At 46.2% G+C, this 122,411-nt stretch overlaps 3 protein-coding genes, 1 long non-coding RNA gene, 2 other non-coding genes and 1 pseudogene across 23 annotated transcripts; 2 read left to right on the plus strand and 5 right to left on the minus strand.

Annotated features, from left to right (window-relative positions):
- Window positions 1-17,079: 17,079 nt before the first annotated feature.
- Window positions 17,080-17,214, minus strand: LOC119046572 (small nucleolar RNA SNORA51). Its single transcript, XR_005082010.2, has one exon. It is a non-coding gene; the product is annotated as a small nucleolar RNA SNORA51 (small nucleolar RNA).
- A 5,481-nt stretch (window positions 17,215-22,695) lies between these two features.
- Window positions 22,696-46,039, minus strand: PPCDC (phosphopantothenoylcysteine decarboxylase). 15 transcript variants are annotated; one of them, XM_037141687.2, is made up of 8 exons: window positions 45,961-46,023; window positions 44,557-44,659; window positions 43,016-43,068; window positions 41,543-41,736; window positions 28,569-28,664; window positions 27,309-27,437; window positions 23,680-23,848; window positions 22,696-23,259 (listed from the first exon to the last, which is right to left on the minus strand). In XM_037141687.2, the coding sequence occupies exons 4-8, from the start codon at window positions 41,711-41,713 to the stop codon at window positions 23,174-23,176; spliced, it is 651 nt and encodes a 216-aa protein (XP_036997582.2). In that variant the 5' UTR covers window positions 41,714-41,736; window positions 43,016-43,068; window positions 44,557-44,659; window positions 45,961-46,023; the 3' UTR covers window positions 22,696-23,173. The 15 variants fall into 15 exon arrangements, with proteins under 15 accessions (XP_036997582.2, XP_036997583.2, XP_053512837.1 ...); XM_037141688.2 differs by lacking the exon at window positions 45,961-46,023 and adding an exon at window positions 45,867-45,939; XM_053656862.1 differs by lacking the exon at window positions 45,961-46,023 and adding an exon at window positions 45,867-45,939 and having other exon boundaries at window positions 42,998-43,068.
- Window positions 40,099-40,161, plus strand: LOC119046573 (small nucleolar RNA SNORD75). The gene has a single exon (XR_005082011.2). It is a non-coding gene; the product is annotated as a small nucleolar RNA SNORD75 (small nucleolar RNA).
- A 1,074-nt stretch (window positions 46,040-47,113) lies between the features above and the next one.
- SCAMP5 (secretory carrier membrane protein 5) lies at window positions 47,114-75,149 on the minus strand. 4 transcript variants are annotated; one of them, XM_037141683.2, is made up of 8 exons: window positions 75,005-75,149; window positions 63,045-63,130; window positions 55,743-55,784; window positions 54,833-54,961; window positions 51,789-51,945; window positions 50,592-50,693; window positions 50,037-50,154; window positions 47,114-49,779 (listed from the first exon to the last, which is right to left on the minus strand). In XM_037141683.2, the coding sequence occupies exons 3-8, from the start codon at window positions 55,747-55,749 to the stop codon at window positions 49,585-49,587; spliced, it is 708 nt and encodes a 235-aa protein (XP_036997578.1). In that variant the 5' UTR covers window positions 55,750-55,784; window positions 63,045-63,130; window positions 75,005-75,149; the 3' UTR covers window positions 47,114-49,584. The 4 variants fall into 4 exon arrangements, with proteins under 4 accessions (XP_036997578.1, XP_036997579.1, XP_053512843.1 ...); XM_037141684.2 differs by lacking the exon at window positions 63,045-63,130; XM_053656868.1 differs by lacking the exon at window positions 75,005-75,149 and having other exon boundaries at window positions 63,119-63,125.
- Window positions 75,150-93,239: 18,090 nt separating this feature from the next.
- LOC119046559 (rRNA-processing protein FCF1 homolog) lies at window positions 93,240-94,894 on the minus strand (annotated as a pseudogene).
- A 5,726-nt stretch (window positions 94,895-100,620) lies between these two features.
- LOC128626112 (uncharacterized) lies at window positions 100,621-106,320 on the minus strand. The gene is made up of 2 exons (XR_008390020.1): window positions 106,173-106,320; window positions 100,621-101,036 (listed from the first exon to the last, which is right to left on the minus strand). It is a non-coding gene; the product is annotated as an uncharacterized LOC128626112 (long non-coding RNA).
- A 2,249-nt stretch (window positions 106,321-108,569) lies between these two features.
- On the plus strand, window positions 108,570-110,112 carry RPP25 (ribonuclease P and MRP subunit p25). The gene has a single exon (XM_037141705.2). The coding sequence runs from the start codon at window positions 108,824-108,826 to the stop codon at window positions 109,415-109,417; it is 594 nt and encodes a 197-aa protein (XP_036997600.1). The 5' UTR covers window positions 108,570-108,823; the 3' UTR covers window positions 109,418-110,112.
- Window positions 110,113-122,411: the final 12,299 nt, after the last annotated feature.

Below are 122,411 nucleotides of genomic sequence, written 5' to 3' on the forward strand. Positions count from 1 at the left end.
GGAAATGGCGGCTCCCTCTGTTGTTTCACACTGCTGGGTGAGGAGCAGATCCTCAGGTGGTTCACCAGGGTCAGACCACTCAGAGTCGCTGGGTTATGACACTGTATGTTGAGGTGGGTTTAGAGCAGGGAAATGGCGGCGCCCTCTGTTGCTGCTTGCCTTGGGGACCGGCTGGGTCACGGTCCAATTGCCCACTCCCTCACTTGTCTATCCGTGTATGAATGCGCGACCACAGTCAACCCACAGCCCTGCTCCCTTGCGGTTTCCCTGCGGTCGATGGGTCTCTCACTAGGTCCAACCCTGCGCCTGGATTCCGGGTGCCTGAGTCTGTCTGACCGAGTTTTCCTGTAGCTATCCCGCTCCGCCAGCTGCTGGTTTCGCCCCTTACCGGTCAGGCTGAAGAATTTGTTGTTAACAGACTTCCGAAAAATTCAATTTTCTGTGTTCTGGCTACGTTTTCTGTTGCTGATATTTAGTTGTCTCTAAATTTGGTTGTGTGAGAAAGCACGGTATCTCCACCTATGCCTCCATCTTGGCGGCTATTTTGTTTTCTATATATTTTACAACTTTTTCTGCTCTTCCTCCTTTACTGCTTTCTTTTGCACTGAGTGAATATTTTCTAGCACAATATTGTAATTATTAATTTTATATCTATATATTAACTACTTTTTTAGTTGTTTTCTTGGTGATTGCTCTATTTTATTTTATTTTTTTATTGATTATGCCATTACATTTGCTCTATTCCCCCCTCCTTTCCCCTCTACCCTGCATACCCCTCCCCCACCATTTCCCCCTTTAGTTCATGAACATGTGTCTCAAATTCTTTAGATTCTGTATTTCCCCTACTATTCTTACCCTCCCCCCTATCTATTTTCTATCTACTGTCTATACTACTTATTTTCTGTACCTTCTCCCCCCTTCCCCTCCTCCCACTACCCTGTTGCTAACCCTCCATGAGATCTTCATTTCTATGGTTCTGCTCCTGATCTAGCTATCCTCTTAGTTTGCTTTTGTTTTAGGTGTGGTTCTTAATAACTGTGAGTTTGCTGTCCTTTCACTGTTCATCTTTTTTATCTTCTTTTTCTTAGGTAAGTCCCTTTAACATTTCATATAGTAAGGGCTTGGTGATGATGAACTCCTTGAATTTGGTCTTATCTGAGAAGCACTTTATCTGTCCTTCCATTCTAAATGAAAGTTTTGCTGGGTAGAGCAATCTTGGTTGTAGATCTTTGGTTTTCATGACTTGGAATACCTCTGTCCAGCCCCTTCTTGCCTGTAAGGTCTCTTTTGAGAAATCAGCTGACAGTCTGATGGGAACTCCTTTGTAGGTGACTGTCCCCTTAGCTCTTGCTGCTTCTAGGATTCTCTCCTTCATTTTAATCTTGGCTAATGTAATGATGATGTGCCATGGTGTGTTCCTTCTTGGGTCCAACTTCTTTGGGACTCTCTGAGCTTCCTGGATTTCCCGGAAGTCTATTTCCTTTGCCATCTTGGGGAAATTCTCCTTTATTATTTGTTCAAATAATTTTTCAACTGGTGGTTGTGCCTTTCCCCCTTCTGGTACCCCTATAATTCGGATGTTGGAACATTTAAAGATGTCCTGGAGGTTCCTAAGCTTCTCCTCATTTTTCTGAATTCTTATTTCTTCATTCCTTTCTGTTTGATCATTTTTTTCTTCCTTCTGGTTCTCTCCCTTGATTTGAATCCCAATTTTCTTTCCATTACTATTGGTATCTTTTGTATCAGCATTCATTTCAATTAATTTAGCTTCCATATGTTTCTCTAATTTGTGACTAAAATCCACCAGTTCTGTAAGGATCTTTATAACCAGTGTTTTGAACTGTGCATCTGAAAGACTGGCTATTTCTTCATCACTTAGGTCTATCAGTTCTGGGGCTCTGAGTTGTCCTAGAGCCATTTTTGGTCTATTCGTGCTGTTAAGTGAGCGGAGCGAAGCCTTAGTTGTTTACCAGGACGGGGCGACCCAGGTCGCTGGTTTGTGACGCTGTGTGTGTGGGCGGGGTCAGAGAGGGAGCAATGGCTTCCTCTCCGCTAGCCCAGCGCATCCAGTCACTCAAACGCCTCGGGCTTGCTTATCCAATCCTAATTTTGCGAGCCTGCTGCACCACGCGGGTTTCCCTTCTCACTGGTTTCTCCGCACGTAAATGTGCGTGACCGACCGACCCACCGCGCCTCTTCCCTGTGCGCTCCGGCAGCCAGCTCGCTGGCAATCAGCCCTAGGTTGCCTGCATGCACCGCGCACCGCCCCGGGAATTTTTTCTTGCTAACCTGCTCCGCTGCTGGCCTCGCTCCTCGTTCCGGTCCAGCCGAGTATCTAGTTGTCCTTTGGACTCCGTATTGTCGATTTTCTGTGTGGCTTGGTTGTGACTGCTGTTAAAAATAGTTGTTCTTAGATTGGGTTGTGCACAGAGGTGAGGTGGAACCTCCACCTACTTCTCCATCTTGGTGGAAGTCCGGTGATTGCTCTAGTATCCACCATATACATGTTAAGATATCAGAATATAGTCAGATTTATTCTAACCTAATTCTAAATTAAAAAGTTGCTTTTATACAGCTTTACTCCCTCTTTATTGTGCTATTATTGGTATTATATATTACATATACAACTCTGAAGAAAGTTCAGTCATTTTTAATATAATGAGAATGGTTTTTGTGATATCAGTGTAACTTAGCAGCCAAGGACAGTGGACTGGAATGCGAATGCATGAACAATGGTGACTTCACTGTACTAGTCGGGGCGGGCGGTGGTAGATGCCCTTGAGTATGTGTACTGTGTGGCTGTTGCATTCAAAATAACTGAGTGATGGTTTGATTCTCAGTCAGGGCACATGCCTGGGTTGAGGGTCAGGTCCCCAGTAGGGGCCATGTGAGAGGCAACCACACAATGATGTTTTTCTTCCTCTCTTTCTCTCTCCCTACTCCTCTCTCTAAAAATAAAATAAATAAAACCTTAAAAAAAATAACAGCAGAGCAACAAATCTGCATAAAATTTTGCATTAAGCTTGAACATTCCTCTGTGGTAACTATTCAGATGATTCAAAAGGCCGCAGCTATGAGCAACTGGATTGGTAGCTTCATCACAATAATGCGTCCACTCATGCATTACATCTTGTGCAGAGTTTTTTTGCAAAACATCAAATCACCCAGGTGACTCAGCCCTTCCATGGCCTAGATTTGGTGCCCTGTGACTTCTGGCTTTTCCCAAAACTAAAATCAACTTTGAAAGGGAAGAGATTTCAGACCATTGATGAAATTCAGGACAATACAATGGGGCAGCTGATGGCAATTAGGAGAAGTGTGAGGTCTCAAGGTGCCTACTTTGAAGGAGACTGAGGTGTCATTGTCAAGTGCACAATGTTTCTTGTATCTGCTTCAATAAATGTCTCTATTTTTCATATTACATGGCTGCATACCTTCTAGACATACCTCATATGTTTATATATTATATAACACATATATCTATATAAGTTACAAATCCAACAATAAATTGTTATAATAATTATATACATATTTGTATGTTTTTTAAGAAGCAAAGAGAAGAAGAGCAAGTACATATTTTTAGTTTGTTATTTACCAATTCTGGCTCTCTTCATTTGTCCTTTTGTTCATTTTTCATTTGGATTCAAGGTACCATCCTTACTCTAATACCCTTTGTTTCCACCCACCTCCTTTGTGCTATTATTGTTGACTATATCAACATTCTATATGTTATACACTCAACAATAAAATTAAAGACATTGTTTTATACAAATGCTTTTTTTCTTTCCATTTTATTTTGTATTAGTTTCAGGTGTACGACTTAGTGGTCAGAAAATCATACACTTCACAAAGTTTTCTCCTTGATATTTCCAGTACTCAACTGGCACTATACATAGTTATTGGAATATTATTGACTATATCTCCTATGCTTCACTCTATATTCCTGTGACTGTTTTGTAATTGCCAATTTGTATTTAATCCCTTCACCTCTTTTACTGAGTCCCCCAACAACCCTCCCCTCTGGAAATGACCAGTCTGCTGTCTGTGTTAAGAGTCTGGTTTAATTTTGTTTATTCATTTATTTTGTTCTTTGGATTCTACATCTAAGTGAAATCATATGGCATCTGTTTCTTTCTGATTGACATGTTTCACTGAGCATAAACCTACTAGGTCCAACCATGCTGTCACAAATGGTACGAGTTTCTTCTTCTTTTTTAACGGCCAAGTAATACTCCATTGTAGATATGTACCACAAGTTTTTACCTTCTCGTCTATTGATGGGCTCTTGGATTGCTTCCAGATCTGGGCTAAATAATGCTGCAATGAACATGGGGTACATATATTATATTGAATTAGTGTTTGAGGTTTCTTTAAATAAATCCCCAGAAATGAAATCACTAGTCATAAGGCAGTTCCATTTTTAAAAATATTTTATTTATTTTGAAAGAGAGAGAGGAAGGGAGGAAGAGAGGGAGAGAAACATCAGTGTGTGGTTACCTCTCATGCACCCCCTACTGGGAACCTGGCCTGCACCCCAGGCATGTGCCCTGACTGGGAATCGAACTGGCAACCCTTTGGTTAGCCAGCTGGCACTCAACCCAATAAGCCACACACACCAGGGCAAGGCAGTTCCATTTTTAATTTTTTGAGGGAACTCCATATTGTTTTCCATAGTGGCTGTACCAATATGCATTTCTGTCAACAGTGCACAAGGGTTCCCTTTTTCCCATATCCCTGCCAACAGTTGTTTGTTGACTTATAGATGATAGCTATTCTAGCAGGTATGAGGTAATATTTCATTGTGGTTTAAATTTGCATTTTTTCTGATGATTATTGGTGTTGAACATCCTTTCATATGTCTATTGTCCATCTGTATGTCCTCTTTGAAGAAGTGTTTTATTCAGGCCTTTGTTTGCTTTTTTTGTCATTGAACAGTATAACTTCTTTAAAGATTTTAGATATTAATCCCTTACCAGATATATTATTGGTGAATATGTTCTCATTTAGTACATTGTCTTTTCATCTTTTCTGATGAGTTCCTTTGCTGTGTAAAAACTTTCTAGTTTAAAGTAATCCCATTTGTTTATTTTTTCTTTTGTTTCCCTTGTCTGAGGAAATATATGAGAAAAAATATTGCTATGAGAAATGTCAGATTTATGGCCTATGTTTTCTTATAGGATCTTTATGGTTTTGAGTCTAACATTAAGTCTTTAATACATTTTGAGCTTATTCTGGTATATGGAATAAGACAATGGTCTGGTTTCATTGTTTTTCATGTTATCTGTCCAGTTTTCCAAGCACCGTTTATTGAACAGACCATCTTTACCCACTATATGTTCTTGCCTCCTTTGTCAAATATTAATCGACCATACAGGCATAGGTTTATTTCTGGGTTATTTTGTTCTATTATCTACATGTCTGTTTTTATACCATTACCATGCTGTTTTAGTAACTATCATCTTCTAGTGTATTTTCACACCTGGTAGTGTGAGACCTACAACTTTGTTCTTTCTCAAGATTGCTTAGGCTATTCAAAGATTTTTGTGGTTCTATGTAACTTTTTGGATTACTTTTTTTTTTAAAGTGTTTTTTTAACTTTTTTTATTGATTATGCCATTACATTTGCTCTATTCCCCCCTCCATTCCCCTCCACCCTGCATACCCCTCCCCCACCATTTCCCCCTTTAGTTCATGAACACGTGTCTCAAATTCCTTAGATTCTGTATTTCCCCTACTATTCTTACCCTCCCCCCTATCTATTTTCTATCTACTGTCTATGCTACTTATTTTCTGTACCTTCTTCCCCCCTTCCCCTCCTCCCACTCCCCTGTTGCTAACCCTCCTTGAGATCTTCATTTCTATGGTTCTGCTCCTGATCTAGCTGTCCTCTTAGTTTGCTTTTGTTTTAGGTGTGGTTCTTAATAACTGTGAGTTTGCTGTCCTTTCACTGTTCATCTTTTTTATCTTCTTTTTCTTAGGTAAGTCCCTTTAACATTTCATATAATAAGGGCTTGGTGATGATGAACTCCTTGAATTTGGTCTTATCTGAGAAGCACTTTATCTGTCCTTCCATTCTAAATGAAAGTTTTGCTGGGTAGAGCAATCTTGGTTGTAGGTCTTTAGATTTCATGACTTGGAATACCTCTTTCCAGCCTCTTCTTGCCTGTAAGGTCTCTTTTGAGAAATCAGCTGACAGTCTGATGGGAACTCCTTTGTAGGTGACTGTCCCCTTAGCTCTTGCTGCTTCTAGGATTCTCTCCTTCATTTTAATCTTGGCTAATGTAATTATGATGTGCCTTGGTGTGTTCCTTCTTGAGTCCAACTTCTTTGGGACTCTCTGAGCTTCCTGGATTTCTTGGAAGTCTATTTCCTTTGCCATCTTGGGGAAATTCTCCTTTATTATTTGTTCAAATAAGTGTTCCAGTTGTGGCTGTGCCTTTCCCCCTTCTGGTACCCCTATAATTCGGATGTTGGAACGTTTAAAGATGTCTTGGAGGTTCCTAAGCTTCTCCTCATTTTTCTGAATTCTTATTTCTTCATTCCTTTCTGTTTGATCATTTTTTTCTTCCTTCTGGTCCACTCCCTTGATTTGAGTCCCAATTTTCTTTCCATTACTATTGGCATCCTTTGTATCACCATTTATTTCAATTAGTTTAGCTTCCATATGTTTCTCTAATTTGTGACTAAAATCCACCAGTTCTGTAAGGATCCTGATAACCAGTGTTTTGAACTGTGCATCTGAAAGACTGGCTATTTCTTCATCACTTAGGTCTATCGGTTCTGGGGCTCTGAGTTGTCCCAGAGCCATTTTTGGTCTATTCGTGCTGTTAAGTGAGCGGAGCGAAGCCTTAGTTGTTTACCAGGACGGGGCGACCCAGGTCGCTGGTTTGTGACGCTGTGTGTGGGGGCGTGGTCAGAGAGGGAGCAATGGCGGTCCTCTCCGCTAGCCCAGCCCGTTCAGTCACTCCACGCGCCTCGGGCTTGTTTATCCGATCGGAATTGTGCGAGCCTGCTGCTCCGCACCGGCTTCCCTTCTCACTGGTTTCTCCGCACGTAGATGCGCGCGACCCACGGACCAACCCGCTGTGCGCTCCGGCAGCCAGCTCGCTCGAGATCAACGCCCTCGGTTGCCTGGCGCACCGCGCACCGCCCCGGGAATTTTTTCTTGCTAACCTGCTCCGCTGCTGGCCTCGCTCCTCGTACCGGTCCAGCTGAGTATCTAGTTGTCCTTTGGACTCTGTATTGTCGATTTTCCGTGTGGCTTGGTTGTGACTGCTGTTAAAAATAGTTGTTCTTAGATTTGGTTGTGCACAGAGGCGAGGTGTTTCCTCCACCTACGTCTCCATCTTGGCGGAAGTCCTCTGGATTACTTTTTTTAGTCTGTGAAAGATGCCATTGTTATTTTGATAGGAATTTCATTGAATCTATACATTGTTTTGGTTAGTATGGGTAGTATGGACATATTAATAATGTCACTTCTTTTTATACACGAACACAGTACAGTATAGGCTTCCATTTATTTGTACCTTCTTTGATTTCTTTCTTCAGTGCCTTATAATTTTTTGAGTACATGTCTTTTACCTCCTTGGATAAACTTACTTATAGAGTTGTTGGGTTTTTTTTTTTAAACATTTTATTTATTTATCTTTAGAGGGGAAGGGAAGGAGAGAGGGAGAGAAATATCAATGTATGGTTGCCTCTTGTGTGTCCCCTGCTGGGAACTGGCCTGCAACCCAGGCATGTGGCCTGACCAGGAATCGAATCACGATCCTCTGGGTCGCAGGCCTGTGTTCAATCCACTGAGCTACACCAGCCAGGGCTGGGTGTTTTTGTTTGTTTGTTTGTTTGTTTAATGCTATTGTAAATGGAATTGTTTTCTTAGTGTCCTTTCCTGATAGTTTATTTCTGTTGTATAGAAAATAAAACTGATTTCTGAATATTAATTTTGTATCCTGCTACTTTACTAAATTTACTTATCAGTTCTAATAGGTTTTTTTGTGGAGTCTTTAGGGTTCTTTCTATATAGTATTATGTCATTTACAAATAGTGACTATTTTACTACTTCCTTTCCAGTTTGGATTCCTTTTATTTCTTGTCTGATTGCTGTAGCTAGGACTTCCAGTACTATGTTGAATAAAAGTGGAAAAGTTTCCTCTTTTGTTACTGATCTTAAGGGAAACACTCTTAGTATTTTCCTGTTGGGTATATAGTTAGGTGAGAATTTATTATATATGGTCTTTATTGAGGTATCTTCCCTCTAGTTCTACTTTGCTGAGAATTTTTATCACAAAAGCATGCTGGATTTTGTCAAATGCTTTTTCTGCACCTATTGTTATAATCATTTGGTTTTTACCCTTTATTTTATGTGATGTATCATAATTGATTTGTTGGTATTGTACCAACCTTGCATCCCAGGAAGAAATTCTGCCTACTCATGGTGTATTATGTTTTTAATGAATTTCGTATTCAGTTTACTAATATTTTCTTGAGGATTTTTGCATCTATGTTCATCAGTGATATTGACCTATAATTTTCTTTCCTTTTAGTGTCTCTATCTGGTTTTACAATTAGGACAATGATGGCCTTGTAAGATGAGCTTGCTAGTCTTTCCTCCCCTTGAAGTTTTTTTGGAATAGTTTGAGAAGAGTAGGTATTAGCTCTTTTTTTAATGACTAGTAAAATGCACCTGTAAAGTCATCTGGTCCAGGACTTTTGTTTGTTGTGAATTTTTTTTTATTACTACTTTGATTTAATTAGTAGTAATTTGTCTGTTTGGATGTTTTGTTTCCTCCTGATTCAGCCTTGGAAGATTGTGTTTCTAGAAATTTATCCATTTTTTTTCCAGATTGTTTAATTTGTTGGCATATAGTGTATTTTGCTGTGTATAATGCACACCCACATTTTGTGCACATTATACACGGGATTATCTACCCATTATTACACCCATGATATGTAATCATTATACCCATGTATAATGTGCATCCTTATTTTTCCCTAAAAAATTTGGGCAAAAAAAATGCGCATTATACATGGCAAAATAAAGTAGTTGTTTGTGATAATTTCTTGGAATCTTTGGTACTTGTGGTGTCAGTTGTTTTTCTTTCATTTCTGATTTTATTTATTTTGGTCCTCTCTTTTTTCTTGATGAGTCTGGTTAAAGGTTTGTCAATTTTATTTATCTTTTCAACAAACCAGCTTCTAGTCTCATTGACCTTTTGTATGTATTTTTAGTCTCTGTCATTTATTTCCATTCTAACCATAATTATTTCCTTTTTTCCACTCAGTTTGTGCTTTGTTGTTCTCTCTGTGCTTTGTCGTTCTCTTTTCAATTCCTTTAGGTGTAAGTTTAATTGTTTGAGATTTTTCTTGCTTCTTAAGGTAGATCTGTATTGCTTTGAACTTCCCTCCTTGGAATGTTTTTGCTGTGTCCCATAGATTTTGGGTTGTTTTGTGTTCTTTTTCATTTGTCTCAAGGTAACTTCTGATATCTTCTTTGATGTCATTGTTAACCCATTCATTGTTTAGAAACATGTTATTTAGCCTCCATGTCTTTGTGTGTTTTTCAGGTTTTGTCTCTTTTTTTTGTAATTAATTTCTAGTTTCATGCCATTATGGTCAGAAAGGATGCTTCACATGATTTAAATCTTCTTAAATTTATTCAGACTTGTTTTGTGCCCTCACATGTAGTCTATCCTAGAAAATGTTCCATATGCACTTGAAAAGAATGTATATTCTGCTGTTTTGGGGTAAAATGCTCTGAAAATATCAATTAAGTCCATCTAGTCTAGCATGTCACTTAAAGCTGCCGTTTCCTTGTTGATCTTTTGTCTTGAAGATCTATCTACTGACTTCAATGAAGTGTTAAAATCCCCTACTATGATTACATGATGGTCAATCTCTTTGTATCCTTCAATAATTGCTTTATTTATTTAGGTGTTCCTATGATGGGTAAATAAATGTTCACAAGGATTACATCCTCTTTTTGGATCAGTCCTTTTATCATTATGTAGTGTCCTTCTGTGTCTCTTACTGTATAGCCTTAAAGTCCATTTTATGTGATATAAATATTGCTATCCCAGCTTCTTTATTGTTTCCACTGCATGAAATATCTTTTTCCATCCCTCTAGTTTCAGTCTGTGTGTATCTTTCATTCTGAGGTGGGTCTGTTGTAGATAATGTATCTTGCTTTTATGGGTCTTGTTTTCTTATCCATTCAGCTATCCTATGTCTTTTGATTGGAGCATTTAATCCATTTATATTTAAAGTGATTATTAACAGGTACATATTTATTGGCATTTTATTCTTTATAACTATGTTCCTCCCTTTTTAAACATTTTAAAAAACAAATAAATAAACATTATTTATTTTTTAGAGAGAGGGGAAAGGAAGGATAAAGAGAGAGGGAGAGAAACATCAATGTGTGGTTGCCTCTCACATGCCCCCTACTGGGGAACTGGCCCTCAACCCAGGCATGTGCCCTAACTGGGGATGAAACCAGGGACCCTTTGGTTTACAGTCCAGCACTCAATTCACTGAGCCACACCAGACAGGGCTTCTTCTCATTTTTTCCCTTCTTCCTAAAGACAACCCTTTAACATACTGGTTTGGTAGTAATAAACTTGCTTAGCCTTTTCTTTTCTGGGAAGTTTTTAATTTCTCCTTCGTTTCTAAATGATAGCCTTGGTAGGTAGAGTAATTTGGGTTGTAGGCCCTTGCTTTTCATCACTTTGAATATTTCTTTTCAATCCCTTCTGACCTGAAAAATTTCTATTGGGAAAACAGTTGAAAAGCTTATGCCACACCAGCCCCCAGAGGTAAGTAACTACTTTTCTTACTGCCTTTATGATTCTGTCTTTAACCTGTGGCATTTTAATTATGATATATCTTGGAATGAGCCTCTTTGGGTTTATCTTGTTTGAGACTGGGCACTTCTTAGACCTGTGTGTCTTTTTCTTTTACCAGGTTAGAAAAGTTTTCTTCCATTATTTCTTCAAATAGGTTATCAATACCTTGCTTTCTCTCTTTTGCTTCTCGTACACCAATGATTTGGATGTTGTTACACTTCAGGTTGTCTCAGAAGTGTCTTAGACTAGCCTCAATTTTTAAAAATCTTTTTTGCGTTTGCTTCTGCTTCTCTGATTGGGTGTTTTCTGCTACTTTGTCGATTGCTGTCAATTCTCTGCTTTACCTAACTTGCTGTTGATTTCTTCTAGTATATTCTTCATTTCAGATGTTGTATTTTCATTTCTACCTGCTTCTGTTTATGGTTTCTATGTCTTATTTTATGTTTTCTCTCACTTTAGTGAGATTCTCATTAAGTTCCTTGAGCATCCTTATAACCATTGTTTTAATGCTGTATCTGGTGGCTTACTTGCCTCCATATCATTTAGTTCTTTTTCTGAGATTTCTCCTTTTCTTTTATTTGGGGCATGTTTCTTTGTCTCCCTATTTTGGCGCCTCTGTATTTGTTTTTGTGTATTAGGTAGATCTTCTATGCCTTGGTATGGTGGCCTTAAATAGTAGGTGTCTGCGGGACTCTGTGCAGTCTCCCTGATCACCTGAGCGGGGTGCTCCAGAAATGTCCCTTCTGTAGGTTATTTGAGCCCTCCTGTTGTAGTTGAGTCTTGATTGCTGGTGGCCCTTAGCACAGCTCTTACAGTGACTGAGCTTAAAAGGCAGTTAACAGGTGAGTGTGGATCTCAGGGAGCCTTGGGCCTTTTGCTGACCTGTCCCCAGGGGTGGTCCTGGTGGAAACCAGAGTCTTGGTGCACAACTAGGTCCCTCTCATGCACACCCAGGCCCAGTAGAGGCAGTCACAAACTGTGGATCCCTTTGTAGCTCCAAACAGTAGCCCAGGGCCGGTCACAGGCAGCACCTGACATCACCAGGCCTGGACTCCCTCCCAAGTTGTCCCAGAACCAACATACCCAGTGGTGTAGACCATTCAGATCATGAGTCAATTAGCTCCACAAGTGTAGGGGTGACTACTTTCGCGAGGTCCCCCTGGTGCCATGGACACCCATGAGTGAATAAATATGGCTGAGAAGCGATGAGATCTGTTTGGGGATGGAGGCGTGGGCTGTGGCCAGTTTCTCTGGGGAGAAAGAGGCCAGCAGCGGCCAGTTTCTCCGAGCAGAAAAAGGCCCTGAGCGCCTTTTTCCATAGCCTTTTATTGGGTTGTAATACACAGGAATACAGGGCGGCAAGGATCAAACAATAGATAACATTTCAAAGAGGTCTGAGGGTTTCAGTCTGAGTGAGTGTCTGTCAGGAAGAGAGTTGCAGAAACTTGGGAGACATACTCATTTCCTCTTGGACCTTTATCATATGAATGAAAGTACTCTTAGCAGAGCAGATTTCACAGGTTTATCAGCAAGTCTTTCTGGTGCCAGATTATTCCCCAGGGCAGGCTCTAGCAAGGCAAGGAGCTGTACCTCTCCCCATCAGGTATTCAGGCTTAAGGGGATTAGAGCCAGGAAGCGCATCTCCCAGGGGACATGGGGACTCAGGCTTTGACAAAGCCAGGGGACGAGAGTCCACTGCTCTCTGTTGCAGCCCCCTTCAAGTCCTTCCATGAAGGCCTCCCAGGTGATCAAGTCTGGCTTAGGTTGCCCCCCCGCTGTGAGGGGTCTTACCCGTCATTGACTTCTGACCAAGCTCTGGGGGCAGGGAGAGGAACTGAGGCAGCGTTTGCTACCAGAGACAGGATTTGTCTCCTGCGGCTGGCATTCCATAGGTCGTCTCTGGCCCTTAGCCACAAGGGGGTAGAGATACAATTCCTAAAATCAGGCAGAGCAGTCTACAACACACAAGCATTATACACAAAGGAAAATCTTGACAGACATCAAACCTTTTTCTGGAGTCTGCCCCTGCACAACACCTCATACATTGCCATGAGGTCAATCCCAACATTTTAAGTACCTGCCCAGCACCATACTTGGTTACTACAATGTTATTGACCATATTCCCTATACTGTGCTTTACAACCCTGTGACTATTTTGTAACTACCAATTTGTACTTCTCAACCCTGTCCTCTTTTTCACTCAGCCCCTTGACCCCCTCCCATCTTGCAACCATCAGTGTACTCTGTATCTATGAGTCTGTTTCTATTCTGTTTGTTCTTTTGCTCTTTAGAGTCTATATGAGTGAAATCATATGGTATTTTCCTTCTGTTTATAAAGTCTATTAATTTCCAAAGATTTCTTGTTTATATATATTTTTAAATGAGCATTCTTTTTTCATAAAGATTTTATTTATTTATTTTCAGAGAGCGGGGAAGGAAAGGGGGAAGAGAGGGAAACACCAGTGTGTCATTGCCTTTCACACGCCCCCTCCTGGGGACCTGGCCCGCAACCCAGGCACGTGCCCTGACGGGGAATTGAACTGCAACCCCTTGATTCGCAGGCCTGCACTCAATCCACTGAGCTACACCAGCCAGGATTAAGTTTTTTAATAAATAAAGGAATAAAGAAACATAATCAGCCCCTGATGATGCACCATTGGCTTGCAGAGGCCTGGCATACTGTACTTGTGTGAGGTACCCAGGTAGACTGGCATCCCTATGGGCAGGGACTTTCCTTTTCTTGTCAGCCTGCAGCCTGCCCAAGCCCGAGTCTGTGCAGGTGGTGTGGTCTGCCTGACTGCATGATCGGCAGCCAACTCCTTGCCCATCTACCTGTGATGCAGTAAGTCAAGAGGCCTGGCTCTGGCCTGTGTATCTCAGTTGGTTGGAGCATCGCCCCATACACTGAAAAGTTGTGGGTTCATTTCCCAGTCAGGGCACATACCCAGGCTGTGTGTTCAATCTCCAGTCAGGGAGCCTATGAGAGGCAACTGATAGATGTTTTTCTATTACATCAATGATTCCAAAGCAATGAAAAAAAATATATATGTTCCCAGGTGAGAATTTAAAAAAAGTCAAGGGGCCTGCAAAGGCCATCTGAGCTTTGGACCAGGCCCTCCATTGTTGGTATTATGGCCACTGACCCACCCTGAATGTCAGGCTGGCTGGTGAACACATCAAGAACTAATCCTGAAGAAGCTCACAAACCTTCTACACGTGTATGATCTTACAGACTTTCTGCCCTTCAACCTAGAGTATACCTGTGTCTAGACTACCACAGTCTCTCCAGGAGCCCCAGAGGGACTGAGCTGGAGTCACAGCAGAATCTGTAGACTAGGGATACAGTCCTGGCTCTGAAATATCTACCATTCAATTTCTCAGTGTTCCTGTTCATTGATCATAGAGATGGGGCAACTCAGTGAATGACCTGTTTTTCCTAGAAATCCCCTGCTTTGGCCACTGCTCCTCTGAAGGTCCAGGAAGATCAGAGAAGACTACAGAAGACTTTGGGGCCTCCAGTGTGCCCCAGCCTCCGTCACACACACACTCTCCTTCCCCAGATGCTGCTCACATGCCTGTCCCAGAAGAGGCCACATAGAAACTGCAGGGATGGCCTGGGAAATGGACTGTCACACTTCAAGACCAAAAAGCCTCTATCTCTTTCTCCAGTTGTTTTTTTCCCTCTGGTCTTCCTCCAAAGATCCTAAACCTGAGAGGCAGCGTGACCCACAAAAAGAGCAAGGGCTTGGAGACGGCACAGCTTCCCCACTTTAGAGCTGTGAGACCTTCAGAAAGTAAGTACTCCTTTCAGCCTCAGTTTTCTCATCCGTCAAAAGGGAACAAAAAAATCTACCTTAGGAATTACTATGAGGATTACATAATAAATGGTGGCTGTTAATTCCCAGGGCATGGTTGCTGAGCCGTACTTCCCTCTGGTGCTCTGTACGTAGGGTAACTACACATCCCAATTTGCCCAAGACAGACCCAACCGATGCCTATTGTCCTGGCAAATTTATTGTCCCTTTTCATCCTCAGAAGGGCCCACTTTGGACAACAAAATACATGGTCAGCCTACCTGTACCTCTCTACTCCCAACTCAAGTCTGGCCTGTGTGAACAGCATCACCCATTTCTATTCTCCCCTCTTAGAGGCCATATTTTAGTTTGTAGTTAGTACAATTTTTATACTCTTCTTTCTGAGTCTCAGGTTCTTATTTTTTTTTAGTGGAGATAGCAATGCCTATTTTGAAGAACTGTTAGGAGAGTGGTATGGAAAGCTCACGTCTGGTACAGGCCTGGTGCCAGATAAACATGAGTTCCCTTCTATGGCCTTCTCTCCCGGGTTCGCATCATGCCAACTTCTCCCCAGGAGAGGAGCTCCAGAATTCCATTTTCACCCTGCCAAGGGTACAATTTTTATTTTTTAAAGATTTTACTTACTCATTTCTAGAGAGGGGGGAGGAAGGGAGAAAGAGAAAAGAAACATTGATGTGTGAGAAAAACATCTCAATCAGTTGTCTCTCACACACCCCAACCAGGAACCTGGCCCACAACTCAGGCATGTGCCCTGACCAGAAATTGAACTGGTGACAGGCCACTGCCCAATCTACTGAGGCACAAGTACAATTTTTAGAAGTTCCAAGGGGACATGAGCTCCTAAGCCATGATTTCTCCAGAGAACAAGAAATGATTTTCACCTCACTCTCAGTGTGAACCCCTCAGCCTTCACCTACTTTGCCCAAGCAAACAAAGGTAACTTTGAACTCTACACGCTCTTCCAGGAATCCAGAAAGCCAAAAGGGAGTCTGCAGGGCCTTCAATCCCCAGGGACTTGCTATGTGGGCTAACAGGCCAAAGGTAACCACATACTCTCAGCAGATAAAATCACCATGAGACCAGGTCATTGCAGCAAGGGGATGACGTTCCCAGATTACACCTGGATTATCAGCATGTCATCCAAAGGCCCTGAAGCTCAAACGTACCATCTGCCTCTTGCCCTCACACTTTCCTACTCCCAACATTCCTTTGCTATCAGACAGCAGTTCTGGCCGGATCCTGCCCCTTGCCTTGCCTTAGGTGGTACCAAACCTGCCTTGAATATTGTAGAATATTTGGTTCCACCAGGAAGGTCACAGGATAAACAACCTGTCAGTCACTAGGATCTGACTCCAGGGTTCTTTGTACAGAGGTAGTTGTATGACATTTCAGATTTTTGTGCTTCCCTAGAAAATATGTATGAAGGAAGCTTCAGGAAGAAAAAGGCAGTGAAGCAGCCACTAAATTGGGACTAAAAAACCAGGTATCTGGTTTTAGTGGTCGTGGTAGTGGTTAACATATGTTGTGTGTGGTAGTAGTGGTAGGTGTTGTGTGTGGTGGTGGTGGTTGTGTTGTGGTGCTGGTACTTACTGGGCTGTGTCATATGTGGTGGTGGTATGTGGCGGTGGTGTGTAGTATATGGCACGTTACGTGTGCTGTGTGGTGGTGGCATGTGTGGTTATGTGGTGGTGGTGGCAGTGGTGTGTGTGGTGGTGGGGTGGTGGTGTGTATGGTAATAGTGTGTGGTAATTGTGTGTGATGCTGGCGCTGTGTGTGGCATGTGGTACTACTGAGTGTGTGCTGGTGGTGGTATATGGTATGTGTTGATGGTGTGTGGTGTGTGGTGTTAGGGTGTTTCAGGAGGTAAATGCCAGTGAATTGGGGGACCTAGTTCTGGGGCAGCAGCAACCTCTTTGGTAGCTGTAGGGCAGAAAGAGAAAGGGTGACTGACCCTGGTATTCCCATGTATAAAATGAAATTGAATATCTTAGTTGAGCCTATCATGATGCTGCTGAGTTAGGAGGGCAAAATAAGATCAAGAAAACCCTGCAGTCCACAGAATGCATCACACATATATAACCCGAATGTAATCTGGGGCTCCCTGTGGCTCAATACTGTACAGATCGTGTGAAAGAACCACACACTGGTAAAGGAACCTAAAAGGTTTTTAAAAGATTTTTAATTTTTAAAAAGATTTTTTTTTTTTTAGAGCGGAAGGGAGGGAGAATGAGAGGGGGAGAAACAACAATGTGCAGTTGCCTCTTGCACGCCCCCTACTGGGGACCTGGCCCTCAACCCAGGCACGTGACCAGACTGGGAATTGAACCAGTGACCCCTTACTTTGCAGGTCCACACTCAATCCACTGAGCCACACCAGCCAGGGTGATGTTTTAAATTTATTTATTTTAATTAATTATTTTCTGTGTCCCCCCATTCACAATACAGACCAGGCAAAGGGCCTGCGCTGAGGTGTTCATGGGGTGGGTTCACTCTACCTCCTCCTCCTCCTGTACAGGCAGTGTAAGAACACAGACTGTGGTAAGCACCAGGAGGCCTAATTTTTATTTATTTTTAGAGAGAGGGAGAGGAACATCAATGGGTGGTTGCCTCTCATGTGCCCCCCGCCCCACCAACCGGGGGCCGGGCCTACGACCCAGGCATGTGTCATGACTGGGAATCGAACCAGTGACCCTTTGGTTTCCAGGCCGGCACTCAATCCACTCAACCACACCAGCCAGGGCAGGAACCCCAATCTTTACTTGGGTCTCTTGAACAACATCAAACTCTGTCCAACTCATAATTCTCAGCAACATTCATTGAAAATCCTTTTACCCCCATCCCCATCTTCTCGTACCTCTTACCAGCTCTGAGACGCTACAAGCCCATCCCAGCTGTGGCCCGACTCCGGGCCACCTACATGGCTCTGCTGCCACCCCCTGCATGCAGGCCCCTCTCAGCACTCTAGGTTAATGGAGTCTCTTCTCCTAGTTTTAGTTTCCCTCTCCCTTAACCCATTACCTGATTTGCCACAGCAAAGACGACTCTGGGACCAATCCCGAAGCAGGACTCCTTTCCTCTTTCTTCCCATGTACTCAGTTGTGTACCTCAGTTGGCCTTTTCTAATTCTACACCACAAAATGCCCAAGAACCATGAAGGCAGACTGAACAATCCTGAGAGAAAAAACCGGTAAGCAAAGCATCGCATTTTTTAGAGGGTGGCACTGGGGACTTAATCATCTTGCCCAACACACACACAACTGTCATAAAGTTCCTCACTCCTCCACTGTCCACACGGACTGGTCTTACATCATGCTGATTTTCTTTCACATCGTCACTCAGTTTTGCACTCCCTCCCTCCCTCTCCAGACCCACAGATGTGGCCAAGGCCTCGGCACAGCCTGGCCTCCTGGTTTAGCGTCTGGCTTTCTCGCTGACTCCAGCTTCTCAATTTTCCAACCTGTCCCACAAACCTCACAGCTGACTTTTACCACACTCGGCAGGCACCATGCTTCCCTAGTCCATGGAGTCCAAGTTTGCACTTGGGAACCTACATCAAGCACGGGGCAGCACCTCTGCACTCTTCCTATCTGCTTCGGCTGCACTGGGCCTCCAGGAAGCACCCACCTGAGTTCGGACACCTCCAAAAGGCCACCCTAATTCCCTTTCGATTCTGAACCACAGCACTTAAAAGTTTGTACCATACAATCTCACTTCCGGTTTTCTCTTTTGATTATTTTAAAACTTTGAGTTTTCTTCCCATAAGCCATAAGCTGAGTTCAGGCACTTCAAAGGCATTGTAAGAAGCATGCAGAGGTCCTCAAAGCCATCTTCCTCTATTAGCTCACGACAAGAAAAACAGACCTGTGTCCACTCCAGGGCCTTAATGGAAATCTCCAGGTCTCCCTGCCGAGTCACTTTTAAGAACTTCTGAGTAACAGGGAAGAAGGAGCCCTTTTTTAAAAAGCATGTATTCAACTGCTTTTGCAGTAGATAATTTATTCAGCTGGCTCAAAACTCAAAATGAAGTCAGCCAGTTCCCCTGCTGAGTGGCAAACATTGTCTGGTTTCTTGTTTATTTTTCAATAGGTATCTGATGCATGTATAAGCCAAGATGAACATATTCTTCTTTTCTCACTTTTTAAATACACAGCTAGTATGCAATACTCATTTTCTGCATCTTACATTTTCTTTTAAGCAATGTATTTTAAACATCCTCCATACAAGCTTCCCCACACTTTGCCTTGTGCCCATGTAGAGTTACATGTAGGAATGACCCTAATTTATTTAAGCAATCTCCAGCTGTTAGTGAGGGTGTCTCCAGTCTTTTACTACCATTGACAATGCTGCAGTGAATAGCCTGGCTGAAATATGAGGTCTGTCTGGAAAAAGTCCAGTCATTGCAGTCATTGTTTATAATGAGAATGTTGCACGACATCAATGTAATCTGAGAGCCAAGGAGAGGAGACTGGAATGTACATGCATGAACAATGATGACTTCACTGTTTTAGGCACTGAGGATGGTAGATGCTGTTGAGTGAGCATGTGCACTGTGTGGCCGTCACATTCAAAACGACTGAGCAAGTACAGCAACAAATCTGCACCAAATTTTGTGCTAAGCTTGAACATTCCTCTGCAGAAACTATTCGGATGATTCAGAAGGCCGAAGCTATGAGCAACTGGTGATTGGCAGCTTCATAATGACAATGTGTCCTCTCATGCATCACATCTTGTCGAGTTTTTTTTGAGAAACATCAAAAACCCAGATGACTCAGCTCCCCTACAGCCCAGATTTGGTGCTCTGTGACTTCTGGCTTTTCCCTAAACTAAAATCACCTGAAAGGGAAGAGATTTCAGACCATCGATAAAATTCAGGAAAATACGTCAGGACAGCTGACTGGGAGAACTGTGTGAGCTCCCAAGGTGCCTGCTTTGAAGGGGACTGAGGCATCCTCATCCTATGTACAATGTTTCTTGTATCTTTTATCTTCTTCAATAAATGTCTCTATTTTCCATAGTTCATGGCTGGCTACATTCTGGATGGACCTCATATAACGTCATATATGTTGAGTGTCTCTGTGGGACAAATCCTAGAATTTCTAGGTAAGGTAATATGTGATTTTTGGAAGATATTTTTAGATTGCTCCCTAAAGAGCAAAATGTGAAGGTGCCCATTTTCCACATTCGTGCTAATAGGTGAAACTTATTTCAGTGTAATTTGATTTACACTGCTCTCCTTATGAATGTAGTTCAGTAGCTTTTTATAGTCAAGGGTGTGTTGTGTGTCAGTATGTACTGTTTTTATCCTTTACTCACTTTTCTAATCAATGTACAGGAGTTCTTTATGTATTAGGGGATTAGATCTTTGTTCTCTGAACTACAGATAATTTCCCCACTTTGTTTGTCTTTTGACCTTGCCTTTGGGCTACTGCTAGGCAAAATTATTTTTCTATAGTCAAATTTACCAGCCTTTGCTTTTATGGCTCCTAGGTTACGTGTGTCTTGCTCAGAAAAGAACAGGACTGACCACCCTCCCCCCGATTCCCTGATACACCTTTTAAAATTTTGTCAGTATAAGAAGCTTGGAACGACTTACCAGGTTTAGTGAGGAAGAGGGCAACTCTTCCCCTCCAGCAGATCCCAGTTTTACGGGGACACACAGTAAACTCACTACTGCAATACTGTGTTATAATCAATGAAAAGGGGCACAATAGGTACCGGCCTGCGTTGGCCAGAGAAGGCTTTCCAGAGGAGGTGGCCCCCTAGGCACACCGGAGGCATGGGGAGGAGTTAGCCAGATGAGGAATGACCTTCCAGTAAAAGTAGCAGCGTGTGCAAAGGCAAGAAGCAACAAGACTCTGTCAAGGTTGTCCAGTTTGGCAAATGGACAGAGAGCCCTGCAGGGTAGGTGTGTGGTAAGAGGTGGAGCTAGAAAGGAAGGCAAGGGCCATATAACAGAGGGCCAAGTATATCCTGCCCAGGAGCCAGGGCCTTACCCTGAGGCAGTGGGGAAGCGCCAGAGGGCCACATCGGCCTGTGGAGGAAGAACTGACAGTTCGGTGTGGAGGCTACGCCCTGGCTCGGAGGTTTCTTGCCAACAGCAGCAGTCCCAGCAGCCTATAGGCTCCAGAGGCCAAACAAAAGTACAAATTTCAGACCCAAATGTTTTATCCTGTCAAACTCCCAGAATTCTACAAAAATCACCAGGAAAGCCTGGCCCAGTGGCTCAGCTGGTTGGACCACCATCCCATACACCAAAAGGTTGCAGATTCGGTCTCCAGTCAGGGCACATACCCGGGTTGTAGGTTTGATCCCCAGTCTCTCTAAAATCAAATAAAACTATTCTCAGGTGAGAATTAGAAGAAGACAATCAGCAGGGAAGCTAGCATCTTCTCTAAGAAAGATTTCTGCCCAATGACAACTTCAAGAGCTTTACCTCAGAAGGGAAGCCGTGTTTACCTTTTCAATCTCAGCGCCCCTCCAGCAGCCAGGTTAATGCAACTCAGGCTCTAGGCATAGCTCAGAGAACTGGGCCCTTCAGCTCTAGCCAAAGACCTAGAGCTGCAAAGATCACTGTGTTGCCCATGCAATATGGGTGACAGAGCTGCAGGACTGCCACAATAGGGTGGCAGACCCCAAGTGATGGGGTCCCCAGCTGGCCCACATCCAAGGGAATCTCTTTTTCCTTCCAGCTAACAAGGTTCAATCAGCTCTGAGTAGCCAGAGCTGTTTTCAGAAGTATCAGGGAAATCTACAAATTTCTCTGCTGCTGTGACCTTCTATCAAAACAGGTATTTTGTAGCAGGACTCCTGGGCAACTGTCTTCCCAAAAGTGTCCAGCACAGAGGCTGTCCCACAGTAAGAACTCAGTAAATGATAGCAGTTGCTGTTAAAACTGGAAAGCCTCACCATTCATTAGCAGGGTGCTGAGGGAAAGGAAGGACCATGTGGACAGGAGGAGGGATGTTCATTCAAGTGGAACTTTGCGATCGTCTCTGGATTCCAATTCTCCATGCCTTCCTCATACCCCGACCTCCAAACCAGTCAAAGAGGCTGGTTCTTAAAAGCTGCCATTTTAGTTATATTTCCTTCAGTGCCCGAAGGCAGTTTTATCTCAAAGGGTCACTCGATTATGTCAAATGATATAGAAAAAAAGGCTCTTGGAAGCTGCTGGAGGATTTGGTTCTAGCCAGCAGGCTTCCTGGTGCCCCCTGACAGCACCTCTACCCTCAGTGGTCTAGAGGCACACGCAGGGTCCGACTCACCCCTGGCCTGGAAGGCAGGAGGGCAAGACGCCAGCCCTCCAAAAGGCAGACAAGTTCCAAATAGGCAGACAAGCAACTTCTCAGTGCAGCCACAGAATAGCATTTAGGTCAAGGGCAGAATGTAGAGCGTGTCTAGTGCTGAGCAGGTGTCTAGGTGTCTGCTTTCCCACCCGTGTGTGTTGTGGCAGGAGGAGGGAGGCAGAGACACTAAGGTTCTATCTTAGGTGCAGCAAAAGTGACGAGGACACCAAGAAACAAGGAGCCAAAGACCCAGGGCAGGTTCCAACTCTGCTGGCCGTGTGCCTGTCACGTGCATAAGGCACCACATCTGCTCTGGGTCGCGATTTTATTTTTCCCAAAATGAGATAGTCTACTTCAGTAAATGTTAGGAACACTCACTAGTATGTATACATATCTAGCTTTAACTTCCATTTATTTGACATTTAGTACGTAGGAGGAACTCAGTGGGGTGGTTATTCTGCACAAATTATCTGATTTGATCCTCTCAACAACTCCGTGAGGGTAGGGCAATACAGATGAGGAAAGTGAGGGTCAGAAAGGCTGAGCCCTGAGCCAAGCCCCACTGCTAGCCTGTGGCAGGGCTGGGTTTTAATGAGGGGCTGTCTTGCTTTGGAACCCCCTTGTCCTTAACTGTTGCATGACATAGGCGCCTAAGAAGCACCAGTCAGTAGTCAGCCCAGACCCATCCCCACCCGCACTTACCAACACCCCCGATCTCTGAGACCACAGACGGGCTGTGAAAGAAGGACAGAGTTTCCCAAAAGGCCACTTCACTTTATTTCCCAGTACCTACGTCTCACAGCATGGTCAGTGGGAAATCTCAGGGTCTTGCCAACTTGCAGGCTTTCCGGATTCTGCACGGCAGCTGGAGCTCCAAAGGCGGTTTCCAGGCATGATGTAGAATCAAAGTCGGTCAGTATTCCTCAGGCCTCTTCCAGAGGCACAGGACAATACGGCAGTTTGCTCCTCTGGCTTGCTGGGCCCATCCCAGGGAAAGGTGAGGAGGAGCTCCAGATAGCTGATGTCTCTTGGTTGAAAGAAGTTGAGTCCTGGGCTTTTGGTCCAATTTAGTCTGGGGCAAGTCAGGCCCTGGGAGACTAAGGAGCAGGCCCAGGCCAGGTCTCTATTCCGCAAAGGAGAATCCCCACCATATTTTGCCAATGCCCACCTTCACTGACTCGGCCTGATAACACACTGGGGTACACAGGAGCACACAACAGAGGTCCTCAGTTCAACTCTGCTGGAAGTCGGCTTGCTGGGAAAGGACGTCCTTCACTTTGTCCACAATAGTGCCCACCTCAGCCATGGCCCCCAGACCTAGGGAGCAAAGTTCTGCTGTGGCCCTGGAGATGTAGGCAGGGGACAATGCCCCACTCCCACCCCACGCAGTGCTCCCCTGAGGTCTCCACCCACAGCCCAGTGCCTGAGAAGGCCAGGGCCTGCATTAGTCAGACCTGCCACACCGTCTGGAACCCGTCTGGGTCAGGCCCCAGGAAGTTTCCACAGCTGTCAGGAGATGTGCATGGACCGTGTATCTAGGATATCATATGCCTTCCATAAACTATCTCATTTAATTCTAACAACTCTGAAGGGAAGGAATTATGATTTCCACCTTCCAGATGAGAAAGCCAGCCTCAGAGGAGCCTGGTTTCTCCTGAGGTCACAACAGGCTGGGATCTGAACCCAGTGCTGACCCTGGGCCATGAGAACAAGAAGTAAACCTGGCCAGATGCCCACCTTGGTCGCCACACACCAGCTTCTTGGCCACACAGGGTATCTCGATATAGCCGAAGGCCTGGAGCTGACCCACCTGCTGCGAGGTGATTGGGTGCTCCCACATGGCGGTGTTCATCGCTGGGCAGAAGAGCAGGGGCTTTCTGCGGTCCCAGGCCCGGATGACACAGGTCTGTGAAGAGGGGAGGGAGGATGACACAGTGCCTGCTGCTCTGCCTGCCAGCCCTTCCCATTCCTACGCACCATCCTCTGGGCCATGACCAGCCTCAGTGTTCGGATAACTGGGGGCTACTGTCTCCAGGGAGCTTACTCAGGTCCCCCAGGGGGCGGGGTTACGTCTCTTCTCCCCTCTCCACCTCCCCACAGGCTCCGGCACAGGGCCCAGAAGGTGCTTTACCAGCCACCTCCAAGCAGACCTCCCCTCCTCCAAGCACCAGGCCTCACAGCCAGCCACACCTCACAGAGAGAAGCAACCCCGGCAGCAGAAGGCCAGCTCTGCAGTCACCCACAAAGCCAAGGGCCAGACGCTCAGCAGGTAGGACCCACGCACCCAAGCACTGACTCTACTTCAAGGCCAATTAAAGCTGACAACAAAAACATCTTACATGTGACAAAGATCCTCTCATGTATATGCTCCATGAACCCCCCACTGCAACCCTGTAAGAAGATGCTGTCCATCTCACAGATGGGGGAGCTGTACTCCCCAGGGGTAAGCAGTTGCTCAAGGTCACACATCCAGACAATGATCCGCAACACGCGATTTGCACAACCTTCACTGCACCTCACAGCCTCACCACCTCCTGACCTCCAGGCCTCCCATGTAGTCACAGATCAGGGCCGCTGTGAAAGGAAGTCCTTAGCACTGTGGGCTTTGAAATCCCATAGACCTGGTTTCAAATCCTGGCTGAGCTAGCTACTATTACTAGCCGTGAGAATTTGGACAAATTAGTTAAAGCCAAGAGTCTGTTTCCTTTTACAAAAGCCCCCCTCACTAGGTATTTGTGAGGACTTGGTGTGAAAATACTTAAAGCTCTTCACACTGAGCCTGGCAAGAAGTACAGGCTCCAAACAGTAGCTCCTGTGAATGTTATGGCACAGGCTCCCTGGGTCCAAGGCTGCCTGCAGACTAAGCAAGCTCTGGGGCCCCCGGAGTACGCGCCTCTGTGCTGACTGCTCCAGGCACCTTCTCCTGCACTGCTGGCCCGTCAGGGAGACAAGCCAACACACCCCCTTCCTAAAGTGGAACCTGTCTGGGAAGAGAGAGGGGGGTGCAGAGAACAATGAAATGAAAAGGCCAAGACCAATGCCACCCTTCTCAGTGCCCCTGCCCTCTCCCGGGGACAGAAAGGAAGCAGGACGGCACACAGCCTCAGGATCTGGCTTTCGCTTTGTGCCAGACACCAGCTTTTGTTTCCCACCAAGACCTCTCAGTTCAGCAACCAGACTATGAGTAGACAGTTTCAGTCATACTTCCTCTTGGCCCTGTGCCACCTGTTGCTTCCGCAGAAGTCATGAGCATACCTAGAAGGGCCCTCTGACTGCATGTGGGGTGGGGTGTGGGCTGGGTTGAGGTTTCTATGTGTCCTCAAAACAAAGCACACTGACCAGAGCAGATACCCAAACCTCCCATGTCCTGTACCTCTCGAGCTCTGCTTTCCTTGTCTCAAAGCTCAGGGCTTCCTGGACAAACCACAGCTCATCTGAACCTTCTGACAAGGGGCACGAAGACGACATTAGTTCCCACGGTGACTTCTGTTTGGCCAGTGCTGTATTCAGCACCTCAGGCTCTGCCCCTGGGAATCTGCTTTGGTGCAGAGATGGCCTGACTCCTGACCAGAGAACCAGCTCCTAGCTAGACGGGTGACCCAGGGAAGTCACCTTCTCTTTTTGGATATGCTTGGCTGTTTAGCACAAAGAACGGGCCAAGGACTGAGGAGGCGCGAAGACAGGTCAGATGTCATGGGCCCAGAGGCCGGTGTGCAGATTCACAACCAGCACACTGCTCTCGCAGCGCCCTAAGTTCTGGTCACTGGAAAGGAAGGCAGGAAGTAGCAGGGCAAGCTTCTTTCCAGGGATATAAAGAGAAAACATCTATTGAGAAAGGACAGAGCCACAGAGCACGGTGACACTTGAAACACTGTAAGATCTGCAATTTCTTAAAATATCTGCCTTTAAGTGAAACCCTTTGAGGAAAATGGGCTGGGAACTGGTCCTGAAATCGTATTCTACTGCTCAGTCAACTCAGGGGAGGGAACACCAAAGACTCCAAGGTGCAGTGGCAGCTCTGAAGAAAAAAGGGAAGCGAACTGTCAGGAGGGAGGACGGAGCCTTTGGAGAGCGGCCCAGATCAGGGCTTCGCTCCTGGAGGCTGGTGTGCTTTGCCACATTGACCAGCTGCTGACCAGCAGTGGGAAGCCTGGAGATTTGGTGACACAGTGCTGGCCACACACAACTGTGACACAACTGAATGAGAGTGGCAGGTTGCAGCTGCTCTGTCAGCCCTGGCACCAGCCCATCTGAGAAGCCTTCTTGATCACACTGCCCCGAGGCTCGCCCATCTCTGCACTCCCCACCCCGCCACTGGTCACGCCATCTTGTGTGCTGCTCCTTCTTCCAAGGATGCTCAAATCACTAGATTCTTCCACGAGTGCCTTAAGGGCCATCAACAAGCATAGGAGGAGACTACCCTATCTAACCCCCCCAAATATTGACTCAGCTTAGTTATTCACTTCTTTACCATATTAAACTCTGAAAAACTCCCGGATGTTTGCTAAAATAAGATGACTAATTACCTCATACATACATTAAGAATTTATTGAACACTTACTATATGCCTAGCACTGTGCAAGGTAGTGACTCTATTGTCAAAAGACTGGCTGGGGTCATTTAAGACTGGGCCACACACGAGAACATACTCTCTTGGATGCACAGGTGACCAAAACCCTCCCCTTCCAGACTGTGAGCTCCCTCTGTCTACATGTTCCCCAGCGCAGGGTCCAGTTCATGGCAGGTAAAAGCTCAATGAACGAGAAAAGGGAAATAAAGCAGAAGGAGGGAGGAGGGAGATCGAGCCTAACTCTTCCCAGGATGATCAAGTACACAAAGGCTCTTAAAGGACAGTAGCTGCCTGGAGGTCTGTCTCCACTCAGCACAGCTGAACTCGTGTTCCTCTCCTCCACTGCGCTCACACTCCTGCCCTGTCTTTCTTCTTGCGTCCCCTCCGAGTTTCCCATGATACACAGGAAACCCACACCTCCACCTGTGGCTAAAGCTACAGTAAAGAAAAAGTGTGTGAGAGACCCATGAGGAAGCAAATTGGGTCCCCATGTGGCTATGCAGAGCCCACTGAGAAGGCAAGCAACAGGGGGCAGCCCACGAACGAAGGACGAAGGGCAGGTGAGAGGCGGACAGCCCCGGAAAGTACATGCGAGTTGAGTCCATTTAGGAGGACCACATCTTCCGCCCACTTGCCAGAGCATGGGTGAGATGGGTGGGGGGCAGGGGACAGCGTTCTGAGCAAACTGGACCACCATAAAGGGATGTCAAGGCAAGAACCTTGTGCAAAGGCGGTCTGTAGCTCAGCAAATCGGGAGCAAGGCCCAGGGAGGGAGGAAGCACAGGGAGTCACTCACGAGCAAATTGTCACAGATGCCACTGGCCACCTTCCCCAGAGTGTTGGCATCAAGAGGAGCCACCAGCAAAAGATCCGCCCACCTCCGCAGGTCAATGTGGAGAACTGGGTCAGATCGGTGCTTCCACATCTGGCAGAGAAAGAAATGGGGTCACTGGGCTGGCCAAGCTCTGTGTGGAGGGAGGGAGATGGGGACAACACAGGTAAAGGACATGACGTCCGGAACCCGAGGAAGACCACCTGAGCAGCCCCTGCCCAAGTCCACGGCCACTCCCTCTCACAGCTAAGGTGGTAACAGCACTAGCAGTAGAGCCAACAGCCTGAGAGAAACCAGGCTTGAGGAAACAAATGCCTCTTGTCTTTCCAAGATATTCCCTTTATGGTTTCATTTTCAAGAGAACGGACATCTGGTAGGGAACTCCTCCCCTGTCTGAGGCGGATGCTTGGGTCGTCCAAGCCAGTGGACAGAAAGAAATGTCTGGGGCGGTAAGAAATGGGGGAGGGGAGGAGTTGCGGAAGACAGATGAATCAAACATGTTCTAGGCTGAGCCCTGGTTGCTGTGGCTCAGTGGATTGAGCTCAGGCCTGCAAACCAAAGGGTTGCTGGTTATTCTCAGTCAGGACACATGCCTGGGTTGCAGGCCAGGTCCCCAGTTGGGAGCTGATAAGAGGCAGCCACACATTGATGTATCTCTTCCCCTCTTTCTCCTTCCCTTCCCCCTCTCTCTAAACATAAATAAATATTTTTTTTTAAAGAGAGATAAAAAGCTTAAAAATTAAGAAAAAAAGTGTTCTAGTCTGAGAAGGTTTAAAAAAGCCTGGCTGGGCACCCCTACGAAGCCCGTACTCAGTATCTGGTGAATCGGCCGGTGCCCACCCTTCTGTAGGAGAGAAGCAGCAGAGCCAGTGGCTTGGGAAATGAGGCACTCTGGACAGCCCTGACACTGGACAGCCCTGACGCTGGCAGCCAGGTGGGCAAGGGTGAGGGGAACAAAGCTCTTCTGTGGTTTCATCAGCCCAGATAAGTACAAGGACACTCAACCTCAGGCACAGAGCCAAAGCCGAGCTCCGCCTGCGGTGGGAGGAGACTACAGGCCTCCCACAGGCCAGAGCTAGCCAGATGTTTTCCTCATCATCCCTGCCCCAAGGGCCCTGACTGCTGACTTGAGCCTGGCCTGTCCGCTCTGGCCAGCAGGACCATGGGCTACAGAAGGACAGTCCTGTTCTGACGGAATGCAGCCCTGGGGCCCCTGGCACTGACCTCCCATTCATCTGCGTCGCTGTAGAGGGTAACAGGAATGTCCTGGGGGCTGTAGAAATGTTTGGCTCTTTCAGTTGTGACCACTGCCACTTCCAGCTGTCACCAAGAAAAAGCGGGGGTGTGAGGGTGGAAGGGAGAAACTGTTACCAGAGCCACTCCTGGAGGCCACGTGGGGCTCGGCCAGGCAAGCGCACTCTTCATAGCTTGGCTACAGAAAGGCCTTCTCATTCCCTGGTGGTTTGCATAGCTATTTCCGCTGTCACCCAAAGGTCAGGTCCCACCAGGTGTGGCTGTCTCACTTCCCTATCTACGGGGTTACAGAGGAATAAATAATGAGTCACCAATTGCCCCATGTTTATTATGCTGCAGGCCCGCCACTCAGGTGGAGTGATGCAAGAGACAGAGCCAGGCAGGAAGGGGACGCAGGACAAGAGGACCCCAGAGGCCACGGCAGGCAGAAGGGGCCATCCCAAGGAGGCTCACAGGTCCTGAGCTCTGGACCACATAAGCCCTGCCCTCTGCAGGCCAAGGCGCTGGGAGCTGGGTCCAGCATGTGGAGACTGCATCCATACGTCAGAGAGGGCAGGCAGAGTCCTGTCTCATGCTCCTAGGGACAAGGACCCATAGGGTCGGGCTGCAGACAGGCTCCGGGAAAACCAAACCCATGTGCCCTACACTGTTCTGTGCCCAAGGGGCCAGAACAAAGTTTACCTTCACACTACTCATTTACTAGATAAGTTAACAATGCAAACAAGGGGGATGGTTAAGGTGCTTAACAGAATGATGACTGTGAAAAACAGCACATGGTAGTGGGAATGGCACTAGACCAGTTAGCTGGCCCGGTAAAGGGCCCAGAAGAGGTGGCTGAAAGGGGAAGGAAATGGGAACTCACCCCTTTGGGGGACATTTATCCAGGAGGGAGAAATGTCATGGGTGACATGGACAGAATCACTGACTAACCAGAGCGGGGGTCATGGGTGGCAGTGTCTGTCGGTTATAAACTTTTCTGAGCAAATATATACAAATAGAAAGATATTCTTGAAAAACTCGAAGCTCTGACACCGCTGGACCCACATTGCTACTGATAATGACTTAGTTACTTGAGTGATGGTGCCTTTTGGGATGGGCTGTGCCTGTGCCCGTTCAACCTCGTCCCCAGCCCTCCCTGCCGTCTCCCCAAGGCCCCCTCTCCTCCTTTCTTCCCTGCCCCTTATAGGATGGTATTCTACACAGCATGTAAGAGCAAGGCAGGAATTAGAAGTCTCAGAAAGGCAGCTTACAAAAGAACTTCAGAAGGTCAGCTGTTTTCAGCTCTACTGGAAAGCGCTTGGACTTGTCCATTCTCCCTCTCACTTCCCCCTAATAATCCGCCATCCTTGGAACTTGCCCCAAACCTCTGAGATCTTTTTTAAAGGTCATTTAAATCAAACTCCCACTGGGCACTGGAGTCCCCTCTAGGACAGCCCTGAACAAGCCTCGTCTAGTTCTGAACAAGATGGCAAACGGACGGGGCTCACGTCCCTCCACTGCACAGCCACGGGACCAACACAGGCGGGGACAGCAGAGGCAGGCAGGGTGGTGCTGAGACTCTGAAGACACAGACAGTGACGGGGGAGGGTGTGGGGCACAGTAAGTCGGAGGTAACTGTAAGAAGAATAGTATTTAACTTTAAAATGAGCAGAGAAAATTCAATCCATACAATACAGGACAGGAAAGGCAAAAAAGAAGCAAAGAACACATGGCAAGTATAAAGCATTAAATAAGACGGCAGAAGTCCTAACAGAATAGTAATTAGAGTACACAGATAATGGGTTACATCAAAATTAACTCCCTGATCAAAATTCAGGAGTTAGATAACTCCCTGATCAAAATTTGGATTCTTGCCCTGGCTGGTATAGCTCAGTGGATTGAGCATGAGCCTGTAAAACAAAGGGTCGCCAGTTTGATTCCCAGTCAGGGCACATGCCTGGGTTGCAGGCCAGGTCCCCAGTAGGGGACACATGAGAGGCAACCACACATTGATGTTTCTCTCCCACTCTTTCTCCTTCCCTTCCCCTCTCTCTAAAAATAAATAAATAAAATAAAATGTTTCTTAAAAATTCATACTCTTATGTTGGAGGGTTTTAAATCCATAAATCACATCAACATGTGTCTAAACAGACACATTTAAAACAACGGGATATGTTTAGGTTAAGTGAAAGAATAAACTTTCAGTTAAATAAGGTGGATTAAACTCCACTCCCTCCCAAAAGCTCAGTGAAATAAGAGTAAAGGGATTTTGTAAATAGCATGAACCACCTAAAACAAAGAGAAGAGGACAAAACCCAAAACTGAACAAAATGCAATTAACATATGTAAACACATTTTTGGAAGATGGAAGTGGAAAGGGGTATTAGCAGATCCAATCAGATCAGATCAGACAAGATCGGGTGCTACTTTGTTTTTCATAAACATGCAGGGAATAAAAAAGAACTCTTGGAAATTAAAACTGTAAACAGTGAAATAAAAAACTCAATATAAGTCACCCTGGCAAATATGGCTCAATTGGTTGGGCGCCACCCTATAAGCCAAAAGGTTGCCGGTTTGATCCCTGGTCAGGACATACACCCGGTTGCAGGTTTGGTCCCCAGTTAGTGTGTATTCAAGAGGCAGCTGATCAATGTTTCTCTCCTTCTTTCTCCATTCCTTCCCTTCTCTCTACAATCAATAAAAGAAAAAGAAAAATCTATATAATTTTAGAAGAAATAACCCAGAAAGTAGAGCAGAAAGATAAAGAGAGAGATACTAGCAGGGAAGATGAAGAAAATCAGATCAACTCCAGGGTCCCATGAGTTCCAGAAGGAGAGAACAGGAAAATAGAAGGGAGAAAACTACAAAAGAAATGAAATGAAATTTCCCAGAACCGAAGAACTCAGAGGTGGGAGACTCTTCTGCCTGCATGAGCCTGAGGGCTCCCAGCGTAAGGCTCAGGGAACCTGGGGCGTCACGGCCCTGGAGCCCCCTGAGCGTCTGACAGTGCCTGCACCCACACCGACTGCTCCTGCTGATGTACGTGTAGTTTGCAATCAGCAAAAATTCAGAAGAGTTCTTCTCACCCATGTTCCTACCAAGCCACAAGCCCTAGACTGTGCCTGCACCATTAACCTTTCTGGTCCCAAATGCAGTTTCTCACTTTTACCTGGTAAAGTCCACCTTTTCAGAGCTGGCCCACTGTTTGCTCAAGCGATGGAGCATTCCTGAGACCTCAATCCTGTTCCGCCTGGCCTGTTCTCAGCCAGCACCACCACCATCGGTACAGCCCTGAGACACAAATTCAAGTAATGAACAGAACGAGATCCAGAGCAGAGCCCTTCCACAAGGTCCACTGGTCGGGGGTGGGCGTGGGGAAGAATCCTTCCCAAGCAGAATCTTTCAGTGGCTACACACATGCAGACAACATCACCAGTGGTCAGGGGAGGTCCTAAGATTACATCAAAACCTCACCTAAATCCAAAAATATTTTGTGTAATACTAAAAAAACCCCCACAAACTAAAACTGATATACCTTGTTCCCAGTGAGCACGGTCAAGCCGAGGGACAACCATTTCCTAAGTGCTAACAGCTTCGTCTGACAGTAATCCGTGGAGCCCACCTCCTTCATCTTTTCGATGAACAGACATTAGTCATCTACAGCCCCCAGCCCCTCTGCTGCCTCCCACACATCCTGCCGGTCACTAACTATAACCTCAGCACCCCAAGAAAGAACTCGCCAAGGCCACGAGATGAATTACTCAACTTGAGGTTCATGTTCCTCCCACCACCATTTGACCTACTTTTTCAAGCTCGAAAGAAAAGACGCAAACAGAACTCAGGTCGCTCTGGCTTCTTTCCGCTCGTCCTTCCATCGTGCCACTGACCTCCGACCGCAGGCGCTGCCTGTCACTCTTGGTCGTCCTGAGATTGACCACAAGCTGCAGCTCACTCTGGACGCTCTGCTGCCTTCATCTTTAATTACATGTCCTTCTTTCCACCTATTTTCCAATTTCCTTCAACAGGGGGTTTCTCATGCACTCATATTAGCTTCTAGTCACTGCCTTATTTCCTCAAGGGTACCACTGTTTTATTTCTAAGAGCTTCCCAGCCGTCTTGAATAATTCGCCACTTAAGAACATCCCAGTTCATCCCTTCTATTCTGAAACCTAGAAAGCTGCTTCCTAAAGACCTAGTTCCCCCCTCACCCTCGCTCCCAAACTGCCTGCCGGGTTTCAAGGTGAAGACTGTGCATGAGGCCAGGCTTCAGAAGCTTTCCTTTGGTGATGGCTGTTTAGGGGCTTCTTCCTCTCTCACTGCTCTACCCTTCCTGTCCCTCTATGGTCCCCTCAGGGTCTCAGGGCCTTCATTCTGCTCCTCCCTGGCCCCTGGAAGGTTCCAACCAGGGGTCCAGGTAGGGCTCCCACCCTGGGCATTAGCCCCTGCCTGAGATCTTCCCCCTAAGCCCCTCCCCCAGTCTCTCAAGTGATCGCTCTCAGGCTACCTTCCCAGGGCACACAGTTGTTAGGGAGTTCCCTGGGGTCACTGTCCTCACCTAAAGAGTAATGTGAAAGGTATGTGATGGCCACATCCTTCCTAGTGTCCCCACCCTGACCCCACTGAAGCAGCTACCTCTCCTTGGAAGTGACCCGGACTTTGGTGCTGTCCTGCAGGCCCAGGCCAGTTTTTCTGGTTTTAGAGGGATGTCACTTGATCTGATTCACCAACTCCATGGCTTTTGTTCTTTCATTTTCATTCACTCTGCCAAAAAGTCCTGGGAGCCAAAGGCTGAGCCCCGAGTTTGTCACATTTAAAAGAAAAAGCAAGTTGTGCTACCTTCTGAGATACTAAACTACTCAAACTATTCACTCATTCATCCTGACCTTTCTCCCGGCCTACCCAAGGAATCCTGGCAGGACAGAAAACTCCTGAGGGCAAGAACTTTCCTTGACTTTCTCTTACACACTCCTGGGCCCCGGTAGAAGCAGGGCTGGGCATTTAAAACAATCTCCCACATACTCCACAGATCCCAAAAGGCGGTTCTGTGCACAGTCCCCCTGGCAAGACCACTGCAACGATCGGAATATCTCTCTGTGTGATGTGGCCAGGGCTTGGCCAGACCCTGTTAGAAGAGCTGCCTACATTTTGCCTAGCATTTATAGTGATGTCTTCCTCAAACCAGTTGGCAAGTCTGGTTTCCTCTTCTTTGCTGAAGAGACATCAGCAATCCCACCTGGAGTTCCTGGAGTCAGGGAGGGGCATGAAAACAGAATCGGGAGTGAGAACTCCTCTTCTACTCTCGGCCTCCGTCCGGCCCGCGCTGTTTCTGGGACAGATTATGAAACCTGTGGCGAAGTACTTCCCTAGCCACCGGATGAGACAAACCCCACAACTTGAACTTCTACCTCTAACCCCATCTCTGGGCTGCTACCCACTATAACCATGAGATAGTAGCACCCCCTCCCCAAGTTATGACAACCAGAAATGTCCTTGGACATTGTCCAATATCCCCTGGAAAGCAAAATCACCTGCTCTACAGAATTACGTAACAAAACTCTCTCGGGAAGCTACACAACAAAACAAACAAACAAGCAAAATATAACCAAAGACACTGAAATAGAGAACAGGTGGACAGTGACCAGAAGGGAGAGGGGAGGGAATTTCAGGGGAAAAGGGGGAAGGATTCACAGGAACAAGTATAAAGGACACATGGACAACAACTAAGGGAGGTGGAAAGGGGAGGGAGGTGGGGGGGAATGGGGGGGATGGGATGGGAGTAAAAGACAGAAAACTGTACTTGAACAACAATTAAATAAATTTTTTAGAAAGATTAAAAACAAAAACAAAACTCCCTGAAGAGATGAAAATGTGTTACATCTGAGCCGCCCCCTACGGCAGCCATGCTCCACATGTGGCTACTGAGCCACACCTGAGGTGTGAGTAGTGCGATCACAGAACTGAATTTTGGTTTCACTTCATTTTAATAATTTAAATTTAAATTTGAATATGGCTAATGGCTACCGCATTAAATAGCACTGCTCTGGCACATACAAGTGAAGAAAGCCCCCATGGAAGCGCCAGCTGAGTAGCTGGAAGACAGCAACTATTTCTTGTAAAGTGTATGATGAAGGCGGCACGGACTGATGAGGGTCCTGGAGGAAGCCCCAGCTACGACCTCACCTGCCACACACAGCAGTGGCTCCTGACACCGGGCTGACCAACCGTGACACTGGCAGTGCCCAGGGCCTGGGGCCCAGCCAAGAGGCTGACACGAAGCTGAGCGTGGGCTGCTGGGGGGAGGTACACTCTAGGAAAAAGGAGCCTTGGTGCCTAGGACAGTGGCGCGTGGCGAGGGAAGCTGTGGAGGAGGCAGCAATCATTAACAGAAGCCCTGAAGGGTTTCCGATGGACTGACTGGGTGTCCCAATGGTTCAGAATGATGTCTCAACGGGAGAACATTGACTAAGCACACAGGGGCCAGAGCTGCTAAGAGATAGGCTCTGCCCTTAGTAAGGGCTCAGTTTAACAGATGGGTGGATATATATATCCCTGACCACAAAGCAAGACAGGCCAGGCAAGAATCCACGAGTTTCTGGAGAGTCTCGTCCTCACAGCTGTGGTTAGCTCGAGCAGAGAAGGGAATGCCCAGCCTCGAGACATGAGCTCCTCACTGAGAGGAGGCAAGAAACCTTGCCTTGAGCCCCAGTTCTGCCAACTCACTAGCTGGGGAATCTCGAGCAAATCCCCCTTCCTCTCTAGCCCCAGTTTGCCCCTCTGAGCCATGAGCCATTCGGACCACATGGCCGCCAGTGGCCCATCCAGCCCACTGTGTCATTCCAACCCTCCTGTGACCCTTGCTGTTTCTCATCAGGCTCTCCCTCCAAACGCGCCTCCTGGGGGAGCTGGGGTTCTGGCTGCATCAGCCTTCCCAGCCACTCAGGCAGGACCAAGCTGCCAATCCCGCTGTGCCCTTCCCCGGCAAGAGAAAACTCCTAACAATGAAACCAGAGAGACAGACTGCACAGGCTCTCTGTGGGGACTTTGTTCTGGGGCATCAAGGAAGGCCTCTGACGTCAGGACCCCTTGGCCCGGTGCTGGCTGCCCCTGACCAGCTGGCTGAAGAGTTCATTTCCTAGAGGTACAGGCCAAGGAGGAAGGGGCCAGCCTAGCCAACGCAGCCTTGTGTAACTTGCAGCACAACAGACGAACGGACCAGTTTCCACAGCACGAGCATGGAGGAGGCAGGTGGCCCCTGCCTGGAAAGAAAGGAAAACCTCAAACCGGGCCTTGTTCCTCCTACTTGCCTTTCTTCGGTGAACATTTAAAAAAACCCACAACACAAAGTTACAAATAATGTTCCGGAACGCTCCCACCAAAAGCCCCAACTGACTTTAAAAACAAAGTAGACATACATAGAGGGAAGAAAATGAAAACTGAACAGAATGATACACAATGAAAAACGCAAGGCTCCCTTCCTGCCCCCATCTCTCTACCAGGGTAACCACCTCCAGGGGGAAATCTTCAGGCAGTGACTCAGACGTGAACATAGGAAGGCATCGTGCTACATGCATGGGGTGGCAAACTTTTTCTATAAAGAGCCAGGTACTATTTTAGACTTTGTCACAACTACTCAACTCTGTGGCAGTGAGACCGTAGTCACTGGCAACACATAAATGAGTGAACGTGACTGTTTCAATAAAACATTACGGACCCTGAAATCTGAATTTCATATACTTTTGTGTGTCTTCTTTTGATTTTTCTGGTTAACCCTTTAAAAATGTAAAAACTACACTTAGCTCACAGGCCATCAACAAGGGGCCACAAGAGCACATCTGGCCGGCGGGCCCGAGTGTGCTAAATGCCGCACCTCGCTCACTCACGCACATCTTAAGGGCTGTCCCACATGGGCAGAGATCCAGCCACTCGTTCTTCTGAACCATCGCCACAGGACCCACTGAGAGGCCAGACCATCGCTGCACAACCCCTCGCTATTGTTGGACACTTTGTTTCCTGTCTTGTTTTGGTTTGAAATTATAAACAATGCTATAATCAATATCCTTCTACATCTAAATGTTTATAAATATACTACACAGGGTTCGGTCCTATAGGTGAATCAAGGGCTGTCAACATTTGTAATTTCTTTAGTAGATAATGCCAAATAGTCCTCCAGAAAAGCAGAAATCACTTCATACTACATAGCAGTAAAGCACTGTTTCCCTCATCCTGGTGGCTCCGAATGTCATGATGGGCATTCTGGAAATGTATCCTGCTCTAAACCCAGAGATTGCCAGCTCCCTCCATGGGGGGTTTTCTCTACCTTTAGAAATCCCCTTCTGGCCCTGGCTGGTGTAGCTCAGTGGATTGAGTGCGGGCCTGCAAACTAAGGGATCGTGGTTCAATTGCCAGTCAGGGCACATGCCTGGGTTGCAGGCCAGTCCCCAGCGGGGGACTCACAAGAGGCAACCATACATTGATATTTCTTTCCTTCTCTCCTTCCCTTCCTCTCTAAAGATAAGTAAATAAAATCTTAAAAGAAAGAAAAGAAAAAAGAAATCCCCTTCTGGCCCTCAGCCCTGCTGACGACAACCTTGGCAAAGCTAGAGATGTCTGTCTTCTCCTCCCAAGTGAGAAAAGTGCCAACCGAAGGGCTCAGACCCGGTTACGCGACAACTATGGAACCGCAAAACTCCCTGAAGCTCCTTCCCTCCAGGACCTTCTCTCGGGCTGCCTTTGGGTCCTAGCTCTTTGTGCCCTCACATCTAGAATCTTCTACCACTAGTGTCAGAGAGGTCTTAGAAATAAGTCACTTTGAGTACCTTCTTTCCATTCACTAAATGGATAAGAAAGCTGAGGCCATAAATAAGAACTGACTTGCCCAAGGTCCCAGGGTGAGAAACCCTCTGTGCTCAGCTGCCTCTCTCGAGGCAGGGCTGGCCCCTGCTGTCCAACTTCCCCCATCTTGCATAAAGGCTCCAAGGCTTTTTTACGAGTTGTACTCCTCCCAACTGCTGGTGTGTGAGTCTTGAGGCCAAATCTACCTCTCTCTGTCACCCCCTCACAAATCTCCATGGTCTGGCTCTAGCTCAGTAGCTCTGCTGGGATGCCTGGATGCAGGTGAATTAGGACTAATTACGAACCAGGTGTGCATAATCACGCAACTCTCTGCAGCCCACACCAGTTTCTTGTTTGCTGGTCCAAACCCAGGTCTACCAAAGGGAGCCTTGGCATGTGAACCCACGACTTAGCCAAAGAGCTGAGAAGGACTGCTTCAAGGGACAAGGACTGCTCCTGGTGGGGTGATGCAGAAATGGGGAGATCAGTGCCACCAGGAAGTGTGGAAAAGTCCTGGGGGGAAGGTCACTAACTCCAGGCCAACAAGGGGCAGGCCAGGGGTCCCCCTTACTTATTAACACCTCTCAAGGGCCCCAGCAAGCAAACCCAGGCTTTTTGAGGAGCTGTCGACCTACATGAATGTGGGTCCCCCACGTGAGCAGGTGGACTGTGGCTCCCGTGACCCTTCCCACGGGAGCTGTCTCGCCAACCCCAACACCCACCCCACACGGCTGGCCCAAGGGTCGTGACAAGGGGAAAGAGGGTGAAAGACAGGAAACAAACACCGTTAAGTGCTTCCATGTGCCAAAAGTTGTGCCTAGTTTTTGACACAGCATGGCAGGCTGTTTCATCTGTGTCCCCTCCCTCAGCCCTGAGAAGAGCCCAAGGGAACAGGTGGGCGTAGTCATCCTATTTTAAACCAGAACAAGCAGGCTCTCAGAGGCTAAGTCAGGACACTCCTTCTCCCAGGTCAGTGCCTTTCTGGCTACTGGATTTTCCACTTCAACTCCAGCCAGAGAAGAACCGAGTCCTGTTCCAGGCTTTTTAGTCTGCCCCTCAGGAGACCAGGCTAAAAATCCTGGAGTGGCCACCCTTTCCTCACACCCTCATAAACGTGGCCGCGTGGGATGGCAGGAAGCCTGGAGCTGCCATTTCCCAGCTCTGAAGCTGCCCATCTGTTTCCTGGGATAGGACTCCCCTCCCCCACCCACCCACAGTCCGGAAGTTCACTTGCTCTGGGGCTATGGGAAAAGGGAACTGCGTGACTCTCTCCCTCCCCAGAGGGCAGTGGCAGAGGCTGTCACTGCTGCAACCCCTGCAGGGCCTCCGACCACCACCACTCTGGCTGGCCAGCTCCTACCAACAGTTCTGGGCACATGACGGGTGGCAGGTCCCAACAGCACCAGAGCCCAGCCTCAGAGCAGCCATGAGACTTTCCTCTTTTTTCTTTGGCCTAACTGGCATCCCTGCTGCTCGCTTTACTGCTTGTCCCAGCCTGGCGTGGGGGGGCGGGGGTTGGGGGTGGGGGGGTGGCAGTGAGGTGAGGGACTGACTTTCAGGGTAGAAGTTTGTGGAAAGTAAAAATAGTGAAAGATTTTCCAGCCCCCCCCATCCCAACATGGTCATCTGCAGGTGAGCACTGCCCCCTGCTGGACACACCGGTACATCCACTTGCGCTACCCTCTATCAAGTGCTGTGCAGGTAACATGGAAAAAGTACCACCTGAGCCCCAGAGGCTTAACACCACCCCACGAAACTAGTGTCCAACAAAATGAGCAGTGTTAAAATGTAGCTGATGGTTCCACATCTTGATCGAAATTCTCTCCTTGACCAAACTCTAGTGAGGCTCCTGTGAGCCACTTTTTCGACTAGGCCCATCTTTGAGCCTTGTAAAGCAAGACTCCTGTTAAGCGGGTTTATCCAGAAGCCCTCACCCTGGTATCTGACTGGCCTGGATATCTCCTCAAGCTTCCCATTCCTCGATATCCCCCTGACATGTCTGACCACCCCGCCTGCCTTCACCAAGAATCCTGTCGGGGGAGAACCCCCTCACTGCTGATGTCTCTGCCTGGCAACCTCCGTCCACGGACCTCCTCGCTGCTCCTTGGCTATAAATCCCCACTCTCCCTTGTTGTGTTCAAATTAAGCCCAGTTCTATACTAAGGTCTCTCTTCCCTGACCACAATAGCTTTCCTGAATAAACTGTTTTTACCACTTTAATACATGAAACGAGTTTTAAAAGGGAAGGAACCTGGTCCGCAGCCCAGGCATGGACCCTCACTGGGAACGGAACTGGCAGCCCTTTGGTCTATGGGACCACACCCAATTCACTAGGCTACACCAGTCCAGTTGAGGCTTTCCTTATTTATTTATAACGAATCCCCAAACATGTCAGCATGGTAGGTGTTAAAATCTCTATTTCACAAAAGAGGAAATTTGCCCAAGGTCACGCAGCTAACAAAGGGCACAACAAGGAATTAAACACAATTGTATCTAAACAACTATCCTAATCGATTCACAACCAGGGTAGGTGGGCCGCCTCCAGGCTGGAGGTTCGGGGCTGTGAGACCCTCAGTTCCCCAGCCCAACAACCCAGGCACCCCACAACTACCACCAAACTTCCTGAGTAGTACACCTGTGTGTGTCCTCACCCAACATTCAACAGCTTAGTGAATGTGTACTGTCTTTAAGCCTGCGATGGTTTAAGAGTAGTGGACAGAAGGGATTTCTGAAAAACTTCTAATCTGCGGCTTAAATATTTATGACACTAATGTTTCACGTGGCTGCACGGTATGTGTCCTTGGGTGTTCTTTGCGTCCGTTTTCTAGTTCTGTGCCAAAGGGAGGAGAGCGGCTGCTGGGGTCCCTCAGCACGAGCGTCACACCCTTGCCATGGGAAGACAGGCACTAAAAAGAACCAACTGGAAACTGGAAGGGTGGACTTGAGTCTTCGACATGCCTGGACTGGCTTTAATTTTATTTATTTATTTCTTTTTGCTATGGGACACACATTTTCATCTATGGAAGGCAATGCTTGGGGTGCAGATTTGGAGACATTCAAAATAAAGGTGTGAACAGTTGGATCGGCTACAAGGCCTGGAGCAAAGAGCTTTGAGCAAAGGCAGACCTGTTACCCTGAAGATTTCCAGGCGCTTATGACAGCATTCATACAGGTGACAGACCACGTTGACAGGCAGCTGGACGGATGCTCATGGGATAAAAGATGAATAACTTTAACTTTTAATAAATTTTATAAGCCAAAATAAATAAATAAATGCATACTCTCTTTGGAAAAAAAAAATAAAGAAGTATAACCATGTGGGCTGAGATACGCCAAGGAAGGCTTCTACATAAATTTTGTGTACAGAATGTGGAAAGGCACAGAGGGTAGTACAGCCTGGCAAGGGCTGGCCAAAGCACAGGCTATAGGGATGGAGCACGGGACAGAGGGAGACCAACAGACCAGCGAAGGGTACCAGATGAGGAAGTGGGTTATTACCTGCTGACTTTCACACTGTTTAAAGCCTTGAGCTCTTCCACAGAAGACTCTGCTCCAGGACCCCAATATATAAAACTGATCAAAGTTGAGATGTCTGGCCAAGGGCAGGGGGGCTATAGCCCTCACCCTGCAAACACTGCAGTGGCCCCTGAGCATCTCTAAGAAGAGCAAAGTTTAAGTCAGAGTTGCGAGCGATGCATTTGGGCTGATAGGACAGCCATGGTGCCCAAGGAGGGAGAAGAGCCGCAGTGTACAAGACGGAGAGAAAGGAGCCCCAGGTGGCCCACGGTAGCAAGGGGGCATTAAGAACTTGCTGCATATCTCTGCCTAGCCCTCCTGCCATGCCAGGACCTCAGGGAATCTCAGGGTCAACATATGGAAACCCACCCCTCCATTTTTACCAGAGCGTTACTTGCCCAGTCTTCCCTTAAGCTCTGACCACACTATCTAATCCAGCTCCTGGTTATACTGGCACACTGGTCTGTCTCCCGTGCTCCCTTCATGCCGATGCGCACAGAAGGCTTCCACGATTAAGAAAAAGAAAACCCTGTGACCTACACAAAAATGGGCCGGCCACAGGAACAGCAACTCTCTAGCACCAGAGGCTGCTGTACTTGTCTACTCAAGATACTCACGCCAGGAATGTCCAAAAGCCTTGACACCAGGAGAGGCAACTTCAGGGCTGCGACGCTCCCTGTGACACCCACAAGAACATGGAATCGTCTCTCTGCCAAGGGTGAAGCCCTTGGTTCCAGGTGGGGTCTGGTGGCTTCAAGTCCTGGAAGCCTGCCAGAACTGGGCTCCATAATGCTCTGTCAGGATTTAGAATCTAAAAACAAAACAAGGGGTGCCCACTTCGTTCACACATTCAACCAAAACGATAGCCCTGGGGCCAGCTGCTGGGATTCCTGACTGATCAGCAGTCCCAGCCTCTGGGAGCACAGTTTGATAAAAAGGCCAGACACCCTCAACAGGCATAAGTCCGTTACAATGTAATGTGGTCAGTCCTGTGAGGAAGGTCTATACTGGGGGCTGTGGCTGCCCAGGAGTGAATGTCTGAGGAAGACAGACACCAAAAATTTGACGTTCAGGTTGAGCCCTAAAGGACAAGTAAGTTTTCCAGAGAGAAGAGGAAATAACTTTGCAAGAAGGATGGATCTTACAAAGGTGAAGAGGCCTAAAGGAGGGTGGCAGGTTTGGTGAACAGGGAGTAGCCTAGTGGTGAGGCTGAAGTGTGAGGGAGGCGGGTGGGGAGGTAAGGCTGCAGTGTTAGGTCAGGGTTCACGTCGAGGGCGGTGAGGGCAAGGGTGAGCTTCCATTTTAGAAAGCTGGTGCTGGCACTGGTGACGGTGCGAAGGGGCCTGCTGGTGGTGGGCCTGGAGGAGCCGGGTAGGGCGCTGCTGCAGTGGGCCAGGCGGACTGCCTGGAGGGAGCGGCAGGATGCCTGCGATGTGGAGCCCTCGGCAACGAGGGGGCGGGGGCGGGGTGCTTCAGGGAGCGAAGAGATTTGCCTCTCTGTCCCTGTCCCTACAGATCAGACTGGGGACCACTCTACAAATCCAAGCTCAGAAAGAGACAAGCATAAAGGGATGTAAGCCACCCCATGATACCAGTTGCTTGGTTTATTTCTTTGGCCCTCTGACGTGCTAGAAGTGAGTGCCCAAGATAACATGACAGATGGACACACCAAAACCTACATTCTCTAGGCTGGGCCAGCAAGACATACTGTATCAGCAACAATGATTAAGGCCCAATCACATCTAGCACCGGGCAAGGGAACTGTGGGAGACAGACACTGCCTTCAGGGGATCTGCAGATAAGCTGGGAAGACAGGAGCCACATCTGAAATTTAAGATGGGTCCTTCTCTGGGATGCATGATTTTGGTAATCGTTGATTCGATTTGTTCATCAGTCTCCTTGCCTCTTCCTCTCTACTCCCTCCCTGCCCACCACCACCAGCAGCAGCAAGGTCCCTGAATGTGTGGCCAAGTATAAATGCCAACCACCATGTGCCTGGTGGGTACTCTCTCAGGCAGGGTGGGGTTGAGGACAGACATCTGGCCTGTGAATCAGGAGCCCTGGGCCCTCACCACAATTGTGCTCCAAACCTGGTGTGTATCCGTGGCCCAGGGTTGGTCCCTCTCTGGACCTGTCTCTTCATCTGAAAGCACAGAGGTAGGACTAGGTGAACTTTGAAGCTTCTCCCAGAAGAAACCTTCTGAGTCAATGCAGGAAAGACAATGGTAATGGCTTTCTCTACTAGAGGGTCACAGAAGATGCACTCAAAATGGGCAGAATCAGCTGGAGAGGGGGCACCAAGGTAGACTCTGAGGAGGAAGTGCCTGTGAGTTGCCCAATGGCTACCTCTGTGTCTGTGTACCCATAGGGGCCTCCTCTTCACCTACCAGCCCCTTGGCTCCCTAAGGCCTCTTGCCCAATATTTGTTTTCAAGAATCAAGTGCATACCCTCATGAGCTGAGGATCATGTGTGGGTCCATTATCCCACTCCCACCTGGAAGGGCCTCCCACAGGCCCAGGCCCTTCTGAGCAAGGGTTAAACACAGTCCAGTTCCCTTCAGCAAGACTCCCCCCAAAGTACCATTTGCCAATGATCTCAATCTCTGCTCTGTACCAGGGCTTCAGTCAAGGCCCTGCTTGCCCAGAGCAGAACTGTGTCTGTTCCAGGGCCTGAGGAGTCCTGTTGGCAAATGCTAAAATCAAGAGGGCCTATCATCCAGCTTCTTCCCAGAACTAATCAGCAGGCTGATTAGCCCCCATTGTAGATGAGGGAGGCACATTCCTGCCTGTCCAGTGAAAACTACTTGCCAGATCTCAAACCTTGACCCAGTCCCATCCCAGCCAACTCGTGCTAGGACAGAGAGATTCCAGTAAAACCAGAAGGTGAATTTCATCTCTGCAGCTCCTGAACCTCCACATCAAGCTAATATCATTTCTAAGGAACAGGTTACTGAAAGCAATCAGTTAAACTTGGGGCAGGAATCCATGTTGGTGACTTCAACTATGACCCACAGTAGGCCGGACAGCCCAACATTTACTACTTAGCCCACTGAGCAATCTTTGCTAAGGACCCCAAACTACCCACCTTTCTAGAAAAGTTGAGGGGGAGGGTATTTGTACTTGAGGAATCGAAAGTAGGTAATTTAACCAACATTTGAAAGCAAAGTCCAATCAATACATTCTGACAGTATCATGGAAAGTGACAGCTGGTAGTTCTTTATGTTCACAAAAGATAAAATCCCAAACTAGTAAGCCTTTTACTCCATCCAGTTCCTGTTAGAACCACCTATTTGCACAGCCAAGGTAGCTGTAGACAGCACCTCATCTCCTAGGGCTCTGCTGTACTCATAGGGAACTCCTGTGCTGCAAAAAGAGTTGGCAGGCAGAGGTTATAGGCTGAAGGGATATAGGCTGAAGAGGGTGGCAGGATGAAGGCTGTGATGACTGAACCTCAGGCTCCCAGGGCACAAAACATGCAGGTAAGCCACAGCCAGAAAAATGGCAGCTTCTCTGTCCTTTAGAAAAGCAGGGCCAGAGCAAAGAGCCTCAGTTTGCGGCAGGCTCATGGTGTAAATCCCCTCTGATGAGTTTAATTATGGCAGAGTTAAGTAAAGGTTTCGGCGATGCCTACCAGTCACAATAAAGGCAGGTGTGGAGCCAGAGGAAAACCAGGGCTAATAAAGGGCCAGACGGTATGAGCCCAGCCCAACACAGGAATGATGAAGAGCTGGGACCTAAGACAAAAGCAGAATGAAACTCAGGGGTGGGGGGTGGGTGAGTAGGCAGATATCAGAATACATTAAGAGCTTGAATCCTTTAGCCTAATGTCCAAGCCCCTCACTATTGGCTCCCGGCTTCTGCTCTGGCCTCATCTCCCACCAGTCAACACACTCTGCTCTATCCTAATAGTAATAAACCACTTGCCGCTCCCCAAGGTGTCAACCTGCCTCCAAACCCAAAGTCATTAAAAGGAGTCCTATGGCCACAGGAGTACTTTAAACCCTTTCTCCTAAGGAAAGGCAAGGAACTCTTCAGGAAGCACTCAAGACCCTGGCATTCTAAGACTGCTCTTCTCTCAAACTAGAGGCCTGCATACTTGACTCTGTAGCACCTGTGATCCCGTTAGGCAACCCAGGTCGCAAGTTGGGGAGGGAAGGGGAGAGAGAGGGAGAATGAGAAAGAGGGTGATAAATTATATTCACACACGTGGGCTTCCAGCAAGGGCCTGAGAGCTGCCACCTCTCACTCACAGGGCGAAATGTGAAAAACCCTTGCTTCCAAGACACCACCACTTCCCCCATGAGCGTCTCTCCTGCCCATTATCTGGCAGGGGCCTCCAAGCCTTCAAAAGATAGCATGAAGTTTTTCTCTGACAAAATTTGGCCTCGCTCTAATTTTTAAGTGACAGTATTTTTAGGCAATCTATGGGATAACTGCAACATCCCAGAGCTCTCCTTTTTCTATTTCACCAATATTCAAAAGATAGTAGTTTTTACTTTGGACAGTCTGTATTCTTTTTTGAAAGCAAGATCACGTTCGGGGGGGCTTTTGTTTGTTTTGTGTTTGTTTGTTTGTTGTTAGTTTTTTGTTCTTTGGGGTTTTTTTTGGCAATGGGTAAGTGTGAGGAACTGCCAGGGCCACCTTTTAAACTAGATTAAAACAGCAGTGGACAATCTCCGAGCAGCACAAAGCAGATACAGGAGCGTAAGATATTACGAACTGCCCACTCCAGGCTCCAGCTGTGGGGGGAAGAGGTCCCTAACGCTCCCACCCCTTGGACACAGAAAGGAAAGTGATGTCCTTACACGCTCCATAGCCCCTACATACACAGAGTCGCCGACCCCCAGTGCATGCAGAGCTTCACAGATACGAAAGTGAGGTCCCTCTCTCAACACACACACACACACACACACACACACACACACACAGCCGCAGACTCACAGTGGCAAGGGAAGCTTTTCCGGTCTCCCTCCCGCTCCTTCACGAGGACCCAGCCTCCAACCCCTCAAGCTCCGAGTCCCCTTGGACTCCTCACCCTCGCCAAGGGATCTCCGGGTACCCCCGAAATAACCTCTGCTGCCTTTCGCGCCGATGGCTCGGCACGCAATCTCACGAGAGCAGCTGGCAGCCCACGTGATCGCGCGACCTTCTGGGAGTTGTAGTCCATATCTCCGCCTTGTGGTAGTTGTAGTCAACTCAAGGGAATTTCGCCTCAAACCCTAGCCGCTGTTCTTGTTTTTTTCTGGTGCTCTCATCTGGATTTCGCCTAATTGTCCGGCCTCCCACCCCACACCCCCATTCCACACATAAACACTACTCATCCTTGGAGTGTTTAATACTGAATACTTTTAAGTACAGAGGTTACAAAGATGAATGAGAGCATCCCTGCTCTTGAGACAAGGAAGGGCACAGAAAATTACAGAATAAGGTCCTTTATGAAGCATAGGGGAATAAACAGCTAGAGGCAGGTAATCCCTCTCAGGGGAGTCACTAAGGGTGAATCCTGAATGATGAGCAGGAGTTTAGAAAGCCAAAACAGCAGTCCAGCCCTGACCAGTGTGGCTCAGTTGGTTGGGCATCATCCTGCAAGTGGCCAGTTTGATGCCTCGTCAGGGTTCATGTCTATAGGTTGTGGGTTCCTCCCATCCGTGCAAACGAGAGGCAACCAATGGTTGTTTCTCACATCTATGTTTCTCTCCCTTTCTCCCTCCCTTCCTTCCCCTCTCTTAATTAAAAATAAATTTTTTTTCAAAAACAAAACCACCCCCACCCCCAGCAGTCCAGATGGAGGGCATGGCATCAGCAACAGGAAGGTATCTGGGTGCACTTCACAGCCTTCCTTATTCTTCAGCACTGCACCCTGGAACTCCTTGTGCTTGTTGAGGCTGCCCAGTCAGCTGCCAGTCCATCATGAGAGCTGAGTGAAGCCACCTGTGCTTTTCCCCTGCCCTTGCAGGGCAGGACCAACCCAGCCCTCACCCACTAATCAAGCCCTCTACTTCCTCCTGAGGAACTCGGAACTACCCTTCCTAATCGGAAGGAGACCTCTGTGGCTATTTCGAGGCCTGCTGATGGCTGCCTCAGAAAAAGAACCACACAGAGGTGACTTTTGGACTGAGAATGACAGGCTATACAGACCCACCCTTGCCTCCACACGAGCCCACATGAAGACACATGACACGGTAGGGTACATAGGGCCAAATGTTCCCTTTTATTGTTCACTCAGTTACCACAGACAGACACACTGGCTCAGGCAGGTCAACTGCCAGATGGAGAACGGTTTGTGTCTCCCAGAAATAAGGAGCAGCAGTGGGCACCAGCAGAACACAAAAGCAGGTCACTGGCTGGCTGCAGACCTGAAGATTCCCAGAACTGACCTGGGCTTTCCTCCATCCCACCCCCAAAACCATCCAGCAGAGATGAATCTGGGCCTAGCCCCCACTTCTTATATTGGTTCCTTCACCAGGAAAGTGCATAGTTGCCTGGAGATGCAGCACTCCAGGGTCTGGACACACCCAACCACACACAAGTAGCAGGCCTTCCCTGGGGCAGTCAGAGCACAGCCAGGTCTAAGCCAGGACAAAGGAAAGGAAGGGAGGGAAATCAACTGGAGGTGGAAACCAGCAGATCATGGATTCTGGGCTGGCAACTGGAGCACAGGCCTCCTAGACTACAACAGAGACCAGAAGAAAGGGAACCAGAAATCTGGGCTGGGGGAGGGACAGGGGAGGAAGAACCTGAACCTAGTGTACTAGGGGCTGTGCAAATGCTTTCTAGAGAGAAAGTGGTAGAGGAGACAGCCAATCACAATCTGGCCCAAACCTAAGGGACCATTAGGAAGAGAACTTTCCAGAGGCCCTGGTTCCCCTTATATGAAAATGACGTACTTGGAGCTCAAAGCTCAGGATCGTACCTGGAAGCCCAGGTGCTGGGTTCTAAGCTAGAACCGGCCCACACTGGCCAAACAGGGTTTGGTTTTTCAGGACAATTGCCTGGGTAGAAGGGAGAGTGAAAAACAAGCAGTTATTCCATGAGTGAGAATCCACTCCACTCCAGGCCTCAGAAAGCCAGGGTCTTTACCATAATATTCCCATAATGCTTGAAACAGAATAGCCTTACAGGCCTGAAATCACTGTCAAGGAAGAGAAAGGGGCTCTGGCAGGGTGAAGAAGGGCCAAGGACCAAGGCCAGTAGGCAAGAGGAGGCAAGTTATATTGATGTGGGGGTGGGTGGCCAGAGAGCCTCCCTTCCTACTGTTACTAACCTGAAATCCCATTCTGCCATTACACCTGCTGATAAGATTGGGCCTGTGCTTCTTCCTGGTTCCTGAGTTCAAGTGCCCAGTACTGCCCTGTGACCAAAGGCAAGCTGGCATGGGGGACGCACGCACCTCTCTCACGGGGCCCTGCCTGTCCTCTCCTCTGATCTCCCCTCCAGGCCCAGCCCTTGGAGCCTATCCCTTCTACCAGATCCACACAGAATAGCTACTGCTGCCAGGAATCCAATGGTCAGTCGCCCAGAGACACCTAGTACCTCCCAGCAGGCTTGAGCCGGCCAGACTTCACCCGGAAGCCAATAATTATATACATATCCTCTGTTCCAGCTGCACATTTGACCAGATACCTCCCAATTCTTCAAGGAAGGCAGGGTAGGGTGGGAGCATCAGGCCATAGCAGCTGGAGATTTGGGGAGAGACATGGGCTGGGGGGCTTGAGAGGGCTCTGAGAAGAGAAGGGCGGGCGCGGGGGGAGCAGGGAAGGGAAAATAGGAGCCTGCCTCTACAGGCCAAGCTCTGAGAATCAGGGAGAGGACCCTGCACTGCCATGTCCCAAAAGTCAGGTGCACAGAGGGGCTCTGCATCTGTGTGCCCTCTCACATCAGGGATGAGATTCAGCTCCCCTATCTGCTTCCTTCATCTGAGAATGGGCTCAGTCTTAGGAGCAGATACAATTGTGACGTTTAGCCTTGAGGAAGACAAAGAAAAGCCACATGGGAAGGGAGAAGCCCTGGGAAAGAGACCACAGGGAATGTGACAGTAGGAAGAAAGGAGTGGAGGAGGTTGAAGAGGAAGAGATCCAGATCAGAAGGAGCAAGGGAAGACCCCCTGCCTGTCCCCACCCTCCAACCCACCACCATTCCCACCACCATGAGTGCTAGACTGTGTTGCTTCCCAATCAGACCAAAAGTGGAAGCAGTTTCAGCTCTTAACCCTGGGGAGGGAGTCAGGATCTCTCTGCTATACCCCTGCCCCGTGACAGGTCCCTGGGCCAAGGTCAGTCGGAGGGAGTAGCCTGGTAGAGGGTAGAGGCTGGTTTAGTTCTCAGCATACATCTAGCACCAGGACAACAGAGACCTCTACTGCACACTACTTCACAGGGTACATGGACACAGCTACCACATGTGGGACGCATGTGCAGCCCACAGCTCTCAGAATGCTCAGAGCAAAATCCAAAGGGGCTAGGGGGATATATATATATATCTATATAATCATATAGATACAGATATAGATATAGATATCTTGTACAAAGAGGAGAGGAGAAAAGACAAGGGGGAGGAGAAAACGGAGGGGGGAACCCTGCTTGGTCACCACAACAGATGAAGGGGCTTGAGCCCCCATTCCACCAGCCCTCAGCCCTGCCCTTCAGCAGGCTCGGCTGGCTCACATCTCATTGGAGTATGTGTAGTTGGGGGTGGCAGAATATTGAGTCTGGGGCTGATTCATGGCACCCTGGGCCGCCCCCATGGCTGCATTCTGGGCTGCTTGCTGCACGTGTGGGTTCTTCCATGCCCCCGTGGTCCACTCCTCCTGAGCTTTGCTGAAACTCCCTCCACTGCCCCGGTAGAACTTATGAACCTGTAGTAGGAGAAGCACAAGGAAGGGTTAATCAGAACCAGGCCACCCAGGAAAGGCATGGGAGTCAGAGACAACTCACTGTAAAAGCCAGTGCTCCCTCCCACCCATGCTGTGTGCACCAGGAGCAAAGTCCACTGAGACATTCCACAGTGAGTCCCTGGAAGACCTCTGGGTCCTCCTATCATTTAGAAGAGAGGTTGTTACAGATCACAACCCCTTTCCAAAGCCACCCGCTCACCCATGAGTTAATCACATACCATGCTGAGAGCGATGAAAGAAAAGACAGCCACAACTGTGAACATGACAGTGGGAATGAGCATCACCACCGCTGAGCCAACGTTTGTTCCAAAGAAGGAGATAGTGGCGATCCAGCCGCTGCAGGAAGAGGCCAGTTGTGGGGCTGCCCAGCACGGTGAGGGCTACCTAGGTGTAACCTCACTAGACACAGGTAAGGGACCATCTCATTGTCACATGGAGGGACCATATCACTGGACAAAGGAGCCATCTCATTGACACCCAAAGGGCCTATGTCAGTGGTTCAGGAAGAATCCTCCCCATAGCTCAGGAGATGAGCTCCTCAGACATAAGGCTTTCTTTCCTCGGGTTCTCTCATGATGCTTGACACCCCCAGCCCCTCAAAACCACTGCAAGGTTCTCCTTCTCTTCTGATGCTATGGTTGTGTCTACCAGCCTGAATCCTTTCACACTTCTCCACAGTTTAGGCAGTTTAGTGCACGGAGGTAAACAAAAGACATACCCAAGGCACCGCCCATGCCAGCCCTGGGTCAGTCCCAGATACCTCAGTCTCTTACCAGACGCCCCAGCCTGGGATGCCCACAGCTTGGATGATGCTGATGACCAGCTGGGCCATGAAGGTGAAGAAGAACGCCATGAAGCTGAAGGAGCTGTCAGTCCTGCAACAGAGGAGAAGGCTCATCACCTGAGCAGAGGGCCAGGGATTCACTGCCTTCAAGGCACCCAGACCCTTCCAAGTTTAAGTGAGTACACAATGGACAGAGGCCAAAATGGGACAGTGTTTACTCATGGATCTTTGCAGGATTCCATATGTTAGGTCTGTGCAACATTACATAGGGAGACGTCTCTTCATGAACGGACCACCCACTGGGACATGGATGGTTGGCCCCACTGGCACAAAAATAGATGGGTCCATTATGGCAGAAATAACAACTCCATTGTCAAGGGGATGGACAATTCCATTGGCACCAAGATAACTAGCTCCACTGGTACATGGATGATGGTCCCATAAGCTTAGAGACAGAAAGTCTCATTGGTACTAGAATGGACACCCTATTGGCACCAAGAAAGTAACTTAATTGGCACATAGATATATGGTCTGATTGGCAGACATATGAGGCTCTGTGGATACTCCAGTGGCACCAGAGAGCCTTACTGGTATATGAATGAGGAATCCAACGGGCACAAAGATTGAAAATCCCATGTGACACAAAGTAGACACCCACCGGCACCAAGACAACTGGCTCCACTGATACATGGATGGGTGGTCCCTTTGACACAGAGCTGGATGACCTCATTAGCACATAAACAGTGTCAGTGGTATATGGATGCCTAGGTCCATTGGTACATGGATAGATGGTCCACTTGGCATAAAATCGGCTAGCACCATGGGTACAGGACGGGCAACTCTACCAAGATGAGTGGCCCCATTGGCAAAATTTAACATGCAGCTGCCTGAAAAAGCAAAACTAAAATCGGCCTGGTTTCTACTCTATGTTGCCCATACCCATAGGTACAGTGAGGAAGAAAGGAACTAAAAGGCAGGCTCTGACTCCCAGCCCTCCCTAGAGCTCCCAGGAAGCCCAAATCCTACTTGGCAGTCTGAGCTGAGGGTAAACTAGGAAAAGTAAGTTTGGGAGACAGCAAAAAATAATAATGATAAAAATAAAAAGGTGAGAAAATATGTAAAGAAGAGATAGGGTAGATGAGCAAAGAGGCAGGGTTAGGAGCCAGGGTCAGCACCAACCACTTACTTGAAGGCCTTGTAAATGGGCCGAAACCAGCAGACGTAGGAGCAGGGTGTGAAGAGGATGAGCCAGAGAAAGGCGAGGCCAAAGTTGGTGGCTCCCCCGCCTCCGATCAGCCACGCGAGACAGCCCACCAGGTTCACGGCCAGCGTGACGCTGTTCACTGCAACCCAGGAGCACACGCACACACAGAGACAGACACCAGACATGAACACAAACACCAGTCCCAGGCAGAGATAACATGAGCACCCAGACATGGACGCACATACCCATAACTCAACACGTAATAATCAAACACAAGCAAACAGTGCAAGTAGAGAGATGTAGACACACACAAACACCACACATGCAAACCACATTTATACACGTTCACACCCATAACCCACATCAGTGAGGATATGCACACACACACAGAGTACAGACTGTAAGAAAGAAAGCCGGGAGCTCAGACCAGTCCCCACCCACACCTGCTTCTGGGGATCTAAGAAACCCAGAGAACAAAGAGCCTCTGGAGCAGAAATCCAGAGCCTCAGACCAGCAAGCCCTGTTGAAGGGCTCCAAAGCCTTGGGGTAGTAGAAAAACCTCTTCTCCTTACAAGAATAGCCTCAGCCCCTGCCCCCACCAGAGCCACAGCAATCACTAAGGCACAGGAAACCTGCCTTACATCTTCTCTCACAAGGTAGGGGCACAAAAAGGGGAAAGTGAAAGGCCTTGCAGAAACACCTTTTCAAGCTACTGTGCCATCTGCCCTGCACTTTCATGAGGCAGGCAGTGGTAGCTGGGAACTCAGTCTTATCTAATCCATTTCTTAGACAACTCTCATGCCACCTCCTCCAAGAAGCCTTCCTTCGCTACTGCAGCCTGTTCATCTCCCACCCCTCTGACCTCCTGCAGACCTAGACTGCTCTCATGGTTCCTCAAGTACAAATCCCAGCCCATCAACCAGACGAGAAACTCCCCAAGAACAAGACCCAGGCTCCCCCTCTTCTGTGCCCACATAGGAACCTTAGAAGCCCAGCATCAGAGACCTCAGAGACTCCCTCCTCGTCTGATGCTGGCACTAACACACACCCAGGTCTCCTGACACAGGGTGTTCCCTTCCTCAAACAGTAGGCTGAGTTCCTTTAAGGTTCCACGAAGACCTGCTGAATAAACAAAGGAAGGTGGCTCAATCTTAGCTTCAAACATCCAGGCATCTATGGTACTAGCTTCTGACTAGAACCTGTAAGCATCCCAAGGGTTTGATACATTTCTTTGGGAGCAAAGCATCTGGCAGGTACCTAGAGAGGACTTAGGAAGACATCTGTAGCCCTTAAATCCAGCTCCTGAATGAGATCTGCTCAGGGGCAGAGTCCCCAGAGCCCAGGGTCATGGGGAATGCTTCCCAAGCCTACCCTGACAACACTGTCACCTGTGCAGGTATACTCATCTCAGGACCCTCCTCCTGCACGTTTCTTCCTGTGCCTTTCATCTGCATTTCTTCCATTTGTATTCCCTGCCCCCAAACTTCCTGGAACTTTGGTGTTCTCATGGACTTTATTTGCTTTTACATAAACCAGACATCAACCTGTTTTTATACTGATTTAACCTCTTTTCCCGGTCCCAGCTCTCTCCAGTTCAGTTGACCTAGTTACCTTTCCTGCAAATATTCTACTGCCTCTTTGGAACTGACATCCATGGACTTGGCCACTCTCTCTCTAGCCATCGACTTTTTTCTATCTCCACTTCTCTCTTTTTATCTAGCTTAGATTCTGCCCTGTCTTCTAATCCCATGCACCCTAGAGCAGCATAACTCCCATCTGGCTGAGCTGAATGTTACTAGGGAAAAAGGAGTGCCCCCAATCCCAGACTGCTGGTAGGACCTCTCAGAGGGACCCTGTGCATGGCCCAAAAATCTTAGAGGTCACATTTCTTTGGATAGTGTCCCTACCTTCTGTCCACAAACATGCTCTCATTCTAATTCCAGTCTCCTCAAAGCTCCCATCCCCACTTCTATATCCTATTTTGATGGGAAAAAAATGGAAGCCTTCAGAGACAGCCTATTCATTCTCTTTCCAGCATCCACAGACCTAGCCACACCTGCCCTATCCCTTCTTTCTCTCATGTTGCATAGGGGAAAATGGCCCCATGTCCACCCAAAGACCAAGCCGGAACTTGAAATTGAATCTGTCTGTCCCCATACTCTGTCTACCATTCCACGAAGGATCTGCTGCAAAGACAGAATTCTTCGCCACCTTCCTGGCACAATGAATCATCTCCCCAGGCAAGCTGCTAAGAGCAGACCTACTCAAGGCAACACTACATGTGGCAGACTCTGGCTAACATCACTTTGTGGGTGTCTGGCATTCCTTGGGGCTGGTACCCAGCACAGGATGATCAGACTCCTCCCCCTGCCTATACCTAAGAGGTACCTATGACCAGTCTGGGCACAGCCAAGTCCCACCCCCCAAGATGATACCTTTTCCACCAACCTTCCATAAACCATCAGAAACTGGGGTCCTCAAAATCTTAGAACATTAGAACTCCAGAGTCTTAGAAGCGCTGACTACAACACAGAGCTGGACATGGAACCACAGTGATCACTCAGCCAACACCCTCTTCCTACTGCTTGGGAAGTGGAGCAACCAGCCACCTTGATCTCGTCTCTCCCAACTCCCAGCTGAATGCTCTTTTCTTTGAGCATTGTTCCAGCCAAACAGGAAAAATGAAGCTTGGAGGGAAGGATCCCTCTCTGAATTCAGAATCCAAAGGTTGCCTAGAAAACCACTCCAGTGGGAAAGGAAAGGGAGAGCAAGAGACAGAAACCCTCATCTAGATGGTCTGTGAATGGGCTATGCGTGTTGGAGAAAGGAGAGGCCTAGATGGGGGGCTGAGAAAAACTAAGGCCCAGCTGGGAAGTGGGCCCGTGAGAGGAGCTCTTACGGAATCAGGCAGGGAAAGATTTACTGTCCCATGCAAATGCTGCAAATGGGGCTGAAGGACAGGTAGCCTGCAGGCCCCCACCCCAATGCCCCACTCCTCCACCCAGCCCCCCACCCACAGCACTCACACATCCAGAGGTAGTAGAGGCGCTTTGTCATGCTGAGATGCTGGGGAGGAATGTCCGCCTCAAAGTCTTGGTAGAAACATGGCTTCAGCGGGATGAATTTGGGCAGTGGTGGGAAGTTGTTCACTTTCTCTGTAGGTGAAGCACATCGCATGGCATCACCTTGAATGTTCCGCTTCCCCAAAATCCAGCATCATCATTCTTTCTCTGGCCTAGGCTGCCCGTCAGGCCTTGTGATCATAGGCTACTTTGCTGTCCCTACCCAACCATCCTGCTTCCTCTGTGAGGTTCCCAAGGTAACCAAAAGCCCTAAAGCAGTGTTGCTCTCAGAAGAGAAACAGTAAATGCTGCCCATCAGTGGTGCGGCACCCTCCTCGGCAGGGAGCCAGTTCCAGGTGGAAGGAGCAGGAAAGGTTAGTCTAGAAATGAGAGTTCTAGCCTCAACTCCAATATTCTGCTCTTGGGCAAGTCATCACCCCTCTCCAGACCTGTTTATCCAGTGGGATGAAAGTTGAGCTAGATAGTCCCTAAAAGTCCCTTCAGCTCTGGCATTTTCTACCTGAGCCTTTGGAAACCACACAACTCAGAATCCAGAAGGAAAAGGTCTCAGAGTATTAGAAAGCAATGGTGACAGAGGGGATAGGGACTATGCCACCCATCAGTCCGATGGCCAGTAGGACCAGGGCATCATCTCCAGGGTCAGAGGTTTGACAGAGGGCTAGTCAGTGTCACATTCAGGCTCTCAAATAGACAGGCCTAAGGATGGGACCAGGGAAAACCTGGGGACAAGAGGACAGAAAGAACCTAACCTCTAAACACGGGGTAGGGGGGGCAGGATAAGAGGACTAGGAAGAGGTCCACCCACACTATGCTAACTTGCACGTCTCACCCACATGGCCCACCCTCTCCTTACCTGCCATGATGGCGCCAGCGGGCCCAGCCTTTTTGTCCTGAACTGGAAGGAAAGAAAAGCCAGAGAAGAATGAGGATCATGGCCCCTCCTAACCAGGTCCCACTCTCAACCCCAGCAGGGCTGGACATCCCTAGGGCAGGACCCTGTTCAAACTGTCACAGAGAGATGAACCCAGTGAAGGCATCTCCCACCTCACAGAGATACCATTCTACCAGCTCCCTCCTTCCAGGCATTCAGACCCTTTGCCTCAAGGCACAAAGACTAACCACAGAAAAGCCCCAGGGTAGGAAAGAAACCTAACAGGGGGCCCCATGCAGGGAAAGGTAAGTGACAGAGAGGGCCCGAGAGGACCAGACCTATGAAAGAGAAAATCCTATTTTTTGAGCCTGAATAAGGCAGATCCCAGGCCTCAGTCACAGGTGAGGCTCCCCTCCCTCCTGCCTTTGCCTTCAGTGATATGTTCACTTTGGGGGGATTTACAATCTGCCAGGCACTGGGGAAACAGCATGAATAAGAAAGATATGGCCCCCGCCCTCTGCATGAAAATAAAAGGGAAGGATGGTATGAAAACATAGGCAGTGTTGGGAACCTTACACCTGGCTTCTAGCTAAAAACATTGCATTGATTACAGGAACCTGTGCGCGCCACAAGCCAACCGGCTACAGGTACATGAGGTGTGCATGCGCTCCACAAGCCAATCAGCTACAGGCACATAAGGTGTCCACGAGTACCAGTTGCACCCAAGTAATCAATAAGCGGGCCCTTCTTTGTCCCAAGCTAGCCAATAGCAAGCAACCTAATCTCCTTCCTCTCCCTCCCCCCCTCTATATATACCCAGTTCGGAAAAATAAAGTTTGCAGCTTGATCAGAATCTTTTGTCTTGCTGCCATTCTTCGCACCTCTTGTCCCCCCAACTCATTTGTTCTAGGTAGATGGTCGAGCCCCAGTTGATTGCTCCGCGGGCCGGAGCAAGGCAGCATATATCAAGGTGATCTAACCTGGTCTGAAGTAGAAGAGCCCTCCCTACAGAACACAGAGGAGTTGCCCAGGGCAGGGCAGCCTTCGGGGAAGAGGGGAAAGCCTGCAGAGACCCTGAAGGAAACTCACACTTTTAAATAAAGGAAAGAAAGCCACAGGTGGCCAAAGCAGAGAGGGGAGGTGGACAGGAAATGATGCTTGAGGTCCTCAGGAGGAAGTTTGAAGGGGCACTGAGGTGGATTTGGGGAGTTGGTGAGGGAGCCAACAAGAAGACTCCGTGCCAGCTTAAACACCAAGAGAGGTGGGGCCTGTTAACAGGGAGCCCATCACAGGAGGCACCTGTGAGAAAAGACAGGGTTCTGGGGAAGAAAACAAGTAGCTGCGTTGTCTTGCCAAGTCTCAGGTGCTGTGAGACCCCAGACAGAGCTGCCTTGTAAGCACCGGGGACACTCCGGTCAGGAGCTCAGCATGGAGCCCGCACTGAGACATACACTGAGTTAAAGGCAAGGAAGTGAATGAGCAATCAGCTCACTTAGAACAGTAACTTTGGTGGAGCTATATATACATCATCAAAATCAGAACATGGTCTGTGACCAAGTGCTAAGGCAATGCACCATTTCAAAGTTGGGTAGAGATTTCTATAAAGTTGAAAAACAGACAAAACAAATCTATGGTGTTAGAGGTATTGGCTTTGTGAAAATTTGTGAAACATGTAGTTGCAATTTGTACACTTTTTTAATTTGTTGTATTTCAATGAAAAGTTTGCTTTACAAAAAAGAAACACAAATCCTCCTAGAGTTCCAGTCAGATTTCTCTGGATCCAGTTAAAAGTTTGGGCAATTATAATCTTTGTGGACAATTTGTGATGAAATCAAATACAGATATAAAAAAAACCAAAATATCTACCCCAAAGGAAAAAAGATAAGCGTGCTAGGGACCCACATGAAGTGATACCCTTAGACGGCTGCATTACCGTAGCATTGTTTGTAATACCAAAAGACAGAAACAATCTACATGTCATCAATAGGGGGCTGATTAAATAAACGGTACAGTCATACAATAGACTGCTCTGCAGCTCTTTTTTAAAATGCTCTGCAGCTATTTTTAAAAATACTGATATGGGAAGACCTCCACAATTACTAATCATTGAAGATGCAACATGCAAAATAGTCTACGTAATATGCTACCTTTCGTTTTTTTTTTAAAGGAGGAGAAAGGAGAACAAAAAATCTATTTTCCTTTTGACTCAACAATCCAACTTTTGTTTATTTACCCACAAATAAGACACAAATACACATTATTCAACATGACACTATTTGTAATAGCAAAATGTTGGAAGTAACCTAAATGCAACTATCTGAACGAACTATGGCACGCCATTCAACGGAGCACTACACAGAAGTAAAAAACAAGGAAGCTGATCTCTCTGAACCGCTATGGAATGACTTCTAGGATACACTGTCAGGTGAAAAAAACAAAGTACAGACAAGTATAGCGTGCCACCTATTATGCAAGAAATAAAGAGACATAAGAATATGCATACTAATTTGCTTATTTTTGCAAAAGAAACACAGCAAGAAAAAGCCAGAAACGAATGACATGGAAACCGACATGGTGGAAGGGCTAGGATGAGTCGTGAGACTTCTCTAGGTAACCAAGATTTTTACATATTTTTGTACATATAATGTCTTAATATTAAAAAACTTACACCAGAAATAAAAGTAAGTTCTCAAGTTGAAATAAACAAAAACCAATGAAGCTGGACTCAATCACAGGAAAAAGAATTAGCCATGTAACTTCTCACAGTACTGTGTTCTCTCAGATGGATGTATCTCAAGGACAAAAATAACTGGAAAAATATCCCATACATCCACAGATTTACCGTTACTGCTGGTACTAATGTGGTGATTCTGAAACTTGGTCATATGAAGTGTAGGAGAAAGCACATGAGTAAATGTGTGTGATTGGGAACCTGAGTTCTCATTGTTAAGAGTATGAAAACAGTATATGGAATGTGGAAAGGTTAAAAAAGAAGAGTCCTGAGATGTTGGATTTGAATTGGAGGTATCAGTATGATCCCATGATTTAAAATACAGGATACAGCAGAAGTAATGCCTGCTTGAGTGTGGTTGGTAGGGTAATAATATCGGTGCAATAATTTATAGTTTTAATTTGAACATTTCACCTAAAATGTCATATGTTGTGCTTGAGTGTGATATTGTTATGTTACGGAATTACACATTTATGATTTTATAATTAAAAAAGGGGTGTTATTTGTGCTGGGCCCTATACATACATGTGGCTGGTCCCCAGCAGAGATAAATACAAGGTTCAGCCTGACACGGTGTCCCACCTGTGGCCACATGCAACTCACGGTGGCTGTAAATGCAGCCCAGCATAAAGCCGTACATTTACTTAAAGCATGATGAGATTTTTTTGTGATTATGTGTCACGATGCATTTAATGTGTAGCCCCAGACAACTCTTCTTCTTCCGGTGTGGCCCAGAGATGCCAAAAGGTTGGACACCCCTGGTCAGAACATCTTGCGGTGACAGAAACAGAAAGGTGTGCAATGAATGGGGGCACATCAACAGGACATCAGTTTGAATGGGGCTACTGCCAGCCAAATTTGGGACAATGACGAGTATGAAAGTAATAATAACAATAATAACATACTAAATTTTAAAAAATAATTCATAAGTCCAAAGTGACACTCATTTTTAAAAGAGAAGGAAGGAAGCCCTGGCTGGTGTGGCTCTGTTGGTTGGATGTTGTCCTGCAAACTGAAAGGTCACTGGTTCGATTTCCAGTCAGGGCACACGCCTGGGTTTCAGGTTTGGTCCCCATTTGAGGCACAGGCAACTGATCCATGTTTCTCTCCTTCTCATTCTCCCTCCCTTTTCCTCTCTCTAGAAGCAATAAAAAAGAAAAGAAAAAAATTTAAAAAGAGAAGGAGGAAGAAAGCTAGCTCTCTGCAGAAGAATGCCAGCTATAAATGTAAAAGGAATAACAGAATTAGAGAAATCTCCCAATCTTACAATCACTAAAGAGATAGCTGATTCAGGCAAGGATCCTCAATAGATGCTAAATCTTTCACTGGGCAAAAGATTGTAGGGAGGAAAAGAGTCACAGAGTCTCAAAGTACTAGCCCAAAGATTACTTAATTACAAAAGAAAACAGGCTTTTATACTGTGAAGGAAGCTAGCAAATGCCACCTTAACCAGATGATCAGACTTAACCTTACTAATAATGGGACAGATGGACATTATGGCCTCCCAATGTGATGTGGGGAGATGGGCACAGCGTCACCTGTGTAGTGTTCTGGACCCAAAATGTTGCACCTGCATCTAATCATGAGGAACAACCAGACGATCCCAAATTGTGCAGCATTCTAAAACCTACACTGACGTGGACTGTTAAAAAAATATCAACATCCCAAAAGACAAAAGAAAATGTAAAGAGATAAGGGATTGTTTAAACTATTGGAGACTAAAGATACATGGCAACAAAAACCAATGTGTAAGCCTTGATTGGGGGAACACTATAAACGCCATCACTGGAATAAAAAAGGAAACTTGAGTATAGACTCTAAACTAGATAATAATATTGTGTCAGTGTTACATTTCTAGGGTGCTACAATGATATCAAGGTTATGTGGGAGAATGTCCTTGTACTTTGGAAATATGTGCTCAAGTGTTTAGGGGTAAAGTAATATGTTGTCATAATAGGGGTAATGTATTATGATGTCACTTCAAACATAAAATAGGAAATTATGAAGAGAGAGATATAGACAGGATCAAAGCACATGTGGCATATGTTAACAACTGGTGAATCTGGGTGAAGCTATATAAAAAGGGTACTTTTTACTACTTCTTCAACTTTAGTATGAAAGTTCTCAAAAAATGGAAAAATATGACTCATGTTAGTCATGGGTAGGTTATAACACACTGAATGTAAAGCATATACAAGTGGGAGTTCCCACCAAGATGGAGGCGTAGGTAGATAGGCTTAGCTTCCTCACCCAACCAAAAGAAGGATAACAACCAATCTAAAAACAATAAACAACCAGAAGTGCCAGAAAATCAAACTGCATGTAACTCTGACAACCAAGGAGTTAAAAAAACATTGGTAGGTGGACAGCCAAGTAGAAAGGCTGAGCAGGGCAAAGCAGTGAACCATGCAGGCCAGGTGAGGTGGGGCTGGCTGAACAGGAAACTAGACTCAAAGCTAGCTGTAAACTACTGTGGGGGTTGCCACCGCAGTGGGGGAGAAACTCTCAGTCTCACACTACAGAGTGTTGGTTGGAAAATGGGGCCAGAACGGAGTAAGCAAACCACATTGTTCCCTCTCTGACCCCTCCCCCACTGACAGTGCCACAACACAGTGAAGAGGGTTGCCTCACCCCATGAATACCTCATCTCCCTCACCCTGACAATGTAACAGGTGTGCCAAGACAAAGAAATATGGTCCAAATGAAAGAACAGATCAAAACTCCTGAAAAAGAGCTAAGTGACAAGGAGATGCCAACCTATCTGATGCAGAGTTCAAAACACCGGTAAACAGATGCCCTCAGAACTAATTGACCTCGGTTGCAAAATGAAGGAACAAATGAAGGTAACATAAAGTGAAATAAAGCAAAATATACAGGGAACCAACAGTTAAGGGAAGGAAACCAGGACTCAAATCAACAATTTGGAACAAAAGGAAGAACTAAACATCCAAATAGAACAGAATGAAGAAACAAGAATTCAAAAAAATGAGGAGAGGCTTAGGAACTTCTGGGACAGCTTTAAACACTCTAACATCAGAATTATAGGGATGCCAGAAGGAGAAGAAAAAGAGCAAGAAGTTGAAAATTTATTTGAACAAATAATGAAGAAAAACTTCCCCAATCTGGTGAAAGAAATAGACTACCAGGAAGCCCAGAGTCCCAAAGAAATTGGACCCAAAGAGGAACACACCAAGGCACATCATCATTAAGTTACCCAAGACAAAGATAAAGAGAGAATCTTAAAAGCAGCAAGAGAAGAGAGTTACTTACAAAGGTGTGCCCATAAGGCTAACAGGTGATTTCTCAAAAGAAAACTTGTAGGCAAGAATGGGCTAGAAAGAAGTATTTGAAGTCATAAAAGGCAAGGACCTACATCCAAGATTACTCTATCCAGCAAAGCTACCATTTAGAATGGAAGGGCAGATAAAGTGCTTCCCAGATAAGGTCAAGTTAAAGGAGTTCATCATCACCAAGCCCTTATTATATGAAATGTTAAAGGGACTTATCTAAGAAATAGAAGAAGATAAAAAATTATGAATAATAAAATAACAACAAATTCACAACAATCAACAGCTGAACATTAAAAAAAAAACAACCCAAGAACTAAACAAACACCTAGAACAGGAACAGAATCAGAGAAATGGACATCACATGGAGGGTTTTCAGTAGGAAGGGGGAGGGGAAGAATGAGGAGAGAAAGGTACAAGGAAGAAGAAGCATAATTGGTAGGAATAAAATAGATGGGGAGAGGTCAAGACTGGTACAGGAAACAGAGAAGTCAAAGTACAACCCATGGACAGGAACTCAGTGGGGTGGATGCTGGAGGGTTGGGGAGTGCAGAGCAGAGGGGCCATGAAGGGGGAAAAATTGGGAAAACTATGATAGCATAATCAATAAAATATACTTAAAGAAAGAAAAGAATACACAAGTCTAGGATGACCTACAAAAGAAAGGGAGAGGAGAAAGAAAAATTCTAATAATAGAATCAGAATTTTAAAAAATCATCATTTGCAACCCTTGTGTAAGAACCCATACAAATAAGGATGATCAATGGCTGATAATAGGAGCATCCCACAGTTTGAATGCCACCCCTCAGATTACTTATTAATCACAATGGAGAAAGAGTACTTCAGTAATGAGAAGATCTGACAGAGCAAACCACCAAGCTTAGCATTTCCGATAATGTGATAATGGGGCCAAAGGACATCACGTACCTCCCGACTGTGATACACACAGAGACAAGGTCATCTATGTAATACTGTTGCCAAAATGTTTCATTTCAAAATACTAAGAAAAAACAATCTCACAAATCCAGATTGTGAGGAATTCTCCACAGCAAATAAATGTTAATGTCATGAAAGACAAAAATTGGTTAAAGGAAAAAAAATTAGAGGGATTAGAGTCATGCGACCAAATGCAATGAGTGATCCTGTAGTGAATCCTGGATTTCTAAAGCACAGCTCTAAAGCACGTTTTTAGGACGAGAAATTTGAACATACACTGCATAGCTCGTATCATTGTTCAATGTTAAATTTCTTAGATGTTGTAGTTACCCGGGAGAATACTTTTGTTCTTAGGAGATAAATGCTGAAGTATTCAAAGGTACGGTGTCTTATCTGCAACTTACTTTCAACTTGTTCTGCAAAAAAAAGAATTAGGTAAAGTAAATGTCACAAAATATTAAAAATTGATGGGTCTAGGTGACGTACCTTAGAACAAGTGTTCATTGCAGTGTTCTTTAAACCCTTCTACAGCTTTGAAATTTTTCAAAGTGAAACATCAGGGGAAAACACACTAACACAGACTGGGGCATAAATAGGTTTACAGTTGTGTTTATGCAAAAGTTTATTTTTGTATTGCTATTTATTAATTATTGTATTATTTTCCATACAAACAACTGTAAACCTACTTTTGCCCCACCCTATTTGTATTTGGTAATAGGTACACAAAGAATCTCTAGTAGCATATCAAGAAAAAAATAATTGTGGCTCCCTGGGGGACAGAGAAAATGAAATTATTACTATGTATCTTTATGCCATCTACCCCAAGACACCATGGATTTTAAGATAGATCATTAATGTTATTTACCAAAAGAGTAAAAAATACTGCCAACTTTTAATTATAAGACCCCCCAAATTTTAAGACACAGGCACTAAAATGCTTTCAGAAATATCCAAATGTTCATCTTAGAACTGATAAAATTTAGGACATCTTTTCAAATTATGAATCATGTAAATGTATTATCTGTTAAAAAAAATTAATGATGATACCCAAGCTCCAAGATCTCCAAGATGGCAGCCTAGGTAAACACGACTCTCCTCCTTGCACAACCACAGCAAAATTACAACTAAACTATAGATCCACCATCGCTCAGAACCAGCAGAAATCAGGTGGAATGGAAGTCTTGCAACCATGGAATTAAAGAAGAAACCACACCCATCCAGACAGGTAGGAAGGGCAGAGATGGGGGAGACACGGACCGACCTGGTCCCACACAAACTTAAGGCAGATAAAAATCAAGAGGGATACCTCAAGAGAGAGAGGAGTCCCAGCCCCACACCAAGCCTCCCAACCCAGGGTTCCAGTGACAGGAAGATAAGTCCCCATGGCTTCTAGCTATAAAAGCCAGCGGACACTGAGTCAAGGGAAGAAACTGCTAGACTTCCAGGCAGCTCCTCTTTAAAGGCCTGTGCAGAGACTTACTTACTCAGACTGACTCCCGTTGAGCTCCAGCACCTGGGCAGCAGCTTGAAAGGCACCAGTGGCACGCAGGGAGGAACTGAATGTCTGCCATCAGGGTGACAGTTTTTCCCAAAACAGAACTGCTGGCAGAGGCCATTGCTCCTCTTCTGAGCCCTCCCCTGACAGAGCCACAGAGGGTGGTTGGCATTATATCTGAGACTCCATCAACCTGGCTCACACAGTTTGGCTTGCCCTGGTGATTCCCTGAGACTATGTGCCACCCAACTTAGGGGCCCACCCAAGCGGTTAACAGTGGCTTTTCTATACAAATGGCTTGTCTTGGCTCATGCTTCTGATCCTCCTAAATCCTCTCAAATAAGCAGCAGCTGGCCTCAGCAAGCCCCTGTACCTTGCTAAGAGGCCCAAGGCACTAGCAGCAGCTGACCTTGGGTTCACAGCCTGGCCTTGCTAGGGCACCTCCAAGCCCAGCACAAGAAGCAGCCACCTGCAGATCACTTATACCTTATGCCAAGTGGCCCCAGGCAGCACCCAAGAAGGCACCAGAGCCCTGCTAAAGTAAGCCCTGCTCTGTGGAGTGGGCTCCTGCACAGCTAATCCTCCACAGAGGGTGGAGGTTGGTGGTCACAGCCAGTCCTTGCAGCTGACTGGCCTTGGTAAATCCCTTCCATTGATCTGCCATCAGCATCAAGGGTCAACTACAAGAGGAGGCTGTACTCAGCCCACATAATGGGTGTACCTCAAATACCCAGCTTGGGTGTGCCACTGGACCCCACAGGACCCCTAGTACATTAGGCCATGCTATCAAGACAGGGAGTCATAGCAGCTCTACCTAATACAAAGCAACAAACACAGAGAGGCTGCCAAAATGAGGAGACAAAGAAAATGGCCTAAATGAAAGAACAGAACAAAACTCCAGAAAAAGAGCTAAACAAAATGGAGATAAGTAATCTTTCAGATGCAGAGTTCAAAACACTGGTTATAAGGATGCTCAAGCACATGTGACTATCTCAACAGCGTAAAAAAGATCGAGTCAGCAATGAAGGATACACTAATTGAAATAAAGAACAATTTACAGAGAATCAACAGAGTGGATGAAGCCAAGAACCAAACCAATGATTTGGAACACAAGGAAGCAAAAACAACCAACCAGAACAAGAAAAAAGAAACCAAAGAAATGAAGATAGTATAAGGAGCCTATAGAACAACTTCACGCATACCAACATTCACTGGTGTGCCAGAAGAAGAAGAGAAAGAACAAGAAATTAGAAATCTATTTGAAAAAATAATGAAAGAAAACTTCCCTAATTTGGTGAAGGAAATAGACATACAAGTCCAGGAAGCACAGAGAGTCCCAAACAAATGGATGCAAAGAGGCCCACACCAAGACACGTCACAATCAAAATGCCAAAGGTTAAAAATAAAAACAAAATCTTAAAAGCAACAAGAAAAAAATCAGGTAGTTATCTAAAGGGAGTTCCCATAAAACTGTCTGATTTCACAAAAGAAACTTAGCAGGCTAGAAGAAATTGACAAGAAGTATTCAAAGTAATGAAAGCAAGGACCTACAACCAAGATTATTCTATCCAGCAAAGCCATCATTTAGAATGAAGGGCAGATAAAGAGCTTCCCAGACAAGAAAAAGGTAAAGAAGTTAATCACCACCAAACCAGTATTATATGATATATTAAAGGAACTTATTTAAGAAAAAGAAGATCAAAATTATGAATAATAAAATAATAATAAATACATATCTATCAAAAATTAAATGTAAGAAACAAACTACCATATTTTTTGGACCATACCTAGGTTTTAGAGGAGGAAAATAGAAAAAAAAATTTGAAACAAAAAATGTAGTAAAATATTTAATAACAAATAACATAATATTTCACCAATGTAAATGTAAACAGAGCTCAACAGTTTTGCACAACCAATGTGGCTCTGCAGCTGTTGCCAAATTACATCTCCCATCATCCCAACCTGTCCAAGCATGATGGGAGTTGTAGTTTTGCAACAGCTGCAGGGCCACATTGACAGGTGACCCTGAAGTGGAATTTACCTACATTAATGTTACTGGGAGACACACCAGTCACATGATGGAGGCACATACGGAATTGCAGGCTTTCTTCTCCTAACATGCCTGCACCACCTGTACCCTCCTCCCGGGCACTATAATATGCTACAGCGGGGACTCCACTCCTGCCTCCCTTGCTTCACACCACCAGAACCCCCTTTTCTCAGCCTAGACCCAGCAGCATCACCCCACCCCTGCCACAACCAGCTTCCTGCAGCAGCCACCCTACTCCTGCCTCCTGTGACCCTGTTCCACCGCCACCCCCTCCCACAGCGAGCCAGGAAAGCTACATTCGGACTATAAGATGCACCCCCCCTTTCCTCGCAAATTTGGGGGGGTGTATCTTACAGTCCAAAAAATACAATAAGCCAATAAGTGAAACAGAAACAAAATCATTGATGTGGAGAACAGTTTGGTGGCTGCCAGATGTGGAGGGAATGGGTGAAAAGGTGAAGGGATTAAGAAGCACAAATTAGTATTCACAGAATAGTCATGGGGATGTAAAGTACAGCATAGGAAATGGAGAAGCCAAAGACCCATGGACATGAACAAATGTGTGGAAACTGCCTGAGGGAGTGGGGGCTGCTGGGTGAAGGGGACAAAGAGGGGAAAATTGGGACAACTGTAATCGCATAATCAATAAAATATAATTTAAAAATAAATAAATGAAAAAAAAAGTATTCAGAAGAGGATGAGCTAGAGGAAAACCAGAAGAGAGTGGAGTCTCCAAAGTGAGGTGTAGACAGTGAACAAATATGACAGCGTGAAAAGGGCTGGGCCGAAAGTGTTCATCATACTCAGTAACATCAAGTCATCTGTAGTCCCAGCAAAAACTGTTTTGGTGGCATGGGACTGGGAGTAGTAGCCAAATTAGGTCTACAGTTGAACAGGTAAGCAGGTATAGGCAGGTCTTTGAATAAGGCTACTTATGCCTAGAAAGAGAATAAAGAGGCTACTACCCACATGGGAGATGGAGTTCAGGAAGGACTATGGCTGAGGAGTTTGTTTAAGATGGAAATAAGCCAGAGATGTGAAGGATCCAAGGAAAAATTGCAATTACAATAGACAAAGGTTACCCCTGAAAAGAGGAGAAGCATGAGATCCAATGAAAGGAGGTAAGACAAGCCTCGACCCTAATAAGTAGGCAGGAGAACATGACACAAGTGGATGCACGTAGGTTTAAGGCCTTGGAAAGGAGAGTGAGAGTCCCATGCATTTGCTTCAATTTTGTCTCTAATGTCAGAGAGTTTGGAGTTGAAAGAAAGGAAGTCAGAGTACAGGACCCAGCAAAGTTAATGAGAAATTGCAACACAGCCTAAGAAGGGCTCTGGGAGAGTAAGCACAAAAAAAACTGTGAGAACACAGAGGAGTAACTCCCTGGTCTGTCCTGGAAGTAGAGAAGTCCTCAAAAGGGTGAGTCCTGAAGGATAAGTAAGAGTTGGCTAGGGAAAAAAAGAATCAAAAGGGCAGTACGGAGATCAGGAGAGCATCAGCATGGTATATCCAAGGAAAAGAAAGAAGTAGAGCCAAGATGAAACTCAAAGGGAAGGCGGGACAGAAAGGCAAAAATAGGGTTAATAAATGGAAGGGGCTGGGTCATCCTGGCCTTGAAGGCCATGGACAGATTTGAGCTTTATTTCCAGATTTCTGCCAGACACTAAAGGACTCTAAGCTTCTTCTTTTAAAAAATAGAGCCTTGCCCCAACTGGTGTGGCTCGGTTGGCTGGGCATCAGACAGCAGAGCTAATGGTCATCAGTCCAATTCCTGGTCAGGGCACACGCCTGGGTTGTGGGTCAGGTCCCTGGTTGGGGGCATGCGAGAGACAACCAATCAACATTTCTCTCTCATTGATGTTTCTCTCCCTCTTTCTCCCTCTCTTCCCCTCTCTTAAACATAATAAAAGTTTTAAACAATAAAATAAAATATATAGCCTTAATTTTTTTCAATAAAATGAAAATACGTTGCCTTTCAGCCATGTAGAAAAATATCTGTGCCCTGTCCTGGCTGGGGTGGCTCAGTAGATTAAGCATAGCCTGTGAAACCAAAGGGTCACTGGTTCAATTCAGGTCAGGGCACATGCCTGGGTTACAGACTAGGTCCCCATGTGGGGGTGAGCAAAAGGCAACCAATTGATGTTTCTCTCCCACATCAATGTTTTTTTCCCTGTCTGTGGGTGCAGTTCCCAACTGGGGCACATATAGAAGACAAGTGATCAATGTCGTTCTCTCATATCAACGTTTCTCTTTCTCTCTCTCTCTCTCCCTCCTTCTCTCCTTGTCTTCCTCTCTCTCCAAAACTCAATAAACATATCCTCAGGTGAGGATTAAATAAATAAATAAATAAATATATAAATATATAAATATATATATATATATATATATATATACACATACACACACACACACATATTTAATGGTATGTCCAGAAAGCATCTATTCATGCAATATGAAAAATAGAAATATTTATTGAAGAAGACACAAGAAACACTGTACACAGGACAATGATGCCTCAGTCCCCTTCAAAGTAGGCACCTTGGGACCTCACACGGTTCCCCTAGCATCTCTTCCACTGTTCAAAACACTCTGCAAAATCCTTTGTTGGAATCACCAACAGTTGCCCTGTTGTATTTTCCTGAATCTCATCAATGGTCTGAAATCTCTTCCCTTTCAAAGGTGATTGTAGTTTTTGGAAAAGCCAGTAGTTTTTCGAATCCCCAGATCAGCTTCTAGTTCTCACTATCAGTCACTGGTCTTTGTTGATTAGAGCCCATACACATTCAACAACCTCGGGTGTTCTGCTTGTTGCCGGCACCCCAGAACATGGATTACTTTCAACAGATTCTCAATCACATTTTAAGTGTTTGTGCCACATTTTTATTCGTGCTACACTCAATGCATTGTCCCCAAAAGCCTTCTGAATCATCCAAATATTTCCACAGAGGAACGTTCAAGCTTAACACAAAATCTGATGCAGATTCATTGCTCTATTCACTCAGTCATTTTGAATGTGATGACCACACAGTAGACATGCTCACTCAACGGTGTCTACTGCCCCCACTGACTAGTACTGTGAAGTCGGCATTGTTCACACATGTGCATTCCAGTCCACTCTCCTTGGCTGCCAGGTTACACTGATGTCACACAAACCATTCCCGTTATTTAACAATGGCTGGACTTTTTCTGGACAGACTTCATATATGAAGGGGGACCCAAAAAAAGGGATTATCTTCTGGAAGGTGAGCCCCTTGTAGTACAGGCTTCCCCTACAAGGTGAGTGTTCTAGGAACCCATGTGTATAAGTGCACCAGCTGGTGTTGTTGTGAGAGGCTGGGTTCAGCTACAGTGAAATCTATTTGAAGATTCTTTCGATGCATTTGCCCACTTCATGACTGGTGATTTATGACCTGCACACACCATGCTGAGCATTCAGCAGTTTTTGATAAAAAACTTCATGACCCCCATGCCCTGCCCTCCCTATTTCTCTGATCTCATCCCAGGTAACTTTTTCTGTGTCCTGGATGAAAAAAGTCCTCAAAGGAAAATATTTTGTCAATGTGGTAGAGGTGAAAGCACTAAAAGTCACCAAAATTGATGAGTCCAAAAACTGTTTTAAGCCTTAGCTGGTATGGCTCAGTGAATTGGGCACCAGCCTGTGAACCAAAAGGTCCATGGTTTAAGTTCTGGTCAGGGTGCATGCCTGGGATGCAGGCCAGGCCCCCAGCTGGTTGCAAGAGGCAACAGATTGATGTTTCTCTCTCATACCAGTGTTTCCCTACCTCTCTTTCTCCCTCCCTTCCCTTCTCTCTGAAAATAAATTAATTTTTTTCTAACTGTTTGAACAATGGAAAAAAACATCTCAATAGGTGTATTGCATCAAATGGAGAGTACTTTGAAGGTAACTGAAGTTTAAACATGTAAGAATACACAATTTTTATAAATAAATTCCATTTGGGGGGTCCCCCCTCGTGTGTGTGTGTGTGTGTGTGTGTGTGTCTGTATGTTATAAAAAAATCAAAGTGCATAAGGTAAAAACTAAAAGTTCTTTCAAAATCCACCTTCTCAGAGTCCAAATCTTTAACAGTTTGACCTCCAGGTTTTTGGTTTTAACATATATATGACAAAAATAAGATCATTTTATACATGCTGTTTTATAGCCTCCTTTTTCCCACTCAACAATATCTCATGAAAATTTTTCACGTCAGTGAACACAGGTTCATTATATCGCAGTCTTTTTAATGCCTGCTCAGCCGGGTCAACGACACCCGTGGTTATGAAGCGGTCAGCTGTGATATGGCTGACTTGGCAATTAGGAGGTCACAGCTTCAGGGAGCAGTGAGTGGAGACCAGGCAGCCAAGGAATGAGGAAAACATGAGGGAAACGAAGAGGGAACAAGTCTAGCAGACTAGCCTTTCCAAAAAGTTGGATGAAACTTTAATACACACATACAGAATATCAGTGACAACACTGAAGCAAGTAGTCCATCTCTTTTTTTAAATATATATATTTTTTTAGAGAGAGAGGGAAAGGGAAGGAGAAAGAGTGGGAGAGAAACATCAATGTGTGGTTGCCTCTCATGGGTCCCTACTGGGGATCTGACCTGCAACCCAGGCATGTGCCCTGACTGGGAATCGAACTGGAGACCCTTTGCCTCACAGGCCCATGCTCAATCCACTGAGCTACACCAGCCAGGGCTCAAGTAGTCATTCTCTTAATAGTAAGATTATAAGTTACTTGTTTTCTTTCTTTTTATCTTTATTTTATAAGATTTCTACAATGGTCATATATCATTTTTGTATATGACCATTACAAAGCCGCTGATTTAAAACACAGCAACTAGTAGAGAACTTTGGGCTAGAAAGGTTTTTTTTCAGATAGGAGATAAGCATATTTCTAAGCTGGTACAGTAAGAAGGCGAAATAGCTGATGGACGATGGTACCTCGGGAGACAAGAGGGCTGGCTTCCATAGCACAGAGTAGGCACATGAGGCTAGGATACTTCCTTCTACTGGGACCCAAGAAGTGGGGAAACATGGATGTGGCTCCACTTCTCCCATAAATCCCCAACCACCCCTTCCATGAGTAAAGAGTTTTGGGAGAATAGTCCAGTTTGGAATAGTCCTCCCATGAGATGGAATGATGAGTTATTGGGAAGAGAAGGATTTCCAGAAAGTGATGAAGGATAGCTGAGGCTGGAGACTGTGCATGGAAGCAGAACCAGACTGCCCTGGAGTGTGACGGCCCCAGAAGCTTCCTGAGCATAGAATCCAAAATTGGATCTTCTGCTGCTGGGCACACAAAAAGCAGCAGGGTAGCTAAGGGCATGGGCCAGAGAATGGTTACAATCCTGGGCCCTGGGGTCCAGAAAAGACACAGGTGGATGCTATGGTATAAAGAAAATAAAGGTGTCAGAGAATGAGGTCTCTGTAGGGTCTCTGCAGGTAAAGTAAAAGTTGGACTGTGGCCAGAGCATACTGGAGTTTCAGATTTCAGAGGAAGTCACATGCCAATGACGGCCAGACTCAGGAGTGCCTGGTAGAAGGGGTGCCTTCTACTAAGGGTGCCTAGCTGAAGGAAGCATCGCCTCCCATGAGACAATGGGACGTGAAATGGGAGACTGCTGTCCAGCACCGAAGTCCCCCAAGAAAACAATGAAGAGAGGCAGGGAGAGTGCGGGTTATAACTGGATTGTAGGAGCCTCAAAGGAGGTGACTCTAATTCTGGCTCCAGTCCCCAGTACCAGGCTGTCTTCCAAAGGTGTACCATGGCTACAGGGAAGTCAGCGCAGCAAAGTATGAATGGCTCAGAGTGGGTGAAGCCAGAGCTCAGTGCTAGAACACACGGCGAAACTTTTCCATTTGTATATGAAGGTTAGCCCAGAGAAAGTTTAGGCTTGGGAGACTCTGGTCACCAGAACTAGCCTGTGTGTGTGAAGGAGGTGGAGAGAAAGAGGGAGAATTGAGTGACCTCTGCAAACCAAATTTCTTGACTGCAGAATGGGAAAAGTAGCAATTTGCTCCTCAATTAAGCCTTTCATAATGCTGGCAGTATGGGTTGGGAGATGCTATGTATCCCTCCAAAGATGGAGAAGGAAGGACCACCCTAGTTATCAATAAGATAGTGAATACTCCTGAATTTTGTTTAAAAAACCCAGAGGATAGCCCTGGCTGGATAGCTAAATTGGTTAGAGCATCATGCTGATACTACACCTCGGTTGTGGGTTCCATCCCCAGTCAGGACACATGCAAGAAGCAACCAATGAATGCATAATGGGTGGAACAACACATCAATGTCTGTCCGTTTGTCTCTCTCTCTCTTTCCACCCTACGTCCCCTCTCTCCCAAAAAAAGTCAATTAAAAAACCCAGATTATAATTTATTCCATTTCTCACTGTGAAGCTGGGAGGACAGAGGCTGCCACAGTGGAGAGAGTGAGACCCACGGCAGAAAGAAGACACTCAAGCCTGGCCCCAGATTAGGCCAGAGACCCGGGGCTGGTCCCAGGGCTGCCTGCTCATCAGCCCTCCCTCCTTCCCAGCATGAGCCCCTCATGCTTCATATAGAAACGGTCATTTTCTTCCTGCCTGCCTAAGATGGAAGTTTGCCCCTCTTTCTTGACCTCTGGCCCCCTTACCCACCCCAACCCTGAAGTTCCAGAACTCATGCTCATAAAGTAGCACTTCCCTGGCATTGCTATCACTGTCCTATGGTGACTCTTCTTCAGTAGCCCCTACTAGTCCTATGCCTGGCATTTGAGGTCTTGTGTCAAGCCTCCTGTCCCACTGCCCTTTGCTTCTCTACCACAGGCTGTCCTGCTTCCCACACAACTCAGCTTCACGCATGAGGTCATGTCCAGCCATCCCCTATGCTTCCAGTGCCTCTAAACCAGAGCCCTGTCAGCTCCTTTAAGTACTACTATTATCTCACATCCCATCTCTCCTGGGAAACCTTTCCAGACATCCCTGCCATGCATCCCACTGCTTAAATTCTAAACCAGTTGTTGGACACCAAGCCATCACTCATTCTCACCTAATCTGTTCCTCAGTCTCTTGTGGATGGGACTTCTAGGAGGGACCCAACACAGGCCAGGATACAGACCACTGTCTATGTTCTTGCTTAAGATGTGGATACCCTCCCAAAGGGTGGGAGAGGAGCAACTGATGTCCTTCCCCAACCAGGCTAAGCCCACAGCTTCTGTCAACCCTGCTGTCCCACAATTCCAGGAAACCTTCAGAGACTCTGGGCTGTCAGCAGAGAAGGAAGTGCAGCCCCTAGAGGAAATGCTGTGGGGAGGGAGACAGAGAAATGAAGAGAAAGGGAAAAGAAAAAGGAAGAAGAACTGGGAGGGATACTATAAACTAAAACAAGTAGCTTCCTCGAGGGAGGTCAGTACTTAACCCTATTATTTTGTTCCTAGACAAAGGTGCAGGAAAAGAGATGCCCAGAGAGAGGAACAAACTTGTTCAGAGGTGGCCAGCCAGCCAGCTAAAGGATTCCATTGGTTTGCTAGGCCAAGAAGATTCACTTTCTGTGGCCCATTCAACTAGAGACACTCCCCTCTCAGCTCTGGGAATTTTGCCTTCAGGCTCACCAAACCCAGATCAAATCTCTCAGCTAGGAAGACTTGTGTAGCCCCAACAGAATCATTTCCACCAGCAATGCCCCTGCAAGAACCATCCCCCTCTTTCAGAGAGACCTGCCCCTTGGAGGCAGAACCCATAAGGCATTGGCTGCAAAATTCTCCACACTCCCCCACCCCATGGGCTCACGTGGCAGGTCCGGAAAAGCCTTGCTTAATTCCCACCTCTATATCTCTGCCCATACCATTACCCAGGAATGCCTCCTCTTGCCTCTCCTCCCATCCAAAGTTCACCACCTCCAGGAAGTTTCTTATTTACTCGCTCTTGCCTCCTTTTCTCCTTGTGTCCTCAGGACAGTCTGCCTTGCTCTCCCTAAACTCCCCATCTCGCAGCTGGGGCATTAGAGTTGAAACCACCTAAGATGAATTCTCATTCTCTACTTGGTTCTCCCAACCTCCAGACCTGGAGCTCCCGGAGGCAGGGGTAGGGGCAGGTTCCCAAACACCTCGCCCTCATCCCCGTGTCCGACTCCTGCGGACTCCTTTGGGTGTTATGCGGAACACCCAACAAACCGCCCCAGCCGGGCCGACCCCAGGCTCAAGCCAATGAATGCACCCATCCCACAAACCCTGAGGTGGCTCAGACCAGCCTTCCAAAGGTCGGTCGCTCGGGGAGGCGGAGGGGAAGGGAGGGCAGGTAATAACCTGGGCCCACCTGCAGTCGCCTCTTGTGGGGAAGGACCCAAAGGAGGCCACGGTGACCCCATCTCCAGCCTCCCCCATCCCGGATCGCGTGTACCATCCCCAGGGGGAGGAAGGAGGACGGTTTCCTGGGAACTCCAGGTGGGGGTGGGGGGAATGGAGGACCCAAGGCCCAGGCTCCAGAATCCAGAAGCTTGACGTCACCCAAGACAAGGGTTCCCTCTGAGGGAGCTGGAGCTGGGGATCGTGGGGATTGGAGGACCTAGGGTCACCCAGGACACTCTTCCCCCGCTCTAAACAAGGAAGGTGACCTCGACTCTCCACCTCTCCAGCATCTTGGCCTGCCCCTTACATACAAAGGCGAAGCGCAAGGTACAAACCTAGACAGGGGGTGACCACCTCTCGCCCTGCGCTCAGCTTCCCTGAATAGCCCTTCTCCGAGTCTTCTGGCCCGAACTCACCCGCAGCTGTCTCTCCGCTGCTGAAAGGCCAAGGCGCTGCCCAGCGCTGCGCTGCACCGGCGATGCGGCGCAGAGCCCGCCAAGCAAGAGCCTCTTAAGAGCCGGGATGGGGGAGCGCGCGCGCCTCCGGCCAGTTCCACGCGCGCGCGCTTCCCCGCACCGCCCCCGCCTGTAGGAGCTCTCGCGAGACTCCCGTGCCGCCCCTAAGGCCGCTATCCCTGCTCTCGCGAGAATGAAGCACCTTATAGGAGCTATCCGAGGTCCTAAGTCCTGTCTCCGGCCAGGTCAGGTGGCCGGCGGCACCGCAGGGATCAGAGCATGGCGAGTACTTGGAGAAAGAGACCCAGGAATGGGAGCCTGGTACCAGCAGCCAGGACCTCAGCTTCCAAATCTGTAAACTGAGGAAAATAGCCTCCTATGTCAGTTCCAGCAGCCTCTGGGATTTACCAGAAAGGAGTTTTGTGAGCGAGAGAGCATGGTGACTGATGAAGGTCCTTCAGATCCACAGGTCCAAAGTGACAGCAATGGGATGGGAATATGGAAGCTCAGAGATGAGACATGAGGAGACAGAGATGAGACATAGACAGACACGAATACACAGATCCACGGAAAGATAGACATAGACAGGCAAGAGACGAGAGCCGCGAACATGGAGTCATTAGAAACATGGGGAGACAGAGTTACGGAAACAGGAAGTATCAAGATTTGGAGAGAACAAAGACGTGGAAAGACGGAGAAAAGAGAACGTGATGAAATGAGAAGAAGAGAAGAAACAGGGACAGGCAACCTACACGAAGGAATAGAAAGAGAGAGGCTGAGAGAGAGAAAGAATGAAAGAGACCGTGATATGCAGAAATGAACACCTAAAAAGATTAGAGACCAGGATAAACGTTAAAATAAAACCCATAACCAATGATGGTTGAGAGATACCCACTTGGAGAGATGGGGCTGGGAGGGAAAGACAAGCTTGTATTGTGAGTCGTGTTTACAGTGTAAGCCTCCTGTGGGATCTCTCCAGCCAGGACCACCCTCTGTCCTGCCAGCCAATGGTCCCTGCAGTCCACAGTGCCCTCTGCCCACACCATCCCAGGCCTGGAAGGGGGCCTCAGTGAGTGGGACACAGTGCAGGGATTCTTTGCCCAGAATAAAAGCCCATTGTCTTACTCCAGCCTGCTGGGAGTTGGGCCTCACTCCCACAGCTGTACTGGAAAGGGGGTTGGAGGGAAAAAAAAAAGCAGACAAGAACTAGTGAGGGAGAGACAAGGGAGGGAGCCTCAGAGACTGTGGAAGTTGGGGCGGGAAGCAAAATCTAGCCACCAAACCAATCATGGGTGAAGAGTCCTGGTCTTTGGACAGGATAACAGGGTCCTGCTGTTGATCCTGTCTCTAGTTCACCTGCATGGTCACTGCTGTCTATCCATGCTATAATGCAAGCTTTAGCCTATTTACAGAGCTGTGAGGAGGACCCAATGACATGATGACTGGGCATCTGAGGAGGTTACCAAGCATGGCCCCTACAGAAGAGATTTTGGGAGTCCAAATGAGCCTCCAGAAAGAAAAGTTCACATGAGCCTTCAGGAGAGGAGTCTAAGGTGCATATTGAAGCCTCCTCACCTGTAGTAAATGTCACATACAGTCACATGCCTTTCACCAAAGCTTGTCTTATGACTAATGCATGGGTGTCAGAGATGTCTGGGACCCACATAGAACTTACAGGAGATATTTTGTGGTTCATGCAGGTCCTATAGGATATGTTTGTGTTCCCATTTGATAACCAAAGATGACTTTTCCCCAATCTGGAGAATTGGAAATACCTCCTGTTCGACTAACAATGGTTGCAGAAAAGTACCCAGGTCCAAAGACAGAAGTCCATCTTTGTCTCAGTATATCACATCTTCGGAATTCGAGTCAAGGGGAGGGAACAATGCTTCAGTAGTGACAGTTATTTAAGCAAATTTTTATTCAGCAAGCATTTGCTGATTACCTACTATTAGAAACAGCACAGTGCAATGCTTAACAATATGGACCTACAAGGCAAACTGCCTGTCCCTTCCAGCTGTGTGAGGTACTCATCCTTATTGAACTTTAGTTTTCCACATATGCAAAATAAGGATGATGATAATAGGACCTATGTCTTAGAGGTCTTGTGAGGATGAAGGGAATTAACACGTGCAGACCTGTGTAACCTATGGGTCAGTTCCTGGTACACAGTAAGTGTTTAATAAGTACAAGTTCATACTGTGTGCCAGGTTCTGGGGACATGTCATGGTTTTCCTATGGTGGAGGGTGGGAATGAAAGGGCCTGAGCCAAATTATGCAATAACTATTTAAAGTTTCTTATTCTCAAATGTGAATGTCGCGTAAACTCATATATCATTCACCAAAGTATGTCTTATGACTAATGCATAGGTGAGAGAGAGACATGTTCCCTCTAGAGGATGCAAGGCCTGACAGCGAGGCAGTTTAATCCGATTTCAAGGAGGGAGCAAGTAACTGGCAGCAGTAATCCAATCACCCACAGGGCCAGCTTCAGACTGTTTGTCTTTTCCTGCCTAGCTATGGCTGAATGAGGCATGTCCACCCAAGGGTCTCTGGGAAGAGAATATCTATGTTACGGGCCAGTAAATGATGGAAAAGAACAGAGAACTAGCATTTACTGAACCCTTAATACATTTGAGTGAGATGTGAAGCCTCATCACTATCCCATGAATAAGTGCTTCCCCTCCCCCCATCTTGTAGATGAGGAAAGTGAAGCTCAGAAAAGGAAAAGTGATCTGCCCAAGGAAATAAAATAGATGTATCTTAGAAATGGAAGAACAAGTATCTTTACATTGGGTTTCCCCAGAAGCAGATACTGAGATAACAATGTGAGTACAAATGATCTATTTGAGAGATGATCACAGGAAGCACTAATGAAGGAAGTTGAAACGAAGAAGTAAAAGGAAACTAATTCAGGATGCAATAATGAGCAGGCTACATGGAGGGACATGGGTACCACCAGGACACAGTCTGGAAATACAACACAATTGTCCCACCAAAGAAATGAGGAGACTAAAGGTTGAGGGTGCTCATGGCACTTGCAGACTTCCCTGTGTGTCTTCTCAGTAAAGAAAGGGGTTTCTCTGAGCATAGATTTCTCAGTAAGAGAATCTCAAGGGGCTTACAATAAAAAAGCCATCAGAAATGTCTAAGGGGGCACGAGAAGTGTACTATGTAGTAGCACCCACTACAACCAAGATCTGAAAACCTAAGTCTTGTCTGCCTCTCAAGTCACATCATGCTGCTTGCAAGGTAACCTGTTAGTCCTGTGGAAATTTGCAGTATAGAAACTCCTTTCTTAACAAAGAGCTGCCTGCTACCCCCTACCCCATGTCCCAGGTTTTGTGAGATGCCAAGTCCCTGACACTTAGTATGTATACAAGATGCACAGCACTGAGTGTACAGTGACACACATTCTTGCCTGCAGAGCCATGGCAACGTCAGACCACTTTGTCCAGTCTACTCAATACCCAGGTAAGCAACCCAGAAGCTCAGAGAGTTCATCCCAGACCTTCCCATACAGCGTCTCTACCCTGCACACCTCCTCCCCACCACCCCACTCCCTGTGTTTGTTTTCTCTCCCCTGCCAGAAAGGAACTTCCCAAAGTTCTCCTACAGAAGTTCCCCTACAGAATGGGAGAAAATACTTGTGTCTAGAATATATGAAAAATTCATACAAGAAAATAATAATAAGACAAATAACCCACTTTTAAAATGGGCAAAGGATCTGAAAAGAATATCTTATCTCCAAATAAGATACGTAGATGGTTGCCCTGACTGGCGTAGCTCAGTGAATTGAGTGCAGGCCTGCGAACCACACAATCGCGGTTCGATTCCCAATCAGGGCACATGCCTGGGTTGCAGGCCAGTTCCCAGCAGGGGACTCATGAGAGGCAACCATACATTGATAATTCTCTCCCTCTCTCCTTCCCTTCCCCTCTAAAGATAAATAAATAAAATCTTTTAAAAAAATAGCCTGCTTTAAAAAAAGATACATAGATGGTTGATAAGCACATGAAAACATGCTCAACATCATTAACCATCAGAGAAAGGTAAACCAAAACCACAATGAGATACCACTTCACATCCATTAGAAGGGTTACAGTAAAAAAGACAGATAATAAGTATTAATAGGGACGTGGAGAAATTGAAATCCACATACACTACTAGTAGCAATGTAAATGGTGCAAGCCACTTTGAAAAGCATTCAGACAATTCCTCAAAAAGTTAAACATAGCATTATTGTTTGACCTAGCAATTCTACTTCTAGGTACATACCCAAAAGAAATAAAAATATATGTTCACAAAATACTTGCAAATTCATTGCAGCTTTATTCTTAGTAGTTAAAACTGGAAACAGCCCTGGCTGGTATGTCTCAGTGGATTAAGTGCAGGCCTGTGAACCAACAGGTCACCGATTCGATTCCCAGTCAGGGTGCATGCCTGGGTTGCAGGCCAGGTCCCCAGTACAAACCTGGGACATGGGGTAGGGGATAGCAGGCAGCTCTTTGTTAAGAAAGGAGTTTCTATACTGCAAATTTCCACAGGACTAACAGGTTACCTTGCAGACAGCATGATGTGACTTGAGAGCCAGACAAGACTTAGGTTCAGATCTTGGTTGTAGAAAGTGATACTACACAGGACACTTCCCGTGCCCCCTTAGATATTTATTTTTTTTATATTTTATTTATTTTTAGAGAGAGGAGAAGGGAAGGAGAAAGAGAGGGAGAGAAACAATGTGTGGTTGCCTCTCATGTGTCCCCTACTGGGGACCTGGCCTGCAACCCAGGCATGTGCCCTGACTGGGAATCGAACTGGCAACCCTTTGCTTCACAGGCCCGCGCTCAATCCACTGAGCTACACCTGCCAGGGCACCCCTTAGATATTTCTGATGGCTTCTTATCGTAAGGCCTTGAGATTTTCTTACTCGAGAGGCAACCACATATTGATATTTCTCTTTCTCCCTCCCTTCCCCTTTGTCTAAAAACAAACAAACAAACAAACAAATAAATTTTAAAGAAGTGTTTCCCAGTCAGGCACAAGCCTGGGTTGCAGGCCAGGTCCCCAGTAGGGGCCACATGAGAGGCAACCACACGTTGATGTTTCTCTCTCTCTTTTTGTCTCTCCCTTCCCCTCTTTCTAAAAATACATAAATAAAATCTTAAGAAAAAACAAGTGCTGGTTTTTAAAAAAAAAAACTGGAAACAGCCATCAACAAGAGAATCAATAACCAAATTATTGTGTATTCATACAATGTAATAGGATTCAACAATAAAAATGAGTGTGTAACTGGTAAATATAAGAATCAATCTAAAATACAGCATATTAAAATAAAATAAAATAAAATATATTGAGCACAATACACCAGACCAAGAAATACATGATTCCATTTATATAAAGTTCAAGAAGAGGAAAATTAACATGATAGAAGTCAGAATAGTGGTTGCTAGGTGGGTGTGGTGGTGCATAGATTGATTGGAAAGAGACAGAAAAGAAATTTCTGGGGTGATGGAAATATTCTAGATCTTGTTTTGGATGGTCATTACAAGGTATATAAAATTGTCAAAATTTATCAAAAAATTAGGAAAAATTAAGATTTGTGCATTTTGTTCTATGTAAATTATAATTCAGTAAGGCAATGTTAGCTTTTTATTTTTATTTTTATTTTTTTAAATACATTTCTTTATTTAGTTACTTTTCAAGTACATGTTTTTTGTCTATTTCTCCCATCCCACCCCCCCCCCGCCCCGTCTCCCCACCTCCCTCCCATTTCCTCCCCCCCAGTCCTCATCCCTGTGTCTTTCATACTTGTTCCTCAAAATCCCTCCCCATTTTTCCCCTTAAATTCCCTTCCCTCTCCCCTCTGGTCGCTGCCCACTTGTTCTCTATTTCAGTGTCTTTGTTTTTATTCTGTTTGCTTGTTTGTTTTGTTGTTTAGCTTCCTGTTAAAGGTGAGATCATATGGTATTTGTCCTTCAATGCCTGGCCTATATCACTCAGCATAATGCTTTCCAGTTCCACCCATGTTGTTGCAAAGGGTAGCAATGGTAGCTTTTTAAAAACAGGAATAATTGGGCCACTTGAGTCTAGGCAACAAGGACAATTGCCTGCATATGAAGCCATAGTCAACCTTCTACCCGCAGTGCCTCCAGTACACCACTTGGGGGCAGTCATTCCCACAGTGACTAACACTTGACAGAGCTAATTGTCCACCTACTAGGTTGCTCTGCTGGCAGCTAGAAGTGTGAGCACTGGGTAGCCTGCTGGCCAACACACAGCTTCATCCTTACAACCTCTTCTGGCCTAGCTAGCACCCACTTCTCACCTGGCAAGTTAGAATAGGAGTGCCCATCCAAACCTGCTCCCACTAGCCCAGAGAAAAAAACACTCTTCACAAGTCCCAGCCTGGGACTGGTAAGCAATGACCTGGGATACTGGTGAAACCTTGCACACCAAATCAGCAGGACACTTTCCCCTCCTCAACTCCTTGACCACTTACATATATGGCAAAGTCAGTCTTGCTTTGACCTCCACTATCTCCCTCCCCCCCCCCCTCAGCCTGACACCTTCTACTCTGGCAACCACCCCCCTTCCCAAATCCTCAGCCACCCCTGAGTGCCCAGCACTGGCAGAGCTTTGTATTTGGTGTGAATCCTCTTCACTCCAGCACTATCCCTAACTGGAATCCCAGATTTTCCCCATGTATTTGCTCCTCCTCCCATGATCCCCCTCCAAAACTGGTCCCATGGCAAGACATGCTGATACGTACCCTTCTGATTCATGTCCAAAAGTGCATAACCTAAATCTAATCATGAGAAAACATCACACAAGCCCAAACTGAGAAACATTCTTTGTTTGTGTGTATAAAGTTTTCATAAAGAAGAAATTATAATTAATATGTAATAATAAAAATGTTGCCCTGACCAGTGTGATTCTGTTGGTTAGAATGTCATCCCATAAACTGAAAGGTCATGGGATCAATTCCCAGTCAGGGCACAATGCCTAGGCTAAGAGCTTGGTTTCTGTTGGGGTGCGTACGAGAGGCAACTGATGGAGGCTTCTCTCTCACATGTTTCTCTCCCTCTGTCTTTCCCTCTGTCTCTCCCTACCTTCCCCTTTCTCTAAAATCAGTAAGCATGTCCTCAGGTGAGGATAATAACTCACTAACTAAATAATAAATAAATAAATAAATAAATAAATAAATAAATAAATAAATAAATAAAATGTTTAAAAATTTTTAAGAGAAGACATGAAAATTTATTCGGATTAATTTATTTGAACTCATATCGAAGAAAAAACAATCAACTTCAGGATTAGAAATAGAAATGCAGTCTTGCTTTTGGGTCGGGTTGGATCGTACAAGCCTGACTGACAAGAGTACTAATAGCTTTGAGAAATTACTAAATTCGCCGAAAAATTCTCTCCTCTCTTTCTCCTTCCCTTCCCCTCTCTCTAAAAATAAATAAATAAAATATTTAAAAAAAAAAAGAAATTACTTAAATTCGGTATATTCAAGTATACATCAAGTTCACACTCGTTTTATACAGAATTTATCCAATTTCAGCAAAGTTAACATAATTTAAGTAAAGCTCCTTGAGTTTTATATTCTCTCAACTCTGAAAGCTTAGATTTCTTTTTAAATATATTTTATTGATTATGCTATCACAGTTGGCTCATTTTCTCCCCTTTACTCCCCTCTGCCCTGCACACCCCCTCCCACCGGCATTCCCCACCCCCCAACACACACTTTAGTTCATGTCCACCGGTCATACTTATAAGTTCTTTGGCTTCTACATTTCCCATACTATTCTTAACCTCCCCCTGACTATTTTGTACCTACCATTTATGCTACTTATTCCCTGTACCTTTTCCCCCATCCCCCCACTTCACTAATAACTCTCCATGTGATCTCCACTTTTGTGATTCTGTTTGTGTTCTAGTTGTTTGCTTAGTTTATTTTTGTTTTTAAGCTTGGTTGTTGATAGTTGTAAGTTCGTTGTTATTTTACAGTTAATATTTTTGATCATCTTCTTTTTTTTAGATAAGTCCCTTTAACATTTCATGTAATAAGGGCTTGGTAATGATGAACTCCTTTAACTTGACCTTATCTGGGGAGCACTTTACCTACCCTTCCATTCTAAATGATAGCTTTGCTGAATAGAGTAATCTTAGATGTAGGTTCTTGCCTTTCATGATTTTGAATATTTTTTTCCAGCCACTTCTTGCATGTTGAAAGCTTAGATTTGATTATAACCACTGCAAAGTGGTTACAAGCATAGCTCAGAAATATTGCAGGCTTGGTTCCAGACCACCATAATAAAGGACTATTCACAATAAAGTCACATGAATTTGGAGGGTTCTCGATCATATAAAAAGTATGTTTACACTATCCTGTAGCCTATTAAGTGTGCAATAGCGCTCTGTATTTAGAAAATATATCCCTTAATTTTAAAATGCTTTATTGTTAGAAAATGCTAACCATCATCTGAGCCTTGACAAAGATCACTGAAGAAAAATCATTTTAACAAATATAATAATGAAAAGTGTGAAATATTGTGTGAATTATCAAGATGTGGCACAGAGCCCTGGCTGGTGTGGCTTAGTGGATTGAGTGCTGGCCTACAAACCAAAGAAAGGGTCGCCAGTTTGATCCCCAGTCAGAGCACATGCCTGGGTTGTGGGCCAGGTCCGCAGTAGGGGGCACATGAGAGGCAACCACACATGGATGTTTCTCTCCTCTTTCATCCTCCCTTCCCCTCTGTCTAAAAATAAATAAAATACATTTTTTAAAACATGTGACACAGAGACACTAAGTGAACAAACGATATTGGGGGGGAAGTGCCAATATTATTGCTCAACACAGGGTTGCCACAAACTTTGTGTCTAAAACACCCAGTATGTGTAAAGTACAATAAAGTGAAGCACAATAAAACTAGGTGTGTCTGTATCTTTACTTCCTACAAATATAATTAACTTTTGAAATAGCCTGGGCAAACATTAATTTTACATAAACCTTCTTAAGGGTAGGAGGAAATTGCAACTCTTCATCTAATTGCAGTGTCTAAACCATAAGTTCAAATTATACTGTTATCTCTATTGTTATATCAAGCCAAGAACACCTATTACAGACTAAAAGAAGAGAGTGTGAATTTGCAGGGCCCACTAAATGAATACTTTGAAAACCTATTACTTCACATCAGTACTTAATACCTGTACAGAAATTATTTTCAAATGTGCTCCAAAGGTTACATTTTAACTGAAGAATCAACCTTCAGAAGTGAAGTGACAAGTATTACCTACATTTTATATGCTAGGAAATGAAGGCGAAGAAAGATTTAGGATTGAATAGTCTATCCAAAATTAAAAAGTAAATTAAAAACATGCTCTGGCTTTAGTTAAGATCCATGTGCCCTAAATCTCTTTTTATTGGGTCATATCCATTAGTCTACATTTCTACCTAGAAGCCAATCCATTTCAAAAAGTTACCTCTGTTTCATGTTGAGCATCTCAGTGTGTTAGAGCACTAGAGACAGACCCTTGTAGTGTTGCTCATTTCTAGCAGATCATTCAGAAAGAAAAGAAAACTTTATGTTTATTGTTCATTCTTCAGAAATAAAAAATGAATGTCTAACTGATTACATTAAGATCAAAATGAAAAAGATATTTTTTCCAAAGTAGAAACAGTAATCTGCTTGACTTAAAATCTCTTATTCTTTGGGCATCAAATTACCTAACAGACAGGCTATTTTAAACTTAAACAGCATTTTCTTCATGTTGTCCCCAGAAATGTCTCGTAATTATTATAAGTCCACTTTCCTGTGAAATCTGATCTACCAAAATCAATACATAACCAATTTGACTCTGATTATAGCTAAAAATGACAAAAAAGATTTTCAAAGAAAGCAGAGAGTATAGTTATAAGACTCAGGTCTCAAAGTTCTTGTTTTATAAGAAGAAAGCTCTCTATCATGTGGATCTATAAAAATGATCCCAAATTCAGAGAAACATTCTAAAAAATAACTGACCAGTATTCTCCGAAAATGATCGTCCCAACTTTCAGTCACCCAAGCAAGACTCCTGGAAGGCAAATCCTGCAAATTCTGCTTCCCTGTATCTTTAGAATCAATTCTTCCTTCTGCACCTCCACACCCATACCTCGTCATCTCTGCAGTCATCTCCCCAGGGGTATCGCTCTCCAGTCCTTGCCCACCCTCTCCAGCCATCCTCCTCCTAGCAGCCACAGGGATCACAATCACGCCACACTTGAATTTAGGACCCTCCTGAGGCTCCCTGCGGTTCCTATGGATATACACCTCTCCCTGGCTTGGCTCACAGACCTTCTGACCTCACCCCTGGCTGCTTCTTCAGCCTCATGTTTTGCACACTTTCCCCTACAGGCTCTCCAGCCACCCAGAGATGCTTGCAGTTCTAAGAATCAGATTCTCTTTCACCTCCTTGCTCTTGCACATGCTCTTCTATCCTCTCTCCCACTCCCCTAACATGTTCCTGTGTCCTTGCCTGAAAAGTCTTACTCTCAAGTGAAGAAGATCTCTCAAGCCAAAGCTGCTATTTCCTCACTCTCCAGGTGCCAGAGGGCCAGGAAGAGCACCCCCATGCCCTGCTGCTTTCCCTCTTGCCTGCAGGCATTCCACACCTTATGTCCCTCAGCTTCCTCTGTCCCTATCATGTCTGTCCACAGCTGGACTTTGCTCATGTTGTTCCTCTGGCCGGCTGATTCCTACTCATCCCCTGAGTGCCCACATGCATCCCACATCCTCTGGACACCTCCCTAGACCAGCTGCCTCTGCCTGTGCTCTGTGCCTTCCTTCCCTCCCCCACAGTGCTACATTGTTACCTAGGTGCCTGAATCTGGACGAGACTGAGTTTGGGGGCAGGGGTGAAAGAGCCGGCACATTGTCACCCTACTGCCAGTCTCAGGGAAAGGAGACCTTGGTTGCCTGGTGTGATTGGTAAATGTTTAATGACCAGCTCTTTAGAAAAAAATGTATACATAAATGTACAAAGATTTATTATGTTTTCCTGATATAAAAGATGGTAACACACAACCTACAGATAATAAAATATGCAATACTTTTCATTATAAATTCCATATAGCCAATTGCTTGTCACAGAATGTTTTCATTGGTTTTCCCCAGCCTGCGGTTGAAAGTGATGAATGAGTGCAGATAATTAATAAAACAGTAAATCAAGCTCTGTATTTGTAAGTGCTTGCAGATTTTTGTGACGTTAAATAGTTTCACCATGGATGATTTTGAGCTACCAACACAATGTCACCAAGTGCCGAGTTGGGCAAAGATGCACCAAAGCCCACCACTGCACGGAGTTTCCACCACACGGATACAAGAAACATAAAAAACTTCAACACCATGAGTAGTTATATGGCATAAAGTCATTAGAAAGTGATAAGTTAATACAATTAAATTTTTAATAAAGCCTGTGTTTAACGACCAGATCACAACATTGAAAATTTAACAACTGGCTCTCACAAGCCGGTGTGAGCTGCTTCCAGAACATCACTAGCCCCCAATTTCTTCCCCAGAACCAACTTGCTGCCACTCTAAGAGACTTCTGGGGTCAATGGGTGACTCACCCAACATGCTGAGCTTACGACTCCTCCTCACACCAGTGAGCTCATTCTCTCCTGGAGCCAGTCGCCTATTTCCATAGCTGCACCACGGGTCTTACCATCATCAGGGTCAGTTTTACCCGAGAATGCCATCCTCCCTTCTTGTGTCTATACTACAGCCTCCTCTTCCAGTCTTCTCAGCACCCCCCATATGTCCTTCAACCTAGAAGGACATCATTTCCTGAGCCCTGTTTATTAGCCAACTTCTAGTCCCTGGAATATCCCCTCCTCTCTACTCATCCTTCAGTTGGATTATACTCAAGCCTTTCACCTGGGTATAGAGTAATTGCACAATAAAGAAATTTACATTAAATATTATTATTTCAGTAGAAGCCCTCTTATCAAATTCAACTGAGACCAAACGTTGGTCAATTAAACAAAGAGTCAGAAGTATCATTTAAAATTATATGTATTTAGGTTTTTTGTTTTTTCCCTTTTTTTATCGTAGTGCAATTACAGTTGTCCCCATTTCCCCCATTACTCTCCCCTACACTATCCACCCCCACCTCCCACATTCAATCCTCCGCTCCCTGATGCCTTTGTCCATAGGTCCTTTATACATGCTCCTTGACGACCCTTCCCCTTCTTTGCCCCATTACCCACCTCCCCACTTCTGGTTACTGTCACTTTGTTCTTTCTTTTTTTAAGATTTTATTTATTTATCTTTAGAGGGGAAGAGGAGAGAGGGAGAGAAACATCAACGTATGGTTGCCTTTCGTGTGTCCCCTGCTGGGAACTGGCCTGCAGGGAACTGGCTTGCAACCCAAGCATGTGCCCTGACTGGGAATTGAACCGAGATTGTCTGGTTCACAGGCCCGAGCTCAATCCACTGAGCTACACCAGCCAGGGCACTTTGTTCCTTATTTCAATGTCTCTGGTTATATTTTACTTGTTTGTTTGTTTTGTTGATTGGCTTCCACTTATAGGTGAGATCATACAGTGTTTGTCTTTCACCACCTGGTTTATTTCACTTAGCATAATGCTCTCCAGATCCATCCATGCTGTGGTGAAGGGTAAGAGCTCCTTCTTTCTTTCTGATGCATAGTGTTCCATCCTGTAAATGTACCATTGGTTTTTGATCCACTCATTCACTGATGGGCACTTAGGCTGTTATCTGCACTTGGCTATTATAAATTACGCTGCTGTGTACATTGGGGTGTATAGTTCTTTTGAATTGGTGTTTCAGGGTTCTTAGGGTATAATCCCAGCAGTGGAATTACTAGATCAAAAGGCAGTTCCATTTATTGTTTTTTGAGGAAATTCCGTACTGTTTTCCACAGTGGCTGCACCAGTCTACATTCCCACCAACAGCGTACTAGGTAGGGTTCCCTGTTCTTCACAGCCTCGCCAGCACTTGCTGTGTGTTAATTTGTTTGTAATGGCCATTCCAACTGGTGTGAAGTGGTATCTCAGTGTGGTTTTAATTTGCAACTGTCTGACTAGTGATGCTGAGCATCCTTTCATGTGTCTATGGGCCCTGTGTATGTCCTCCTTGGAGAAGTGTCTGTTCAGGTCCTTTGCCCATTTTTTTTCTTTTTTTAGGAGAAGGGACCTGTTGCATTCCTGCTTTTTGTGACCCTGGGTCTCACCTGGAGTGGAGCGGATTGCTCCTACTGCTGGTCCTCCCCAGAGGCAGCTTTCCGTTCCTGCCAGCAGAGGAGGGTGGCCCACACTTAGGCCCTTCTCCAACTGCTGCTCCCTGTCTGAAATGTTTGGGAAAAATTCAGTTCATTAATGACATTCTTTTTTTTTTTTAAGATTTTATTTATTTATCTTTAGAGGGGAAGGGAAGGAGAGAGGGAGAGAAATATCAATGTATGGTTGCCTCTCATACATCCCCTACTTGGAACTGGCTTGCAACCCAGGCATGTGCCCTGACTGGGAATCGAACCGCAGTTCTTTGGTTCACAGGCCCGTGATCAATCCACTGAGCTACACCAGCCAGAACCCCCACTTTTTAATTGGATTGTTTGTCTTTCTGGCTTGGAGTTATGCAAGTTCTTTATATATTTTGGAGATCAAACACTTGTCTGAGGTATCATTGATAAATATATTTTCCCATATGATTTGTTCCCTTTTCATCTTGCTGACATTTTCTTCAATACTGTCTTAAGACATAAAACATGCTAACTTGCCAATTTTTTAATGCAATGCCAAGCCTTTGCTTTGGGTCTGTTGATTGGAATTCCATATTTCTTTTCTTGCATAATGATACCCATAAAAATTGTCTAGTCTTCCAGGTACTATAAAGTGAGTGAGAACTTAAGGACACTTGCAAAGCAATCTGATTGCAAACTCTTGGGTTTATATAGTTTTCCAAATATTTGACAGTGGTTTCTCAAGACAAGCTCAACAGCTTTTTTTTTAATCCTATTTTTACTTCTCTTTTTAATGTTATTTTATTACAATCATCCCATTTCCCTCATGCCAATCCTATTTTTAAGTATATTTTATTGATTATGCTATTACAATTGTCCCATTTTTTCTTTCCTTTATTCCCTTCCACCCTGCACCTCCCTACTCCCACCATCATTGCCCCCCACCTTAGTTCATGTCCATGGGTTATACATATAAGTTCTTTGGCTTCTCCATTTCCCATACTATTCTTAACCTCCCCCTATACATTTTGTATCTACCATTTATGCTTCCTATTCCCTGTACCTTTTCCCTTTCTCCCCCACTCCCCTCCCTACTGATAACCCTACATGTGATTTCCATTTCTGTGATTCTGTTCCTCTTCTAGTTGTTTGCTTAGTTTGCTTTCATTTTTGTTTTGTTTTCGGTTCAGTTGTTGATAGTTGTGATTTGTTGTCATTTTACTGTTCATATTTTTGATCATCTTTTTTTTTTCTTAAATAAGTCCCTTTAACATTTCATATAATAAGGGCTTGGTGATGATGAACTCCTTTAAATTGACCTTATCTGGGAAGCACTTTATCTGCCTCTCTACTCTAAATGATAGCTTTTCTGGATGGAGTAATCTTGGATGTAGGTCCTTGCCTTTCATGACTTGGAATACTTCTTTCCAGCCCCTTCTTGCCTGTAAGAAATCAGCTGATAATCTTATGGAAACTCCTTTGTAGGTAATTGTCTCCTTTTCTCTTGCTGCTTTTAAGATTCTCTCCATATCTTTAATCTTGAGTAATATAATTGCAATGTTCCTTGGTGTGTTCCTCTTTGGGTCCAACTTCTTTAGGACTCTCTGGGCTTCCTGGACTTCCCAGAAGTCTATTTCCTTTGCCAGGTTGGGAAAGTTCTCCTTCATTATATTTTTCAAATTAGTTCGATTTTGTGCTCTTCCTCTTCTTCTGGCATCCCTGTGATTTGGATGTTGGAACATTTAAAGTTTTACTGGAGTTTCCTAAGCCTCTCCTAATTTTTTTGTATTCTTCTTTCTTCATTCTGTTCTGACTGAATGTTTACTTCTTTCTTCTGCTCCAAATTGTTGATTTGAGTCCTGGTTTCCTTCCCTTCACTGATGGTTCCCTGTATATTTTTCTTCATTTCACTTTGCATAACCTTCACTTCTTCCTCTATTTTGCAACCATGCTCAACCATGTCTGTGAGTACCCTGATTACCAGTCTTTTGAACTCTGCATCTGATAAGTTGGCTATCTCTTTGTCACTCAAAAGATCACTGGAGTTTTGATCTTTTTTTTTTTCATTTGGGCCATATTGCTTTGTCTTGGAGCACCTGTTACATTGTAAGGGGCAAAGCCTTAGATATTCACCAGGGTGGGGCAACCCATGTCACTGCACTGTGGCACTGTATGTGGGGGAGGGGTCAGAGAGGGAACAATGGTAATGGTTCTTGCTTGGTTCTCAGCTGGCTTTCAGTCACTTCCCCACTTCCTACCAGCAACTTGGGCCCTTCTGGTACTGCTTCCTGGGTGGGTGGGTTTGTGTATGTTCTAGGACGCTGTGGGTCTCTCCAACAAACTCTCCTGTAAGGCTAGGAGTTTCTCCCACTGTTGCAAACCCCACATGTTTTTATAGCCAGAGGTTTTGAGGCTTTCTTTTTCCATGCTGGAACTCTGGGTTGCATGACTCGTTTTGCTTCCAAGTTGTTCCTCCCGGTTTATTCACATGTAAATGTGAGACTTCCAGTTACTGTCGCCAGCCTGGTCACTAGCCCCTGCCTTGCCTTGAGTCTTCTCTGCCCCAGCTGCCTGTCTCCACCCCTCCTACCAGTCTGGATGAATGTTTCTTCTTTAACTCCTTGGTTGTCAGACTTCCAAACGGTTTGGTTTTCTGGCAGTTCTGGTTGTTTTTAGTCTTTAAATTCATTGTTGTCCTTCTTTTGCTTATGCAAAGAGGCAAAGTATATCCACCTACACCTACTTGTTGGCCAGAAATCATCAATCCTATTTTTAATTGTGGTTAAAAATATGCAACAGGCCTGGCTGGTTTGGCTCAGTGGATTGAGCACCAGCCTGAAAACCAAGGGGTTGCCAGTTGGATTCACAGTCAGGGCACGTGCCTGGGTTGTGGACCAGGTCCCCAGTTGGGGGCGTGTGAGAGGAAACACAGATGTTTCTCTCCCTCTCTCTCTCCCTCCCCCTGTCTCTAAAATCCACGGGCATGTCCTTTGGTGAAGATGAAACACACACACACATGTTCATGGTTGGGTAGCTCATTTGGTTTAGAGTGTCTTCCAGATACATGAAGGTTGTGGGTTTGATCCCCTGTCAGGGCACATACAGGCATCAATCAATGAATGCATAAATGTTTAGAACAACAAATCGATGTTTCTTTCTCTCTCTCTCTCTCTCTCTCCTCTTCCTTTCTCTCAAATCAAGCAATCAATTTTTTAAAAAACACTAAAATTTGCCATCTTAATCATTTAAAGTGTACATTTCAGTAAAGTATATTTATATTATTTTGCAACAGATCTCCAGAAGGTTTTCATCTTGCAAAACTGAAACTCTATAGTCCTTTGTGAAGGAGAAACTGTTGCATGACATGAACACTGCCTGACCACTGCTTGACCCCTGTAGTAAGTCCAGTTAGATTCTGGGCAACACAGAGACTGTCCTTAAACCCCCTTAGAGACTATCCAATGCCTCCTCCATGGCCCAAATGTGCTGGTTCCTGGAACAAGCCATTGCACTCCCCTAAGCGAGCATGTAAGGCATTTTCCCCTCATCTGGAGCGAGTCACACCCGGGGATCCCATGCACCCCGTCTTGTCCTGTATTACCCCGAAGTGCTGGCCTCAACGTGCAGAGAATATCCATGTGGTGTTGCTACCATTCAAGAGGATCCTCATTTGTAAATTCTTTTAATAAATTTCATAACCTAGGGCTGGAGCTGTCAGCCTCTTTCTCTGCTCTCACAATCCTGGGCAATTCTATGTCACATCATTAAACAACAACTTCCCATTTCTTTTTTCAAAATGTTCCAAAGCGGTCAAATTAGCTTTCATAAAAATAACAATCTGCTTTTCTTTTGCACTCAAGATTTCTACGGTTTAGTTATATTTTATTAAATTTAGTATATATAATAACAAGTACAAAAGGCATTAACAAGTTTGGGAATGTGTTACTCCAAGTCCTCAGAGAAGCTAAAACCAAGATGAGATTAAATACAAAAAATATTTACTAAGAAACGATCTGTTAAAGAAAGTGAGGAGGGAGCCCTGGCCAGTGAGGCTCAGTTGGTTGGAATGTCGTCTCATAGACCAAAAGGTCACAGTTTGATTCACAGTCAGGGCACATACCCAGGTTGTGAGCATGTACAGGAGACAACCAACTGATGCTTCTCTCACATCAAAATTTCTCTCACTCTCTCTTTCCCTTTCCCTCTCTCTAAAAGCAATAAAAATAAATGTCCTCAGGTGAGGATAAAAATTCTTTCTTTAAAGAAAATGAAGAGGGAGCCAGGAGAGCCATCAGACTACACTGCAGTGAAGGAGGGAAGGAGAGAGGGAGGGAAGGAAGGGAGTGAGTGGAAGCATCTTAGCCTGCTGTGCAGTTCTGAGGAAAGAGCAGCAAGACCACAGGGAGTCTCCTCACCAAAGCCACCATCTCCCATGCATCTCCCAGGAATGTGCCAGCTTTAATATCCCATCTGCAGTCACTCATCAGCCAAAAGCAGCCATGGGAGGAAATTTGTCCTTGGCACGAATGCAGTGATGGATTTCAGAACCAGCCCATTTGGGCAATAGAGGAGGTATTGGATAGTCTCTAAGGGGATTTAGGGATGCAATTTCTGCGTTGCCTGGAATCTAACTGGATCTAACCCAGGGTCCAGCAGTGGTCAGAAGAAGCTGGGTCCCTTGGTCAGTTAAACTCCCTGTAATCAAAGATGTGAGAAACCATTCTCACAGCCATCACAGGAAACAACATACCAGGTTCTTGCTGTGTCAAATATGAATTTAGCTTGACTACATGTAACAGAAAAGTCAAATAACAATGGCTTAAACAAAATAGGTCTTTTTTTCACATAATGAGGAGTCCAGGAACAAGTGAGTTGGCTCAGAGACTTTAAGATTCAGGGCAGAAGTCTCTGCATTGTCTTGGACTTTCCTGCAGAACCTTCAAATGGCTTCTCAGCTGCAGCCATCATGGCTGCATTGCAGGCAGCTGGGAGGAGGAAGGGCAAAGGGCAGAAAGGCATGCCAGCTAAGTCTGCACCCACATTTTATCAGCTTTCCAGAAAGCCCCACCCAGCGATTTTCATTTCTCTCTCACTGGCCTGAACCACCACACTGTCACTCCTGTTTGGCAAGGAAGTGACTATGTGAAACATTTCAGCTTTTTAACTGGGCGCATTGTCTCTGCCAATAAAACCAGTGAGAAAGAAGGGGAGAATGGATCCTGGGGAGGGTACCAGCAGTGCCTGCCATTCGGTGAGCACCAGCACACTGGAGAGTGGCCTGTTAGTGACTGAGTGCATCTGGGGGGCCATGGGTTTCATTCTGTATCATCACCTTCAGGGGCAATGGGGAGTTCCCCTTACCCAGTGACTTGGTGCCATGGAGATGGTATAAGCACACCCACTGGATTATGTTTATTTCTTTAGAATGTGAGCTCCACTGAGGGTTCTTGTACTGTTCATCCCTATAACCCCAACAACTGTAACAGCACCTGTCATGTGATAGAGACCAAATAAATATATATTTTAAGATTTTATTTATTTATCTTTAGAGGGGAAGGGAAGGAGAAAAGAGAAATATCAATGTATGGTTGCCTCTCGTTTGTCCCCTGCTGGGAACTGGCCTGCAACCCAGGCACGTGCTCTGACTGGGAATCGAACTGCAATCGTCTGGTTCGCAGGCCTGTGCTCAATCCACTGAGCTACACCAGCCAGGGCTAGAGACCAAATAAACATTTTTGATTAGTGAATGATTAATAGTGTTACTTTTCCCCCTGGGTATCCTTTCAATAAATTCCTATTACCTGATGATGTCCTTTCTTGTGTGAGCAGTCATCTAATTTATGAAAAGATGTAATACACATCAAAATGGTACAAAATATCATTTTCAAAACAACACAAAAAAGTGAGTGCATTGAACCATACTTAGCTCATAACAGAGCAAATGGGTGAGTGGAGCAATAATAGCTCATTCTGTAGCATGTTTAATAAACTGGCAACAGAGAAAGTTAGTTGAAGAAAAGCAGAGGAACTTTGTTTTTTAAGTATGAGAACTGAGGGGCTCCAAATCATCTGGTGCCTGTGGTTAGAAATGTACATGTTGGGAACTCCAGGGGTCTTCCTGATCCTTGGTTTAAGGTCCTGGTCACCTGTGATGGCAATGTGACACTTGTGCTGAGTTACTCTCTGTGCTCAACAGTCATCTGCATAGGTTCCTTTGTGTGTGCATGGTAATGGTTCAAATCTTGAATCTTTAGTGATCCTTAGAGCCACTCGATACTTCTGCCCCAATTTCTCAGTTTCGGCCACTACACAGTCAGTTATACAAGGCATACACTTGGCACAGAGACAGCCCATCACTGACTGCACTAAGACCAGTTTAGCCTTAAAGGGAAAGTTGATAAAGTTGATATTGACCAGAATGTGGAAAGCTGGGCCCAGTTGTGTGTTATACTGGAAGAATAAGCAGAAAGAGTATTGGAGAACATCTCTTTCCTTGAGTGCATTAGGATCTTTCTTTTTAGGTTTTAATCTATCCTTTTCTTTCAGCCTCTGATCTCTCAGACTAAGTATTCTCTTCATGGTCGCATATTTCCTTGTTTTTTCTTGCTTCCCTGTGTTCACGCACACTCTTGTTTCTTCTGGAATTACCCCCGATGATGTCCTTGAATATGGAAACTGCCAAGCCTATTCCTCCCCAGTATTACCCACTCCATTCATTCTCAACTCCTTCAGGGGGGAGAACTAAATGACATGCCCCTACATCCTTCCCTCCTTCTTACCTGTTTCAGAAGAAGAGATGTCGCTATGAGCTGATGGTTAGTCTCTCCAAAATCAGTATGTTGAAATCCTGACTCATAATGTGACAGTATTAGGATGTGAGGTCTTTGGGAAGTGACTAGGTCATGAGGGCTGAGCCTTCATAACGGGTGTAGTGCTCTCCCGGGAGAAACCCCACAGAGCCCCTGGGCCCTTCCCCCATGTGAGGGTATGAGAAGTGTGTGACCTGGAAGAGGGCCTCACCCCACCATGGTGGCATCCTGGTCTCAGACTTTCAGCCTCCAAAACCTTAAGAAATAAAAGTCTGCTGTTTACAAACCACCACCCAGTCTGTGGTATTTTTTACAGCAGTCTGAATGCACCGAATATATGTCTCCTCATGCCCTCCCCAGCTAAAGCCAGTCTTCCAACTGTGCTCGGATTCCCACCCCTGCTCATCTCCTCAAGGGTTTTGAGCCTTCAGTTGTTCTCTTTCTTCAGCACCTTTAATTTCACCTTCTTTCCTCTATTTATCCTTTAAACAGCTCCCAAAAGCAAAGCAAAATGGTTATCCCTCTGCCCATAGCCCGTTCAAGCTATTGTTGTAACTCCCATCCTTGGATGGTCTCAGCTGCTCCCAAGGCGGTAAGTGTCCAATGTGCTGAAGATTCCTTAACTAGCCAAGGGCTCTTGGTTGTAAGTGTGAAAAAGCCAACCTTGGCTAATGTGAGCAGAAGAGGTATTTACTGGAAAGGTAAATCCTGTAACTAACGTCCGTAATGACTCAATACCCACCAATCATAATTCTGATCACTACTTGGCCTCCCAGGGACCTCTGCAAGGGTGTCGCTCAGAGGTGACTACCAGGCCCTTTGGAAGTCTGTGTCTAGTTTATTCATCAGTCTCTTGGGAGCTAGTTTGCTGTAAATCAACCTTGCTTTCATGAATTGGTAATTTTGTGGCTACTCATTATTTAATAAGAAAAATGACTTTCCCTGCTTGACTTTTCATTTTAGAAACTGAAGCTAATTTGTGCCAGTATTGTGTCTTCCACTTTTGATTTCAAGGATCTGGTTGCTTTATTTTTTAGTTAGTGTATGCAACTTACCATGAAAATAAAAACACTGTTATGCAAATTTCTCTAAACAAACTAAATATTTTGGACCCATTAAAACAATAAGTATATACATGACTGTCCCTAAAAGAATTTTGGTTATCCCTGAAATCAGAGATTGTTGCCCTGGCCTTGTCCCTCCAAGGGTGCACGGGCCACTGTGGTGCTGGGCTCCTGTGCGCATTCCAGCTCTTGCCTGGCTCCAGGTCCCTCAGCCTTCTTCTAACCTTCATCTGACCTTCTTCCAACCTTCATCTGACCTTCTTCCAACCTTCATCTCTCTCTGGAACTGCTGTGCTAAGCTCCAAAGCCCCCAATTCCATAACACATAGAACACTTAGCCTCCACTTTCTTTTTTGTTTGTTTGTGTTTTTTTTAAAGATTTTATTTATTTATCTTTAGAGAGGAAGGGAAGGAGAGGAGAGAAATATCAATGTATGGTTGCCTCTCATGAGTCCCCTGCTGGGAACTGACCTGCAACCCAGGCATGTGCCCTGACTGGGAATCGAACCGCAATCATGTGGTTCGCAGGCCCATGCTCAATCCACTGACCTACACCAGCCAGGGCTTTAGCCTCTACTTTCTATCCTCTCAAACATTTTAGTCTCAGAAACACTTTACAGTCTTAGAAATGATCAGTAACCCCATTTAACTTTTAAAATGTGAGCTATTTACTAATATCTACTCTATTATAAATTAAAACTGGGAAAATTTTAAAATATTCATCTACTGATTCATTTAAAATAGCAGTAATAGCTCAGTTGGTTGGAGCATTGTCCTATACACCAAAATGCTGCAGGTTCAATCCCCAGCCAGGGCACATCCCTAGGTTGCGGATTTGATACCATGTCAGGGTGCATACAGGGAGCAACTGGTCAATGTTTCTCTCTCACGTAGGTGTTTCTATTTCTCTCTCCCTAAAATCAATAAACATAGTATTCTCAGGTGGGATTGAAAAATAAGTATAATAGCCCTAGCTGGTGTGGCTCAGTGGATTGATTTGCCAAAGGGTCACTGGTTTGATTCCCAGTCAGGGCACATGCCTGGGTTGCAGACCAGGTCCCCAGTAAAGGGCAGGTGAGAGACAACCACACATCGATGTTTCTCTCCCTCTTTCTCCCTCCCTTCTCCTCTCTAAAATAAATAAATAAGTCTTAAAAATAAATAAATAAAACAGCAAAAATAAACTCTTTACATGTTAACATTAAAAATTTTTAAATAATGATATTTCCCAAAACAAACACACACACAAAAGTAGTGAGAAGCATGGCATTATTTTACAATTTTGAGGATCTTTTTAATGTCTGGCTTAACAGAAGACAGCCAGAGTCATTTATCTGCTTCTGCATTTAATCTCCTGCAATATCACATGTCATGCAACCTTTGGAAGATTCCACTGTACATTCAAGACAGAATAAGAATGAAAATGGCAAATAATGTCTTAGTATTGCTATAAAAATAGTTTTTACCTTGTGGACACCCCCTCTCCAAGAAAGGATACTACAGAATAGATGGCAAACCAAGGCAGGGAGAAGGAGGGAGGTATGTCCCACCCATTAATTCTGCAACCCTGAGCCCGGTCAGATAAGATTGCCAGGTGTTCTGGAAATCACAAGAGAAACCATGAGAGTGCGGGAGGAGGGGAGCCTTTGGAATTCTGTGTGTATCATGTCTACTATCTGGGAAAGGAAGCCTTTGAAACTGTATGTTAATACCAAGGTATGGAGAAGGGAGGAAGGGGAAACTGGAGACTGGCTACAAGCATAAAACCCCTAAAATCCCAGTAGGCGGCGCACTCAGACTAGCTGGCAGCACCCACTTGCAGCTTTGTGCTCAAGTGTATTTCATAAATAAACTTGCTATCTCATTTCCACTACATGGGTTATCTTTCGCCTGAATTCATCTCTTGCAAATGAGACAGGAACTGAGGGGAGGGGGTCTTAACTTAGGTCTCCCCAGTGACACAGACCTCCAAAGATCTCTGGATCATGCTTTAAGGACCACTCTTCTAGATCATGTCCTGGGGGTGGGCTACTGACTTTTCACACCTACAGAAGTCCATCACTGAGTCACTCAACAAACACTAATGCACTTACTTGAGTATCTGACACCCTTCTGTGTGGTGGAGATGCAGCTGGGAATAAAACAAAGTCCTCAAGGAGCCTTCATTCTAGTGGGAGGAGACAGGTAATAAAAAATATATAGTTTTTCCAGGTGATATTTACCGTGAAGAAAAAGTTGGCCCTGGTCAGTGTAGCTCAGTTGGTTAGCACATCATCCTATAGCAGAAGGTTACAGGTTTGGATCTCAATCAAGGCACATACCTAGATTGCAGATTCTACCCCTGGTCTGGATGTGTTCAATCCCTGGTCCAGGTGCCTTCAGCAGGCAACTGATCGATGCTTCTCTCTTACATCAATGTTTCTCCCTCTCCCTGTCCCTCTCTCTCTAAAAGCAACGAGGAAAAAATGTCCTCAGGTGAGGATTAAAAAGAAAAAGAAAAAGAAACCCAGAGAAGACAACACAGATTGAAGGAAGGGAACTGTTATTTTAGGGTGGTCAGGAAAACCTCTTGGAGAAGGTAACATCTGAACAGAGCCTGAAGAATATGGGGCAGAGAGCCAGGGGAATATCAGAGAGACAAGCATTCCAGGAAGCAGGAACAGCAAGTGAGATGGCCCTGAGACAGAAGTGTGTTCATCATATTTGAGGAAAAGCAAAGGGACTGCTGAGGCCTGAATGGATGAGTTGGGGGAAGATTGATGAGCGATTAAGGTCAGAGGAGAGGGCATGCTCAGGATGCTGAGTGCACTTTGAAGGATACTGATGGTTTCACTGAATTCATGCCCCTCTTAGAGGCCACAGATCATATTCTCCAAAAAATGGCCGCGGCAAGGTCCAGTCCAACACTCCCTCTCAGAGTCTTGCCATTCCCCATCAAGAAATGAGTCTGCTTCCTTTCTCCTTGAACTTGGGAAGGGCTTAGTGACTTCCTTAATAAAGAGAATGTGACATAAATGACACTGTGTGCGACATCCAAGGTTAGGTCATAAAACACAATATGGTTTATACCTGGTTCTCTCTGTCATTGGATGCTCAGCCTGGAATCCACCACCGTGCCGTGAAGACGCCCAAATCAATTCACTCAGAAAGACCGCAGGGAGAGTCTCACGTGGCCATCTGAGGTTTTCAGCTGACAACCAGCAGGAACCAATAGACGTGCAAGTGAACAAATTTCCAGATTATTCCAGTTCCCAACCTTTGAGTCTTCCAGCTGACACCTCAGACATTGTGGAAAAGAGAGAAGCAATCCTTGCTGTGCCCTGCCTAAACTCCTGGCCTATTATATCTGTGTGAATAATAAACTATTGCTTTACACAACTAAATTTTGGATGATTTGTAATGCATCAGTTGATGCCTCTTAGCATCCTATGTGAGATTTCCACAGAACTAATCTAATCAAGTTAGGCCTGATTAAAATCCTGCAATGATTTCTCAGGCTAAAGTCAAAGCCGGTGAATCCACTACGGTACTAAAAAGGATTTCAGCAGTCGCTTGGCCTTCTTCCCTCCAGGTTATGAGTGGGCAGCTTTGGGGTTCAGGTGATGGAGTCTGGAAGCAGGTCCAGAGTAGGTTAATCAGAAGGAAATAATAATAGTCAAGCGTGGGCAGTGTCTAGTTCCTGACATTCCTCTCCTCCAATGAACAGAGGCCACATAAACACCAAAGAGAGTCCAGGGGTAGGACTTTCCATCCCTGCTATCCCCACCCCTTTCTTCTGCCATAAAAATCCCCTGGTCACAAAGGATTTTCAGGTAAATTTCTTAAGTTTCAAGTAGAAGTTGCAAGCCTGAGCCACACTGACCTGCAGAGATGTGTGTTCTGAAGTATGAGATAGATGATGTGGTAGACAGTCCATAGAAATGGCTGCCATCTCTGTACAGGCTCCCAGGCTTGTATATGCCGGTCAGGCCTTCCACCAAGAGATGGAATTTATTTCCCTACACCTTGAATCTGGACTGGACATGTATCTTACTTTGACCAATAGAATGCAGAAGTAGTAATAATGTGTGAGTCCAGGCCTAGGCCTTATCAGGCTTTGCAGCCATTTTCCTCTTTTTGGGATCAAGCCCCTTAAGAAGTAAGCTTGGACTAGAGACCACATGCAGAAAGACCACAGGAAGATACTCCGGTCATTCCAACCAGCACAGCTGAAGCAACAGACAGGTGGGTGAAGCCTGTCTTGAGTGGTCCAGCACCAATCAGACTCCAAGCCGAATGCAGACCCATGAGTGACCCCAGCTGACACCACGTTAAGCAAAACTGCCCGGCAGAGTCCAGTCAAACTACAGAGGCATTAGAAATATTAAATCCTTGTTATTATTAACCACTAGGTTTTAAGGTGACCTGTTACCCAGTAGTAAGCAACTGTAACAGTTGACAATATTTAAAGACATAAAGCTGTCACACAAAACCAAGAATTTTTTTATTTTAAGCACTTGGACTCCAGGGCAATGAAGGATGTGCCCCAACCCACAGTGAAGATCTACGGGTACAACAAGATGACTGCTTCAGAGAGGGGGGGATGTCCATCTTTTCCCATGATTTTTCCCAGAGAGGGGGCAGAAATGATGGAAGCTGGTAACAACCAATCACAACTCTTTCCCAAGGCAGATTCACTGGGCAGGACATTAATCAGCAAGTATGTATAATTTCTGGTCAGAGAGAGAGTTCTCCCAGGAATCTTGCAAATGAAAAAAGTTCTTTTCCCTTCCTGAAATGTCTAAATTTTGTCTTCTGTCACAGTATGAACAGGGCATCTTGTGATTTGCTTCAGAACAATAGATGGCAGGCACACTTGGTTAACTTCATCTTTTGCTGAAAAGAAGGGAAGACATAATTAATTACATGGTGGTGACAGGGAACCCTCCTGGCCACACAGGGGATTTGACCACATATCTCCTTGAACCTGGAGGAACCCCAATTCACCTAGCTTGATCTGGGGACTCTATTCTGGACTGGCAGTCTGGGGGATGAGGGTGACAGGGATATTATATGATAAAAGCTATTTTTTACCCTGGAAAGGAAAAGAGGTACCCCACAGAAGAAGGAACTATTTCTTGGCTTCTTCCCAGTACTCCAGATCCTAGAAGCCTCTATAGCAACACAATCACATTGCTTATCATAAGCCTGACTCTGACAGGAAGTGATGGGAGAAAGGCTCTATATATACAACACTCAGAAAAGCTGATGCAGCCACTCCCTATTGAAATGAAGCAGAAAATGCTAAATCACACACAAGCAAAATAAAACCACCAGGTCTGCATTCCTGCCAGTCAACAAACAGCTCTGGTTGTCCCTCGGGGGTCTGATATCCTGCTCCACCTCTCTATTTTTTTGTACCCCACCTCCAGGTTTGCCTACAAGTTTCACTGCTCAGGAGGTGAGCCGGGATTCAAAAGCAAGCGGTTGGGCTCTAGAGTCCATACTCTTCACCACCCACCAGTTGCTTCTGGATGTTAGATGAGCAAGTATTTTGTATGTTGTAGGAAAACTCAGTGCATCCCTGAAAAATAGTTATAATTCTAGGAAGGCATAAATTAAGCACTCAAGGTCTGCCCCAGATCAGAGCTGGAAGAGGAAGAGCAGCCCTGGTGCCCCCACGCCCAGCAAGCAGCTGGCAGAGCAGAAGTGTACTACGGAGTACCAGGACCTTCATTATGGGGAACTGCGGAGGCCTGTAGCTGATGGCTTTCTGCCCGGCTTCCCTTTCCTCCTGCAGGAGGTCCAGTGCCATGATTAAAAACAGACTCTGGAGCCAGACTGTCTGACCTTGGATCTGGCTCTACCTCACTTATGAAATCCGTATGATAGTGCTTGTTGTATTAAATGAGTTAGTACATGTAAGTACATAATAGAACTTACATGTACTGTTTCTAGCACACAGTAAGTCTTAAGTAAATGTCAACTATAACTGGTAACTATTCCCTCGCTTTATCAGCTCCAAAACCCCTTCATGATACCATGTGGCACCCAAGGAAGCCAAGGGAGGCCTCAACCCAATCCAGTGTCTTGTCACAGCCCAAGAAGGAATTTGAGAAAGCATGAGAGAAAGATTTAGCAAAGCACAATAAATTTATTAAAGCAACAGTATGCACTCAAGAAGTGATAGCAGGCAACCTCAGAGAATGAGATGTGTTGACAGGGTCTGGGTGGAAGGTTTTTATTAAACGTGGGCAAGGGGGTGGGGATAAGGTGGTCCTCGGCTACTGGGTTTCTGATGCTGGTGGGGTGACTGTTGACATGGCTTGTCCTAGTCCCTCCTCTCCAGATAGCGATCTGTTATTTTATCTTATTTTGGGGTTGTCGTTGTTCTTTTAATAATAGGAAATTGGAAACAGGAAGCTGGGAACAGATGAGCAGTGAAGGTCACATTAGCCATGTTTCAGCCAAGATGGACAAGGGGAGGGGTGGAGCTAGAGGCCTTGCTCCCTGTTCTAACTTTCCTGTCTCATTCTCACCCCAAGGTTCTCAAAACAGTCCGATTCTTTTGCTTTTGGTCAATTCTCACCTTGGAATTAGAAGTATAATCTTGTCTTCAGAGGTCAAAGCTTATCCAAAGGTGGAGCAGTAACAGAGGAGAATTTCAAGCATCACAGCAGGCTCTTAGCAAGACTTTTGGGGACAAGCACTGTCTACTGGGAACTACTTTTCCCAGGTGAGTGACTTTTAACTACACTGGCTTCTGCACTGTGGAGTGTGAAAGGGGCAATGGCTTCTGCCCCAATGGCTTCTTTTGCAGCTCCTCCCCCTCCTACAGATCCTTTTTCTCACTCATTCTAGGCCCCGCATGTCTCCTGTCCTCCTCTCTCCCAGGACTCAGATGACTTGGCCTGACTGCTAGAAAAGCATTGAAGTTCATGCAAGGTCAATGGCTCTTGTCCCCAAATGGCACCACTCACTGGGTCTGGGTCCCCTATTCCTCAACCAACTGTGAGGCCAGAGCCAGCATAGGAAAGGCCCAAAGGCAGAGGTCTGGCTGGTGTTGGGACTCCTAGGTCCTGTCCTGGCTGGCCCAAGGGGAAAGCAAAAACTGGTTGAGATACGGTGAGGAGTCTGGACCGGGGTGGAGAGAGAAATAGCTGGAATCAGAGCACTGCCCCAGGGCCTGGGACTCAGTCTAGGAGAAGAGGTACCTGGCCTGGGCAGGGACTCCTAAATGGCAGCTCTCTTTCCCAGGCCATGTTTACCTCCAGATATCATGTTTAACAGTGTTAAACTTACAGAGAGCCCCAATAGCCATAATCCCACTCAACTGTCAGGAGAGCCTTGTAAAGTGGTGACTTCTCTTAAGGCCATAACCAAAGACTTGAAAACAACCTCAGAGAAGTTGTCACTCATGCATCCATTTAATAAACACTTATTAAGTGCTTGCTGTATGCCAGGAAATAAATCTAGCTCTTCTGATTCAAGGTCCTCCCACATATTTGCTTCAACATGTTGATTCCTGATTTCCTCTCCTCCAAAATTTGCCTCCCAAACACTCACCTCCTGTTGTGATGTTTAAAGATTTTTATTATTTTAATTTAGTTTTATTTTATTTTATTTTTAGAGAGAAAGGAAGAGAGGGAGAGATACATGAATGTGTGGTTTCCTCTCGTGTGCCCCCTACTGGGGACCTGGTCAGCAACCCAGGCATGTGCCCTGACTGGGACTCTGACAGGATACCCTTTGGGTCACAGGCCCTCGCTCAATCTGCTGAGCTACACCAGCCAGGGCCTTTTGTGATTTGTAAATGTCTGCGAATCCTTTGACACTTCAGAAATAGAATCAAATTCCCCTTAAGAGGTGGCTCTAAAAGGCACTGTGAGTTTCTGCTTGTTCATTTTCCTGTTCTCCCACCCCTGGGAGAATCCAACTGTTATGTCAAGAGCAGATCTATGGATAAATTTATGTGGAAAGGAACCCAGGCCTCTGGCCAACGTGTGAGTAAGCTTGTGAGTGAACTCCCAGTAGATCCCAATACCTTCACAGCAGCCTCAAAAAAGGCCCTGACCTAGAACCCTATCAGCTGCTCTTGGATTCCTAGCCCTCAGAAACTAACGTCATAAATGTTTTTGTTATAAGCTGCTGAGCTTGTGGGTAATTTCCTTTTTCATTTTTAAAATTTTTATTGTATATTTTTCCATTAACCATTTATTCCCCCCTATACCCTCTGGAGTAATTTTTTATGCAGCTGTGAATAACCAATACACCTTCCGCAATGTAGGACCCCCTTTCTATCCCCTTTACTGGGCAGTTCAGATCAGGTGAGGTAGTAAAATGAGTCAGAAGACCTTCATTCAAATTATCTGTAGTTGCTCCTTTCTGGCTGTGGCAGGTTACTTAACCTCTCTGTGCCTCAGTTTCCACATTTGTTAAACAACAATGGAAAGAAACATTGTGAATATTAATCAGGAAATAAATCTGTGAGGCTGCCTGGTCCAATTCAGGGCACTTGGTGTTTGCAATCTGAGCACCCTCTGGCCCCTCCAACATTCCATTACCCGACTCCTTTGCCCGCTCATAAGTGTCTACTGGGAGAGGTTGGAACTTTGGAAGCTCCTCATTCCTGTGGAGGAGAGACTGTTCCGTGATGCAACTGCTTTCTATCTTGCAAGCTGGACCAGGGCCAGAATGGAGGTTACTTTCTACAAAGCCCCTTAGAAACTGATGATGGTAATTGATGTTCGTTCTGACATAAAATAGTGCCCCTCCCTTGCCTCTGTTATGTGCTGCTTCCTGGAACAGGTTGTTGTCCTGACCTGGTAGCACTCACATAATAATAATACCTGCGACTCTCCCCACCCCCCTCCTGTTACCCTGCCAAGATGCTCAGGGATCCATTTCTTAAGGCTGCCCAAAACATGCCTTGTATGTAAGTTTCCCTTAATAAACTCCATTAATTACCACCCTGGAGTGGCCTGACTTTTTCTTTAGTCTTTTCCCTGCCCTCCACTTAGGGAAGTAGATATTCGGTCTCCAGGTTTTTCCCTGGATCTGCATATATAAGAACAATCCTCTTCTCACCAATGTAGACATAGGAAGAGACCTGCCCTCTGCCAGGAATTTTCTCCTAGTCTTGGGGTGGGAGGGGACTTGTCTATGAGAGGCAGATGTACCACTGGAAAGGTATACAAGCTTGGCCAATGCAGAGCAGGAACTGGGGCCTTGTTAGCCAGGCTTGTGCTCCAGCCTGGCCACCCTGCCACCTCCCCTTAGAGGGAAAGAATTGTAATTTGCCGCTCACTAGTTCCTAAAATATTAGGAAAACTGCCATGTCCAAGGCTCTGCCCATTTCCTTTCCTTATCACCAGCTTTCTTTCCCCTCATCTCTTTTAAAATTTTTTAAAGTTAATCACAAACAATATAGCCAACATTTCCTGAGAACATACCAGCCAAGTTTCTAATACTGTTATGTCCCTCACAACCACTTTTTGAGGCAGGTTCCTATGTTAGTCTCATTTTACAGCTGAGAAAATACCAAGGCGACGGGGTTAAACAATGCTCAAGGTCACACAGAGACAAAATAAGCTAATGAAGCTCAAGCTTCAAGGTCAGTACCTCACTGACACATGCAGTTCCAAGGCTCTGCGCTTAATTCGGTGGGGGCGGGGAGGTGAAGAGTATCAAATCTCTTTAAGTTATGGCACAAATGAAAGAACATTAATAGATTTGGCTGTGCAGAATTTAGTATTCATATTTAGTAGTTATTTCCTTAAACAGGCCCACAGAAACTGGTTGCGGCCTCGGAGGTAACAGATGCAGTGTGCTGTTTTCTTGCAGATGTTTAAAAAATATATTTACATTTCTAAACCAGCACACATCAAAACAGACCCGCCCCCCTTCAAAACTACCTGACTTTTTTAACAGAAAGTCTTGACGATCGTTCCCTCGTTTCTAACCGTCCCGCGGTATGCGCCACAGATGCTCGAATTTATTGACCCGCCTTCCCCGAGTGCAGGCTCCACTCACCTCCCAACAGCGACCGTCCCTTCTCCGGAGTATCGGTCTGCCTTCGCCCGGTCCTCAGCCGTGTCCCCTCCCTCACGTCGGCCCGTCGGCCCGCCCCTCCGCTACCTCTACCTCGCCCCCAGCACTGAACGTCCACCCAGCGCCCCTCTCCTCGCCTCTCCCGCCTAATCACCACGGGCCCCGCCCCCGCGGCCTCCCGGGGCCTCGTTACACCCACAATCCCCCAACCCTCGGATCCCTCCGCGCCCCTCCGCGCCCCTCCGCGCCCCTCCGCCACGCGCCTCCGCCGTGCGCCTCCGCCCCCACCCCCCAGCCCTGCGACTTTGAAGCGGGGCGGGAGCTCACAACCCGAGGGCTACGACGTGTGCAGACAGGGTAATGAGTGGCCGCAGTGGTAATTAGCGACCTAGCAGCTAATCACCGTGTACATTTACATTTTAAGTGCTACTAGGCGAGCCGAGAAGCGGGGGTATCGGGGGAGGAGAGGAGGGGATGAGGGCATTTCCGCGCTATCCCTGCACCGGCTCTCGAGCGAAGAGAATCGAAGTGTGTACAGCTGGCTGCAGGGGCAGGGTTGGGGGGTGGGGGGCACCATGTCTTAAAGGACCAGCCCGGGCAGGCCATCTTCGCCGTACGCAAAACCCGTACCTCCCAGACCCCTTCCTCCAAACTGCAGCCCCCTGCCTGCACCCCGGAGATGGGGAGCTCTATTCTTACCTAATCAGCCCCTTCCCACGTAGCTTCGTGCCGCACTCGGGCTTTTTCTCAGGTCTAGCCGAAACTGCCGCCCTTTAAGTCCCACAACTACCCAGACCTTAAAGAGCCTGGGGTTCCCCACACCGCGCCACGCGCTGCAAACAGCTTTTGTGTCTTCTCAAGACCGCTGAGTCTCTAGCTGCTCCTGTAGCTGTTCCTCGTGGGGCCCACGGGAGCTGGCGTGGGAGCGAAGTCCAGGTTCCCAGAGGAACGCGACCGGAGGGTCCCTCATCCCAGCGAGCAAGCAGGAGATCCGGGTTGAGGTCAGTAACTCAAAATGTTTTGGTGGCAACGGTCCACCAGCAACAGCCACTTCCAAGGGGTGGTAATGGCGTCAGCCCCGGGTTCTGGACTGCAGGGACCGAGAGCTAAGAGTTACAGGGTGCCGAGGAGGTAAGCGCATTCTTGAGAAGGGAGAGGAGGACTCCGGCAGCCCCTCTCAAGACTGGGGCCCAGCTCCCGCAGGCACTGTCATACGGCCGGGACTCTCACTGTTGTCGCCCGCCCGCCCCCACCCGAATAAGGTCTGCCCCACTCTTAGGTCTAAGTGCGTGAAGGGCGGGGTGGATAAATGAAGGATGCGGTGCTGGAGCAGTTCTAGGGTGGGTTCAAGTCCTTCTCCAACCACCTCCCTTTCTTCAGCCGTCCTTCAACACTAATCTCGCCTCTGTCTTCACTGTTCATCTCTTCTGGCAGGAGATCGGGACCACCCTCGGTCCCACGCAGCAGTTCCCGGAGAGAAGTACCCAGTAGCCTCTTAATACCACCAACGCTTCAACTTATCACCTTCCTCCTTTTCTTCTCTTAAAACCTGCCTTCCCCCAGTTTGCTTTTTTTTGAAAAAAAAAGGACCCCAGGGTTCTCGGGGTGTTAAAGCTGACTGACAGCGAATTCCACCTGAAAAGAAGGGGATCCACGCCAGCAGGGAAGCATGCCTGGCTTACTTTGAAGGGTGCAGCTCTAATAGTGGACTTTTAGACAGAGATGGAAGGAGCTTAACTCCCCTTGAGAAGGGAGCTCCTGTTTCTTTTCCCATTCATCCCGGGGAACAGCCTGGCCCAAGGTGTCACTCCCCACACTCCCCAGGGGTGTCCGAAGGTCCGGTGATCTCCAGCCCGGTCGGGCGCGGCGGGATAAGACCTCAGTCTCGGGCTGCCCTTCGAGAACCACGCCTCCACGTCGCGGTGGAGGGGCAGGCGCGGAGAGGGGCCGGAGCCAGCTCCTCCCGCACTTGCTGACGGGGCACAGATCATCCTTGACCAGAGTATCCAGGTTCGGGAGCAGAAGGAACAAGGTTGTGGTAGAGTGATCCCTAGAGCATTGGGGGGAAAAGGCTCCGCACGCCACTTGTAAATCTCTCCCGGGGGCGGGGGGAGAAGGGACTCAGAGACCCGGCTTGAAGCGGCATTTGCACCACAAACGCAGTTTTTATTTAGGCTACCTTTTTATAAAGGTTGGCCCGGGAAGGGCTGATGGCAGTTATAGGGGAACTTCGCCAACTAAGTCACCCCTTGGCGCTGCCGTTACGCGCCACAAAGTGCGCGGCTCCGTGGCCTCTGTAACGCAGGATCCCACCGCCTGGATCTGGGCAGCAGCTGAAACTGGGGCGCGGACTGACTGGCCGAGTTGGGGGCGGGGCCTGGCGGAAGGGGCGGGGCCTCGGTACAGGCGCGGAGCGCTGGGCTCCAGGTCCCTGAGTAAAGCGGTAACCACCGGGGAGAAGTGGGAGACTTCTCTCGATAGCGCTGGCCCAGCCTGCTCATCAGCCTCCTCGCCGCTCCCTCACCCTTATCCTCGCCAGTCCTTGCTGGGTACGACCCGCAGCCATGCCGCCCCAGGGCTGAGGAGGCCCCGAGGCGAGGCCCGAGTCCCTGCGGTCCTGGCAACGACGGCACATGGAGAACTTCCGTAAGGTGCGCTCCGAAGAGGCGACGGCGGGGTTTGGGACCGAAGGGGGCGGCCCTGGCCCCTTTGCCGACCTGGCACCGGGCGCCGTGCACATGCGGGTCAAGGAGGGCAGCAAGATCCGGAACCTACTGGCCTTCGCCACCGCCAGCATGGCGCGGCCGGACACCCGCGCCATCGTCTTCAGCGGCTGCGGTAGGGCCACTACCAAGACCGTCACGTGCGCCGAGATCCTCAAGCGTCGCCTGGCTGGCCTGCACCAGGTCACGCGGCTGCGCTACCGGAGCGTGCGCGAGGTGTGGCAGAGCCTTCCACCCGGGCCCACACCCGGGCCGAAGCGTAGCGCGCTGGGCGCCAGTCTCAGTGTACTTAAGAATGTGCCCAGCCTCGCCATCCTACTTTCCAAGGATGCACTGGATCCGCGCCAGCCAGGCTACCAGTCCCCGAGCCCTAGTTCTGACCCCTCGTACCTGCCAATGGCGGCGACGTCCAAGGGGAGCCTAGGGGATCCTACCACAGCAGAAGGCTCCATGAAAGAGTCCCAACCTGAGCCACGTGCTGCGGAAGAGGACCCGATAGCCTGAGAACTCCCTGTTCTGGGCCACCTGGTCCTGGCTTTTAGCCCCAGCGCCTTGACCTTGAGATGCATTTCCTGCCTCTCATGCTCAGTCTGCTGGAGCGCACAGCCTGGTCTCAGCTCCTCAGACTGCCATCATGGACCCCACAGCCAAAAGAGGAGGACCCCAGTGAAGCGTCGTGGACCAGTTGCTTCTCCACTTGTGTTGCCCGAAGACTCAGAATTCCACCTTCAGCTTTGCTGACCGTTACTGGAACCTTCTTCAGGGAGGGTATGGTGGGCAGTGGGACTCTTGAGCCTTGCTCAGAACCCGCAAGGGTTAAGGGCACCTAGCATTCAAGGGGCTGGGGAGCAGGAGTGTGGAAGCCAAGGAGAGCTTGTGGGATCACCCCCATCCACTGGCAGCAGAGGACAAGGGGTGAGAAACGGACTGCTTGGGGGTAGGAGAGTCTGAGTAGCAGGGAGCTCCATTCTGCCCCTCACCCCAGGACAGTTTACCTTTATAGTTTCCCTTCTCTTGCTTTTAAGGAGCATCCTGAGATCACGGTGGCAGAGGTGTGGCCACAGGCTCTAGCTCCTTTAATGTCAACCCGTTCCCCAAGTTGACCCAGAGGGAGAGACCCAGTGCAAAAACTCTCTGTGCCCCCTCCCTTGAGCCCAGTAGCTGAAATGTTGCTTCCAATAAAACAAACATGAAAATGGCTCTGTCCTAAAATATCCAATAACTGCTTGCCTTTGCAAAGGTAACTCTGAGCTGCCCACTTGTGTCTCAGCCCCCTCCAGCCTGGGATCCTTAACCTTTGGAGTCTTCAGGGTCAGGCACAGAGACTGGACAGATTCAGAATGCTGCAAGAGGGCACTGCCCGATCCCTGGCTTCTCCCTCTTTCTCCAGCCGCCTGCTCCCTCCCTCCCCCTCCCCACTGCCTTTGGGCTCAGGGGTCTGTGGCTGAAAGGAAGACTGGCTCCCCCTGTGTATTACCACTAAGGGAAAGGGGACAGCACATTGCATTTCTGGGAGGGGAAGGAAAGAGCATTCGCACCCCCCTGGGGGTGTCACTGACAAGAGAGAGTGCTAGACCTTGCTGAGGTCCCTAAAGCCTGCAGCCTCCTGCCAATAGGCTGAGCCTTATCCAGAAGGCTGGCACAAACTCCCTCACTCCCATGGGTAGGATCTCCCCCTTCACTGCTATCTTTGAGAAAGGACAGCACACCCTTGGGAGAGGGGGAGGAGACAGATTGAGCACAAATCCACTGCTGGAAATTACTATTCAGCAGAGAAGCTGGGTCTTGGTCTGTGAATCACTGCAGGCACCCAGATAAGCTGCTGCCTCCAGTCCTTCATGACTGCTGAGATATATCAGCCTCATAAGCCTCTCTGTCCAACTCCAAGTCAAATAGGGGAGGTGGAAGTGCTGTGTGCTGGAAGAATTCTAGCAAGGGGGTGGGGGGCACACAACCCCAGGATCTTAGAAGCACACCTTTCCCCATGCAACTCAACAGCACCCTGGAAAGGAGGAGATGTGGAGGAATGTGAGTCACTTTGCTGGCAGAACCCTGAAGTAAGTCCTGCTGGGGACAGTGTAGGTTTCTGCAGCTGACACATGTTCCCCCTACTCCCATATCTCTGCTTGAGCTTTGGGTCAGTGAGCCCTGCTATTTAGACTCTAGCACTGGTTGCCTTCCTCAATTTATTGTTCTTGGCGGGTCCCTGGGGAGGGCCAAGAGGATTGGGTGTGATTGCTCACACTCTCAGGGGTAGTCCACAAAGGGTAGAAAGAATGAAAATTATCCTAACAACCAAGGAGCCTTGGACTGGCCCTGGGCTTGTGCATCTAAAATAAATTAAAACTTGGAAAAGGTGGAAGCTTAAGAGAGACTGGTCTTGGTTCTGGAAAAGAGCCAACTCTCCAAGACCACTAGTGCCTGAAGCCCTGATTACCAGTCATGAGGAATATGCAAGCAGAGGCTTATGAGGGAGGGGTGCTGCAGGGTCTTTCTCTTTTGATGGCTTGACTCAGCTAAGTCCCCTTCCAGCTTGAAAACCCTCCTAGGGTGTGGAGAGGAGAGGGGCATGTTGTGAACCCACCTTCAGACTGTTAACTTGCCCCATGGTGGCTGTTTCTGCCTCCCATGCTGGAAAGCAGGTTAGGGAACTGGCTTTCTTTTCTTCGCCCTTACTCTACTCCAGAAAGTTCAGTGTGCAGACTTTTGGTAGGTGCTCATAGGTGTCAGTGGAACCTAGCACTCACAGGCACCCCATTCGAGCTTTATTGGTCCTCTGGTTCTACTGAACCAGGAGTAGGCTCCAAAGGAAGATGGTGGATATCCATGTACACCTCCTCCAAAACTGAGGTGGGACCCTGAGAAGAGCTGGAATAAGGGGGAATGGCGAAGTTCCCAGCAGACCACCTCAAAGACAGCTCACTTTGGGAGCCAACAAATGGCAGAATGCGAGGGAGTGGGCAGTCCCCTGTGACCCCATCTTCCAAGAGTGGCTCCTTTCCAGGAGCTTCCTGGGCCCTGCCTTGGGGCACTTGTAGGCTCGGGCTGGCAGTGAAGTCTCACACCCACAAAACTGTCAGGTCATACAAGCAGAAGCCATTTGTAATCATAAATGTATACTCATATAATCCACGGGCAGAGCCTATGGTCAGATGGGCAGTGGACCTTCAGCTGAGCCCTGAGAGACTTCATTGTTATTGTGCCAGGTCCCAATCTAGGCATGAGGTAGGACTAGGGAGTAAGAATCACGGAATAATCAGACATTGTTTCTGCCTCAAGGAGGTCCCAATCTAGTGGAGAGAAAAAAAAAAGAAAGTTACAACACAATGCCATGGTAGTGGGAGGAAGCAGGAGCTCTGAGAAGGGACACTTCACTCACCTGGAGGTGCTGATGAAGCCGGTTCCCCAAGGACCAGAAATGGGCAGGGAGTTCCAGGCAGAGCACAGAGAAGTGGTGCTGTGTCTCGTGTTTAGGCAGCCTCATGGCTGAAGTTATAAGCATCTGAAGGACACATGGTAAGAGGCAGGTGGGACTGGAATACCATGTGGGAGTCAAACCAGAGGGAAGCCACAAAGAAGTGCAGAGCTGGCGTAAGCCAGGGAGTGCCCTGCTCTGTTTGGTGTTTGAGAAGGATCCCTCCTACACAGGTGTTGGAGGTAGGTTGGAAGGGGACTGACTAGTTTCCAGATGAGAAAGAAATGAGACAGCGGTAGGAGGACCAGAGATGGGGACAGACTTGGTAGTATTTTGCTGCCATTACAGCCAGGACAGAAGAGGATTTCTCCTCGTAGCATTAACCTTAGTCCTCATTAGTGTTAGCCATCAACCAGTGTTATTCTCTGGTTGTCAGTCACCTCACTGAACCAGAGCCCATGATCGAATAAATCCTACCTGCCTTACTCCCTACCCCACTTCCAGCATACAGAAAGCCCACCAGAGAGCTGGTGATTGAATGAATACACTGGCTGAGCCAGATTTCTGAACTGTTCCGATGCCATATCAAAGTCCTTAACTGTCCAGCCCCTATTTGAACAGTGGCCAAAGCTTCCCCTATCCTCACCACAGCTTCTCCTCCCATCTGGATCCTTGAGTTCTCCCTGCTCTTTAAAAAGATAACCATGGTGGTTGGGTTTGTATACCCAACTTGAGGATTTTGGTGGGACTTCTGACACCTCCTGACTATTACAGATATTGTGGATTGAATTATGTCCCCCCAAAGATATGTTAGAGCCCTGTTACCTGTAAATGTTACCTTATTTGGGAATAGGGTCTTTAGAGATGTAATTCCTGTATAAGATGAGATCATCCTGAAGTAGGATGGCTTCTTAATCCGATATATCCTTAGAAGAAGAGGAGGAGAGACAGAGACAGATGCAGAGGGAAAAACAGTGTGTGAAGATGGAGACAGATTGAAGTTATGCAGCCACAAACCAAGGAAGGCCAAAGATCACCAGCAAACAACAGAAGCCAAGAAAAAGGCATGGAACAGACTCTTCTGTAGAGCATTCGGAGACAGTATCATACTATTGATATCTTGATCTTGGACTTCCAGCTTCCAGACTACGAGAGAATAAACGTCTGCTGTTTTAAGTCACCCAATGTGTGGCACTTTGTTACAACAGGCTTAAAAAATAAATACAATAGATATTCTCACCACCTTCAGTGAAAATAGGGAAAAGGAAGGCGGAGTGTTTGCCAAGGTCCTTCTTATCAGAATTTCTAGCCCTGAATGGAGGAAGGCTCTCTATTCTGCAGGCAAATGCAATGCCTGCTGTCAGATTGAACGTATCATAGGCTTTGGAGGAAGAAAGGCTGACAGTGGTTTGGGGCAAGTTAATTCTCTGAGCCTCGGCTTTCTTATTGGGAAAGTGTGCCAGATTGCTGTGGGGTAAAGGATATAGTAAGATCAGGCTTCCCAACCTTGGTTCATCATCAGAATTACCTAGGACACTTGTTAAAAATAGAGGTTGTCTGGGCTACACTCTAAGAAGGTCAGAATTTCCAAAACACCTGGAAGTAGGTATTTTTAAAAAGTTTATTTAGCCCTGGCTATTGTGGCTCAGTGGATTGAGCACCAGCCTACAAATAAAAAGTTTGCTGGTTTGATTTTCATTTAAGGTACATGCCTGGGTTGTGGGCCAGATCCCCAGTTGGGGACATGCTAGAGGTAACTGATGTTTCTCTCCCTGTCTTTCTCCCTCCCTTCCCCTCTCTATTTAATAATAAATAAAAATAAAATCTTTTAAAAATATTTTATTTATTTATTTTCAGAGAGAGGGGAAGGGAAGGAGAAAGACAGGGAGAGAAACGTCAACGTGTGGTTGCCTCTCATGCGTCCCCTGCTGGGAACTGGCCTGCAACCCAGGCATGTGCCCTGACTGGGAATCAAACTGCGATTGCATGGTTCGCAGGCCCGCGCTCAATCCACTGAGCTATGCCAGCCAGAGCCAAAATAAAATGTTTTTGAAAAATTATTTAAAATAGCACTGGCTGTTTTAAATAATTTTTATATTTTTATTTTAAAATATTAAAAAATTAATTTTTAGCCCTGGCTGGTGTAGCTCAGTGGATTGAGCACGGGCCTGCAAACCAGACAATTGCGGTTCGATTCCCAGTCAGGGCACATTCCTGGGTTGCAGGCCAGTTCCCTGCAGGCCAATTCCCAGCAGGGGACGCACAAAAAGCAACCATACATTGATGTTTCTCTCCCTCTCTCCTTTCCTTTCCATCTAAAAGATAAATAAATAAAATCTTGATTAAAAAATTAATTTTTTATTTTTATTTATTCATTTTTAGAGGAGAAGGGAGGAAAAAAGACAAGGAGAAAAACACCGATGTGAGAGAGAAACATCAATCCCTTGTCTCTCACGTGTGCCTCAATCAGGGACCAAACCTACAACCTAAGTATGTTCCCTGACTGTGAATGGAACCAACGACCTTTTGGTTTGTGGGATGACACCCAACCAATTCAGGTCAGCTACACAGGTCAGGGTGAAATAGGCATTTTAATAAGACCCTCATGTGACTTTCTTTTGTTAGTTTATTTTGTTCATTAGGTTCCACATATAAATAATTTCATATGGTATTTGTCCTCATATGATTTTGATGATTAATCAAGATTGATTGTTCCCTAACATAATGTACATATAATATAAATAGTACACTGATTAGAGCGACACTAAATTAAATCCCCCTCTCTTTCCCTTCACGTTCAGCCACAGTTTAAATGCTATTATGGAGAGAAACAACTACTAAAGAAGCGTTTTGAGCTCCAGTTAGTGTAGCTCAGTGGATTGAGTGCCAGCCTGTGAACCAAAATGTCACAGATTCAATTCCCAGTTGAGGCAACCACGGTGGGGGGCACAAGAAGCAACCACACGTTGTTTCTCTCCCTCTCTTTCTCCCTTCCCTCCCATCTGTCTAAAAATAAATAAAATTAAGAAGTATTTTGAGTTGCCACCACCGAGTGGTGCTGGGAGAGGGTCTTGACTCAGGGAGCTGGGCGGCAAAGACGGAACCTTAGGCAGCAGCAGATGGACTCAGAGAACAAAGCTCTGCTACCCTGGGTCCAGTTTCCTGAAAGGAGACAGAGTGGGGGCCCCAGCTCCAACAGCTACAAAGACTCAGCTTTCTTTGTTTAAAAAAAAAAAAAGGATGTGGAAAAATTGGAATCTGCATACATTGCTGACAGGAGTATAAAATGTTGCAGGCTGGCCCTGGCTAGTGTTGCTCAGTTGGTTAGTTCATCATCCTGTAGCTGAATGCGGGTTCAATTCTGGTCGGGGCACATGTCTGGATTGTGAGTTCGATCCCCAGTCCGGGTGTGTGCAATCCCTGGTTCACGTGAGTCCGGGAGGCAGCTAGTCGATGCCTCTCTCTAGTATCAGTGTGTCTCTCTCTTTGTTTCTCTCTCTTGAAGCAGCGAAAGAAATGCCTTCAGGTGAGGATAAAAGTTAACCTTTGACCTACATAATACTCCTAGATAAATACTCAAAAGAATTTAAAACCTATGTCCACACAAAAACATATCATGAATGTTCATAGCAACATTATATTAATAATAGCCAAACAGTAGAAGCAAGCCAAATGTCCATAAACTGATGAATAGATAAACAAAATGCAGTATATCCATATAATGGCGTATAATTCTGCCATAAAAATGATGAAGTAAATGATGAAGTACTGATTCATGTCACAACGTGGATGAACCTTGAAAACATGTAAGGTGAAATATGACAGATGCAAAAGACCACGTGTCATATGCTTCTATTTACATATCCAGAATAAGCAAATCCATAGAGACAAAATATAGATTAGTAGTTACCTAGGGCTGGTGGGGTTTGTGGGTGCCATTGAGTATGGGGTGTCTCTTTTGGGTTATGAAAATGTTCTGGAATTAGATAACGGTAATGGTTACTGAATTTTACACCTCAGAAGAGTGAATTTTATGGTGAGTTACATCTCAATAAAAATTATATTCTTTAGTGGTTTTCTGATCATAAAGTAATAATTTAGGAAGTATGTAATCAAAGAGCAGGAAAGAAAGGAAAAAAAACAGGAAGAAAGAAAAGGAACGAACCATCAGAGCCCCTACCCCTGTTGGATGGCTTCCCCACAATGTCACCTTTGAAGGCTGCTTCCTTCTGCTGCCCCTGCTCCCTGATTCTCAGGAGAACCATTGATATGGGAAACTTTGAAAAACCTCTGTTTAACCTTTATTTGCCCAGGCCCCAGGCGCCCTAGGGAGAATGATGGGGCCGTCTGGGAGGGCGGGTGGCCAGGATAGTCAGTAGGGCTGGGACTAGCACCCCCGCTGATAGAACAATTATCACGTTCTGCTTCTGTATCCCACGTTTGTCACATAGATGGGAAGACCCCTAAGCTATATAACCCCCCAAGAATCCTTTGTTCGGGGCTCAGAATTTGGAGACTGACTCTTTTGGGCCCGTGCACGTTAAGAAATAAACCTCGTACTCCAAAATCCCTCGGTGTCTGGTCGCTTCATTTTCCTGTAACACCATATGGTATGTTTGCCCACCCAACCCCCATCCCCTGTCCTCCTTCTCACAACCTGCCCTGCCCTGCCCTGGAAAAGGAACTTTTATAATTTTACAACAGGAACATACATGTTCTAGAAAGCAAGAGTTATTATTTATTGAGTCCTTACTGGGTGCCAGCCAGGACATAGTGTTTTACGTACATTATCTTAGGTAATCATGTTAACAGGGTACAGCCAAGAGGGGAACCCCAAATAGAGATTTGGAATGGGGTCCAGAACTCAAGGTGTCCAGGAAATATTAGAAAGATCTAAAGGATGTCCTCACCCCTTCTCCCCACACAGGTGTGAGTTGGGGGAAGGAACATGGAGCAGGAACATGCAGAGCTGTTTTGTACAGCAACAGCTTTGCAGCTAACCTCTGGCATAGTCATTTAACATATCTATAACCTTTAACTGGTTGCATAGATACGTTAAATAGCTGTGGCCAAGCCTTGAGGCAGGGAGATGGAAGGGACTTCCACCCAAGAGGTAACTGGGGGGCCCCGTCCCTCTGGTTACAGAGCATGCGTGAGAGCTTGGAGATTAGCTCCAGGACATGGGGCCACACCTGCCCAGACTCACGACGGCTACCTAGTAAACTTGGAATAATACAGGAAAGCTGGCAGATGTAACCAACTGTAGGAGGAGTCAGAAATGGGGCTGCAGAGGAAGATTGGCGCAGGGATTTAAACCCAGACTCAGCAGCCATTGAAGCAAAAACCATACGGCTTTGACTGGAGTAGGGACCCCCCACTCGCAGCCATGTGAGAGAGAACCACACGGTTTTGGCAGAGTGGAGACCTCCGTAGCTTTGCAAGAGTGAGGACCACATGGCATTGGGGTGCTCCCTTTGGCCACATGGCTTAGGAAGCAGGAGAGACATTGCCTGGAAGAAAAAGGGTGAAAGGACTCTTGCCAGTGGGCCCTGAGAAGGCTGGGCCCACCTGGCTTTGGATTAACTGAGGATCCTGGTGACAACACAGCTGATGGTGCTAGGAGCCTGAATCACAGACTTCCACTTTTCCTGAGCTATAGTACCCCAGATTAGGGCAGAGGGAGAAGGAAGCACGCGTGTCTGTGGGTATCCTAAAGGACTTTGATATTTTCATGAAGACATTAGGTCACTACTTCAAGTATGTATAGCTTTAAATAAACATTTCCTTTCCTTTTCACAAATCTCTGGCATTGAGAAACATCTTTCCTCTGGTGGTGGACAATGCAAACCTAGTGGGGGGTCCTTTCGGTAATAGTATATCATAGCCCCCCTTTGGCCCTGTTCTGTAATAGTTTTTGGCGTCCCTGGGTGGGCCAATAATTGCCCCCCCCAAGTCTGTTCTGTAACAATCATGCCATTACCTATTAGCGAGATTCCATTATTATTCCTGTTTTATAGATGAGGAAGCTATGGTTCAGGAAATTGGAGTAACTTGCCTACTGGAATATGGCAGAGCTATAGTTCAACATCAGCAAGAACGTCATTCTCTCAAGTGCCTTCTCTTGTTAATCCCCCTTTTCAAAGCAGTCTAGTACAGTAGTGCAGTCTCAGTCATCGGAGGTGCTCCAGCAGGGACCTGAGGAAATGAAAGTATTGTAAGGTCAGTCAGACTAATGACCTCAAGGGCCCTTCCAGCCTTGAAATGGCAGGATCAATTTTTTTCCAATGCATGCTTCATTCCTTTCAAAGAAAACAGAGATTTTCTTGAATGTGCACTTCCCTTTCCTAGACATTCAAATGGTGTAACAATGTCTTTGTCCTCACAAGCTCCTCAATAACATCATCCCTCCCCCTCTGCACACAACAGGAAATGCTTGATCACAACTCTTCTAGGATGAAAGCTGTGTTTACAGCAGGAGTCTGATAGGCTGATCAACTGGTGATGATGACATACTTGAGGCATGTAAGTTCAGCTGCTGCTTTTCCAGAGGGACAGAAAATGGTAAGAAGAGATAAAAGACCCTAATAGCCTTCGGCAAGAGCCAGGATGTCTGTTCTAAAACCACTCAGGAAGGAGCACTCACCAGAAACAGCAGAATGGACTGGGACTTGGTGGCACAACTGGAGGCAATTTGGGAACTAGTAGAAACCACCCCGTTTTGCCCCAGTGATGTGTTAGCCTGAATTAAAAGATGGCTTCCAAGATCCATGTCCCGGGGTGTATATGTCTTGTATAATGGAGGCAGAATCTGTGAATTTACTGGGATATCATTTCCAAAACTAGGCTACTAATCCCTTTACTTTTTTCGTTTAGTTTTTATTTCATAACCATAAACTTAGCAGCAATCCAGCCAGACTTGGGAGGGGTAAGGAAAATATGAAACCCATGAACTGCAGTGAGAACACGAAGATTATAGAACATTCCAAGCAGTTGAGGGTGAAGGGTGTGCTCTCCTGAGCTACAGGAGGGATGGTGTGGTGAAGATAAAATGTGGTGAAGAAGTCAGATTCACTAGAGCTGTTCACAGTCACCAACGGTGATCTTCTTGCTGGTTTCTGGACCTGAAAGTGCTCCATGGCTACCATGCTGTCGTTCAACTGGCCAAAGAGCACATGCCTGCCACCCAGCCACTCAGTTTTGGTAGTGCAAATGAAAAGCCGGAAAATGTTTGTGCTGAGTCCAGAATTTGCCAGGATAAGATGCCAGGACCCAGATGCTTCAGGATGAAATTCTCATCGTCAAATTTCTTCCCATATGTGGACTTGCTGCCTATACCACTGTGGCGTGTGAAGTCACCACCCTAGCACATAAGTCTCAGAATAATTCTGTGAAAGCAGGAAACTTTATAACCAAATCCTTTCTCCCCAGTGCTCAGAGCATGAAAGTTTTCTGCTGTCTTTGGAACTTTGTCTGCAAACAGCTTCAAGGAGAGGTGGCCAAAGGATTTGGTGGCATATTAATCAAAAGGGAGACTACCCTGGATGTCTGACCTAACCAGATGAGGTCTTTTTTTAATTTTATTTTTGTTAAAGATTTTATTTACTTATTTTTAAAAATATTTTATTTATTTATCTTTAGAGGGGAAGGGAAGGAGAGAAGGAGAGAAATATCAATGTATGGTTGCCTCTCATGCATTTCCTGCTGGGAACTGGCCTGCAACTCAGGCATGTACCCTGACGGGGAATCACACCGCGGTTGTTTCATTCACAGGTCTGCACTCAATCCACTGAGCTACACCAGCCAGGGCTATTTTCTTATTTTTAGATAGAAGAGAAGGGAGAGAGAAAGAGAGGGAAAGAAACACCAATGTGCCATTGCTCCTTGCACACCCTGAAACCCAGGCAGGTGCCCTGATTGGGAATTGAACCAGCAACCCTTTGGTGTGCAGGCTAGTGCTCAGTCCACTGAGCCACATCAGCCAAGGCTAGATGAGGTCTTTAAAAGAGAGTAAATTGTCTCCTGTTGGCCTCAATAAGCAAGCTATGGTATTTTGACGGGGCCCATAGAGGAGGTGATATGGTAAGACCCCGAGGGTGGTCTCAGTCTGAACCTGGTCACTAGAACAGGTAGCAAGAAGAAATGGAGACTCAGTCCTAACTGCAAGGAACTAAATTCTGTCAACAACCTGAACAAACTTAGAAGACTCAGGTGCAGGTGAGACAATAGACCTGTATGACAGCTTTTTTTTCCTGGTATACATCTTGCTTTCAGTCTTTTGATGTTCTTAATAGAGAACCAGTTATGCCGTGCCTGAAACAATAAATGGGTATTGTTTTATGCTATATCATTTGTGGTAAATTGTTATGCAGCAACAGAAAATTAATGCAGGTGATAAGGGCTGAGAACTGCCGACAAGGTACTAAGTAAGAGGTTCAGAATTCACTGAAAAGTCAACAAAGCCTACCTTCAGGAATGATGGGGAAAGAAAACAATTTCTGGAATCAGACACACCTGGGTTCAAATCTAAGCACTAATATTAATTAGCTGGTGATTCTTGGGCAAGTGTGACTTGAGTCTATTCTGTCATCCATAAAATAGGGTTAAATACTGATCTCATAAAGTTGTTATGAGGTTTAGATGGAATAATAAATAATTTGAGTGTGCAGGGACACATAATAAATATAGTCATCATTGTATTAAACAACAACACTCTAGTAGCCAATCTAAAGACTATAGACAAAGTGGAGAGACTGACAGCAGCCAAGTGACCAGGTTGGATTCAGTTGCTGTCACTATAGTACTTTCTCATCTAGAGCTTCTGTCTCTTGCAGATTTGATGAATATTCATTGAAATGCAAAGAGGTCACCCTGGCTCAGTGGATTGAGCACCAGACTATGAACCGAAGGGTCGCTAGTTTGATTATCAGTCAGGGTACTTGCTTGGGTTGCAGGCCAGGTCCCTAGTAGGGGGTGCTCAAGAGGCAACCACATATTGATATTTCTCTCCCTCTCTTTCTCCCTCCCTTCCCCTCTCTAAAAATAAATAAGAAATTCAAAGAGGTCAAAACTTTCCTAGGTGTCCTTTGGTTAGGTTGGTGGGAGGTAAGAGGTGCTTTAAAAAAAGCTATTTTATCCTTCTCCCAGCCAGGTTTGTATACCCTAAAGCCACACTGCTAGGAAGGGGGGGAAATGCAGATGCCGATACCCAGGAGAGAGGGCCTGGACTGAGGCAGAGGAGACTGAATGTCCATTTTTTTCTTTTCTCAGTGAGTCCAGGGATAGAAAATGAGAAATACCATGACAAAAGAAACTGTCTCATTACTTCTGGGTGGCAGTGAGATAATTCAGGTCTGGGAATAGTGCCCAGGAGCTCAAAGTCAAGGTGTAGTTGGTAAGGCCAGGTTAGATGTTAAAATCATTGAAATTTAACATTGGATGTGGGAGCTTAGCCAGAAATATCCAGATGAGTCCTCAGGATTGGAGATTTAGTGAATTGAGTCTTGATGCTGGCAAACAACCTAATTTCTGAGCTTGTTTCCTTATCTATAAAGTGAAGCGGTTGTGAAACCAGAAAAATTGGTATTCTTGCTGTCTGTCACTACCAAAACCAATAAGTAGAGACTAGGAGTATATCTTTATGGGCACTTTATTCCTATGACTAGCGATCTGAGAAGACAGCAGGTTATGGACGCTAAAAGATCATCTTACATTTTATCTCAAACTGCCTTTTTTATAAAAAGAAGAAAAGTTTAGGTAAGGGGGTTGGAATTCAAGGAAAAGGTTAATCAGATAAAAGCAGCAGTCCAGTGATTTCCCTAGCTGACTGGTGATTATTTATCTGCATCCTGGGCAGCAGATTGTTCTCTCCCTGGAGCACAATGGCCCAGATACCATCTTGATTGCTTGCAGTCCTCCTGGGGCACAAAGGTCGAGTTGCTTGTGGGTCTCCTGAAGTCAAGGTAGGTCCTGGCCTACATTCCAGTTCCTAGAACAAAAGCTTTCTACCTGCATTAGTTCCTAACCCTATTAACTATAACTTAAAACTAAAAAAATTTAACTCTTAAGTTCCTCTGTTGGACTTTT

Source organism: Artibeus jamaicensis, unplaced genomic scaffold (genome assembly GCF_021234435.1).
Source record: "Artibeus jamaicensis isolate MK-2021 breed Jamaican fruit bat unplaced genomic scaffold, CSHL_Jam_final scaffold_286, whole genome shotgun sequence".
Classification (NCBI taxonomy): Eukaryota; Metazoa; Chordata; class Mammalia; order Chiroptera; family Phyllostomidae; genus Artibeus; species Artibeus jamaicensis.

Coding starts and splice junctions, on each gene's coding strand:
- SCAMP5 (XM_037141682.2), bottom strand. Junction 51,946..54,832: donor CCTCTACTACCTCTGGATGT/GTGAGTGCTGTG, acceptor CCTGGGTTGCAG/TGAACAGCGTCACGCTGGCC. Junction 50,694..51,788: donor CCCATTTACAAGGCCTTCAA/GTAAGTGGTTGG, acceptor CCTCTGTTGCAG/GACTGACAGCTCCTTCAGCT.
- PPCDC (XM_037141686.2), bottom strand. CDS start 41,713: ATGGAGCCCAGTTCTGGCAGGCTTCCAGGACTTGAAGCCACCAGACCC. Junction 28,665..41,542: donor GGCTTTTGGACATTCCTGGC/GTGAGTATCTTG, acceptor TCTTGGTGACAG/CTGGAAGTGGCAGTGGTCAC. Junction 23,849..27,308: donor GCATCTGTGACAATTTGCTC/GTGAGTGACTCC, acceptor CCCTCTTCACAG/ACCTGTGTCATCCGGGCCTG.
- RPP25 (XM_037141705.2), top strand. CDS start 108,824: ATGGAGAACTTCCGTAAGGTGCGCTCCGAAGAGGCGACGGCGGGGTTT.